At 31.2% G+C, this 144179-nt stretch overlaps 5 protein-coding genes across 8 annotated transcripts; all 5 read right to left on the bottom strand.

Annotated features, from left to right (window-relative positions):
- Positions 1 to 73734: 73734 nt before the first annotated feature.
- LOC101251319 (aarF domain-containing protein kinase) lies at positions 73735 to 84635 on the bottom strand. Its single transcript, NM_001329579.1, has 8 exons — positions 84096 to 84635; positions 82402 to 82627; positions 80093 to 80245; positions 79356 to 79514; positions 78779 to 78938; positions 78494 to 78603; positions 75004 to 75120; positions 73735 to 74523 (listed from the first exon to the last, which is right to left on the bottom strand). The coding sequence occupies exons 1-8, from the start codon at positions 84590 to 84592 to the stop codon at positions 74131 to 74133; spliced, it is 1815 nt and encodes a 604-aa protein (NP_001316508.1). The 5' UTR covers positions 84593 to 84635; the 3' UTR covers positions 73735 to 74130.
- A 4073-nt stretch (positions 84636 to 88708) lies between these two features.
- LOC101251614 (haloacid dehalogenase-like hydrolase superfamily protein) lies at positions 88709 to 92570 on the bottom strand. Of its 4 annotated transcripts, none has more exons than XM_069296258.1 (9): positions 92437 to 92570; positions 92066 to 92120; positions 90856 to 90929; positions 90668 to 90733; positions 90432 to 90529; positions 90069 to 90194; positions 89761 to 89955; positions 89198 to 89263; positions 88709 to 89044 (listed from the first exon to the last, which is right to left on the bottom strand). In XM_069296258.1, the coding sequence occupies exons 1-9, from the start codon at positions 92456 to 92458 to the stop codon at positions 88889 to 88891; spliced, it is 858 nt and encodes a 285-aa protein (XP_069152359.1). In that variant the 5' UTR covers positions 92459 to 92570; the 3' UTR covers positions 88709 to 88888. The 4 variants fall into 4 exon arrangements, with proteins under 4 accessions (XP_069152359.1, XP_069152333.1, XP_069152310.1 ...); XM_069296232.1 differs by having other exon boundaries at positions 92221 to 92523; XM_069296209.1 differs by lacking the exon at positions 92437 to 92570 and adding an exon at positions 92242 to 92424.
- A 1779-nt stretch (positions 92571 to 94349) lies between these two features.
- Positions 94350 to 97767, bottom strand: LOC101252111 (uncharacterized). Its single transcript, XM_004229104.5, has 3 exons — positions 97136 to 97767; positions 95272 to 95439; positions 94350 to 94766 (listed from the first exon to the last, which is right to left on the bottom strand). The coding sequence occupies exons 1-3, from the start codon at positions 97631 to 97633 to the stop codon at positions 94560 to 94562; spliced, it is 873 nt and encodes a 290-aa protein (XP_004229152.1). The 5' UTR covers positions 97634 to 97767; the 3' UTR covers positions 94350 to 94559.
- Positions 97768 to 98495: 728 nt separating this feature from the next.
- On the bottom strand, positions 98496 to 127776 carry LOC101252426 (uncharacterized). The gene is made up of 19 exons (XM_004229105.5): positions 127262 to 127776; positions 125367 to 125498; positions 124257 to 124328; positions 122461 to 122531; positions 121800 to 121899; positions 121608 to 121706; positions 115020 to 115146; positions 112990 to 113123; positions 112843 to 112902; positions 112361 to 112596; positions 110988 to 111417; positions 109514 to 109837; positions 108772 to 109371; positions 108516 to 108689; positions 106380 to 106610; positions 106020 to 106303; positions 104833 to 105117; positions 99518 to 99640; positions 98496 to 99038 (listed from the first exon to the last, which is right to left on the bottom strand). The coding sequence occupies exons 1-19, from the start codon at positions 127418 to 127420 to the stop codon at positions 98912 to 98914; spliced, it is 3768 nt and encodes a 1255-aa protein (XP_004229153.1). The 5' UTR covers positions 127421 to 127776; the 3' UTR covers positions 98496 to 98911.
- Positions 127777 to 130860: 3084 nt separating this feature from the next.
- On the bottom strand, positions 130861 to 140120 carry LOC101252715 (COP1 SUPPRESSOR 2-like protein). The gene is made up of 6 exons (NM_001329578.1): positions 140003 to 140120; positions 139671 to 139913; positions 135014 to 135137; positions 133351 to 133424; positions 132694 to 132851; positions 130861 to 131433 (listed from the first exon to the last, which is right to left on the bottom strand). Exons 1-6 carry the CDS (start codon positions 140104 to 140106, stop codon positions 131270 to 131272), a joined length of 867 nt encoding a protein of 288 aa, NP_001316507.1. The 5' UTR covers positions 140107 to 140120; the 3' UTR covers positions 130861 to 131269.
- Between the last annotated feature and the right edge of the window lie 4059 nt (positions 140121 to 144179).

Raw genomic sequence — 144179 nt, 5'->3', positions numbered from 1 at the left:
GTTCAGCCCATGTTGCATCGTCAGAATTTCACCAGAAGGATATGACTAAGTTATGGCACATAAGACTTGGTCATATGGGTGAAAGAGGGATGCAAATTCTGTCAAAGGAGGATTTACTTGCTGGTCATAAGGTTAAGAGCCTAGAGTTTTGTGAACATTGTGTTTTTGGAAAACTACATCGCAACAAGTTTCCAAAGGCCATTCATAGAACAAAAGGCACACTTGATTATATCCATTCTGATTGCTGGGGTCCATGCCGTGTTGAGTCTTTGGGAGGCTGCAGATTTTTTGTGTCCATTATTGATGACTACTCAAGGATGACTTGGGTGTACATGATGAAGCATAAAAGTGAAGCCTTCCAGAAGTTCAAGGAGTGGAAAATTTTGATGGAAAATCAAACAGGGAAGAAGATCAAGAGGTTGCGAACTGATAATGGGCTGGAATTCTGTTGGTCTGAATTTGATCAATTCTGTAAGGATGAAGGGATTGCTCGACATCGCACAGTCAGAAATACACCACAGCAGAACGGTGTAGCTGAGCGGATGAATCAAACACTTCTGGAGAGAGCAAGGTGCATGCTCTCTAATGCTGGGCTAGATAGAAGATTCTGGGCAGAAGCGGTTAGTACAGCTTGCTACTTGATTAACCGCGGACCACATACAGGTATACAGTGCAAGACACCTATGGAGATGTGGTCTGGAAAAGCTGCTGATTATTCAAATCTGAAAGCTTTTGGTTGTACGGCTTACTATCACGTCAGTGAAGGTAAGTTAGAACCAAGAGCTAAAAAGGGAGTATTTGTGGGCTACGGAGATGGAGTGAAAGGTTTCAGAATCTGGTCTCCAGCAGAAAAGAGGGTTATTATGAGCAGGAACGTTGTCTTTGATGAAAGTCCTCTGCTTAGAACCATTGTGAAGCCTACAACTACGTCAGAAACTGGGAGTCTTGACAAACAGGTGGAGTTTCAAGTCATTCAGAACGAGAGCGATTTAAAGGAACCTGAAGAGGAGGATCAAGAGCCACAGACTGAAACTGATATTCCAGAATCTATGCCATCAGATATCCATCAGAGTATAGCTCAAGATCGGCCAAGGAGGGTTGGAGTTCGGCCACCTACGAGGTATGGTTTTGAGGACATGGTGGGTTATGCACTGCAGGTTGCTGAAGAGGTAGATACATCTGAGCCGTCTACTTACAAAGAAGCCATTTTAAGTTCTGATTCTGAAAAATGGTTTGCCGCTATGGGAGATGAGATGGAGTCCCTACACAAGAATCAGACATGGGATCTGGTCATACAGCCTTCGGGGAGAAAGATTATTACTTGCAAATGGGTTTTCAAGAAGAAGGAAGGGATATCACCAGCAGAAGGAGTCAAGTATAAAGCCAGGGTTGTTGCCAGAGGTTTCAACCAAAGAGAGGGAGTGGACTATAATGAGATCTTCTCACCAGTGGTCAGACATACTTCCATCCGAGTGTTACTAGCGATAGTTGCACATCAGAATCTGGAGCTTGAACAACTTGATGTGAAGACAGCGTTTCTACATGGAGAGTTGGAGGAAGAGATATACATGACTCAGCCGGATGGTTTCCAAGTTCCAGGGAAGGAAAATCACGTCTGCAAGTTGAAGAAGTCCTTATATGGACTTAAGCAGTCTCCAAGGCAGTGGTATAAAAGGTTTGACAGCTATATGGTGAAGTTGGGCTATACTCGGAGCTCATATGATTGTTGTGTCTACTACAATAGGCTCAATGATGATTCATTCATCTATCTGGTGCTTTATGTAGATGATATGTTGATAGCTGCAAAGAAGAAGTATGACATTCAGAAGCTGAAGGGTTTACTTAGTGCTGAGTTTGAGATGAAGGATCTGGGAGCCGCTCGGAAGATTTTAGGGATGGAGATCATTAAAGACAGAGAGAGAAGGAAACTTTTCTTGTCACAGAGAAGCTACATTCAGAAGGTCTTGGCGAGGTTTGGCATGTCTTCATCTAAGCCCATTGATACCCCCAGTGCTGCCAATATCCATCTCACTGCCATGTTCGCTCCACAGTCAGAAGAAGAGAAGGAGTATATGTCACGAGTCCCTTATGCCAGTGCCGTAGGAAGTTTGATGTATGCTATGGTCTGTACAAGGCCAGATTTAGCACATGCAGTCAGTGTAGTGAGCAGATTCATGGGACAACCAGGGAGAGAACATTGGCAGGCTGTGAAGAGAATTTTCCGGTACCTTAGAGGTACATCTGACGTTGGTCTCATTTATGGAGGTGATACTCAGTGCTTGGTTACTGGCTATTCTGATTCAGACTATGCTGGAGATGTTGACACAAGAAGATCGATGACTGGCTATGTGTTTACCCTTGGAGGATCTGTCGTCAGTTGGAAGGCAACTTTGCAACCTACAGTGACTTTGTCTACTACGGAAGCGGAGTACATGGCCTTGACAGAGGCTGCAAAAGAAGGGATTTGGTTGAAAGGGCTGGTTAGTGATCTTGGTCTGCATCATGATCAGGCTACGGTGTATTGTGACAGTTTGAGCGCAATTTGTCTAGCCAAGGATCAAGTCCATCATGAGAGAACCAAGCATATTGACGTAAGGTATCATTTTCTAAGAAGTGAGAAGAGAATCAAGGTGAAGAAAGTAGGAACTGCTGATAATCCTGCTGATATGTTCACAAAGCCGGTTCCACAGAGCAAGTTTCAACACTGTTTGGACTTGCTCAACATCAGAAGCTGTTAATTGCCCTACGGGGCAACTCTGAGGAAGAGGGGAGGCCTGGCACTATATAGTGCGTCTGAAGAATCTGTTCGGAGAATTCAAGTCAAGGTGGAGATTTGTTGAATGCCTTGAATCGGACCCGCTACAAACAGAAAGGACGGGGGTCTCGCTGCCCGGTCAGCGAGTCGGGGGGTCCAGGGGGGCGACACGCCCTCTGGCCTGGGGGTCCGGGGGTATACAATGTTGTTGTATTGGGCCCTTAATTTTCTGTTGATTCTGTATGTTGGGCCCAAGCCTGTTAGGGCGTAGCTTAGCACTATATATAGACGCTATGGGAAACCCTATTCTGTAATTCTGTTTTTGCCTCTCCATAATAAAACTGCTCCCTCTCTTCCCGTGGACGTAGCCAATTTGTTGGTGAACCACGTAAATCTGTTGTCTTATTTTTCGCGTTTATATTTTCTCGTATTATCTCAAATTCCGCACAACATTTATAGTTATTGATTGCTCTCATTCTTTGGAATCTATAAGGTCTTCTAAGGATGACTACATTGATTTCTCGTATCATAGGTCCTTTTCCTAGTGCTCGTGTTGATTCATTTTTTAATAGAATTGTCCAATAATAATTTAAAGTACCAAAATAATTACAAACAATAAAAATAGTAATTCAAAGTATAATAATAAATTAAACGTAATTATCTTTAGACATATAAGACACAATTACCTTGACGTTGATGCAAGTTTGTGCGATTCTACATGTTGTAGAGTCTTAATTGAATGACTTGTGATTTCTTAATCTTCTTAACTAAATTCAACGGATCCAAAAATCAATGTCTATCAAAGTAAATATAACATATATTTAGCTCTTAGTAAACTATAGTTAGGGTTGCTTTACCTAAAGACTCAAAACTCAAAAGTAGATCATTTCCATTCACTTAATTAACACATAATAATTATGTAATTACTATGTACACATATTTTTAAAGATAAGGCTATGTGAATATTAAGATCTCAAGTTACAGTAAATAACTAAATGCTCCAATAGATAAACCTCGTTGTCAGCAACACTGGTTAAACCATGAAATTTTGATAAATCATTTTTGTTGGAATCGTCAATTATAATTATAAAATCTAGATATAATTACAACAGGGATTTTGAAAACTTTGCCAACGCACAAAATTATTAATTTTATTTGCTATACAAAAAATTTTCCCTAATAATATTGGCTAATGGTTATATTTATCCTTTATTTTACTTTTAAAAAAATATACTATATTTGTCCAACTATATCAATAACATATATTTATATGAGTTTGTTTGGATTAACTTAAAAAAATAATTTTTAACTTAAAAATAAAAAGTTAAAATTAAATGTTTTTAAATTAAAAAATAATAATAGGGGAGATATATTTTTGTTTCTTTTTTGATTAATTTTAAATCATTTTTGATTTATTATAAGTCATTTTTACCTTTATCAAATTCTTCGTAACTTATTTTTAAGTCATTTTTGACTTATTTTAAGTTATTTTATATTTGTCAAACTCTTTCAAAAATAAAAAAAAATTCACTTAAAAGTAAATTTTTGATCTAACTTTTTTTCCCATCAGGGTCGAAATGATTATCTACCTCAAAATTGGACATTACAAGGTTGATTTAATTACAATAAGTACTTTATTCCATATACTGATCGTGGTCATATATATAGGGATAAATATTATGAAACAAATTTAGAAGTTATTGAAGCTTTATATATTATTATTCCATGAAAGATCGACCAATCATTATGTATTATGGAAAATATGATTTGCATGTGAATATATCTCGACAAAAGCCCAATAACATGTATTTTTGTTTCTTATATATTTGACATAGTAGTGTTATTCTTCTAGTGTAAAAGTTGGTAAAGGAGGGGTATTGAAAAATAGATGATAGCTTTGTCATGATTTTTAAAGTTACATAAAATATATATGGATGAAAGTTGAGATATAGAAATAATTATTCGTCAAAACAAAGAAAATTGGCAACAATTTCTTTAAAAATTAAATTAAGAGTATATGATATAACTATAGTTCTCTGATATAAGGAATTAATCAAGATACTCATGGAGCAGATTTCTTCTTTTTAGGCACCGCAGACTTCTTTGTTGTTCTCTTCCTCTTTTCTTTCATAACCTCATAGTCATTGATTGCTCTCATTCTTTGGGATCTATAAGGTCTTCTAGGGACGACTGCATTGCTTCCTCGTATCATAGGTCCTCTTGCTAGTGCTCGTGTAGATTCATGTTTTAATCGAATTGTCCTATAATAATTCAAAGCATCAAAATTTAATCACCACAACAAAAATAATAAATCAAATTGTAATAGTAAATTAAACTTAATTATTTTTAAACATGTAAGACACAATTACCTGGACATTGATGCAAGTTGATGTGATTCGACAAGTTGTAGAGTCTTGGTTGAATGACTTGTGATTTCTTGATTAACTTCTTGACTTAGCTCGACGGATTCACGAATCAATGTCTATAAGAAAAAATATCACATTATATAGCTCTTAGCAACCTATAGTTAAGGCTCCTAATATAAACACTCAAAACACAAATGTAGATCCTTTCCATTCACTTGATCAATTATGTAATTACTTTGTACGCATATTTTTTAAGATGAGACTATTCTAATATTAATATCTCAAGTGATAATAAATAACTAAACACGCCAATAGACAAACCTCATTATCAGCAACACTTGTTAAACCATGAGATTTTGATGAATTATTTCCATCCGAATCGTCAAATATGATTATCAAATCTAGAAATCATTACAATAAAAGTTGAAAAAATAATGAGTTAACATAAAATTGCAGAAAATCACAGTATTTCATATTAAAAATACATTAAACTATTTAATTATATGATGTTTTAGAATATTAAATGATAATCCCGTTTTCTATGCTCTTTAACACTATCTTTTTTAAATGGGGATAAATGGTGTGAAACCTAATGCATTAGCAATGGGAAATTTTTCAAAATGTCAATATTTTAGCATTTAAGAGGGCTCATTAGCAACACTTTTAATATTTAGTAAAAATGTCAAATTTTAGTTTGTTATGTATCTTATTTATGTTTTTATTATTTGTTTTTATTTAAAGAGTATAATTATTTAATAACAAAAGGGAGAAAATCAAGGGAGAGAATATTTCAAAAAAAGTAAGGATCCTTAATTTTCTCATCAGTTACATTTTCAAATAAAATTCAAATTATTCTTTTTTTTCTCCAGAATTTTTACCTTTTTAAAATTATATTCATTTCACAATATATTCTATTTATATTTATTATAGTTTTTTATTAGTTTGTATTCATTCCAATAGGTATGCCGAATTTATCTATATAGTCATTTAAGAAATATATTTGTATTTTCATATATTTTTTTCCCTATATAGTTAATTTTTCATCAAAAATCTTGTATGTATTCATTTCAATATGTATTTTATTTGTATTTCTATTTATTCTAGTTTTTATTTAGAATTTGGTATAATAATATATAAAATAGAAAAAATTAGTATGATGAAAAAGTGAATGAAATATAAAATTGAAAAGAAATAATTGAATATTTGGTGTACTCATTCTTAAATAAAATACATAACTAGTTGACATACCTTTAAAATAAATACAAATTAGAAAAAAATGTCAAATTCAGAAACAATGCAACATAATTTTTGAATGAATACAACTGTTAATTGTAAAAATACATACTAACTAAAATAGTATCAAAATTCAATATATACTTTCAAATTTATGAATACAAAAAACAATAAAACTATGAAATACAAAAATAAATATTAATTGTGGTACATTGACATAACTATAAAAAAACATAATACAAAATGAATTAAATATATGAAATACGATTCCAAATCTATGGATATAAAATACAATAAAATAATGAAATACAAAAATACATACGTCATGTAAAACAACAACAAAATTCAATATACACTTCCAAATCTATGAATACAAAAAACATCAAAACTATTAAATATACACAATCAAACTCATATAATGTGTTATATTGACATAACTAACACACACACAAAAAAAAATAGAACACAAAATACAATAAATATATGAAATATAAAAATAAATACTAACTATAACACGATAAAAATTCTATATACACTTCCAAACGCATTGTAACATGAATTTTTTTTAATCTTAAAAATTACTAAACAAATTAAACTAACATGCATGACACATAACATGTAAAAAAAAAAACCTCTTCTCCAACAAATTGGTCTTCTTCAACTTCATGGTTATGAATTTGTGGGATTTTGCACATCGACGGATTCAGGCATTTTTCTCCGTCGTATATCCTCCTTAGAAGCGGAACCTACATTGTTGTTTAATTCTTGAGTGAAAAAAAAATGATGGAAAATCGGAAGAATTTTGATTATTTTGTCTAATAACTCTAGTAACTCTCTTGAAAACGTCAATTGAAAAGAAAATTATGTAGTCTCAAACCCTAAAAAATATTTTAAGGACAACAACAAAATTAAAAAAAAAACACTAAAATCAGTAAGTAAATAAATAAGGAATCTGAAAAACATTATACCCAAATCAATGTTAATCTTCAAATCAAATCTTGCAACGAAATTAAATGAGAATAGTAGAAAATATTAATATTTTGAATCGAAAATCTGTGGAATTGATTTGGAAGAATGTTAGAGAGAAAAATTAAAAGGAGAATAAGAAAAGAGAGAAAAATCTGGAAATTTGGTTCGGAAGAAAGTAAGAAAGAGAAATTGATAAACTTAAGAAAAGAAAGAAAAAAATTCAAATGACATTAATATTTATCCAATTACATAAATATAGGAAAATGTGTAATCTATGAGAGAGAAAGAAAAACTGTAAATAATGAGAGAGAAAATATTAATAATATCATAATAATTATTTATTTTTAAAATAATGACATTTTTGACATGTTTACTAATATTATTAAAGTATTGATATTATCACTAAATAAGTTGATTTTTTTGACTAGTTAGCTAAATTTTCCATTAGCGCAAGGGAGCAATTACACAAATTAAATGATTGTTTTATTGTTAGGCTTATATTTTTCACATTTTAAGATTGTTTGTTAAGATTTTGTAAAAAATTAAAAAATATGTGGTTCCAAAATAGAAAATCACCTAAGAAGTCTTGACCTTAGTAATTTCCTAAATACTACAAATTTGAACATATTTTAATCAATTTTAGATTATCAAACTCATCATATCATTGTTCATGCATCTAATTATGTAGTACAAAAGGGGAGGGGAGGTGGATATTGATCAAATATTTCGATGGTGCTCGTTTTTCTAATTATGAAGTGTGACTAAGTGATCCAACTCACATTGGGCCTAGTGCCCAAGTGGTTTGGCCAATAGTAGGCCAAGAAATATTAAATGGTGGCGTAGGCGGGAGTTTCGAAGAATACAAATAACCTCTCATTTTTTTCAGCTTTGGCGAGCATCGGGAATAACTAGTGAATTTCAACTCTATTGTACAACAAGTGGAACATTGGTCTTTGCAGCGTTAATGCTTTTTGCTGGTTGGTTTCGTTATCATAAAGCAACATCAAAATTGGCTTGGTTTCAAGATGTAGAATCTATATTGAATCACCATTTTCTCAAAAAATAAAAAGTCGATACAATGACAATTATATATAGTCTTATAGGGACTATCAGGATATGTAAGATGAACAAAAATTCGCAATAATAAGACTGCATAAAAGAAAATGAAAGAAAAATATATATGGAGCTCCTTCTATTTTATATTTTTGTGATTTTAGTTTTTGATCAATATATACGACCATTCTAAGGATTTTTATGCTAAAAAATTTACTGTGACAAAAAAATAAAATTTTATGTTACTTTTTTGTATAAAGTATACTGATTTTATTTAATCTCCTTAGTTTTGTGGGTTTAAAATCAGTACTCATTTTAATATTTTTATGTTATTCTTTATATAAAGAATATTAATTTCATTTAATCCCCTTATTTTTGTGAATTTGAAAATTAATACTCCTTTTAATTCACCGTAAATATCAAATGTGAATAATTTTTTTTACTTGTAATAAACCTTTTGTTCATAAAAATTCAATGAAAAACAATGAGTGGAATAAGTATATTTTATGAGAACGTCTTAGTATACTTGATTACTATTAATTTGAATTGTACATTAAACTTTTTTGAATGACTTAAAACGTGTTGCTAGTGTTAAATTCTCTTTAACTAGTCAATTTTGTAAAATACATTTATTTCATTTTCACATTATTCTTAGGAAAAATATTTATTTTTTGTTTTCGGATTATTCTTAACAACTAGGTTAAGTTATTTTTAAAATTATTCTATTGATGATTATTCTAAAAATAAAAAGCAATAACTTTGAATGTTAATATGGTATTTGTTATGAAACTATATGAAATTAGAAGAAGAAGAAAGTAGGGAGAAGAGAAAAGACTTCTTATTTCTCTTGAAGTATATTCACGATTCATAGATCTTTTTCCAATCTACTTTACAATGAAGGAAAACCCTTTATTTATAGGGAAAACCTTACTTGGTCCCCAAGTAGGACTCCTAACCATATCCTACAAGGACTCCACATAATTAGACATTCACTATAACACAAATTGTTTATAACACTCCCCCTTGAATGTCGATAGATTATGTGCCTCGTTAAAACCTTACTAGATAAAACCCAGTGGGAAAAAAATCTAGTGAAGGAAAAAGAGTACACATATCTAATAATACGTTATGGATGCCTCATTAAAAACCTTACAAGGAAAACCCAGTGGGACAAAACCTTGTGAGGGAAAAAGAGGGCATCGTGTATTAACTCCCCCTTATGAGAACATCAATTCAGAGACTAGAATCTTCATTTTCCAAGCTTGTGCATCATCTTCTTGAAAGTTGTAGTTGATAGAGACTTGGTGAATAAATCAACAATAATGTTATTTGAACATACCTCTTGCATGTCGATATCACCATTCTTGGGAGCTCATGAGTGTAGAAAAACCTTGACGAAATATGCTTTCTTCTATCTGCTTTTATGAATCTTTCCTTCAGGGTCAAAGATTTCTGCAAGTTCCTTACTTCAACTTCTTTAAGCAAATAATCTATTGCCAAGAGTTTCAATTCTAGTCATCAACTTGCATGATAATACTTGTTTATGCTCTATGCATTTTGAATTTATTTAATCCTTATGAGGATGAAAAACAAGTTTTCCAAAAACTTGTATATGCTTTATATTTTGAACCCATCGGATATTTTCATATCAATTTTGTCAAGTAACAACATTTAATATTAGATGTATGACATCTTCTAGTGCCTAGATTGCAAGTCAAATAAGCTTTACGCTTACCAAGATGCATCATTCCACTTTTCACTTGATAATTATTTCTACACAAGCATGCTTTAATAGATGTAGAATTCATATCCTCATAATCTTTTACAATATCGCGCGCTATTGTATTAAAGATATCGTCAACGATAAACCATTTTGTATCGATTCACAACACGACAAAACTTATTGAGATCTCATCACTTCATTATTTTTAGGTAGCTACCCTCTCATGAGGTTTCATAAAGTGTTATGTCGTAGGCTCTCCAAGAGCATATTGTCTCCTTATTATGATCATTTTGATTCTTTGATCCTCCCCCTTTTTCAAGGATTATTTTATTTAGAATTGATTAGTCTATCATGCTTCATGCATGTCATAGAATCTATTGGACATTCAATAGGAGTATTTACAACTTTTGTGTTGCTTCTAATCTCCCCCTTATGTTAGACAACCTAACATATATCTCAATCTTTTGGAGAATCTATCTTCGTGCATCATAGTATATTCATTAATCATATATTGCACATCAAAATTATCAGATGAAAACTATTTGGTCCCAGACCATAAACCAATTAACAGAAAAATTGATCATAACTTATTGGTTTGATTCATACAATTATGTTTGTATGTAATATCATATTTCAGATCAACATATGAAACTTTATTTTCATAAGCAATGATTCACTAAGTGAGATATTTAATATCACATCATCTTATATATTTATCAATATTATCAAGATTAATTTTCTTGATTTCATATTCTGAAAGTTGTGCTTTTAGCTCAATTATCTTGCACAAACAATTTTGCGAATGCCAAACTACAAGTTGACAACAAATGCACATGTGATTATCTTATTGATGCATCCTTTTATCATATCACATGATAGGTGAATGGGCCCATATTCACCTTTTATACCTTTCAGAATTTAGAGATTTAATCTCAACATTAATTGATCCAATCAACTTGTCATGAGAACAAACAACAAAAGAATTCTTGAAGAATCTTCTAGTTTTTCAATGTATGTCCATTACTCAGTAGGCACATCTTTGGAATGACCAAATTATTCATGCCAACTAATAAAATTATTAGTACTTGTAAACTTGAAGTTTACTATGCCATGTGCCTTTTGCTTTAATAAATTTCTGATTTACTATTATATGACTAAATTTCAATTTTATTACTCCAAGAGTAATTTTGAAATTTATTTCTTATCAATTACTTTACCCTTTAGGTAAGTCTGTAAACATATTATTTGTGTCAATACTTTTGCAAACATCAAGTTGCGAGATAGTAATAGGCACACATGAGACCATATAGAAGAAACATTTATTAGGACCATTAAATGTATAAACAATCCACTAGGTGGATGACTAGGTCCACTAATATTTGTATACGTTCCTAGAACGCAGAGAATTCAATCTCAACTTTCGTTTATGATGGTCTCACAATTAGCTTGCTTTGTCAACAATCATTACAAGAAAATTCACGTCTAGCGTGGTGGCTTATCACCTCATTCACTCTAAAGAATGAATCTGTATTTTTACCATTTATCAAAGGCTCTCATTCTTCATGAATGGAACACAATCATCTAAGTACATCAAATTCTTATAACTTAGTACCTCATTCAATATTCATGTGCATCATTCAATCGATTGTCTTCTTTTAGACATTTATGCACTGCTACATTCACTTTAGGGAATGGATTTGCTTAACAAGATATATTTCATGACTAATTTTATCAAAAACTCATTATTTCCCTTAGTCATCATAATATCATCAATATGGTGCATTGAGACTCAAACTCAACGTCTTATGCCATAAATCAGTAAGGGACTTGAATCCAACATCTTTCATCACAAAGTATCAAGACTTCTGATGTCTTATCCTCTTGGTGCGATTGGACGTAAATCCATTGTTTTATCTATATAAAGACATCTTAGGTCACAAATCGATGTGACTTGAACCTAACATCTTTATCTTGATGCCTTATCCCTTTTGATGTGATTAAACATAAATCCATGATCTTATAAAAATATTATATCATTGCAATAAATCAAAAAGGCTACAATTTAATTATAACTACTGTTACCCATATAAAAATATTATACCAATAGCATGATAGAGATTCGAAACATATAAATTTTGCACTTTGAGACCATATCTATATATTGTTTTCTTTGTATAATTTTCCTTTTAACAAATACTTGGATGGTTGTGTCTTCTAACCACACTACTCAAGACCATATTTAATATTTGAAAGTAATCAAAACTTTTTTCTTATTTCTAAAGATTTAAAGGTGAGCCAGTAAACAGAACATAGCATCAATGCAAAAGACAATACTTGGAACATGTTACCTGGACTAAAGGAACGTAGCATCGTGTGAATTTCATCTCAAATAAAAAAAATTGATGGTAGAGTCTCGTGCTGATAACGTGTTATGAAACTATATGAAATTAGAAGAAGAAGAAAGCAAGGAGAAGAGAAAAGACTTCTTATTCTCGTGAAGTATATTCACGATTCATAGATCTTTTTCAAATCTACTTTACAATGAAGGAAAACCCTTTATTTATAGGGAAAACCTTACTTGGTCCCCAAGTAGGACTCCTAACCATATCCTACAAGGACTCCACATAATTAGACATTCACTATAACACAAATTGTTTATAACAGTATTTAATTTTTTGTAAAAACATCTTATTTTCTAATTTTGAAATGTATATTTTTTATATGAAATAATTAGGATAATTAAACAAAATTTTCTTATTTCTATACAATGATTTTTTGGATTTAGGATCAATGGTTCCTTATCATTTAAAAGGTGAAAATGTGTTATTTTTCAAATCAAAGGAGTTGAATACTTATTTTTATACAATAACTTTTGGTTGATAAGTAAGATTTAAAGATTCATTCTCATTTAAAGAAAAAGACTCATTAATATCCATCAAGAAATTGTAAACCCTTGGAACAACAATCTCACTTGGTTAACCAAATTTTATTAGACATCTATTTTTTTTTAAAAAAAATAACTTTGATAATTTCAAAAATGAAATAAATAAACTTGAATACAACAACACATAATGAAATCATAACATTAGTTTCATAACTTATAATAGTTTTATAATAAAAAAATTGAAGCATATAATAATTTGAAAAGCTAATGTTGATGAATTTACCTTGAATATTGTTGCTTTCACCCATGGATAAATTTATTTTCTGAATGAATTTTGTTAGCTTGATAAAAGATTAAAAAGAAAAATATTAATTAATCTTGATAAGTTTAAGAAAAAAATCTGTATACACAGATGTGTGTGTATATATATCCATGAAAACACCCATACCTTTCACAAGAAAATCTCAAATAGAAAAATGTGAAAAGAGGTTCTTCCTTCACAAATTTTATAAAGAATAGTAAGACAATAATTTCCATCATATTATACTTACATTTTTAATTAATTGTTAATAAAATACAATAAAAAAAGTGACAATATTAATAAATGTCCTAAAATAAAAATATAAAATGATCTCATCTAAACATTAATTGTAACAAACCAAAATGGTTGTATGATAAATATGACAAATTAATTATAATATTTCTAGTTATGATGTTATGGTGTGAACCTACAATAGAACATTTGGATATCTATGATATAAAAATATATCAAATTCTTATAATTAAAATTTGATCAAAAAATAAAAGTTGAACAATTTTAAAAAAATATATATACTTAATTTATGATGCCACAATTTATTTTTTTTAAAAAATTAAATATTATACTTTTACCAAGCGCTGACAAATCCCCTCACCCCCACCCACTTTTGGTTTAGGGATCATGGGTGGGTGCTCCCACCCCACCGACCCACCCCAATAGCACCACAAAAAAGATTTGAACATGTTTGGACTCTTAGCAATTTTGAATTATAGTGTTTGATATACACTATAATTTTCTTTTTTCTTATATATATTTTTAAAATTTTATGTATAATTTTGAGATTCGCCGATTAATGTAATATATTGTGGTATTGCAACTGAATACAAGCCTAAAGAAATTTTCTATGATCTTAATTGAGTTACTTGTATCAATATGATATAAAAACATATATTTGCCTCTTTTTATCTCTTGCTACAACCCTCCCTACTATCATAAACATGTACACATAACCTTCACCATCATCAACTTCTCTTCAACACTTTTTTTCCCTTAAGATTTCTACCACAAATTATATATTATCGAAGATACAATTGTTATTATTTCTAAAAACCTTCACGGCTTTATGAAGAAACTTTAACTTTTGTAATTGGCCTAAATACCTCTAGTGATATTTGGAAATCGCTTAATGTGTCCTCATCTTCAAACAAGAGAGTCCTTAACCTTCGTATACAACTTCAAAATCTTAAGCAAAGCGATCTCAGTTTAAGACCAGAATATTTAAAAGTTTTTTCAACCTTATTAAACAGTATTTCAGGTTAAAAATTGAACAAGCAAATTAAAACGGAAAGAATATTAGTATTAGAATAGCAACCATTTAATGCTATGAGTTTCTTATTAGAGCATCGTCAATAAACAATATAACTAGACTATATATAAAAAACTATTTTCTATTTTCATTTAATACACCTTATTATATATAATGACTTTTTTGATTTCCAATTAATATACGTAGAGTACAATATCTCATGAAAAATAATTTCAAATAAAAATAATAATAATATCAATTGAAAACTAGAAGAAATGAATTATATAAAAGTTATTAACAATTCAAGTTTAAGATCTCATTTAATTTATGTTTTAGCCCACTAATATGTTTGAGCAGCAACTGATAGCGATATACCTTCTAGTGTAAAAGTTTGTAAAGGAGGGGAGGGGTATTGAGAAATAGATGATAACTCTGTCATGATTTTTAAAGTTATATAAAAAATCTACAGTCAAAAGATTGAGAAATAAAAATAATCATTTGTCAAAATAAATAAAACAATCAATAATTTCTTCAAAAAATTAAATTAAGAGTATATATATAAATATAGCTCTCTAATTTGGGGAATTAATCAAGACTCGTGAAGTAGATTTCTTCCTTTGGACATTGCGGACTTCTTTGATGTTCTCTCCCTCTTTTCTTTCATAACTTTATAGTTATTGATTGCTCTCATTCTTTGGAATCTATAAGGTCTTCTAGGGAGGGATGACTACATTGATTTCTCGTATCATAGGTCCTTTTCCTAGTGCTCGTGTTGATTCATTTTTTAATATATTTGTCCAACTATATCAATAACATATATTTATATGAGTTTGTTTGGATTAACTTAAAAAAATATTTTTTAACTTAAAAATAAAAAGTTAAAATTAAATGACTTTTAAATTAAAAAATAATAATAGGGGAGATATATTTTTGTTTCTTTTTTGATTAATTTTAAATCATTTTTGATTTATTATAAGTCATTTTTACCTTTCAAATTCTTCGTAACTTATTTTTAAGTCATTTTTGACTTATTTTAAGTTATTTTATATTTGTCAAACTCTTCCAAAAATAAAAAAAATTCACTTAAAAGTAAATTTTTGATCTAACTTTTTTTCCCATCAGGGTCGAAATGATTATCTACCTCAAAATTGGACATTACAAGGTTGATTTAATTACAATAAGTACTTTATTCCATATACTGGTCGTGGTCATATATATAGGGATAAATATTATGAAACAAATTTAGAAGTTATTGAAGCTTTATATATTATTATTCCATGAAAGATCGACCAATCATTATGTATTATGGAAAATATGATTTGCATGTGAATATATCTCGACAAAAGCCCAATAACATGTATTTTTGTTTCTTATATATTTGCCATAGTAGTGTTATTCTTCTAGTGTAAAAGTTGGTAAAGGAGGGGTATTGAGAAATAGATGATAGCTTTGTCATGATTTTTAAAGTTACATAAAATATATATGGATGAAAGTTGAGATATAGAATTAATTATTCGTCAAAACAAAGAAAATTGGCAACAATTTCTTTAAAAATTAAATTAAGAGTATATGATATAACTATAGTTCTCTGATATAAGGAATTAATCAAGATACTCATGGAGCAGATTTCTTCTTTTTAGGCACCGCAGACTTCTTTGTTGTTCTCTTCCTCTTTTCTTCCGCACTTATATTGGGATGATTGAGTTTTAGGCTGACTCATCTTGGTGGGAAAAGATGAGTGCCATCACATCGATTCTTGGGTCGTGATATCTTCACTTCTTCTACTACTACTAAATTTAGTATTCTAATTATACTTTATTGCGGTTGAGTAATTCGCTGACACCGTGGTATTAATTAGGTATCGATACACCGGTGAGTAATATCATTCTATGTTGGGATGATATATTCTCTTAACCTCGGGTACTTGAGAGGAATAGTTTCCTTAAGGGGACATTGTGCATTCAGGTGGACTCGATTTTCCTTCTTTGAAAAAAATATTTTGTATATTTTTTCTAATCTGTTTTTTATTTTATTTTCTCTACTACGCTTTAAAAATACTCGTTAAATCTTATTGTTTCTTACCAAGTTCTTCAAAATTTTGTCTTAAGTATCTTAAGAATACAAGATGAACAACACTATATACTCTTAGTTCTCACCAATATATGATTGTGATAGAGTATTCTTTGGGTTTAAATAAATTTTCATTTGTGGAGTGACACATCTAAATATGTTTTCATTATTTTTACGTAGAGTAAATTAATTTTATGTAATCAAGTTTGTAACCTTCATGAACCACCAAACTCGAGGGGTGAGATTCACTGCAACCAATTATTCCACCTTTACTACTTGAGTTCAACAAGACTAACTAATTTTGAGTCTTCTAGTTTTCTCCCTTTATGAAAAAACTTTAGTTCTTGTAGTCGGTCTAAATATCTCTAAAGATGTTTTGATAACTTTGGAAATTGCTTAATGTATCCTCACCTTCAAACAATCGAGTCCTTAACCTTCACATTCAGCTTCAGAATTTAAAGAAGATAATATTACTTTAAAATCACAAGATCAAAATGTTTTATTTTTAAAATATTTTAAAATTTTGTGTCAAGTCAAAAATTAGACAAATTGATTAAAATAGAGAAAACATGGATCAGTATTGGAATAGCATGAATGAAATGTTAGGAGATTTGAAGTATAGGTTGAGTTTTCATATACTTCATAAATGTGCATGCAAAATGTTAGAACTATTAAGTTTTTTTTTCCATCAGGGTCGAAATGATTATTTACCTCAAAATTGGACATTACAAGGTTGATTTAATTACAATAAGTACTTTATTCCATATACTGGTCGTGGTCATATATATAGGGATAAATATTAAGAAACAAATTTAGAAGTTATTGAAGCTTTATATATTATTATTCCATGAAAGATCGACCAATCATTATGTATTATGGAAAAAATGATTTGCATGTGAACATATCTCGACAAAAGCCTAATAACCTGTATTTTTGTTGATTATATATTTGACATAGTAGTGTTACTCTTCTAGTGTAAAAGTAGGTAATGGAGGGGTATTGAGAAATAGATGATAGCTTTGTCATGATTTTTAAAGTTACATAAAATATATATAGATGAAAGTTGAGATATAGAAATATTTATTTGTCAAAAAATAAAATAAAATTGGCAACAAGTTCTTTAAAAATTAAATTAAGAGTATATGATATAACTCTAGCTCTTTGATCTAGGGAATTAATCAAGATACTCATGGAGCAGATTTCTTCTTTTTAGGCACCGCAGACTTCTTTGTTGTTCTCTTCCTCTTTTCTTTCATAACCTCATAGTCATTGATTGCTCTCATTCTTTGGGATCTATAAGGTCTTCTAGGGACGACTGCATTGCTTCCTCGTATCATAGGTCCTCTTGCTAGTGCTCGTGTAGATTCATCTTTTAATCGAATTGTCCTATAATAATTCAAAGCACCAAAATTTAATCACCACAACAAAAATAATAAATCAAATTGTAATAGTAAATTGAACTAATTATTTTTAAACATGTAAGCCACAATTACCTGGACGTTGATGCAAGTTGATGTGATTCTACAAGTTGTGGAGTCTTGATTGAATGACTTGTGATTTCTTGATCAACTTCTTGACTAAACTTGACGGATCCACGGATCAATGTCTATCCGAAAAAATATCACATTATATAGCTCTTAGCAAACTATAGTTAAGGCTCCTAATATAAACACTCAAAACACAAATGTTGATCCTTTCCATTCACTTAATTAATTATGTAATTACTTTGTAAGCATATTTTTTAAGATGACACTATTCTAATATTAATATCTCAAGTTATAATAAATCACTAAACACGCCAATAGACAAACCTCATTGTCAGCAACACTTGTTAAACCACGAGATTTTGATGAATTACTTCCATCCGAATCGTCAGATATGATTATCAAATCTAGAAATCATTACAATAAAAGTTAAAAAAATAATGAGTTAGCATAAATTTGCAAAAAATCAAAATATTTCTTATTAAAAATACATTAAACTATTTAATTATATGGTGTTTTAGAATATTAAATGATAATCCCGTTATCTATTCTCTTTAACATTATCTTTTTAAAATGGGGATGTATCGAGTGAAACCTAATGAATTAGCAATTACACAAATTAAATGATTGTTTTATTGTTAGGCTTATATTTTTCACATTCTAAGATTGTTTGTTAAGATTTTGTAAAAAATTAAAAAATATGTGGTTCCAAAATAGAAAATCACCTAAGAAGTCTTGACCATAGTAATTTCCTAAATACTACAAATTTAACTATATTTAAATCAATTTTAGATTATCAAACTCTTCATGTCATTGTTCATGCATCTAATTATGTAGTAAAAAAGGGGTTGTTCATGCATCTAATTTATGTAGTATAAAAGGGGAGGGGAGGTGGATATTGATCAAATATTTTGATGGTGCTCGTTTTTCTATTTATGAAGTGTGACTAAATGATCCAACTCATATTGGGCCTAGTGCTCAGGTGGTTTGGCTAATAGTAGGCCAAGAAATATTAAATGGTAACGTATGCCTGAGTTTCGAAGAATAAAAATAACATCTAATTTTTTTCAGCTTTGACGAGCATCTAGAATAACTAGTGGATTTCAACTCTATTGTACAACAAGTGGGACATTGGTCTTTGCAGCGTTAATGCTTTTTGCTGGTTGGTTTCGTTATCATAAAGCAACGTCAAAATTGGCTTGGTCTCAAGATGTAGAATCTATATTGAATCACCATTTTTTCAAAAAATAAAAAGTCGATACAATGACAATTATATATAGTCTACTAGGGACTATCAGGATATATAAGATGAACAAAAATTCACAATAATAAGACTGCATATACGAAAATGAAAGAAAAATATATATGGAGCTCTTTCTGTTTTATATTTTTGTGATTTTAGTTTTTGATCAATATATACGACCATTCTAAGGATTTTTATGCTTAAAAAAAGATACTGTGACAAAAAAAAATTTATGTTACTTTTTTGTATAAAGTATACTGATTTTATTTAATCTCCTTAATTTTGTGGGTTGATTTTTAATAAGACTGCATGTACGAAAATGAAAGAAAAATATATATGGAGCTCCTTCTATTTTATATTTTTGTGATTTTAGTTTTTGATCAATATATACGACCATTCTAAGGATTTTTATGCTTAAACAATATACTGTGACAAAAAAAAATAATTAATGTTACTTTTTTGTATAAAGTATACTAATTTAATTAATCTCCTTAATTTTGTGGGTTTAAAAAATCAGCACTCATTTTAATATTTTATGTTATTCTTTATATAAAGAATATTAATTTCATTTAATCCCCTTAAATCTTGTGAATTTGAAAATTAATACTCCTTTAAATTCATAGTAAATATCAAATGTGAATAACTTTTTTTACTTGTAATAAACCTTTTGATCATAAAAATTCAATGAAAAGCAATGAGTGGAATAAGTATATTTTATGAGAACGTCTAAGTATACTTGATTACTATTAGTTTGAATTGTACATTAAACTTTTCTGAATGACTTAAAACTTGTTGCTAGTGTTAAATTTTCTTTAACTAGTCAATTTTGTGCAATACATTTACTTCATTTTCACATTATTCTTAGGAAAAAAATATTTATTTTATTTTTGGATTATTCTTAACAACTAGGTTAAGTTATTTTTTAAATTATTTTATTGATGATTATTCTAAATATAAAAAGCAATAACTTTGAATGTTAATATGGTATTTAATTTTTTGTAAAATCATCTTATTTTCTAATTTTAAAATGTATTTTTTCATATGAAAATATTAGGATAGTTAAACAAAATTTTCTTATTTCTATACAATGATTTTTTGGATTTAGGATCAATGGTTCCTTATCATTTAAAAGGTGAAAATTTGTTATTTTCAAATCGAAGGAGTTGAATACTTATTTTTATACAATAACATTTGGTTGACTCATTAATATCCATCAAGAAATTGTAAACCCTTGGAACAAGAATCTCACTTGGTTAACCAAATTTTATTAGATACCTATTTTTTTTTTTTTAAAATAACTTTGATAATTTCAAAAATGAAATAAATAAACTTGAATACAACAACACATAATGAAATCATAACATTAGTTTCATAACTTATAATAGTTTTATAATAAAAAAATTGAAGCATATAATAATTTGAAAAGCTAATGTTGATGAATTTACCTTGAATATTGTTGCTTTCACCCATGGATAAATTTATTTTCTGAATGAATTTTGTTAGCCTGATAAAAGATTAAAAAGAAAAATATTAATTAATCTTGATAAGTTTAAGAAAAAAATCTGTATACACAGATGTGTGTGTATATATATCCATGAAAACACCCATACCTTTCACAAGAAAATCTCAAATAGAAAAATGTGAAAAGAGGTTCTTCCTTCACAAATTTTATAAAGAATAGTAAGACAATAATTTACATCATATTATACTTACAGTTTCAATTATTTGTTAATAAAATACAATAAATAAAGTGACAATATTAATAAATGTCCTAAAATAAAAATATAAAATGATCTCATCTAAACATTAATTGTAACAAACCGAAATGGTTGTATGGTAAATATGATAAATTAATTATAATATTTCTAGTTATGACGTTATGGTGTGAACCTACAATAGAACATTTGGATATCTATGATATAAAAATATATCAAATTCTTATAATTAAAATTTGATCAAAAAATAAAAGTTGAACAATTTTAAAAAAATATATATACTTAATTTATGATGCCACAATTTATTTTTTTTAAAAAACTAAATATTATACTTTTATCAAGCGCTGACAAATCCCCTCACCCCCACCCCACCCACCCACCCCAATAGCACCACAAAAAAGATTTGAACATGTTTTGACTCTTAGCAATTTTGAATTATAGTGTTTGATATACACTATAATTTTCTTTTTTCTTATATATATTTTTAAAATTTTGTGTATAATTTTGAGATTCACCGATTAATGTAATATATTGTGGTATTGCAACTGAATACAAGCCTAAAGAAATTTTCGATGATCTTAATTGAGTTACTTGTGTCAATATGATATAAAAACATATATTTGCCTCTTTTTATCTCTTGCTACAACCCTCCCTACTATCATAAACATGTACACATAACCTTCACCATCATCCACTTCTCTTCAACACTTTTTTTCCCTTAAGATTTCTACCACAAATTATATATTATCGAAGATACAATTGTTATTATTTCTAAAAACCTTCACGGCTTTATGAAGAAACTTTAACTTTTGTAATTGGCCTAAATACCTCCAGTGATATTTGGAAATCGCTTAATGTGTCCTCATCTTCAAACAAGAGAGTCCTTAACCTTCGTATACAACTTCAAAATCTTAAGCAAAGCGATCTCAGTTTAAGACCAAAATATTTAAAAGTTTTTTCAACCTTATTAAACAGTATTTCAGGTTAAAAATTGAACAAGCAAATTAAAACGGAAAGAGTATTAGTATTAGAATAGCAACCATTTAATGCTAGGAGTTTCTTATTAGAGCATCGTCAATAAACAATATAACTAGACTATATATAAAAAACTATTTTCTATTTTCATTTAATACACCTTATTATATATAATGACTTTTTTGATTTCCAATTAATATATGTAGAGTACTATATCTCATGAAAAATAATTTAAAATAAAAATAATAATAGTATCAATTGAAAACTAGAAGAAATGAATTATATAAAAGTTATTAACAATTCAAGTTTAAGATCTCATTTAATTTATGTTTTAGCCCACTAATATGTTTGAGCCGCAACTGATAGCGATATACCTTCTAGTGTAAAAGTTTGTAAAGGAGGGGTATTGAGAAATAGATGATAACTCTGTCATGATTTTTAAAGTTATATAAAAAAATCTACAGTCAAAAGATTGAGAAATAGAAATAATCATTTGTCAAAATAAATAAAACAATCAATAATTTCTTCAAAAAATTAAATTAAGAGTATATATATTAATATAGCTCTCTAATTTGGGGAATTAATCAAGACACTCGTGAAGTAGATTTCTTCCTTTGGACATTGCGGACTTCTTTGATGTTCTCTCCCTCTTTTCTTTCATAACTTTATAGTTATTGATTGCTCTCATTCTTTGGAATCTATCAGGTCTTCTAGGGATGACTACATTGATTTCTCGTATCATAGGTCCTTTTCCTAGTGCTCGTGTTGATTCATTTTTTAATAGAATTGTCCAATAATAATTTAAAGTACCAAAATAATTACAAACAATAAAAATAGTAATTCAAAGTATAATAATAAATTAAACGTAATTATCTTTAGACATATAAGACACAATTACCTTGACGTTGATGCAAGTTTGTGCGATTCTACATGTTGTAGAGTCTTAATTGAATGACTTGTGATTTCTTAATCTTCTTAACTAAATTCAACGGATCCAAAAATCAATGTCTATCAAAGTAAATATAACATATATTTAGCTCTTAGTAAACTATAGTTAGGGTTGCTTTACCTAAAGACTCAAAACTCAAAAGTAGATCATTTCCATTCACTTAATTAACACATAATAATTATGTAATTACTATGTACACATATTTTTAAAGATAAGGCTATGTGAATATTAAGATCTCAAGTTACAGTAAATAACTAAATGCTCCAATAGATAAACCTCGTTGTCAGCAACACTGGTTAAACCATGAAATTTTGATAAATCATTTTTGTTGGAATCGTCAATTATAATTATAAAATCTAGATATAATTACAATAGGGATTTCGAAAACTTTGCCAACGCACAAAATTATTAATTTTATTTGCTATACAAAAAATTTTCCCTAATAATATTGGCTAATGGTTATATTTATCCTTTATTTTACTTTTAAAAAAATATACTATATTTGTCCAACTATATCAATAACATATATTTATATGAGTTTGTTTGGATTAACTTAAAAAAATAATTTTTAACTTAAAAATAAAAAGTTAAAATTAAATGTTTTTAAATTAAAAAATAATAATAGGGGAGATATATTTTTGTTTCTTTTTTGATTAATTTTAAATCATTTTTGATTTATTATAAGTCATTTTTACCTTTATCAAATTCTTCGTAACTTATTTTTAAGTCATTTTTGACTTATTTTAAGTTATTTTATATTTGTCAAACTCTTTCAAAAATAAAAAAAAATTCACTTAAAAGTAAATTTTTGATCTAACTTTTTTTCCCATCAGGGTCGAAATGATTATCTACCTCAAAATTGGACATTACAAGGTTGATTTAATTACAATAAGTACTTTATTCCATATACTGGTCGTGGTCATATATATAGGGATAAATATTATGAAACAAATTTAGAAGTTATTGAAGCTTTATATATTATTATTCCATGAAAGATCGACCAATCATTATGTATTATGGAAAATATGATTTGCATGTGAATATATCTCGACAAAAGCCCAATAACATGTATTTTTGTTTCTTATATATTTGACATAGTAGTGTTATTCTTCTAGTGTAAAAGTTGGTAAAGGAGGGGTATTGAAAAATAGATGATAGCTTTGTCATGATTTTTAAAGTTACATAAAATATATATGGATGAAAGTTGAGATATAGAAATAATTATTCGTCAAAACAAAGAAAATTGGCAACAATTTCTTTAAAAATTAAATTAAGAGTATATGATATAACTATAGTTCTCTGATATAAGGAATTAATCAAGATACTCATGGAGCAGATTTCTTCTTTTTAGGCACCGCAGACTTCTTTGTTGTTCTCTTCCTCTTTTCTTTCATAACCTCATAGTCATTGATTGCTCTCATTCTTTGGGATCTATAAGGTCTTCTAGGGACGACTGCATTGCTTCCTCGTATCATAGGTCCTCTTGCTAGTGCTCGTGTAGATTCATGTTTTAATCGAATTGTCCTATAATAATTCAAAGCATCAAAATTTAATCACCACAACAAAAATAATAAATCAAATTGTAATAGTAAATTAAACTTAATTATTTTTAAACATGTAAGACACAATTACCTGGACATTGATGCAAGTTGATGTGATTCTACAAGTTGTAGAGTCTTGGTTGAATGACTTGTGATTTCTTGATTAACTTCTTGACTTAGCTCGACGGATTCACGAATCAATGTCTATAAGAAAAAATATCACATTATATAGCTCTTAGCAACCTATAGTTAAGGCTCCTAATATAAACACTCAAAACACAAATGTAGATCCTTTCCATTCACTTGATCAATTATGTAATTACTTTGTACGCATATTTTTTAAGATGAGACTATTCTAATATTAATATCTCAAGTGATAATAAATAACTAAACACGCCAATAGACAAACCTCATTATCAGCAACACTTGTTAAACCATGAGATTTTGATGAATTATTTCCATCCGAATCGTCAAATATGATTATCAAATCTAGAAATCATTACAATAAAAGTTGAAAAAATAATGAGTTAACATAAAATTGCAGAAAATCACAGTATTTCATATTAAAAATACATTAAACTATTTAATTATATGATGTTTTAGAATATTAAATGATAATCCCGTTTTCTATGCTCTTTAACACTATCTTTTTTAAATGGGGATAAATGGTGTGAAACCTAATGCATTAGCAATGGGAAATTTTTCAAAATGTCAATATTTTAGCATTTAAGAGGGCTCATTAGCAACACTTTTAATATTTAGTAAAAATGTCAAATTTTAGTTTGTTATGTATCTTATTTATGTTTTTATTATTTGTTTTTATTTAAAGAGTATAATTATTTAATAACAAAAGGGAGAAAATCAAGGGAGAGAATATTTCAAAAAAAGTAAGGATCCTTAATTTTCTCATCAGTTACATTTTCAAATAAAATTCAAATTATTCTTTTTTTTCTCCAGAATTTTTACCTTTTTAAAATTATATTCATTTCACAATATATTCTATTTATATTTATTATAGTTTTTTATTAGTTTGTATTCATTCCAATAGGTATGCCGAATTTATCTATATAGTCATTTAAGAAATATATTTGTATTTTCATATATTTTTTTCCCTATATAGTTAATTTTTCATCAAAAATCTTGTATGTATTCATTTCAATATGTATTTTATTTGTATTTCTATTTATTCTAGTTTTTATTTAGAATTTGGTATAATAATATATAAAATAGAAAAAATTAGTATGATGAAAAAGTGAATGAAATATAAAATTGAAAAGAAATAATTGAATATTTGGTGTACTCATTCTTAAATAAAATACATAACTAGTTGACATACCTTTAAAATAAATACAAATTAGAAAAAAATGTCAAATTCAGAAACAATGCAACATAATTTTTGAATGAATACAACTGTTAATTGTAAAAATACATACTAACTAAAATAGTATCAAAATTCAATATATACTTTCAAATTTATGAATACAAAAAACAATAAAACTATGAAATACAAAAATAAATATTAATTGTGGTACATTGACATAACTATAAAAAAACATAATACAAAATGAATTAAATATATGAAATACGATTCCAAATCTATGGATATAAAATACAATAAAATAATGAAATACAAAAATACATACGTCATGTAAAACAACAACAAAATTCAATATACACTTCCAAATCTATGAATACAAAAAACATCAAAACTATTAAATATACACAATCAAACTCATATAATGTGTTATATTGACATAACTAACACACACACAAAAAAAAAATAGAACACAAAATACAATAAATATATGAAATATAAAAATAAATACTAACTATAACACGATAAAAATTCTATATACACTTCCAAACGCATTGTAACATGAATTTTTTTTAATCTTAAAAATTACTAAACAAATTAAACTAACATGCATGACACATAACATGTAAAAAAAAAAACCTCTTCTCCAACAAATTGGTCTTCTTCAACTTCATGGTTATGAATTTGTGGGATTTTGCACATCGACGGATTCAGGCATTTTTCTCCGTCGTATATCCTCCTTAGAAGCGGAACCTACATTGTTGTTTAATTCTTGAGTGAAAAAAAAATGATGGAAAATCGGAAGAATTTTGATTATTTTGTCTAATAACTCTAGTAACTCTCTTGAAAACGTCAATTGAAAAGAAAATTATGTAGTCTCAAACCCTAAAAAATATTTTAAGGACAACAACAAAATTAAAAAAAAAACACTAAAATCAGTAAGTAAATAAATAAGGAATCTGAAAAACATTATACCCAAATCAATGTTAATCTTCAAATCAAATCTTGCAACGAAATTAAATGAGAATAGTAGAAAATATTAATATTTTGAATCGAAAATCTGTGGAATTGATTTGGAAGAATGTTAGAGAGAAAAATTAAAAGGAGAATAAGAAAAGAGAGAAAAATCTGGAAATTTGGTTCGGAAGAAAGTAAGAAAGAGAAATTGATAAACTTAAGAAAAGAAAGAAAAAAATTCAAATGACATTAATATTTATCCAATTACATAAATATAGGAAAATGTGTAATCTATGAGAGAGAAAGAAAAACTGTAAATAATGAGAGAGAAAATATTAATAATATCATAATAATTATTTATTTTTAAAATAATGACATTTTTGACATGTTTACTAATATTATTAAAGTATTGATATTATCACTAAATAAGTTGATTTTTTTGACTAGTTAGCTAAATTTTCCATTAGCGCAAGGGAGCAATTACACAAATTAAATGATTGTTTTATTGTTAGGCTTATATTTTTCACATTTTAAGATTGTTTGTTAAGATTTTGTAAAAAATTAAAAAATATGTGGTTCCAAAATAGAAAATCACCTAAGAAGTCTTGACCTTAGTAATTTCCTAAATACTACAAATTTGAACATATTTTAATCAATTTTAGATTATCAAACTCATCATATCATTGTTCATGCATCTAATTATGTAGTACAAAAGGGGAGGGGAGGTGGATATTGATCAAATATTTCGATGGTGCTCGTTTTTCTAATTATGAAGTGTGACTAAGTGATCCAACTCACATTGGGCCTAGTGCCCAAGTGGTTTGGCCAATAGTAGGCCAAGAAATATTAAATGGTGGCGTAGGCGGGAGTTTCGAAGAATACAAATAACCTCTCATTTTTTTCAGCTTTGGCGAGCATCGGGAATAACTAGTGAATTTCAACTCTATTGTACAACAAGTGGAACATTGGTCTTTGCAGCGTTAATGCTTTTTGCTGGTTGGTTTCGTTATCATAAAGCAACATCAAAATTGGCTTGGTTTCAAGATGTAGAATCTATATTGAATCACCATTTTCTCAAAAAATAAAAAGTCGATACAATGACAATTATATATAGTCTTATAGGGACTATCAGGATATGTAAGATGAACAAAAATTCGCAATAATAAGACTGCATAAAAGAAAATGAAAGAAAAATATATATGGAGCTCCTTCTATTTTATATTTTTGTGATTTTAGTTTTTGATCAATATATACGACCATTCTAAGGATTTTTATGCTAAAAAATTTACTGTGACAAAAAAATAAAATTTTATGTTACTTTTTTGTATAAAGTATACTGATTTTATTTAATCTCCTTAGTTTTGTGGGTTTAAAATCAGTACTCATTTTAATATTTTTATGTTATTCTTTATATAAAGAATATTAATTTCATTTAATCCCCTTATTTTTGTGAATTTGAAAATTAATACTCCTTTTAATTCACCGTAAATATCAAATGTGAATAATTTTTTTTACTTGTAATAAACCTTTTGTTCATAAAAATTCAATGAAAAACAATGAGTGGAATAAGTATATTTTATGAGAACGTCTTAGTATACTTGATTACTATTAATTTGAATTGTACATTAAACTTTTTTGAATGACTTAAAACGTGTTGCTAGTGTTAAATTCTCTTTAACTAGTCAATTTTGTAAAATACATTTATTTCATTTTCACATTATTCTTAGGAAAAATATTTATTTTTTGTTTTCGGATTATTCTTAACAACTAGGTTAAGTTATTTTTAAAATTATTCTATTGATGATTATTCTAAAAATAAAAAGCAATAACTTTGAATGTTAATATGGTATTTGTTATGAAACTATATGAAATTAGAAGAAGAAGAAAGTAGGGAGAAGAGAAAAGACTTCTTATTTCTCTTGAAGTATATTCACGATTCATAGATCTTTTTCCAATCTACTTTACAATGAAGGAAAACCCTTTATTTATAGGGAAAACCTTACTTGGTCCCCAAGTAGGACTCCTAACCATATCCTACAAGGACTCCACATAATTAGACATTCACTATAACACAAATTGTTTATAACACTCCCCCTTGAATGTCGATAGATTATGTGCCTCGTTAAAACCTTACTAGATAAAACCCAGTGGGAAAAAAATCTAGTGAAGGAAAAAGAGTACACATATCTAATAATACGTTATGGATGCCTCATTAAAAACCTTACAAGGAAAACCCAGTGGGACAAAACCTTGTGAGGGAAAAAGAGGGCATCGTGTATTAACTCCCCCTTATGAGAACATCAATTCAGAGACTAGAATCTTCATTTTCCAAGCTTGTGCATCATCTTCTTGAAAGTTGTAGTTGATAGAGACTTGGTGAATAAATCAACAATAATGTTATTTGAACATACCTCTTGCATGTCGATATCACCATTCTTGGGAGCTCATGAGTGTAGAAAAACCTTGACGAAATATGCTTTCTTCTATCTGCTTTTATGAATCTTTCCTTCAGGGTCAAAGATTTCTGCAAGTTCCTTACTTCAACTTCTTTAAGCAAATAATCTATTGCCAAGAGTTTCAATTCTAGTCATCAACTTGCATGATAATACTTGTTTATGCTCTATGCATTTTGAATTTATTTAATCCTTATGAGGATGAAAAACAAGTTTTCCAAAAACTTGTATATGCTTTATATTTTGAACCCATCGGATATTTTCATATCAATTTTGTCAAGTAACAACATTTAATATTAGATGTATGACATCTTCTAGTGCCTAGATTGCAAGTCAAATAAGCTTTACGCTTACCAAGATGCATCATTCCACTTTTCACTTGATAATTATTTCTACACAAGCATGCTTTAATAGATGTAGAATTCATATCCTCATAATCTTTTACAATATCGCGCGCTATTGTATTAAAGATATCGTCAACGATAAACCATTTTGTATCGATTCACAACACGACAAAACTTATTGAGATCTCATCACTTCATTATTTTTAGGTAGCTACCCTCTCATGAGGTTTCATAAAGTGTTATGTCGTAGGCTCTCCAAGAGCATATTGTCTCCTTATTATGATCATTTTGATTCTTTGATCCTCCCCCTTTTTCAAGGATTATTTTATTTAGAATTGATTAGTCTATCATGCTTCATGCATGTCATAGAATCTATTGGACATTCAATAGGAGTATTTACAACTTTTGTGTTGCTTCTAATCTCCCCCTTATGTTAGACAACCTAACATATATCTCAATCTTTTGGAGAATCTATCTTCGTGCATCATAGTATATTCATTAATCATATATTGCACATCAAAATTATCAGATGAAAACTATTTGGTCCCAGACCATAAACCAATTAACAGAAAAATTGATCATAACTTATTGGTTTGATTCATACAATTATGTTTGTATGTAATATCATATTTCAGATCAACATATGAAACTTTATTTTCATAAGCAATGATTCACTAAGTGAGATATTTAATATCACATCATCTTATATATTTATCAATATTATCAAGATTAATTTTCTTGATTTCATATTCTGAAAGTTGTGCTTTTAGCTCAATTATCTTGCACAAACAATTTTGCGAATGCCAAACTACAAGTTGACAACAAATGCACATGTGATTATCTTATTGATGCATCTTTTTATCATATCACATGATAGGTGAATGGGCCCATATTCACCTTTTATACCTTTCAGAATTTAGAGATTTAATCTCAACATTAATTGATCCAATCAACTTGTCATGAGAACAAACAACAAAAGAATTCTTGAAGAATCTTCTAGTTTTTCAATGTATGTCCATTACTCAGTATGCACATCTTTGGAATGACCAAATTATTCATGCCAACTAATAAAATTATTAGTACTTGTAAACTCGAAGTTTACTATGCCATGTGCCTTTTGCTTTAATAAATTTCTGATTTACTATTATATGACTAAATTTCAATTTTATTACTCCAAGAGTACTCTTCTCAATTACTTTACCCTTTAGGTAAGTCTGTAAACATATTATTTGTGTCAATACTTTTGCAAACATCAAGTTGCGAGATAGTAATAGGCACACATGAGACCATATAGAAGAAACATTTATTAGGACCATTAAATGTATAAACAATCCACTAGGTGGATGACTAAGTCCACAAATATTTGTATACGTTCCTAGAACGCAGAGAATTCAATCTCAACTTTCGTTTATGATGGTCTCACAATTAGCTTGCTTTGTCAACAATCATTACAAGAAAATTCACGTCTAGCATGGTGGCTTATCACCTCATTTACTCTAAAGAATGAATCTGTATTTTTACCATTTATCAAAGGCTCTCATTCTTCATGAATGGAATACAATCATCTAAGTACATCAAATTCTTATAACTTAGTACCTCATTCAATATTCATGTGCATCATTCAATCGATTGTCTTCTTTTAGACATTTATGCACTGCTACATTCACTTTAGGGAATTGATTTGCTTAACAAGATATATTTCATGACTAATTTTATCAAAAACTCATTATTTCCCTTAGTCATCATAATATCATCAATATGGTGCATTGAGATTCAAACTCAACGTCTTATGCCACAAATCAATAAGGGACTTGAATCCAACATCTTTCATCACAAAGTATCAAGACTTCTGATGTCTTATCCTCTTGGTGCGATTGGACGTAAATCCATTGTTTTATCTATATAAAGACATCTTAGGTCACAAATCGATGTGACTTGAACCTAACATCTTTATCTTGATGCCTTATCCCTTTTGATGTGATTAAACATAAATCCATGATCTTATAAAAATATTATATCATTGCAATAAATCAAAAAGGCTACAATTTAATTATAACTACTGTTACCCATATAAAAATATTATACCAATAGCATGATAGAGATTCGAAACATATAAATTTTGCACTTTGAGACCATATCTATATATTGTTTTCTTTGTATAATTTTCCTTTTAACAAATACTTGGATGGTTGTGTCTTCTAACCACACTACTCAAGACCATATTTAATATTTGAAAGTAATCAAAACTTTTTTCTTATTTCTAAAGATTTAAAGGTGAGCCAGTAAACAGAACATAGCATCAATGCAAAAGACAATACTTGGAACATGTTACCTGGACTAAAGGAACGTAGCATCGTGTGAATTTCATCTCAAATAAAAAAAATTGATGGTAGAGTCTCGTGCTGATAACGTGTTATGAAACTATATGAAATTAGAAGAAGAAGAAAGCAAGGAGAAGAGAAAAGACTTCTTATTCTCGTGAAGTATATTCACGATTCATAGATCTTTTTCAAATCTACTTTACAATGAAGGAAAACCCTTTATTTATAGGGAAAACCTTACTTGGTCCCCAAGTAGGACTCCTAACCATATCCTACAAGGACTCCACATAATTAGACATTCACTATAACACAAATTGTTTATAACAGTATTTAATTTTTTGTAAAAACATCTTATTTTCTAATTTTGAAATGTATATTTTTTATATGAAATAATTAGGATAATTAAACAAAATTTTCTTATTTCTATACAATGATTTTTTGGATTTAGGATCAATGGTTCCTTATCATTTAAAAGGTGAAATTGTGTTATTTTTCAAATCAAAGGAGTTGAATACTTATTTTTATACAATAACTTTTGGTTGATAAGTAAGATTTAAAGATTCATTCTCATTTAAAGAAAAAGACTCATTAATATCCATCAAGAAATTGTAAACCCTTGGAACAACAATCTCACTTGGTTAACCAAATTTTATTAGACATCTATTTTTTTTTAAAAAAAAATAACTTTGGTAATTTCAAAAATGAAATAAATAAACTTGAATACAACAACACATAATGAAATCATAACATTAGTTTCATAACTTATAATAGTTTTATAATAAAAAAATTGAAGCATATAATAATTTGAAAAGCTAATGTTGATGAATTTACCTTGAATATTATTGCTTTCACCCATGGATAAATTTATTTTCTGAATGAATTTTGTTAGCCTGATAAAAGATTAAAAAGAAAAATATTAATTAATCTTGATAAGTTTAAGAAAAAAATCTGTATACACAGATGTGTGTGTATATATATCCATGAAAACACCCATACCTTTCACAAGAAAATCTCAAATAGAAAAATGTGAAAAGAGGTTCTTCCTTCACAAATTTTATAAAGAATAGTAAGACAATAATTTCCATCATATTATACTTACATTTTTAATTAATTGTTAATAAAATACAATAAAAAAAGTGACAATATTAATAAATGTCCTAAAATAAAAATATAAAATGATCTCATCTAAACATTAATTGTAACAAACCAAAATGGTTGTATGATAAATATGATAAATTAATTATAATATTTCTAGTTATGACGTTATGGTGTGAACCTACAATAGAACATTTGGATATCTATGATATAAAAATATATCAAATTCTTATAATTAAAATTTGATCAAAAAATAAAAGTTGAACAATTTTAAAAAAATATATATACTTAATTTATGATGCCACAATTTATTTTTTTAAAAAAACTAAATATTATACTTTTACCAAGCGCTGACAAATCCCCTCACCCCCACCCACTTTTGGTTTAGGGATCATGGGTGGGTGCTCCCACCCCACCGACCCACCCCAATAGCACCACGAAAAAGATTTGAACATGTTTGGACTCTTAGCAATTTTTAATTATAGTGTTTGATATACACTATAATTTTCTTATATATATTTTTAAAATTTTGTGTATAATTTTGAGATTCGCCGATTAATGTAATATATTGTGGTATTGCAACTGAATACAAGCCTAAAGAAATTTTCTATGATCTTAATTGAGTTACTTGTGTCAATATGATATAAAAACATATATTTGCCTCTTTTTATCTCTTGCTACAACCCTCCCTACTATCATAAACATGTACACATAACCTTCACCATCATCAACTTCTCTTCAACACTTTTTTTCCCTTAAGATTTCTACCACAAATTATATATTATCGAAGATACAATTGTTATTATTTCTAAAAACCTTCACGGCTTTATGAAGAAACTTTAACTTTTGTAATTGGCCTAAATACCTCTAGTGATATTTGGAAATCGCTTAATGTGTCCTCATCTTCAAACAAGAGAGTCCTTAACCTTCGTATACAACTTCAAAATCTTAAGCAAAGCGATCTCAGTTTAAGACCAGAATATTTAAAAGTTTTTTCAACCTTATTAAACAGTATTTCAGGTTAAAAATTGAACAAGCAAATTAAAACGGAAAGAATATTAGTATTAGAATAGCAACCATTTAATGCTATGAGTTTCTTATTAGAGCATCGTCAATAAACAATATAACTAGACTATATATAAAAAACTATTTTCTATTTTCATTTAATACACCTTATTATATATAATGACTTTTTTGATTTCCAATTAATATACGTAGAGTACAATATCTCATGAAAAATAATTTCAAATAAAAATAATAATAATATCAATTGAAAACTAGAAGAAATGAATTATATAAAAGTTATTAACAATTCAAGTTTAAGATCTCATTTAATTTATGTTTTAGCCCACTAATATGTTTGAGCAGCAACTGATAGCGATATACCTTCTAGTGTAAAAGTTTGTAAAGGAGGGGAGGGGTATTGAGAAATAGATGATAACTCTGTCATGATTTTTAAAGTTATATAAAAAATCTACAGTCAAAAGATTGAGAAATAGAAATAATCATTTGTCAAAATAAATAAAACAATCAATAATTTCTTCAAAAAATTAAATTAAGAGTATATATATAAATATAGCTCTCTAATTTGGGGAATTAATCAAGACTCGTGAAGTAGATTTCTTCCTTTGGACATTGCGGACTTCTTTGATGTTCTCTCCCTCTTTTCTTTCATAACTTTATAGTTATTGATTGCTCTCATTCTTTGGAATCTATAAGGTCTTCTAGGGAGGGATGACTACATTGATTTCTCGTATCATAGGTCCTTTTCCTAGTGCTCGTGTTGATTCATTTTTTAATATATTTGTCCAACTATATCAATAACATATATTTATATGAGTTTGTTTGGATTAACTTAAAAAAATATTTTTTAACTTAAAAATAAAAAGTTAAAATTAAATGACTTTTAAATTAAAAAATAATAATAGGGGAGATATATTTTTGTTTCTTTTTTGATTAATTTTAAATCATTTTTGATTTATTATAAGTCATTTTTACCTTTCAAATTCTTCGTAACTTATTTTTAAGTCATTTTTGACTTATTTTAAGTTATTTTATATTTGTCAAACTCTTCCAAAAATAAAAAAAATTCACTTAAAAGTAAATTTTTGATCTAACTTTTTTTCTCATCAGGGTCGAAATGATTATCTACCTCAAAATTGGACATTACAAGGTTGATTTAATTACAATAAGTACTTTATTCCATATACTGGTCGTGGTCATATATATAGGGATAAATATTATGAAACAAATTTAGAAGTTATTGAAGCTTTATATATTATTATTCCATGAAAGATCGACCAATCATTATGTATTATGGAAAATATGATTTGCATGTGAATATATCTCGACAAAAGCCCAATAACATGTATTTTTGTTTCTTATATATTTGCCATAGTAGTGTTATTCTTCTAGTGTAAAAGTTGGTAAAGGAGGGGTATTGAGAAATAGATGATAGCTTTGTCATGATTTTTAAAGTTACATAAAATATATATGGATGAAAGTTGAGATATAGAAATAATTATTCGTCAAAACAAAGAAAATTGGCAACAATTTCTTTAAAAATTAAATTAAGAGTATATGATATAACTATAGTTCTCTGATATAAGGAATTAATCAAGATACTCATGGAGCAGATTTCTTCTTTTTAGGCACCGCAGACTTCTTTGTTGTTCTCTTCCTCTTTTCTTCCGCACTTATATTGGGATGATTGAGTTTTAGGCCGACTCATCTTGGTGGGAAAAGATGAGTGTCATCACATCGATTCTTGGGTCGTGATATCTTCACTTCTTCTACTACTACTAAATTTAGTATTCTAATTATACTTTATTGCGGTTGAGTAATTCGCTGACACCGTGGTATTAATTAGGTATCGATACACCGGTCAGTAATATCATTCTATGTTGGGATGATATATTCTCTTAACCTCGGGTACTTGAGAGGAATAGTTTCCTTAAGGGGACATTGTGCATTCAGGTGGACTCGATTTTCCTTCTTTGAAAAAAATATTTTGTATATTTTTTCTAATCTGTTTTTTATTTTATTTCTCTACTACGCTTTAAAAATACTCGTTAAATCTTATTGTTTCTTACCAAGTTCTTCAAAATTTTGTCTTAAGTATCTTAAGAATACAAGATGAACAACACTATATACTCTTAGTTCTCACCAATATATGATTGTCATAGAGTATTCTTTGGGTTTAAATAAATTTTCATTTGTGGAGTGACACATCTAAATATGTTTTCATTATTTTTACGTAGAGTAAATTAATTTTATATAATCAAGTTTGTAACCTTCATGAACCACCAAACTCGAGGGGTGAGATTCACTGCAACCAATTATTCCACCTTTACTACTTGAGTTCAACAAGACTAACTAATTTTGAGTCTTCTAGTTTTCTCCCTTTATGAAAAAACTTTAGTTCTTGTAGTCGGTCTAAATATCTCTAAAGATGTTTTGATAACTTTGGAAATTGCTTAATGTATCCTCACCTTCAAACAATCGAGTCCTTAACCTTCACATTCAGCTTCAGAATTTAAAGAAGATGATATTACTTTAAAATCACAAGATCAAAATGTTTTATTTTAAAAATATTTTAAAATTTTGTGTCAAGTCAAAAATTAGACAAATTGATTAAAATAGAGAAAACATGGATCAGTATTGGAATAGCATGAATGAAATGTTAGGAGATTTGAAGTATAGGTTGAGTTTTCATATACTTCATAAATGTGCATGCAAAATGTTAGAACTATTAAGTTTTTTTTTCCATCAGGGTCGAAATGATTATTTACCTCAAAATTGGACATTTCAAGGTTGATTTAATTACAATAAGTACTTTATTCCATATACTGGTCGTGGTCATATATATAGGGATAAATATTAAGAAACAAATTTAGAAGTTATTGAAGCTTTATATATTATTATTCCATGAAAGATCGACCAATCATTATGTATTATGGAAAAAATGATTTGCATGTGAACATATCTCCACAAAAGCCTAATAACTTGTATTTTTGTTGATTATATATTTGACATAGTAGTGTTACTCTTCTAGTGTAAAAGTAGGTAATGGAGGGGTATTGAGAAATAGATGATAGCTTTGTTATGATTTTTAAAGTTACATAAAATATATATAGATGAAAGTTGAGATATAGAAATAATTATTTGTCAAAAAATAAAATAAAATTGGCAACAAGTTCTTTAAAAATTAAATTAAGAGTATATGATATAACTCTAGCTCTTTGATCCAGGGAATTAATCAAGATACTCATGGAGCAGATTTCTTCTTTTTAGGCACCGCAGACTTCTTTGTTGTTCTCTTCCTCTTTTCTTTCATAACCTCATAGTCATTGATTGCTCTCATTCTTTGGGATCTATAAGGTCTTCTAGGGACGACTGCATTGCTTCCTCGTATCATAGGTCCTCTTGCTAGTGCTCGTGTAGATTCATCTTTTAATCGAATTGTCCTATAATAATTCAAAGCACCAAAATTTAATCACCACAACAAAAATAATAAATCAAATTGTAATAGTAAATTGAACTAATTATTTTTAAAAATGTAAGCCACAATTACCTGGACGTTGATGCAAGTTGATGTGATTCTACAAGTTGTGGAGTCTTGATTGAATGACTTGTGATTTCTTGATCAACTTCTTGACTAAACTTGACGGATCCACGGATCAATGTCTATCCGAAAAAATATCACATTATATAGCTCTTAGCAAACTATAGTTAAGGCTCCTAATATAAACACTCAAAACACAAATGTTGATCCTTTCCATTCACTTAATTAATTATGTAATTACTTTGTAAGCATATTTTTTAAGATGACACTATTCTAATATTAATATCTCAAGTGATAATAAATCACTAAACACGCCAATAGACAAACCTCATTGTCAGCAACACTTGTTAAACCACGAGATTTTGATGAATTACTTCCATCCGAATCGTCAGATATGATTATCAAATCTAGAAATCATTACAATAAAAGTTAAAAAAATAATGAGTTAGCATAAATTTGCAAAAAATCAAAATATTTCTTATTAAAAATACATTAAACTATTTAATTATATGGTGTTTTAGAATATTAAATGATAATCCCGTTATCTATTCTCTTTAACATTATCTTTTTAAAATGGGGATGTATCGAGTGAAACCTAATGAATTAGCAATTACACAAATTAAATGATTGTTTTATTGTTAGGCTTATATTTTTCACATTCTAAGATTGTTTGTTAAGATTTTGTAAAAAATTAAAAAATATGTGGTTCCAAAATAGAAAATCACCTAAGAAGTCTTGACCATAGTAATTTCCTAAATACTACAAATTTAACTATATTTAAATCAATTTTAGATTATCAAACTCTTCATGTCATTGTTCATGCATCTAATTATGTAGTAAAAAAGGGGTTGTTCATGCATCTAATTTATGTAGTATAAAAGGGGAGGGGAGGTGGATATTGATCAAATATTTTGATGGTGCTCGTTTTTCTATTTATGAAGTGTGACTAAATGATCCAACTCATATTGGGCCTAGTGCTCAGGTGGTTTGGCTAATAGTAGGCCAAGAAATATTAAATGGTAACGTATGCCTGAGTTTCGAAGAATAAAAATAACATCTAATTTTTTTCAGCTTTGACGAGCATCTAGAATAACTAGTGGATTTCAACTCTATTGTACAACAAGTGGGACATTGGTCTTTGCAGCGTTAATGCTTTTTGCTGGTTGGTTTCGTTATCATAAAGCAACGTCAAAATTGGCTTGGTCTCAAGATGTAGAATCTATATTGAATCACCATTTTTTCAAAAAATAAAAAGTCGATACAATGACAATTATATATAGTCTACTAGGGACTATCAGGATATATAAGATGAACAAAAATTCACAATAATAAGACTGCATATACGAAAATGAAAGAAAAATATATATGGAGCTCTTTCTGTTTTATATTTTTGTGATTTTAGTTTTTGATCAATATATACGACCATTCTAAGGATTTTTATGCTTAAAAAAATATACTGTGACAAAAAAAAATTTATGTTACTTTTTTGTATAAAGTATACTGATTTTATTTAATCTCCTTAATTTTGTGGGTTGATTTTTAATAAGACTGCATGTACGAAAATGAAAGAAAAATATATATGGAGCTCCTTCTATTTTATATTTTTGTGATTTTAGTTTTTGATCAATATATACGACCATTCTAAGGATTTTTATGCTTAAACAATATACTGTGACAAAAAAAAATAATTAATGTTACTTTTTTGTATAAAGTATACTAATTTAATTAATCTCCTTAATTTTGTGGGTTTAAAAAATCAGCACTCATTTTAATATTTTATGTTATTCTTTATATAAAGAATATTAATTTCATTTAATCCCCTTAAATCTTGTGAATTTGAAAATTAATACTCCTTTAAATTCATAGTAAATATCAAATGTGAATAACTTTTTTTACTTGTAATAAACCTTTTGATCATAAAAATTCAATGAAAAGCAATGAGTGGAATAAGTATATTTTATGAGAACGTCTAAGTATACTTGATTACTATTAGTTTGAATTGTACATTAAACTTTTCTGAATGACTTAAAACTTGTTGCTAGTGTTAAATTTTCTTTAACTAGTCAATTTTGTGCAATACATTTACTTCATTTTCACATTATTCTTAGGAAAAAAATATTTATTTTATTTTTGGATTATTCTTAACAATTAGGTTAAGTTATTTTTTAAATTATTTTATTGATGATTATTCTAAATATAAAAAGCAATAATTTTGAATGTTAATATGGTATTTAATTTTTTGTAAAATCATCTTATTTTCTAATTTTAAAATGTATTTTTTCATATGAAAATATTAGGATAGTTAAACAAAATTTTCTTATTTCTATACAATGATTTTTTGGATTTAGGATCAATGGTTCCTTATCATTTAAAAGGTGAAAATTAGTTATTTTCAAATCGAAGGAGTTGAATACTTATTTTTATACAATAACATTTGGTTGACTCATTAATATCCATCAAGAAATTGTAAACCCTTGGAACAAGAATCTCACTTGGTTAACCAAATTTTATTAGACATCTATTTTTTAAAAAAAAAAATAACTTTGATAATTTCAAAAATGAAATAAATAAACTTGAATACAACAACACATAATGAAATCATAACATTAGTTTCATAACTTATAATAGTTTTATAATAAAAAAATTGAAGCATATAATAATTTGAAAAGCTAATGTTGATAAATTTACCTTGAATATTGTTGCTTTCACCCATGGATAAATTTATTTTCTGAATGAATTTTGTTAGCCTGATAAAAGATTAAAAAGAAAAATATTAATTAATCTTGATAAGTTTAAGAAAAAAATCTGTATACACAGATGTGTGTGTATATATATCCATGAAAACACCCATACCTTTCACAAGAAAATCTCAAATAGAAAAATGTGAAAAGAGGTTCTTCCTTCACAAATTTTATAAAGAATAGTAAGACAATAATTTACATCATATTATACTTACAATTTTAATTAATTGTTAATAAAATACAATAAAAAAAGTGACAATATTAATAAATGTCCTAAAATAAAAATATAAAATGATCTCATCTAAACATTAATTGTAACAAACCAAAATGGTTGTATGGTAAATATGATAAATTAATTATAATATTTCTAGTTATGACGTTATGGTGTGAACCTACAATAGAACATTTGGATATCTATGATATAAAAATATATCAAATTCTTATAATTAAAATCTGATCAAAAAATAAAAGTTGAACAATTTTTAAAAAATATATATACTTAATTTATGATGCCACAATTTATTTTTTAAAAAAAATTAAATATTATACTTTTATCAAGCGCTGACAAATCCCCTCACCCCCACCCCACCCCACCCCACCCACCCACCCCAATAGCACCACAAAAAAGATTTGAACATGTTTGGACTCTTAGCAATTTTGAATTATAGTGTTTGATATACACTATAATTTTCTTTTTTCTTATATATATTTTTAAAATTTTGTGTATAATTTTGAGATTCGCCGATTAATGTAATATATTGTGGTATTGCAACTGAATACAAGCCTAAAGAAATTTTCGATGATCTTAATTGAGTTACTTGTGTCAATATGATATAAAAACATATATTTGCCTCTTTTTATCTCTTGCTACAACCCTCCCTACTATCATAAACATGTACACATAACCTTCACCATCATCCACTTCTCTTCAACACTTTTTTTCCCTTAAGATTTCTACCACAAATTATATATTATCGAAGATACAATTGTTATTATTTCTAAAAACCTTCACGGCTTTATGAAGAAACTTTAACTTTTGTAATTGGCCTAAATACCTCCAGTGATATTTGGAAATCGCTTAATGTGTCCTCATCTTCAAACAAGAGAGTCCTTAACCTTCGTATACAACTTCAAAATCTTAAGCAAAGCGATCTCAGTTTAAGACCAAAATATTTAAAAGTTTTTTCAACCTTATTAAACAGTATTTCAGGTTAAAAATTGAACAAGCAAATTAAAACGGAAAGAGTATTAGTATTAGAATAGCAACCATTTAATGCTAGGAGTTTCTTATTAGAGCATCGTCAATAAACAATATAACTAGACTATATATAAAAAACTATTTTCTATTTTCATTTAATACACCTTATTATATATAATGACTTTTTTGATTTCCAATTAATATACGTAGAGTACTATATCTCATGAAAAATAATTTAAAATAAAAATAATAATAGTATCAATTGAAAACTAGAAGAAATGAATTATATAAAAGTTATTAACAATTCAAGTTTAAGATCTCATTTAATTTATGTTTTAGCCCACTAATATGTTTGAGCCGCAACTGATAGCGATATACCTTCTAGTGTAAAAGTTTGTAAAGGAGGGGTATTGAGAAATAGATGATAACTCTGTCATGATTTTTAAAGTTATATAAAAAAATCTACAGTCAAAAGATTGAGAAATAGAAATAATCATTTGTCAAAATAAATAAAACAATCAATAATTTCTTCAAAAAATTAAATTAAGAGTATATATATTAATATAGCTCTCTAATTTGGGGAATTAATCAAGACACTCGTGAAGTAGATTTCTTCCTTTGGACATTGCGGACTTCTTTGATGTTCTCTCCCTCGTTTCTTTCATAACTTTATAGTTATTGATTGCTCTCATTCTTTGGAATCTATAAGGTCTTCTAGGGATGACAACATTGATTTCTCGTATCATAGGTCCTTTTCCTAGTGCTCGTGTTGATTCATTTTTTAATAGAATTGTCCAATAATAATTTAAAGTACCAAAATAATTACAAACAATAAAAATAGTAATTCAAAGTATAATAATAAATTAAACGTAATTATCTTTAGACATATAAGACACAATTACCTTGACGTTGATGCAAGTTTGTGCGATTCTACATATTGTAGAGTCTTAATTGAATGACTTGTGATTTCTTAATCTTCTTAACTAAATTCAACGGATCCAAAAATCAATGTCTATCAAAGTAAATATAACATATATTTAGCTCTTAGTAAACTATAGTTAGGGTTGCTTTACCTAAAGACTCAAAACTCAAAAGTAGATCATTTCCATTCACTTAATTAACACATAATAATTATGTAATTACTATGTACACATATTTTTAAAGATAAGGCTATGTGAATATTAAGATCTCAAGTTACAGTAAATAACTAAATGCTCCAATAGATAAACCTCGTTGTCAGCAACATTGGTTAAACCATGAAATTTTGATAAATCATTTTTGTTGGAATCGTCAATTATAATTATAAAATCTAGATATAATTACAATAGGGATTTTGAAAACTTTGCCAACGCACAAAATTATTAATTTTATTTGCTATACAAAAAATTTTCCCTAATAATATTGGCTAATGGTTATATTTATCCTTTATTTTACTTTTAAAAAAATATACTATATTTGTCCAACTATATCAATAACATATATTTATATGAGTTTGTTTGGATTAACTTAAAAAAATAATTTTTAACTTAAAAATAAAAAGTTAAAATTAAATGATTTTAAATTAAAAAATAATAATAGGGGAGATATATTTTTGTTTCTTTTTTGATTAATTTTAAATCTTTTTTGATTTATTATAAGTCATTTTTACCTTTATCAAATTCTTCGTAACTTATTTTTAAGTCATTTTTGACTTATTTTAAGTTATTTTATATTTGTCAAACTCTTTCAAAAATAAAAAAAATTCACTTAAAAGTAAATTTTTGATCTAACTTTTTTTCCCATCAGGGTCGAAATGATTATCTACCTCAAAATTGGACATTACAAGGTTGATTTAATTACAATAAGTACTTTATTCCATATACTGGTCGTGGTCATATATATAGGGATAAATATTATGAAACAAATTTAGAAGTTATTGAAGCTTTATATATTATTATTCCATGAAAGATCGACCAATCATTATGTATTATGGAAAATATGATTTGCATGTGAATATATCTCGACAAAAGCCCAATAACATGTATTTTTGTTTCTTATATATTTGACATAGTAGTGTTATTCTTCTAGTGTAAAAGTTGGTAAAGGAGGGGTATTGAGAAATAGATGATAGCTTTGTCATAATTTTTAAAGTTACATAAAATATATATGGATGAAAGTTGAGATATAGAAATAATTATTCGTCAAAACAAAGAAAATTGGCAACAATTTCTTTAAAAATTAAATTAAGAGTATATGATATAACTATAGTTCTCTGATATAAGGAATTAATCAAGATACTCATGGAGCAGATTTCTTCTTTTTAGGCACCGCAGACTTCTTTGTTGTTCTCTTCCTCTTTTCTTTCATAACCTCATAGTCATTGATTGCTCTCATTCTTTGGGATCTATAAGGTCTTCTAGGGACGACTGCATTGCTTCCTCGTATCATAGGTCCTCTTGCTAGTGCTCGTGTAGATTCATCTTTTAATCGAATTGTCCTATAATAATTCAAAACATCAAAATTTAATCACCACAACAAAAATAATAAATCAAATTGTAATAGTAAATTAAACTTAATAATTTTTAAACATGTAAGACACAATTACCTGGACGTTGATGCAAGTTGATGTGATTCTACAAGTTGTAGAGTCTTGGTTGAATGACTTGTGATTTCTTGATTAACTTCTTGACTTAGCTTGACGGATTCACGAATCAATGTCTATAAGAAAAAATATCACATTATATAGCTCTTAGCAACCTATAGTTAAGGCTCCTAATATAAACACTCAAAACACAAATGTAGATCCTTTCCATTCACTTGATCAATTATGTAATTACTTTGTACGCATATTTTTTAAGATGAGACTATTCTAATATTAATATCTCAAGTGATAATAAATAACTAAACACGCCAATAGACAAACCTCATTATCAGCAACACTTGTTAAACCATGAGATTTTGATGAATTATTTCCATCCGAATCGTCAAATATGATTATCAAATCTAGAAATCATTACAATAAAAGTTGAAAAAATAATGTGTTAACATAAAATTGCAGAAAATCACAGTATTTCATATTAAAAATACATTAAACTATTTAATTATATGATGTTTTAGAATATTAAATGATAATCCCGTTTTCTATGCTCTTTAACACTATCTTTTTTAAATGGGGATAAATGGTGTGAAACCTAATGCATTAGCAATGAGAAATTTTTCAAAATGTCAATATTTTAGCATTTAAGAGGGCTCATTAGCAACACTTTTAATATTTAGTAAAAATGTAAAATTTTAGTTTGTTATGTATCTTATTTATGTTTTTATTATTTGTTTTTATTTAAAGAGTATAATTATTTAATAACAAAAGGGAGAAAATCAAGGGAGAGAATATTTCAAAAAAAGTAAGGATCCTTAATTTTCTCATCAGTTACATTTTCAAATAAAATTCAAATTATTCTTTTTTTTTCCTCCAGAATTTTTACCTTTTTAAAATTATATTCATTTCACAATATATTCTATTTATATTTATTATAGTTTTTTATTAGTTTGTATTCATTCCAATAGGTATGCCGAATTTATCTACATAGTCATTTAAGAAATATATTTGTATTTTCATATATTTTTTTCCCTATATAGTTAATTTTTCATCAAAAATCTTGTATGTATTCATTTCAATATGTATTTTATTTGTATTTCTATTTATTCTAGTTTTTATTTAGAATTTGGTATAATAATATATAAAATAGAAAAAATTAGTATGATGAAAAAGTGAATAAAATATAAAATTGAAAAGAAATAATTGAATATTTGGTGTACTCATTCTTAAATAAAATACATAACTAGTTGACATACCTTTAAAATAAATACAAATTAGAAAAAAATGTCAAATTCAGAAACAATGCAACATAATTTTTGAATGAATACAACTATTAATTGTAAAAATACATACTAACTAAAATAGTATCAAAATTCAATATATACTTTCAAATTTATGAATACAAAAAACAATAAAACTATGAAATACAAAAATAAATATTAATTGTGGTACATTGACATAACTATAAAAAAAACATAATACAAAATGAATTAAATATATGAAATACGATTCCAAATCTATGGATATAAAATACAATAAAATAATGAAATACAAAAATACATACGTCATGTAAAACAACAACAAAATTCAATATACACTTCCAAATCTATGAATACAAAAAACATCAAAACTATTAAATATACACAATCAAACTCATATAATGTGTTATATTGACATAACTAACACACACACAAAAAAATAGAACACAAAATACAATAAATATATGAAATATAAAAATAAATACTAACTATAACACGATAAAAATTCTATATACACTTCCAAACGCATTGTAACATGAATTTTTTTTAATCTTAAAAATTACTAAACAAATTAAACTAACATGCATGACACAGAACATATATATAAAAAAAAAAACCTCTTCTCCAACAAATTGGTCTTCTTCAACTTCATGGTTATGAATTTGTGGGATTTTGCACATCGACGGATTCAGGCATTTTTCTCCGTCGTATATCCTCCTTAGAAGCGGAACCTACATTGTTGTTTAATTCTTGAGTGAAAAAAAAATGATGGAAAATCGGAAGAATTTTGATTATTTTGTCTAATAACTCTAGTAAATCTCTTGAAAACGTCAATTGAAAAGAAAATTATGTAGTCTCAAACCCTAAAAAATATTTTAAGGACAACAACAAAATTAAAAAAAAAACACTAAAATCAGTAAGTAAATAAATAAGGAATCTGAAAAACATTATACCCAAATCAATGTTAATCTTCAAATCAAATCTTGCAACGAAATTAAATGAGAATAGTAGAAAATATTAATATTTTGAATCGAAAATCTGTGGAATTGATTTGGAAGAATGTTAGAGAGAAAAATTAAAAGGAGAATAAGAAAAGAGAGAAAAATCTGGAAATTTGGTTCGGAAGAAAGTAAGAAAGAGAAATTGATAAACTTAAGAAAAAAAAGAAAAAAATTCAAATGACATTAATATTTATCCAATTACATAAATATAGGAAAATGTGTAATCTATGAGAGAGAAAGAAAAACTGTAAATAATGAGAGAGAAAATATTAATAATATCATAATAATTATTTATTTTTAAAATAATGACATTTTTGACATGTTTACTAATATTATTAAAGTATTGATATTATCACTAAATAAGTTGATTTTTTTGACTAGTTAGCTAAATTTTCCATTAGCGCAAGGGAGCAATTACACAAATTAAATGATTGTTTTATTGTTAGGCTTATATTTTTCACATTTTAAGATTGTTTGTTAAGATTTTGTAAAAAATTAAAAAATATGTGGTTCCAAAATAGAAAATCACCTAAGAAGTCTTGACCTTAGTAATTTCCTAAATACTACAAATTTGAACATATTTTAATCAATTTTAGATTATCAAACTCATCATATCATTGTTCATGCATCTAATTATGTAGTACAAAAGGGGAGGGGAGGTGGATATTGATCAAATATTTCGATGGTGCTCGTTTTTCTAATTATGAAGTGTGACTAAGTGATCCAACTCACATTGGGCCTAGTGCCCAAGTGGTTTGGCCAATAGTAGGCCAAGAAATATTAAATGGTGGCGTAGGCGGGAGTTTCGAAGAATACAAATAACCTCTCATTTTTTTCAGCTTTGGCGAGCATCGGGAATAACTAGTGAATTTCAACTCTATTGTACAACAAGTGGAACATTGGTCTTTGCAGCGTTAATGCTTTTTGCTGGTTGGTTTCGTTATCATAAAGCAACATCAAAATTGGCTTGGTTTCAAGATGTAGAATCTATATTGAATCACCATTTTCTCAAAAAATAAAAAGTCGATACAATGACAATTATATATAGTCTTATAGGGACTATCAGGATATGTAAGATGAACAAAAATTCGCAATAATAAGACTGCATAAAAGAAAATGAAAGAAAAATATATATGGAGCTCCTTCTATTTTATATTTTTGTGATTTTAGTTTTTGATCAATATATACGACCATTCTAAGGATTTTTATGCTAAAAAATTTACTGTGACAAAAAAATAAAATTTTATGTTACTTTTTTGTATAAAGTATACTGATTTTATTTAATCTCCTTAGTTTTGTGGGTTTAAAATCAGTACTCATTTTAATATTTTTATGTTATTCTTTATATAAAGAATATTAATTTCATTTAATCCCCTTATTTTTGTGAATTTGAAAATTAATACTCCTTTTAATTCACCGTAAATATCAAATGTGAATAATTTTTTTTACTTGTAATAAACCTTTTGTTCATAAAAATTCAATGAAAAACAATGAGTGGAATAAGTATATTTTATGAGAACGTCTTAGTATACTTGATTACTATTAATTTGAATTGTACATTAAACTTTTTTGAATGACTTAAAACGTGTTGCTAGTGTTAAATTCTCTTTAACTAGTCAATTTTGTAAAATACATTTATTTCATTTTCACATTATTCTTAGGAAAAATATTTATTTTTTGTTTTCGGATTATTCTTAACAACTAGGTTAAGTTATTTTTAAAATTATTCTATTGATGATTATTCTAAAAATAAAAAGCAATAACTTTGAATGTTAATATGGTATTTGTTATGAAACTATATGAAATTAGAAGAAGAAGAAAGTAGGGAGAAGAGAAAAGACTTCTTATTTCTCTTGAAGTATATTCACGATTCATAGATCTTTTTCCAATCTACTTTACAATGAAGGAAAACCCTTTATTTATAGGGAAAACCTTACTTGGTCCCCAAGTAGGACTCCTAACCATATCCTACAAGGACTCCACATAATTAGACATTCACTATAACACAAATTGTTTATAACACTCCCCCTTGAATGTCGATAGATTATGTGCCTCGTTAAAACCTTACTAGATAAAACCCAGTGGGAAAAAAATCTAGTGAAGGAAAAAGAGTACACATATCTAATAATACGTTATGGATGCCTCATTAAAAACCTTACAAGGAAAACCCAGTGGGACAAAACCTTGTGAGGGAAAAAGAGTGCATCGTGTATTAACTCCCCCTTATGAGAACATCAATTCAGAGACTAGAATCTTCATTTTCCAAGCTTGTGCATCATCTTCTTGAAAGTTGTAGTTGATAGAGACTTGGTGAATAAATCAACAATAATGTTATTTGAACATACCTCTTGCATGTCGATATCACCATTCTTGGGAGCTCATGAGTGTAGAAAAACCTTGACGAAATATGCTTTCTTCTATCTGCTTTTATGAATCTTTCCTTCAGGGTCAAAGATTTCTGCAAGTTCCTTACTTCAACTTCTTTAAGCAAATAATCTATTGCCAAGAGTTTCAATTCTAGTCATCAACTTGCATGATAATACTTGTATATGCTCTATGCATTTTGAATTTATTTAATCCTTATGAGGATGAAAAACAAGTTTTCCAAAAACTTGTATATGCTTTATATTTTGAACCCATCGGATATTTTCATATCAATTTTGTCAAGTAACAACATTTAATATTAGATGTATGACATCTTCTAGTGCCTAGATTGCAAGTCAAATAAGCTTTACGCTTACCAAGATGCATCATTCCACTTTTCACTTGATAATTATTTCTACACAAGCATGCTTTAATAGATGTAGAATTCATATCCTCATAATCTTTTACAATATCGCGCGCTATTGTATTAAAGATATCGTCAACGATAAACCATTTTGTATCGATTCACAACACGACAAAACTTATTGAGATCTCATCACTTCATTATTTTTAGGTAGCTACCCTCTCATGAGGTTTCATAAAGTGTTATGTCGTAGGCTCTCCAAGAGCATATTGTCTCCTTATTATGATCATTTTGATTCTTTGATCCTCCCCCTTTTTCAAGGATTATTTTATTTAGAATTGATTAGTCTATCATGCTTCATGCATGTCATAGAATCTATTGGACATTCAATAGGAGTATTTACAACTTTTGTGTTGCTTCTAATCTCCCCCTTATGTTAGACAACCTAACATATATCTCAATCTTTTGGAGAATCTATCTTCGTGCATCATAGTATATTCATTAATCATATATTGCACATCAAAATTATCAGATGAAAACTATTTGGTCCCAGACCATAAACCAATTAACAGAAAAATTGATCATAACTTATTGGTTTGATTCATACAATTATGTTTGTATGTAATATCATATTTCAGATCAACATATGAAACTTTATTTTCATAAGCAATGATTCACTAAGTGAGATATTTAATGTCACATCATCTTATATATTTATCAATATTATCAAGATTAATTTTCTTGATTTCATATTCTGAAAGTTGTGCTTTTAGCTCAATTATCTTGCACAAACAATTTTGCGAATGCCAAACTACAAGTTGACAACAAATGCACATATGATTATCTTATTGATGCATCCTTTTATCATATCACATGATAGGTGAATGGGCCCATATTCACCTTTTATACCTTTCAGAATTTAGAGATTTAATCTCAACATTAATTGATCCAATCAACTTGTCATGAGAACAAACAACAAAAGAATTCTTGAAGAATCTTCTAGTTTTTCAATGTATGTCCATTACTCAGTAGGCACATCTTTGGAATGACCAAATTATTCATGCCAACTAATAAAATTATTAGTACTTGTAAACTTGAAGTTTACTATGCCATGTGCCTTTTGCTTTAATAAATTTCTGATTTACTATTATATGACTAAATTTCAATTTTATTACTCCAAGAGTAATTTTGAAATTTATTTCTTATCAATTACTTTACCCTTTAGGTAAGTTTGTAAACATATTATTTGTGTCAATACTTTTGCAAACATCAAGTTGCGAGATAGTAATAGGCACACATGAGACCATATAGAAGAAACATTTATTAGGACCATTAAATGTATAAACAATCCACTAGGTGGATGACTAGGTCCACAAATATTTGTATACGTTCCTAGAACGCAGAGAATTCAATCTCAACTTTCGTTTATGATGGTCTCACAATTAGCTTGCTTTGTCAACAATCATTACAAGAAAATTCACGTCTAGCATGGTGGCTTATCACCTCATTCACTCTAAAGAATGAATCTGTATTTTTACCATTTATCAAAGGATCTCATTCTTCATGAATGGAACACAATCATCTAAGTACATCAAATTCTTATAACTTAGTACCTCATTCAATATTCATGTGCATCATTCAATCGATTGTCTTCTTTTAGACATTTATGCACTGCTACATTCACTTTAGGGAATGGATTTGCTTAACAAGATATATTTCATGACTAATTTTATCAAAAACTCATTATTTCCCTTAGTCATCATAATATCATCAATATGGTGCATTGAGACTCAAACTCAACGTCTTATGCCATAAATCAGTAAGGGACTTGAATCCAACATCTTTCATCACAAAGTATCAAGACTTCTGATGTCTTATCCTCTTGGTGCGATTGGACGTAAATCCATTGTTTTATCTATATAAAGACATCTTAGGTCACAAATCGATGTGACTTGAACCTAACATCTTTATCTTGATGCCTTATCCCTTTTGATGTGATTAAACATAAATCCATGATCTTATAAAAATATTATATCATTGCAATAAATCAAAAAGGCTACAATTTAATTATAACTACTGTTACCCATATAAAAATATTATACCAATAGCATGATAGAGATTCGAAACATATAAATTTTGCACTTTGAGACCATATCTATATATTGTTTTCTTTGTATAATTTTCCTTTTAACAAATACTTGGATGGTTGTGTCTTCTAACCACACTACTCAAGACCATATTTAATATTTGAAAGTAATCAAAACTTTTTTCTTATTTCTAAAGATTTAAAGGTGAGCCAGTAAACAGAACATAGCATCAATGCAAAAGACAATACTTGGAACATGTTACCTGGACTAAAGGAACGTAGCATCGTGTGAATTTCATCTCAAATAAAAAAAATTGATGGTAGAGTCTCGTGCTGATAACGTGTTATGAAACTATATGAAATTAGAAGAAGAAGAAAGTAAGGAGAAGAGAAAAGACTTCTTATTCTCGTGAAGTATATTCACGATTCATAGATCTTTTTCAAATCTACTTTACAATGAAGGAAAATCCTTTATTTATAGGGAAAACCTTACTTGGTCCCCAAGTAGGACTCCTAACCATATCCTACAAGGACTCCACATAATTAGACATTCACTATAACACAAATTGTTTATAACAGTATTTAATTTTTTGTAAAAACATCTTATTTTCTAATTTTGAAATGTATATTTTTTATATGAAATAATTAGGATAAATAAACAAAATTTTCTTATTTCTATACAATGATTTTTTGGATTTAGGATCAATGGTTCCTTATCATTTAAAAGGTGAAAATGTGTTATTTTTCAAATCAAAGGAGTTGAATACTTATTTTTATACAATAACTTTTGGTTGATAAGTAAGATTTAAAGATTCATTCTCATTTTAAGAAAAAGACTCATTAATATCCATCAAGAAATTGTAAACCCTTGGAACAACAATCTCACTTGGTTAACCAAATTTTATTAGACATCTATTTTTTTTAAAAAAAAAATAACTTTGGTAATTTCAAAAATGAAATAAATAAACTTGAATACAACAACACATAATGAAATCATAACATTAGTTTCATAACTTATAATAGTTTTATAATAAAAAATTGAAGCATATAATAATTTGAAAAGCTAATGTTGAAGAATTTACCTTGAATATTGTTGCTTTGACCCATGAATAAATTTATTTTCTGAATGAATTTTGTTAGCCTGATAAAAGATTAAAAAGACAAATATTAATTAATCTTGATAAGTTTAAGAAAAAAATCTGTATACACAGATGTGTGTGTATATATATCCATGAAAACACCCATACCTTTCACAAGAAAATCTCAAATAGAAAAATGTGAAAAGAGGTTCTTCCTTCACAAATTTTATAAAGAATAGTAAGACAATAATTTCCATCATATTATACTTACAGTTTTAATTAATTGTTAATAAAATACAATAAAAAAAGTGACAATATTAATAAATGTCCTAAAATAAAAATATAAAATGATCTCATCTAAACATTAATTGTAACAAACCAAAATGGTTGTATGATAAATATGATAAATTAATTATAACATTTCTAGTTATGACGTTATGGTGTGAACCTACAATAGAACATTTGGATATCTATGATATAAAAATATATCAAATTCTTATAATTAAAATTTGATCAAAAAATAAAAGTTGAACAATTTTAAAAAAATATATATACTTAATTTATGATGCCACAATTTATTTTTTTTAAAAAACTAAATATTATACTTTTACCAAGCGCTGACAAATCCCCTCACCCCCACCCCACCCCACCCCACCGACCCACCCCAATAGCACCACAAAAAAGATTTGAACATGTTTGGACTTTTAGCAATTTTGAATTATAGTGTTTGATATACACTATAATTTTCTTTTTTCTTATATATATTTTTAAAATTTTGTGTATAATTTTGAGATTCGCCGATTAATGTAATATATTGTGGTATTGCAACTGAATACAAGCCTAAAGAAATTTTCTATGATCTTAATTGAGTTACTTGTGTCAATATGATATAAAAACATATATTTGCCTCTTTTTATCTCTTGCTACAACCCTCCCTACTATCATAAACATGTACACATAACCTTCACCATCATCAACTTCTCTTCAACACTTTTTTTCCCTTAAGATTTCTACCACAAATTATATATTATCGAAGATACAATTGTTATTATTTCTAAAAACCTTCACGGCTTTATGAAGAAACTTTAACTTTTGTAATTGGCCTAAATACCTCTAGTGATATTTGGAAATCGCTTAATGTGTCCTCATCTTCAAACAAGAGAGTCCTTAACCTTCGTATACAACTTCAAAATCTTAAGCAAAGCGATCTCAGTTTAAGACCAGAATATTTAAAAGTTTTTTCAACCTTATTAAACAGTATTTCAGGTTAAAAATTGAACAAGCAAATTAAAACGGAAAGAATATTAGTATTAGAATAGCAACCATTTAATGCTATGAGTTTCTTATTAGAGCATCGTCAATAAACAATATAACTAGACTATATATAAAAAACTATTTTCTATTTTCATTTAATACACCTTATTATATATAATGACTATTTTGATTTCCAATTAATATACGTAGAGTACAATATCTCATGAAAAATAATTTCAAATAAAAATAATAATAATATCAATTGAAAACTAGAAGAAATGAATTATATAAAAGTTATTAACAATTCAAGTTTAAGATCTCATTTAATTTATGTTTTAGCCCACTAATATGTTTGAGCAGCAACTGATAGCGATATACCTTCTAGTGTAAAAGTTTGTAAAGGAGGGGAGGGGTATTGAGAAATAGATGATAACTCTGTCATGATTTTTAAAGTTATATAAAAAATCTACAGTCAAAAGATTGAGAAATAGAATAATCATTTGTCAAAATAAATAAAACAATCAATAATTTCTTCAAAAAATTAAATTAAGAGTATATATATAAATATAGCTCTCTAATTTGGGGAATTAATCAAGACTCGTGAAGTAGATTTCTTCCTTTGGACATTGCGGACTTCTTTGATGTTCTCTCCCTCTTTTCTTTCATAACTTTATAGTTATTGATTGCTCTCATTCTTTGGAATCTATAAGGTCTTCTAGGGAGGGATGACTACATTGATTTCTCGTATCATAGGTCCTTTTCCTAGTGCTCGTGTTGATTCATTTTTTAATATATTTGTCCAACTATATCAATAACATATATTTATATGAGTTTGTTTGGATTAACTTAAAAAAATATTTTTTAACTTAAAAATAAAAAGTTAAAATTAAATGACTTTTAAATTAAAAAATAATAATAGGGGAGATATATTTTTGTTTCTTTTTTGATTAATTTTAAATCATTTTTGATTTATTATAAGTCATTTTTACCTTTCAAATTCTTCGTAACTTATTTTTAAGTCATTTTTGACTTATTTTAAGTTATTTTATATTTGTCAAACTCTTCCAAAAATAAAAAAAATTCACTTAAAAGTAAATTTTTGATCTAACTTTTTTTCCATCAGGGTCGAAATGATTATCTACCTCAAAATTGGACATTACAAGGTTGATTTAATTACAATAAGTACTTTATTCCATATACTGGTCGTGGTCATATATATAGGGATAAATATTATGAAACAAATTTAGAAGTTATTGAAGCTTTATATATTATTATTCCATGAAAGATCGACCAATCATTATGTATTATGGAAAATATGATTTGCATGTGAATATATCTCGACAAAAGCCCAATAACATGTATTTTTGTTTCTTATATATTTGCCATAGTAGTGTTATTCTTCTAGTGTAAAAGTTGGTAAAGGAGGGGTATTGAGAAATAGATGATAGCTTTGTCATGATTTTTAAAGTTACATAAAATATATATGGATGAAAGTTGAGATATAGAAATAATTATTCGTCAAATCAAAGAAAATTGGCAACAATTTCTTTAAAATTAAATTAAGAGTATATGATATAACTATAGTTCTCTGATATAAGGAATTAATCAAGATACTCATGGAGCAGATTTCTTCTTTTTAGGCACCGCAGACTTCTTTGTTGTTCTCTTCCTCTTTTCTTCCGCACTTATATTGGGATGATTGAGTTTTAGGCTGACTCATCTTGGTGGGAAAAGATGAGTGCCATCACATCGATTCTTGGGTCGTGATATCTTCACTTCTTCTACTACTACTAAATTTAGTATTCTAATTATACTTTATTGCGGTTGAGTAATTCGCTGACACCGTGGTATTAATTAGGTATCGATACACCGGTGAGTAATATCATTCTATGTTGGGATGATATATTCTCTTAACCTCGGGTACTTGAGAGGAATAGTTTCCTTAAGGGGACATTGTGCATTCAGGTGGACTCGATTTTCCTTCTTTGAAAAAAATATTTTGTATATTTTTTCTAATCTGTTTTTTATTTTATTTTCTCTACTACGCTTTAAAAATACTCGTTAAATCTTATTGTTTCTTACCAAGTTCTTCAAAATTTTGTCTTAAGTATCTTAAGAATACAAGATGAACAACACTATATACTCTTAGTTCTCACCAATATATGATTGTTATAGAGTATTCTTTGGGTTTAAATAAATTTTCATTTGTGGAGTGACACATCTAAATATGTTTTCATTATTTTTACGTAGAGTAAATTAATTTTATGTAATCAAGTTTGTAACCTTCATGAACCACCAAACTCGAGGGGTGAGATTCACTGCAACCAATTATTCCACCTTTACTACTTGAGTTCAACAAGACTAACTAATTTTGAGTCTTCTAGTTTTCTCCCTTTATGAAAAAACTTTAGTTCTTGTAGTCGGTCTAAATATCTCTAAAGATGTTTTGATAACTTTGGAAATTGCTTAATGTATCCTCACCTTCAAACAATCGAGTCCTTAACCTTCACATTCAGCTTCAGAATTTAAAGAAGATGATATTACTTTAAAATCACAAGATCAAAATGTTTTATTTTTAAAATATTTTAAAATTTTGTGTCAAGTCAAAAATTAGACAAATTGATTAAAATAGAGAAAACATGGATCAGTATTGGAATAGCATGAATGAAATGTTAGGAGATTTGAAGTATAGGTTGAGTTTTCATATACTTCATAAATGTGCATGCAAAATGTTAGAACTATTAAGTTTTTTTTCCATCAGGGTCGAAATGATTATTTACCTCAAAATTGGACATTACAAGGTTGATTTAATTACAATAAGTACTTTATTCCATATACTGGTCGTGGTCATATATATAGGGATAAATATTAAGAAACAAATTTAGAAGTTATTGAAGCTTTATATATTATTATTCCATGAAAGATCGACCAATCATTATGTATTATGGAAAAAATGATTTGCATGTGAACATATCTCGACAAAAGCCTAATAACTTGTATTTTTGTTGATCATATATTTGACATAGTAGTGTTACTCTTCTAGTGTAAAAGTAGGTAATGGAGGGGTATTGAGAAATAGATGATAGCTTTGTCATGATTTTTAAAGTTACATAAAATATATATAGATGAAAGTTGAGATATAGAAATAATTATTTATCAAAAATAAAATAAAATTGGCAACAAGTTCTTTAAAAATTAAATTAAGAGTATATGATATAACTCTAGCTCTTTGATCTAGGGAATTAATCAAGATACTCATGGAGCAGATTTCTTCTTTTTAGGCACCGCAGACTTCTTTGTTGTTCTCTTCCTCTTTTCTTTCATAACCTCATAGTCATTGATTGCTCTCATTCTTTGGGATCTATAAGGTCTTCTAGGGACGACTGCATTGCTTCCTCGTATCATAGGTCCTCCTGCTAGTGCTCGTGTAGATTCATCTTTTAATCGAATTGTCCTATAATAATTCAAAGCACCAAAATTTAATCACCACAACAAAAATAATAAATCAAATTGTAATAGTAAATTGAACTAATTAATTTTAAACATGTAAGCCACAATTACCTGGACGTTGATGCAAGTTGATGTGATTCTACAAGTTGTGGAGTCTTGATTGAATGACTTGTGATTTCTTGATCAACTTCTTGAATAAACTTGACGGATCCACGGATCAATGTCTATCCGAAAAAATATCACATTATATAGCTCTTAGCAAACTATAGTTAAGGCTCCTAATATAAACACTCAAAACACAAATGTTGATCCTTTCCATTCACTTAATTAATTATGTAATTACTTTGTAAGCATATTTTTTAAGATGACACTATTCTAATATTAATATCTCAAGTGATAATAAATCACTAGACACGCCAATAGACAAACCTCATTGTCAGCAACACTTGTTAAACCACGAGATTTTGATGAATTACTTCCATCCGAATCGTCAGATATGATTATCAAATCTAGAAATCATTACAATAAAAGTTAAAAAAATAATGAGTTAGCATAAATTTGCAAAAAATCAAAATATTTCTTATTAAAAATACATTAAACTATTTAATTATATGGTGTTTTAGAATATTAAATGATAATCCCGTTATCTATTCTCTTTAACATTATCTTTTTAAAATGGGGATGTATCGAGTGAAACCTAATGAATTAGCAATTACACAAATTAAATGATTGTTTTATTGTTAGGCTTATATTTTTCACATTCTAAGATTGTTTGTTAAGATTTTGTAAAAAATTAAAAAATATGTGGTTCCAAAATAGAAAATCACCTAAGAAGTCTTGACCATAGTAATTTTCTAAATACTACAAATTTAACTATATTTTAATCAATTTTAGATTATCAAACTCTTCATGTCATTGTTCATGCATCTAATTATGTAGTAAAAAAGGGGTTGTTCATGCATCTAATTTATGTAGTATAAAAGGGGAGGGGAGGTGGATATTGATCAAATATTTTGATGGTGCTCGTTTTTCTAAATATGAAGTGTGACTAAATGATCCAACTCATATTGGGCCTAGTGCTCAGGTGGTTTGGCTAATAGTAGGCCAAGAAATATTAAATGGTAATGTATGCCTGAGTTTCGAAGAATAAAAATAACATCTAATTTTTTTCAGCTTTGACGAGCATCTAGAATAACTAGTGGATTTCAACTCTATTGTACAACAAGTGGGACATTGGTCTTTGCAGCGTTAATGCTTTTTGCTGGTTGGTTTCGTTATCATAAAGCAACGTCAAAATTGGCTTAGTCTCAAGATGTAGAATCTATATTGAATCACCATTTTTTCAAAAAATAAAAAGTCGATACAATGACAATTATATATAGTCTACTAGGGACTATCAGGATATATAAGATGAACAAAAATTCACAATAATAAGACTGCATATACGAAAATGAAAGAAAAATATATATGGAGCTCTTTCTGTTTTATATTTTTGTGATTTTAGTTTTTGATCAATATATACGACCATTCTAAGGATTTTTATGCTTAAACAATATACTGTGACAAAAAAAATAATTAATGTTACTTTTTTGTATAAAGTATACTAATTTATTTAATCTCCTTAATTTTGTGGGTTTAAAAAATCAGCACTCATTTTAATATTTTATGTTATTCTTTATATAAAGAATATTAATTTCAGTTAATCCCCTTAAATCTTGTGAATTTGAAAATTAATACTCCTTTAAATTCATCGTAAATATCAAATGTGAATAACTTTTTTTACTTGTAATAAACCTTTTGATCATAAAAATTCAATGAAAAGCAATGAGTGGAATAAGTATATTTTATGAGAACGTCTAAGTATACTTGATTACTATTAGTTTGAATTGTACATTAAACTTTTCTGAATGACTTAAAACTTGTTGCTAGTGTTAAATTTTCTTTAACTAGTCAATTTTGTGCAATACATTTACTTCATTTTCACATTATTCTTAGGAAAAAAATATTTATTTTATTTTTGGATTATTCTTAACAACTAGGTTAAGTTGTTTTTTAAATTATTTTATTGATGATTATTCTAAATATAAAAAGCAATAACTTTGAATGTTAATATGGTATTTAATTTTTTGTAAAATCATCTTATTTTCTAATTTTAAAATGTATTTTTTCATATGAAAATATTAGGATAGTTAAACAAAATTTTCTTATTTCTATACAATGATTTTTTGGATTTAGGATCAATGGTTCCTTATCATTTAAAAGGTGAAAATTTGTTATTTTCAAATCGAAGGAGTTGAATACTTATTTTTATACAATAACATTTGGTTGACTCATTAATATCCATCAAGAAATTGTAAACCCTTGGAACAAGAATCTCACTTGGTTAACCAAATTTTATTAGACATCTATTTTTTTTTAAAAAAAATAACTTTGATAATTTCAAAAATGAAATAAATAAACTTGAATACAACAACACATAATGAAATCATAACATTAGTTTCATAACTTATAATAGTTTTATAATAAAAAAATTGAAGCATATAATAATTTGAAAAGCTAATGTTGATGAATTTACCTTGAATATTGTTGCTTTCACCCATGGATAAATTTATTTTCTGAATGAATTTTGTTAGCCTGATAAAAGATTAAAAAGAAAAATATTAATTAATCTTGATAAGTTTAAGAAAAAAATCTGTATACACAGATGTGTGTGTATATATATCCATGAAAACACCCATACCTTTCACAAGAAAATCTCAAATAGAAAAATGTGAAAAGAGGTTCTTCCTTCACAAATTTTATAAAGAATAGTAAGACAATAATTTCCATCATATTATACTTACAGTTTTAATTAATTGTTAATAAAATACAATAAAAAAAGTGACAATATTAATAAATGTCCTAAAATAAAAATATAAAATGATCTCATCTAAACATTAATTGTAACAAACCAAAATGGTTGTATGATAAATATGATAAATTAATTATAATATTTCTAGTTATGACGTTATGGTGTGAACCTACAATAGAACATTTGGATATCTATGATATAAAAATTATATCAAATTCTTATAATTAAAATTTGACCAAAAAATAAAAGTTGAACAATTTTTAAAAATATATATACTTAATTTATGATGCCACAATTTATTTTAAAAAAACTAAATATTATACTTTTACCAAGCGCTGACAATTCCCCTCACCCCCACCCCACCCCACCCACCCCAATAGCACCACAGAAAAGATTTGAACATGTTTGGACTCTTAGCAATTTTGAATTATTACTTAAAGAACCATCCACACAAGCATTCATCGATCTCTTGTGTTTGATATACACTATAATTTCCGAATTTTTTCTTATATATATTTTTAAAATTTTGTGTATAATTTCGAGATTCGCCGATTAATGTAATATATTGTGGTGTTGCAATTGAATACAAGCCTAAAGAAATTTTCTACGATCTTAATTGAGTTACTTGTGTCAATGTGATATAAAAACATATATTTGCCTCTTTTTATCTCTTGCTACAACCCTCCCTACTATCATAAACATGTACACATAACCTTCACCATCATCCACTTCTCTTCAACACTTTTTTTCCCTAAAGATTTCTTCCATAAATTATATAGAAGATACAATTGTTATTATTTCTACATGGAAAACCTTCACGGCTTTATGAAGATATTTGGAAATCGCTTAATGTGTCCTCATCTTCAAACAAGAGAGTCCTTAACCTTCGTACACAACTTCAAAATCTTGAACAAAGCGATCTCAGTTTAAGATTAAAATATTTTTAAAAAAATTCAACCTTATAAAACAGTATGTAAGGTTAAAAATTGAACAAACAAATTAAAACGGAAAGATTATTAGTATTAGAATAGCAACCATTTAATGTTACGAGTTTCTTATTAGAGCATCTTCAATAAACAATATAATTAGACTATAGAAAACTATTTTCGATTTTCATTTAATACATCTTATTATATATAATGACTTTTTTGATTTCCAATTAATACACTACAATCTTCTTTCTCCGAGAATTAAAAGCTCTTTTGGAGAGTAAAGCACACTGAAAGCAATTTGAGAAGTGAAAGCATTTTTGAGATTGATCGATAAAAAAGAATAAAGTAAGACAAAAATATTGAGTATTATATATGTGAAAGTACTTTTAGATAATGACGCATATTAATTTTTTTATTAGAAACTCATTAAACTATTTATTTGGTTTTAAAATGTAAGGTAATAATATTTTTTATTTATGCTCTCTAGAACTACATATTTATGATCAAATGGGAAGTTGAAAACACAATTACATAAATTAATTGGTTGTTTTATTTTGTGGCCTATTATGTCCGATATCTAAAATTGCTTAGCAAGAATTTATATAAAATGTTAAAACTTGAACAATTTTGAGAAAGAGAAACAAAAATAAATGAAGAAGAAACATGACAATCTTTGGCTAAAAGGGAAGTTCATAAATTCTACAAAATAGAACTAGTTTAAGATATTGTATACCATATGAAAATGAAAGTAAAATACTTAAAGCTCTTTCTATTTTATGTTATATATACTCTTAGTTCTCACCAATATATGATTGTTATGGGGTACTCTTTAGTTAGGTTAAGGTTTGTGGAGTGACACATACAAAATATGTTTTTATTAATTTTACGTAAAGTAAATTAATATTATGTAATCAAGTTTGTGACCTCATCAACCACCAAACTTGAGGGACGACATTCATCACAATCAATTATTCCACCTTTATTACTTGGGTTCAACAAGACTAATTAATTTTGAGTCTTCTATAGTTTTCTCCCTTTATGAAAAAACTTTAATTCTTGTAGTTAATCTAAATATCTCTAAAGATGTTTGGATAACTTTGGAAATTGCTTAATGTATCTTCACCTAGTATATATATTAAAATATTCATACCTTTCACGAGAAAGTCTGAAATGGAAAAAAGTGAAATGTATTATTTCTTTCATAAATATTTAAAGAATAATATGAGTCAACTAGAGATTACAAAAATTTTACATCATATTTTACTTATAGTTTTAATTAATTGTTAATAAAATACAATAAAAAGGTAGCAATATTAATAAATGTCCTAAATTAAAAATATAAAATGATCTCCTCCAAACATTAATTGTAACAAGCCAAAAAGGTTGCATGATAAATTAATTATAATATTTCTAGTTATGACTTTATGGTGTGAACCTACAATAGAACATTTAGATATCTATGATATAAAAACTATATCAAATTCTTATAATTAAAATTTAACGGTAAAATAAAAGTTGACTAATTTTTTTATTTTTTTTAAATAATATATATATATATATATATATATATATATATATATATATACTGAATTTGTGATGCCATAATTTATAGAAAAAAAATTAAACACCACCACCCCACTCCAATAGCACCACAAAAAATATGAAAACATGTTTGGGCTCTTAGCCCTTTTGAATTATTTTTATTTAACAACATCCTCACAAGCGTTCATCGATCTCTTATGGTGATAGAGTGTTTGATATAAATTAATACTTCTGAACTACTTTTTATATACATTTTTTAAATATCGTGTAAAACTTCAACACTCACCAGTCAATGTAATATATTATGGTGTAACAGCTGAATACAAACCTAAAAAATTTATATTTCACCTAGTCTTATTCGATATAATTGTGTCAATATGGTATAAAAACATATATCTACCTCTTCTATCTCTTCTACTACCACAAGCATGTACATATAACCTTCACCTTCATCAATTTCTCTTAAGATTTCTTCTACAAATTATATATTATCGAAGATACAATAGCTATTATTTTTACGAGTAAAAACCTTCAAGGTTATATTGATGCATTAAGTTTGTGATCTTGATCAACTATCAAACTTGAGGGACGAGATTCACCTTAACCAATTATCCCACCTTTATTACTACTTAGGTTCAACAATACTAACTAATTTCAAGTCTTCTAATTTTCTCCCTTAACTTTAACACTTGCAATCGGCTTAAATACGTCTAAAGATATTTGGGAAATCTTGGAAATCGCTTATTATGTCCTCGACTTTAAACAAGCGAGTCCTTAACCTTCATATGCAACTCCAAATAAGCAAAACAAGTTTAGTTTAACACCACAAAATTTCAAAGTTTTTTCAACCTTCTTAAAAACTATGTCAAGTCGAAAATTGGACAAGCAAATTAGACCGGAAAGAGTATTAGTATTGGAATAGCAACAACTCAATGTTAGGAGTTTCTTATTAGAGCATCTTTAATAAACAATATAATTAGACTATAAAAAGCGATTTCCAATTAATACACCTTATTTATATATATATTGACTTTTTCGATTTTCAAAATAAGTATTTTATTTTATACTAGTCATATCATATATGGGTGATAGATCCATATTAATTAGAAAGGAACATAGAAGTTATTGAAACATTTAGATATTATTCCATGAAAGACCGGCCTCATTACGTGTTAGGAAAAAGATGATTGGCATGTTAACAAATTTCGACAATAACATGTATATATACTTATTATAAAGTTAGAGAGTAAAGTACACCGAAAGCAATTTCAGCATTTTTGAGATTGATCACTAAAAAGAATAAAGTAAGACAAATATATTGAGTATTATATATGCGAAAAAACTAGTTTTAGATAATGATATATATAGATAGTAAAGTTTGACAGAAACGTAGTGAAAACGACATGATCCTATGTAGAGGTGGATCTGCACTTAAAGATATAACGTTGAGCTTGTCAGTAATTTTGACTCATTATACCTCTCCAAAGAATTAATTTATAAGACATTCATGTAGCAAGGATGATCTTTTTGTACTCTTCCTCCTTTTCTTCATGATTACATCTTTCACAGCTCTTATCATTAGAGGCCTTATATGTGTGTTTTTTGGGCTAACTACACATTGTCTGAATATTTCTGCACCTTTAACTGAAGTTGGTGAAGATATTTTCTTTTCTTCATCATTTCTATAATTAACGAAGAAAAAAAAATGTTACTTATGATTTTATATATATATATATATATAAAGCACAATTTGTACCTTGTTGGTGAACCAAATGGCTGCAGAGTCTTGATTGAATGACTTGTAAAATCTTTCAAGTCATCAAATTTTTGGCTTAGTTCAACGAATGGGAGAGATAACTGTTGCCAATCTGTGTTAAGAAAATCAGAAATTACTGGTTGTAATAAATCATTCAGAAACACGAAGTAACTGAGATTTTTAGAACCACTAAATAAGATGAACAGAAATTTATTTGTAAAAATAATTTAATCTGTAAAACTTACCAGAATCTTGAATATTTTTTTTTTGATAATTTAGGAAGAAAATCAAGTCCACTGAATTCACAGTGTCTCCCCTTAAGGAAATTATTCCCCTCTAGTATCTGAGGTTTGATTTGGAATATAACCTCCCAGGGTAAAATAATCTTAATCAGTAGAGTATAGATACCAAAAACTCTACTGTCAGCGAATCAATCCACAGCAGGAAAGTACAAGAAGAAAAGTGTGTTTTTAAAGAAGAAGGAAGATCAGAAAATTCGTTAGTCAATATTCTGAAGACTGAATGGTATTTATAGGCAAGAGTAATATATTCTGAAAGGTTGCAACCCTTTCAGAATTGACACAACCATTGATGAAAGGTTGCAAACTTTCAAATGGTATTGAATGTTCCTGAAAGTTGCAACCTTTCAGAACAGTGGCGGAAATTTTTAAATATAACGGAATTTAAAACGGGTCACACGCGCGGATCCGAGTCGGGTCGGGTTAACTAAAAAGTTGAAAACATTTCGATTAATTTCTGTTATCAACTGATTAATTGAAAATAATTTTTGGCCATTTAATTAATTAAATAAGTAATTAAAATAAATTTATCCAAAAAATTATCTCTCGATCGATTTGCCAAAGCCAAAGCCAAAGCGAGCGACGACGACGGCGGCACGAGGGGGGTCCCTCTTTCCAACCCTTTTAATAATTAATAGGAGTATTTATTTATTTAAACTCTCCTATTTTCATTTCCATTACCGATGAGGGACTATTGCCTTTTTTATTAAAGCATTAGAGGACTTTTTTAAGTTCCCAACCTTTCAAGTTCTAAACTTTTCAAATTCCTCTCCTTCCCTCTATTTCCCATTAATTCTTGCTACATACCCAACAATCCCCCACATTGATGGGCAATAGTAATAACATAGGAATGCACGGACAATTGTGTACTTTACAAGCAAGGATTAATTGCATCTGGATAAGTAGGTTTCCCCTTGGACTTTCCGTAGTGAACATATGTCGGATATACTCGGTCAATCGGTAGATGTGATATCTTTGAACCGTCGAACTTTGTTGTATACCTAGACAACCATATGTCACACTATTAACCCTTTACTCTTTATGATTCTTACGGTTGTGTTCGTTTCAGCCATGAACACCTCTTGGTTTCATGAGTGTATAGAGAATAGGCTTTTGACATAAAATTCTCTTTGAAGCGGCTTTCACTTCACACTCACATAGGTGATTTCTAACCGTGTCATCTCATAGATACACTATTTGGTCAAATCTACCAAACTTAGCAAATCATTAAAAACTTTAAGCTTTATTACCTCATTAACAAGCCTTAAAGTCTTAACGTTTTCCTGAACATTGTCTTCATCATGAGAATGGATTGAGTTAATTGACAATGTCGAACCGTCAGCCACAACTTTATTTTTCTCCTTGAATCTAGCTCTTGGGATCTCCAGTCCGCTAGATAGAGCTACCGTCATGCTGACTTGTCCTAAGACGTAAACCCATTCCCTTAGATGATCTTTCAACTTCCTCTCTCACTAGGCCTTTCGTTAGTGGATCTGACACATTATCGCTTGACTTTACATAGTCAATTGTGATAATTCCACTAGAGAGCAGTTGTCTTATGGTGTTATGTCTACGTCGTATATGACGAGACTTCCCGTTGTACATAACGCTCCCTGCCTTACCTATTGCTGCTTGGCTATCGCAATGTATGAAAATTGGTCCAACAAGTTTGGGCCAGAATGGAATATCCTCTAGGAAATTTCGGAGTCATTCCGCTTCTTCACCAGCCTTATCCAAAGCAATGAATTCAGATTCCATTGTGGAGCGAGCAATACATGTCTGTTTGGAATATTTCCAAGAGACAGCTCCTCCACCAAGTATGAATACATAACCACTCGTGGATTATACATCATTTGACCCGGTGATCCAATTTGCATCACTATATCCTTCAATCACAGCAGGATATTTATTATAATGCAAAGCATAATGTTGTGTCCATTTTAAATAACCCAACACACGTTTCATAGCCATCCAGTGAGTTTGATTCGGATTACTAGTGTACCAACTCAGTTTACTAATAGAACATGCTATATCTGGTCGCGTGCAATTCATAATATACATCAAACTTCCCAACACTCTGGCATATTCCAATTGAGAGTCACTTTGACCTTCATTCTTTTTAAATGTACAACTTAAATCAATTGGAGTTTTGACTACATTGAAATACAAGTAATTGAACTTGTCCAATACTTTTTCAATGTAATGAGATTGAGATAATGCTAGTCCCTGGGGAGTTTTGATAATCCTGACCCCTAAGATCAAATCAACAACTACTAAGTCTTTCATATCAAACTTGCTGGACAACATGCGCTTAGTAGCATTTATATCGTCAATTTCTTTACTCATTATTAACATGTCATCAACATACAAACAAACAATGACTTCATGATTCATAACGTTTTTAATGTAAACACATTTATCACATACGTTAATCTTGAATCCATTTGTCAACATTACTTGATCAAATTTAGCATGTCATTGTTTGGGTGCTTGCTTGAGTCCATAAAGTGACTTCACAAGTCTGCACACTTTCTTTTCTTTACCAGGAACTATAAACCCTTCAGGTTGTTTCATGTAAATTTTTTCATCTAACTCTCCATTTAACAAGGCTGTCTTTACATCCATTTGGTGGATTTTAAGATCATGCACTGCTGCTAGTGCTATTAACATCCTAATTGATGTTATCCTTGTTACTGGAGAGTATGTGTCAAAGTAGTTCAGACCTTCCTTTTGTCTATACCCTTTGACTACCAGTCTAGCCTTATATTTGTCAATAGTCCCATCAAGTTTCATTTTCCTTTTAAAGATCCATTTTGATCCTAAAGGTTTATTTCCTGGAGGAAGATCAGTCAATTCCCAAGTGTGATTGCTTAAAATTGATTCAATCTCACTATTGACTGCTTCTTTCCAATAAGTTGTATCCGACGAAGACATAGTTGCTTTAAATGTTTGAGACTCATTTTCAAGCAATAGTGCTACAAAATCTGGTCCGAAAGAAACAAATTTTCGTTGTCGAGTACTTCGCCTAGGTTCCTCACTAGTTAGAATATTTTCCATTGATTCTTCTCGTGGTCGTTTAGGTCTTTCACTTGTTGACTCACTTTCAGTTTTATACGGATAAATGTTTTCAAAAAACTCTGCATTATCTGATTCAATTATCGTATTAACATGAATCTCAGGATTATCAGATTTGTGAACCAAAAATCGACAGGCTTTACTATTCACAACATACCCAATAAAGACACAATCTATTTTTTTGGGTCCAATTTTAACCCTCTTAGGTAAAGGAACCTCTACCTTGGCTAAACACCCCACACTTTGAAATATTTCAAGTTGGGTTTTCTTCCTTTCCACAACTCATATGGAATTGATTGTGTTTTTCGATGGGGTACTCTATTGAGTATTTTATTAGCTGTAAGGATGGCTTCCCCCCAAAGATTTCGCGGTGAACCAGAATTGATCATTAAGACATTCAGCATTTCCTTTAATGTTCTGTTCTTCCATTCTGCCAAACCATTTGACTGTGGTGTATAAGGTGCACTAGTTTGATGAATAATACCATATTCCAAACATATCTCTGCAAAAGGAGATTCATATTCTCCACCCCTATCACTCCGAATCATTTTTATCTTTAGATTCAATTGGTTTTCCACTTCATTTTTGTATTGCTTAAATGCATCAATTACTTCATCCTTACTATTAAGCAAATATACATAACAAAATGGAGTGCAGTCATCAATAAAAGTTATAAAATACTTTTTCCCACCACGAAATGGTATTGACTTCATATCGCATATATCTGTGTGAATTAAGTCTAAAGTTTTAGAATTTTTTTCAACAGACTTGTAAGGATGTTTAACAAACTTACTTTCCACACAAATTTCACATTTCGACTTATCGCATTTAAGATCAGGCAATACTTCTAGATTAACCAATTTTCGCAAGGCTTTGTAATTTACATGTCCCAAACGGGCATGCCATAAATCACTTAACTCCAATAAGTAAACAGAAGCAGAATTTTCATTAATACTGTCAATAACCATTACATTTAGTTTGAAAAGACCCTCATTGAGGTAGCCCTTTCCTATAAACATTTCATTCTTACTTATTACAGCTTTATCACTAACTAAGACACACTTAAACCCGTTCTTAACGAGTAATGCAGCAGAAACTAAATTCTTACTAATAGTAGGGACATGCAGAACATTGTTTAAAGTCAACACTTTGCCGGATGTCATTTTCAGCATTACTTTCCCAGTTCCTGCAATCCTGCTGTTGCTGTGTTTCCCATGAATAAATCTTCATCGTACTCAACAGGAGTGTACGTTGCAAAGGCTTCTTTTGCAGAGCAAATATGTCTAGTAGCACCTGAGTCGAGAAACCACTCCTTGGGATTTCCAACTAAGTTACACTCTGATATCATTGCACACAAGTCATCTGTATCTTCCATCTTTTCCACGATGTTTGCTTGACTTTTGCCTTTGCCTTTGTTTTTGTCCTTTCTTGGAGCATGACAATCAGAAGATCTATGACCAGCCTTGCCACAATTATAACAGTTGCCTTTGAATTTCTTCTTGGCCTGTTCTGACTTCTGCCCGTTGGACTTCTTTCTCCTTTTGTCTTTGTTAGGAGCTTCTTCAACAATATTAACTCCAATGATTGTTGAACTCTTACGAGACTTCTTTTCGGCATTTCTGTTATCTTCCTCAATCTTGAGACGAATCACAAGATCTTCAAGCTTCATTTCTTTACGCTTGTGGTTTAGATAATTCTTGAAATCATTCCACGAAGGAGGTAACTTTTCGATCATTGCAGCCACTTGAAAAGCTTCATTTACTACCATATCTTCAGCAATCAGATCATGGAGAATAAGTTAAAGTTCCTGCACTTGTGATCCAATAGTTTTACTATCTACCATTTTATAGTCTAAAAACTTTGCGACCACAAATTTTTTCAAGCATGCATCTTCTGTCTTATATTTCTTCTCAAGTGCATTCCACAACTCTTTTGAAGTTGTTATTGCACTATAGACATATAAGTCATCCTCTAAAGCACTCAAAATGTAACCTTTACATAGGAAGTCTGACTGTTTTCATGCTTCAACAATCATAAATTTTTCCCTGTCTGGCATATCATCAGCAGGTACTGGAGTATCTTCACTTGTAAATTTTTGCAGACCAAGAGTGGTAAGCCAGAAAAATACTCGTTGCTGCCATCCTTTGAAATTCACACCTGTGAATTTACCCGGTTTCTCTGCTTGTGATACAAGAGTTCGGGTTGGTGCAGCAACAGCCACTGTAACACCAGTGTTTTCCATTTCTGATAAACAAAATTGATACAATATAACTAAGCAATAAATTATAATTGCAGACTTAAAGGAGTATAAAATCACAAAGATTTTTGTCTCCACCAGAAACACAGATTTAAATTAATTTGCTTAAGATTGTTGCCAATCTGTGTTAAGAAAATCAGAAATTACTGGTTGTAATAAATCATTCAGAAACACGAAGTAACTGAGATTTTTAGAACCAGTAAATAAGATGAACAAAAATTTATTCGTAAAAATAATTTAATCTGTAAAACTTACCAGAATCTTGAATTCTTTTTTTTTTTGATAATTTAGGAAGAAAATCAAGTCCACTGAATTCACAGTTTCCCCTTAAGGAAATTATTCCCCTCTAGTATCTGAGGTTTGATTTGGAATATAACCTCCCAGGGTAAAATGATCTTAATCAGTAGAGAATAGATACCAAAAACTCTACTGTCAGCGAATCAATCCACAGCAGGAAAGTACACAAAGAAAAATGTGTTTTTAAGAAGAAGGAAGATCAGAAAATTCGTTAGTCAATATTCTGAAGACTGAATGGTATTTATAGGCAAAAATAATATGTTCCTGAAAGTTGCAACCTTTCAGAACAGTGGTCTCGATCGACCAAAGCCGAAGCGAGCGACGACGACGACGGCGCGAGGGGGGTCCCTCTTTCCAACCCTTTTAATAATTAATAGGAGTGTTTATTTATTTAAACTCTCCTATTTTCATTTCCATTACCGATGAGGGACTATTGCCTTTTTTATTAAAGCATTAGAGGACTTTTCAAGTTCTAAACTTTTCAAATTCCTCTCCTTCCCTCTATTTCCCATCAATTCTTGCTACATACCCAACAATAACTATCAAAATAAATATAATATATTCTTAGCTATTTATAAACTAAAAGACTCCTTAATTAATATCGTCAAACTCATATAAAATTCTTTCATTCACTTAACTAGCACATAATAATTATATTATCAAATATATTTAAATAAGTCTACATTAATTATCAAAAGCTCAAGTCATAATATCTGGTTAAATACTCCAATATACTTACAATATTGTCTGCAACCTTTGTCAACCCATGAGTTTTCGATGAATCATCTCCTTGGGGATTTTGAGTGGAATCTAATAATCAATATAATTAAAAAAAAGTAAAATCTTGTAAGAGATTATCACAACATTTCTTATTAGGAATACATTAAACTATTTATTTATTTTTTAAATGTAAAGTTATAAAAAAAATTATTTATGCTCTTTAGAACTACATGTTTATGATCAAATGTGAAGTGGAAAACATAATTACATAAATTAATTGGTTGTTTTATTTTGTGGCCTATTATGTCTGATATCTAAAATTTGCTTAGCAAAAATTTGTATAAAATGTTAAAACTTGAACAATTTCAAGAAAGTGAAACGTAACAATCTTCGGCTAAAAGAGAAGTTCATAAATTCTACAAATTAGTTAGAGCTATTTAAAGATATTATATAGAGATTTCTCTATTATATATCATATGAAAATGAAAGTAAAATACCTATCGAGCTCTTTTTATTTTATGTTATATATATACTCTTAGTTCTCACCAATATGTGATTATTATGGAGGATTCTTTAAGTTAAATAAATCGTGGTTTGTGGAGTAACGCGCAATAAATATGTTTTTATTACTTTTACGTACCTAGAATAAATTAATTTTGCGTAATCTACCTAGTTTTCGAGATTTGAATTTGAAAAACAATACTTGCTTTCTCCTTTTGAATATGGAAATATATAAACCACTAAAAAGGGGTATTATTTTCCCAAATCCAAAGGGTTAGACAAAGCAATCCAGTGGAATTTGTTCATTTCTCTCTGATAATTCTTTTTCATCGATATTAGATTTAGAATTTATATTATGTATTATTTTTTCGGACCTAAAGTTTGAATTTTGTATATTTTAATATTTTCATTCACCTAGAAACCACCAAACAACAAATAATTCCATCAAAAAATCGTAAATCCTTAGAATCATAAAATATCAGATATCTGATTTATTAAAAAGAAAAACATAGCTAGTTCACGAGGTTATAATAAATAAACAAAATTTAATTCAACACAATGAAGAGAATCATGACTTTTATTCCACAAACTCAAAATAATTTTATATTAAATAAATAAAGTTTATATTGATTTAAAGACAAGTGTTGATTAGTTTACCTTGAACAGTATCACTATCACCCACAAATGAACTCATTTTCAAATGAAATTTTTTGTCCTGATAAACACCACAAAGATTTAATTAAACTTTATTATATTGAAAAAAAGGAACATTATAAAAGCACACACAAATTAGGAATAGAAATTGAAATGATGCACACCTTCACAAAATAACTTAAGTGAATGGAGAAAAATGACATGAACTACCTCCTGATTTTATGGTGAAACTATTATATGTGTAGCTATGAATATAATAATTTTAACTAGACATGTTTATGGTATTAATTGTCATGAAATACAATAAAATTAAAAGCATATTCATAATAAATGTCTTGAGCTTAAAATAAAAGAGGAAATTCATCTAAGTTATGGCTAAATATTTAAACTTTCTGGTGTGAACATTCTATGACAATTCTTGGTTAATACTCCAAATTTGGGTATCTATGATGTATGGAATATAAGCAATTATTGTAATTAAAACTCGACATAAAATGTAAAAGTTGACTCAATTTCTTTAAAAGTGTTTATTTTTTAATATATTTATACTTAATTTGTTATGCTACAATTTATGGGAATTCTCTAAAAATAATTTTGGAAGCAATTATTCAAACAAACAGTCAAGGTATATAAGAGACCTGATCAATTACATGTTGGAAACAGACAAGGTTTGTCAATTCTGACTGCTGCGATCCGCGGTTCGAATTTAATCAAATTTTAATTTAGGCTTTAAATATCGACTGAAAATTTTAAAAAAAAAAAACAAATTTTTTTTATATAAATGGGCCATAAAACTTAAAAAGTTACATGTTCATATTCTAATCCAAAATAATTCAAGATATATTCATTCTTAAAAAAAAATATTATAGTCTATACACCAATTCATTTAGGCTGATAATTTTTGATTAACTGATACTAAATCAGTATCACATACTGATAATTTCGTTGAACTGATACTATTATAGTATCATTGACTAATGAATAATTTCTAAACAAGAAATCTTAATGATGCCAATACAGTAAGTATATGATACTGATTAGTCTAAGTTAAACAAAATTAATTGAAGGGTTGTATAGTGTAATTATTTAGAGGGTATAATATACTGATTAGTCTAAGTTAAACAAAATTAATTGAAGGGTTGTATAGTGTAATTATTTAGAGGGTATAAATATAAAAGAATATATATTTGTAATTATTGTTTTTATAAGGTATTTGCTTAATATCCCAAAAATAAATTTATCACAGTAGTAAGAACTAAGAACACATTAGCCTAGCAAAATTAATTAGGTCATAATTAAGACTATTTTAGTCCACAATTTTTCATTAAAGGGGGAATAAGGGTAAAAATTTAAAACCACTCATTTAGAAGACAAATTTAAGACCATCTAAAAAGGGATAGTCAATGCAAAAACTTGTAATTTTCCCCATAATTTAATACCTACAATTAGATCCAAACTTGTCATTGTAGTAGTCCATTAATTTTGCTAGATTTTGCAAATCATATGCTTTTCATCATCTAAAATAAGCGACTATATATGCATGCACTATTTTTTAACATTAATAAATACTTCATATTAAGGAATTTGTGGAGCTTTATTTATTGTTCAAAATAATTAAATTGTTTAAAAATTCAAATTAAATATTTAAATATTTTTCTATATTTGCCTTTTCCATTCATGAAGTTTTATATTTTCTAAAAATAAATTATACTACTTACAAAGTTATGTTTATAATTTCATAAAAGGACAATAATAAAAAATATAGTTAAAATTATATCCTTAAAAGTTTTTCTTAATAGGTGTTCATTAGGGAACATATTTTTGATATACATATAATTAAAGCCAATTTTAGGCTGCATTTTGACTTTGGGATATGACAAAGTTAAACCATTCCATTTGAGGTAATTCAACTAATACCGCTTTTATTGAAGACAAAAAATGCGTAAAAGTGCACAGTACATTTTTCAGATTTATTTCTCTTAAATTTTCCTATAACAATTACATAAACCTCAAATTTGTATACCTTCATTCCCCATTCCAAATTGTATCAAAAAATGATTTTCTCAGTTACTGAAAAGCACTGGAACTTCAGCAAATTGTGCTAAAAGGACCATAAATTAATATGTCATTCATGACTTGATTTGAACATAGGCTGCACTAAATGGAGGCATAGCCAATGGGACAGCAAATAGAGCAGCAGACACCGCTGTGTTTTAGTCGACTCTCTCATTCTTAAGGACTTTCTGCCTCATCCTTGAACCCGATGGACAGTTTAACAATGCGGAAGATGGATCTCCATCATTACTCTGATCCGCTTGCCAATCTTTCATTATCATGTTCGCCAAACTCATATTTTTCGTATACTTCAAGTAAGATCTCCCTGCATGGAACCACAGCCCCCAGCTTTATGCAAGCAAGGAAAGCTCCAGAAAGCTTACGGTGAAGACTGTAAGCCTCCTCAGGTGGCGGTGTCAGCCTGTGCCTCAACATCGTAGCCCCAAGATTTGAAATGCTTTGAGTAATATTGTTAGCTCGAAAATCATAACCTCCAGGCTTTGAGAATGGCAACCCCACAATGAAACCTGCCTGAACATGTGTCTCCATCATTATTTCAGATTCTTCTCCTGTGAGGAAACCAAGCCTCTGAGACAACTTTATTATTGCTTCCCGGTCATTGTTTGCGCATGCAAAAACCTGGTTTTGGTGATAGATCAGTATCTAAGAGTAAGGAATAATGGAATACAAGAGTGTGCTCATCTAGGTCTAAAGACTCTGTGTCAACCAAGTATTACAAACTAAAGCTAAAGTCAAAGTGGATCTTAAATTTGTAGTTTGTGAGAGATGGAAATGCTTTTACCAGAGAAAGGTACTGTAGCTTATGACAGTAAAAGAATGCTTCATATATTATCTTTTAAAAACTTAGCAAAAAAAATGCAAGCTTTGGACGCTAATAAACAATAGTTGAGATCAGAGATAAGACCACTACGACTTGAGCACCAATTTTTATGTAGATCCGATAGTTCCAAAGTGGGGTAAAGATATATCACTAGTCATTTGGCTGAACCATATAATTATTTTAAGCTTTCCCTTGAGCTGTCCAGTGAACTAAACTGTAACTTGTAAAATAGATGAAAATAAATTCCAAAACAATTTAAGTAAGCAAAGACATCTTACCATTCTAAGATAATCATCCACAAAACTTTTGGGGTAGTCACGAGCTGCTCCAAAGTCAATGAGATTGATTACTTTTTCAGACTCATCATAGAGGAAATTGCTCCAGTTAGGATCAGTCTGCGTCAAACAAGTCAACGTTAGGGGGAGAGACGAGGGAAGCTTTATTCATGATTCTTATACTTGTAGTTTTTTCCTTTTCCTTTGTTTCTTCTTTTATGATGTGATAGAGATTATACATTTAATAGATATATGCAAATTTGTTTAATCAACAACTAAAACATATGCAAATTTGCTCCTGGGTGTAGTTTCCATATTCCCATACCACCACGTAGATTATCAACAAAGACTCTTTCAAAAACCCATCCTGAAGACAAAAAGAAGATACTAGTATCATAGAATCATATAGTAAAACTTACCGTTCCAAATTCTGAACCTACAATGTTACATTAATGATGAAAAACATGATTCTTAATAAGTAAACTTACACTTACGAAGTCTTCCAAATGCAAAAAAGTATGAGTTGCTCCTCCAAAGAAAATACTTATAGTGGAATTGTATTTCTAGAAGGTAAGTAAAAACTCGGTAAATTAATAATCTCTCTAAGATAATATTTTCCTCCGGTCCCGACGTGGGTCAGTGGAAAAAATCACTCATTTCGATAAGATAATATATTTTCAGAAGACACCTATATAAATATATGGTCTCATTAATATCATAAGTTAATAATGCTTTAAAAGTACAAATATCTTAGACAATTTAGTGAAATATGATTCTATTATGTTTTATTTTTTGTTGAAATTTAAACGTAGTTGAAGCTCATCTCTAACTTTTCTTATTGCATTTAAATGTTCCGGTGGTCTTTTCGAAATGCACCATAAAATTGTAAAGAGTTCTAAATGCAATAAGTGCATCCTTACGCATAACTGGTCCAAATGTCTTGTCTCATTTTCAACTTCATCAACATTGATGTATTCATTGTACTTTATGTGTAAATTTTTTTCCCTTCTTTTACGTGAATTCGATAAATGACACAATAAATAAGTAAGATACAATGATTTTGATGTAATCAAAATCAACCTTCATTAAATCTCAAAGCAGACTTAGATTTATTAATGTAAAGATTAAATAATACCCCTACAAAAATAATAATATTTCATGGTCCCATCTATATTAATTTAGTGAGGTTATACTATATATGTCTCTTACCAACTTATAGGCTCATCATCTTTTAGCTCCTTGGCATATTTTCTCTTTGGTACAAGAGTAATATGAAGCTTTTTCCAACTCTCTCATGTTGACAATTAAAAGTATTCAGAATATACTCCTTTGCGATTACCAGTACTCCAGGTAAAAGGCCATTGTATTATGAGGCCAGGAGTGTTGTCACTATCATAGCTTCTCAATGCTTCCTTTACTTCTTCCAAGATAAATGGTCTTTGAAGTCATTCCTTCAATTGCTGCCTAACTTAGATTCAATGTGTCACGTTCTATAGATTAGGTGCTTATTGGAATCATTATTATAGGAGGTAATTGTATATATCTTCAATTATTGCCTATTTTAGATTCAATTTGTATCGTTACTTGCTTTCCTCTTTCAATTCTTGTTACTTCCGCGAATCGCAGTTATTAAAACATGCAAAATTTGCCCATTTAATGTCCCAGATTCCCCTGTAGATTATAATGTCTCAATTCTCTATTTGCTTCTCTCGCAAGTTGTACGCAGCAAAGGTCAGCTCTCCATTTGTCACTGTTTAACCCATGCAGGATCCAACAGACCAAACTGACTTTCATGTGTCGTCTATCATGTGGTGCCTGCCCTAGTTCGTTTCTTCGATATTATCAATCAACATCAAAAAACAGCTTCTTAAGTTCCCCAGAACCCTTTTGTTAGCACTATCTGTGGTTGTGTCTGCTATGCATCTCCTCCTTTCTGCCCTTTCCTTATCAATCTTCACAAAGATTGCAAAGGCTTTCCTTGCTACCCCTTCAAGATCAGCTCCTATTTGCTTGCCTGGCCTCAAGACATTAATTCTTTACCTTTCTTTACCTTGGTGTGGGGAGGGGATCACATGCAAGGTCCACAGAGAATACAGATACTTATATTAATTTTAAAAAAATAAAAAATAACTATCTGTATCCTCTGTGGTGTCATCCCCTCCCCACACCAAGGTAACAGAGAAAGTTCAATCTCCTTCTTGCATACCTGGATAGGTTTTTCTGATGCAATGTCATCATTTTGTCCAGCTCCTCTTCCAACTGGCAATTATGGACAACCAGCAATGTTGGTGCTTGCTTTTCATGAAAAAATTCTCTGAAAGCTCCATTTTCTCCTTGACTGGCAGCTTAGATTTCAGGCAGGGATACACCGTATTAAGACTTCCTCACCTATTCTGGTTATTCTCTTCCATATGTTCCCAACCAATACTTGAATCATGTTAAGCTAAAACCTAGTATTCGAAAGAACTAAGTAAAATGTTGCAACAGTGAGCATAAGATGACCACAATCTCAGAGATCATTGAGATAACAACAACAAACCCAGTGTAATCCCATAAAGTGGGATCTGGGGAGGGTAGAGTGTACGTAGACCTTAACACTACCTCTCCGTGTTCCCGAAAGACCCTCGGCTCAAGCAACTCAAAGCAGTAATTAAAAGAAAAACATGACAGCTACTAGTGAAGTAATGTGAAGCATATGTGTAAGGAACCGTTACAATAACAACAGGGTGCAGTCAACTAAACACAGTAAACCACAAATGATAACGAGAAACTCTAAACCAAAGACTACATGAATATGCAAATACTACGAGCGACACAGAGCTCTAAACTCCCAGCCAGCCAAAGACATGAATAGGCTAGTAATAAGAACAGCTCTCAACTACCTACTAACCTTCTAAGCTTATTCGCCACCTCCATATCCTCCTATCTAAGGTAATGTCCTCGGTAAGTTGAAAATGTGTCATATCCTACCTAATCACCTCTCCTAATACTTCTTCCGGCTACACCTGCCTCTCCTCGATCCTACTATGTTCAGTCTCTCACACCTCCTTACTGGAGCATCCGCACATCTCCTCTTCACATGCCAAACCATTACCAGTGTGTTTTTAAAGCTTGCAGTTGAAATAAGAGTCATGTGGGTTGAGATAGGGGCTAATGTGAACCTATGCATGATGTTCTTGCCCCTTGCTCAGCAGGATACTCTCTCAGCTCCCTTGTTTCGCATAACATGGTATGGTCATATTTGTCAAGTAATGTACAGCTCAGGAAGAAATCATAAACCAGGGAGTAATATGTAAAACGTCGAGCCCGTAGATGGCCTACAGGAACTTCCCTGGACTACTCCCTGAGCAACCTTTTTTATGGAGAATGGGATGATTATATCACTTAATGGTACACAAGTTGGAACAAAATGGAAATTGTATCCATGGATCTTATATAGTAATAATAGGCTAGAAATTGTACCCACTGGGTTTGTATTGTAATGAAAATGTACCTGCATGAAGCGAAAAACAAACAACTCCATCAGAGTAAGCTCGAGCAATTTCCTTCCAACATAGTTCCGAGTCTCTTGATCCAGTAACGTCACCTTGTCAATTGGAATTCCTAGAAAAGATAATCAGAGCACTATAAATAACGAATGAACTCCAAATTATCTTGATGGACCTGATGCCAAATACATGAGGTGATGAAAGGAAATCAACTGTAGTGTTTAATTTTAGGTAATTTCTAAACATTGAAAATGGCTAGAGTAATGTAACCTAAAGTTTAGAGCAGTTACCAGGAACAAGTTCTGAAGTCAGTACTCGTTTACTTGACAAATCATCTATGACCACCGGCACATAAAATCCCTTTGTGCCAGATAATAGCATGCCAAATCTTTTTTGATTTTTTGCTTCCAGCTCATAGTCGCATTCACGAGAAAGTTCTTCTTTGGCAACCTGAGGTTGACAAATAAAACACATGTTTCATAGAAGTTGCCGTATAAAGAGCATGAAACCATGTTGTCATCAAATTAGTGTCTTTGCAGAGTACTGCATCCAAATGTGAACAGGAAACAAAATTGCACTTCAACTGCAACTTCATAAAAAAAAAGTAGCATTGTACAAGAAGTACCTCCCCTTTGAGCTAATTATCAGTATAATGTCAGGAAACAGGGAAGAGAATTTTCACTTCACTTAAGTGAGCATTCATCAGCTACCTTACAGTAGAGGGAAATGAAAGTCATTCACTACCTTCTCTGTCATTTTCAGACTAGTCTTGGGTTGATATCAAATGGTAATATCTCCCTTTAATTTTGATTCCCATATCTATTTACTTCGTAACCAAACAAGTCATATAGATCTCACATAAGTTACCTTCATAGCATTGTCAAGGAACAGCTTCTCTGGTAATAAGTTTGTGTAACTTAATAGAAGTTTCACATTTTCAATGTCACTCTCAATGCTATCAGCAACACCTGGGTACTGTATTTTCATAGCAACCTCTATGCCGTCCTTTGTGAAAGCCCGGTGGACCTGGACATTGATAGAAGTAGTAAGCATGTGGCTAAAGCTGCAAATACCTAGGCCTCCTAGGTAACTAAACAGTTTAAATAATGAATAACGCTTTCAAGCAAATGTATAAACTTTTAACTTACATCAAGTAAGATAGAAGTAGAAATAGTACTTTAAGATGTTTCGTTTTATTTAAAAAATAGTACTTTAAGCCGTTCTAATACTAAGATAAGGATATTGCTTAAAATGGATTTTATGATTTTTATGATTTTAAAAGCAAAGTTAAAACTGATTATATGATTTAGTATATTATAAAACTTATTTGCCATTTATCTAGACAAATCAATATAAGAATGCCTAAAATTGAAGGAAAAATTGCTCAATTGTTGATAATCCTAGACTATAGAAACACAAGTTTACCGGTAATTCCCTAAATTAATGGTATGGAGAACATTTTGAGGGAAAAAAGACGTTATGACCAAAATGGTGACAGCTCATACAAGAAAGATGATAATAAGCAGCATCTGCTGTATAAAGCAGGCTAGAAGCGAGCAGCTAAGAAACAAGAGAACAACATGGTGATTTAGTTGAAAGATCACCTGTCCAATACTTGCTGCTGCCATCGGCTCATAATCGAAACTCTTTAACTTCGACGACCAATCATGACCTAATTCGCTGCTTAATACTTGATTAAGCTGACTTCTAGGCATAACATCTGCACCTTGACGGACAATGTCCAAAGCAGCTAAGATCTACAAGCACATCAGAGAGTTCATACCAAAAGCAAACAAAAATGATAAAAATTAATCGGTGGAAATCCACAACGTTGTCAGAACTAGAAAACCACTTCCATAGGGTAGATAAAACAGAAAGAAAAAGACGAAGGGTCTTTGTCACACACTACATTAAACTTGATAAGACAGGATATGACCCAGCTTCAAGTTACCGAGGACATGACCCTATAGGAGGGTGTGGAGGACACATATTAGGGTAGAAGGTAGTGTAGTGTTGTTTAGCCTAGAGGGGTTGGTATTTGTCATTGTCGTTATAATAGTTTATTGTAGTGTTTGTGTTGATATTTCGATTATTGCACTATTATGTTATTACTTGCTGTGTTTTCGGCATTGTCTCGGTCTTCTTTCTATGTACCTGGATTTGTTGCACTTGAGCCGAGGGTCTTCCAGAAAAAGCCTCTCTACCTCCACGATGTAGTGGTAAGATCTACGTACATTCTACCTTCCCAAACCTCACTTGTGGGATACATATTCTCCTTCACTCTTTTTTTTTTAACTTGATATATTCTCCTTTACTCTTTAGAGATTAATGTCAAAATCCTCACTCTCAACCATGTTCACTGCCTCAACCCCTCCCCTCCCCCCCAAAAAAAAAAAAAAAAGAAGAAGAAGAGAGAAAAAGGACATTTTGAAAGAAAACTGAAGTGACAGCAAACTGTCTCTCATATTCTACCACTCCGATTACCAGTTGTGTCTAATTTTTCTCAACAATTAAAAAAACAATGATTACGAGTTAACAAAGTGAGAGAGGTTAATGCAATTCTAATAAACTACAGAGGAAGGCTCTCAGATTATTAATCAAAACAAAGTATCGATACTGTCTCCAAATGTTTTTTTTCATAAGATAACTTTGATATACTGTCTCCTATTGTGTCTTGCAGATCTGGAAGAAACCAGAAATCTTTTCAACCCAAATAGATAGACGTGCAAGACATTTATCGTAATGCATGCCATTTTTATGAAATATCACCTAATAGGCCACACTCTCCTTTAGCCAATAACTGTAATTCTTTAACACCCAGTTGTGTATTAACATGAAACTAGAACAACTATAAACACATTGGCCCATTTAAAATAGCTACAGACAAGTTACAAAGCAAGCGAACAAATGGTATGTTCAAATCTAAAACCTTCTACCAGGTCATACTGAAAAGGAGGTTGAGTTTTAACATAAAATAATTTGGATTATGAACGTGTGGGTGGAAATGCATTCTTTGTTGGGACAGTGACACTGAACTCTAATTCACTATCTGAAAGCTTGAGGAAAAGACGATGATTCCATATAAGTTGATGCTACATGTGCAAATAGAGGACACCTCATGGATTGCAAGTTCTAGGTATTAGCTGCTGCTGTATAGAAAATGTTAAATATTTTCAGAAAGCAGGATTTTTCATATTTTACAGCGTAATTAGGTGTTTCAGGGTCTCTCTAATGAAAGTATAGACTGAAAAGGAAGGAAGAAAGTGGAGTTCTATACACTGACAAGTAAAACAACAGAGTGCTAATTAGAGAAAAGCAACAGATCAGTCCATGACCATGGAACAAATACGGAAATCTAAAGCTCCATGTAAAAGTGATACATGGTTAGTTGCTAAAGAGGCAGCCATTTTTTATTTTTTTTTATTTTGATCGAGCAAATGTATTTTCATTCATTAATATGGCCATAAGCAGCTGCATCATGGAGTAAACCGAAAGGCAAAGAATCTACAAAATATGTTTTTCTACAAACTCCACCAATTATCTATACAACAAGGAACTTTATGTGTGCACCAAAAGAAAAAGAAAAAGGAGTGAAAATGTAACACCCCAAAAATTCCGAAGTTAAGACCCTAACCAGTCTCCGCGTGTGTATAGGCGCAAACCCAATGATCTCTAATTGTTTATATGAGTTAAGATCAATTCCTAAGCATGGGAAGTGTAATAGATGTAAATTAGGGTCATAAGAAACCTCTAGCACTAAGTCGAGTTCAACGAGTTCAAAGCTTCCCTACCGCTCAAGTTTTTTCATGAGATAATGCATCAGCATTTAAACAATAAACAAACCAAAATGCATGGAGGGAGTACAAGCAAGAGAAAATAACTACAAGACATATTTGGGACTTGAAATATTTACCGGAGCTGGAACCACAGATTCATCTTGGATGCTTAACATCTGCCCCAATTTTAGAGCTGCTCCACGCATTCTACATAATGCAAGAGCCAGACGTTCTGCATTTTTCTCAGACAGATAGGGGGATACAGCAGATTGATTGCCTTGAACATTTGGTTCACCAAAAACAATCCTCTTGGCAGATTCTTGAAGTGTACCCCAAGCAAGACCAGCTCCAAGGCCCGCAAACCTTCAAAATTAAGGTTTTCTTCAAGCTAAGAGTCCAAGTCATGTGAACAGAGAAAGTGATGTTCTTGATACTAGCAACTTCTGGTGCATCTTGGTTCTTTACATGCAAATTATTAATTAAAGTAAAAAATTGATAGGGACAACAAGAAAGGCTGAAATGTCAAGCTTGTAGAAAATTTTGATATACAAGAAAGTGATCATTCAGCCTAGCTCTGCGGATGCTTATTTTTCCATTCCATTAAGAGCCAGGAATTGAGGCACAGTTCTTGTTTCTTCTTTTAAGGGAAAGCCTTTCAATTACATAATATGATAAAGATGCATGACACTCACTGATTTGCTTGCATATAATGCACCAACAAGAGTACAACCTCTAAGGCCCTTCCTTCAAAGCTATATCAAGTCAAGCATAAGTACCCAATGAACCAAAGATCTCTAAAAGCCTTAACCTAAGAATGAGACCTCATGTTTCCAGCTCAAATAGGAAAGAGGAAACCAAAGTGAGTAGTAGAATGAACAACTAAGAGAGTGCAGAGATCTTTTTAAGTGTATGCTATATATTTTTCCAAACATCTAGCCTCAGAATACTGTGGCAGCCTAAAATATTAATGGAATAGTAGTAACCAAAATCTTCAGCCTCTCTGTAATTTAGTTCCAAGCAAAGAAAATGGCTTGCATGGACTCTGACAATTTACACACGCAGTTGAGAATTATGAGTGTTTCAGGTTCAGATCCCAGCAAATGCAAAAATACTCGATTATCTCTTCCTGTCTGTGCAAGCCTTGATAGATAGGAATTCCTAGTAATGGTTGGAGGTACCAGGTACCTGGTGTAATTAGTTAAGTCGTGTGCAAGCTGATCTAGACACCACAGTTGTAACAAAAAGTTATACATGCAATTGTGTAAAAAATCTGCCCTATATAGAATACCTCAATTCTAGCTTATACAATTGTATAAAATCGACAACGAGCAACAAAAATAAACCTCCAAGTACACCAACACAAGGAAAACTACTAACAAGCATGCATACATGACTTATGAAATTGTTCACTTGACCTATAAGAAGTATTGAATAGAGGAAACTACTTTCAAATGTCCTTGACTTCCCTGATGGAGATGAGCATAGTTGACATAGGGAACTAACCAGGGGTATCAGGAAGTAACTAAGCGAACTTTAAAATTCCACCTAAAAGAACACAACAAGCGGCAAAGATTGCAGAGTAAAACGGAATCAATCCTAACTCAGAAAAGAAGAGAACTTTTTGCAATGACGATGGAAATCAATGGTATAGCTAAACAATCCTTTGCTCGGACATGAAAGATAAAGCAACCTAATATCTTACAACAGTTAAATTCAAGAAATCAGTCTCTTTTTTTTTTTTAATTAGACTGTTGAAAATAAAATTAGCTCAGTGATGCAGTCCTTGCAATCAACCAGTGAAAATTACAGCTAGTAGTAATGGATGACTTACCCAAGCGCTCTAGAGAAAGAAGTCGTCGGCACTTTCCTCTCCCGTAGCTTCCTCTGTCTTTTCAGCTGCGGAGTAACAGGAGCAACAACTTCAGAAGCAGCAGCTTTGCTTTCAGAAGAGATCGAATCTATCTGAACATCACCTTCATAAGTCGTCCCAGCAGACTGAACCGGAACTGGAGACTCACGAATTTCAGCTTCAGAAACTTCCTTCACCTCTAAATGAGGTTCAATTTGAGGCTCAGACGTGCTAGGTTTTTCATCAGTAAAGTAAACAACACTTTCTTTATTCGAATCAGTACGTACAGCAGAATCTGCATTGATCTGTCGAACTTTACCTTTAGTAAGTCCAGTTAAATCGGTAGCGGAGAGAAGAGTATTCTTAATCAACGATTGCAAGTTATTGCCGCCTTCGCTCCGCCGTTGCCGGTAGATAGTCTCTTTGGCAACCAACGACAGCCCATCGGCAATTCTTGCTATATCTTTGAGAAACGGCATCGAACATAAATGCGCGGCGATGTGAATGCAGCAAATTCAATAGAAAATCAAAATTGTATGTTGAGTAAATTAAAGCAAAATGAAAATAGAATTCAGTTTGTGCGGCAATATAACGGTAAACGATTATGTAGGGGATGCCACAAATCAAGCCATGCCTAACCCGCCGCCAGCGCAAAATCAATAATTTCAAATTAAGGTCGTTGGGTATTAAACACAAAAGTGTAGTGAGTTTACCACAACTTGGGAACTATTAAACAAACTCTTGGGTTGGCTTTTATGGGTTATTTTTCGCTTTGTTTAAAAAAAGAATGCTCTAGCTTGATTTGATAATAAGGAATGATTTAAGATGTCATTTTTTTTTAAACAGAATGAGTAATTTCCTATAATCAAATTATATAAAGTTGGTCAAATGATCTGGTAAACCCTTATATTTGTATCAGTTTGTATTTTGAACCCTCCTACTTAATCATTTGAACCGTTAAATTTAATAAAACAAATTTAACAAATTCCTCTAATCATTGACCAAGTTTATGTGGCATCAGAATATCTAAGTTGACAAAAGTGTGTAATTTCACGCTCTTAAGGCGACTGAATGACATTTTTGTGTTAAAAAAAGTTAAGAATTATAAACGAAATAAATTTTCAAAAGACAATTACTAGAACTCCTCTTTTTCACCCATTATCCCATCTTGTTAAGCCATTTTCATTCCAAACACAACCTTTTTTTTTCTTTTTCAAAATTTCTTTCAGCAATTTAATTCCAAACACAATCCTTTTTTTCCTTCTTCAGAATCTATTTACATCAATTTATCAGATCTTGGATATAACTTGAGTTCATTGATTCAACGTAGAGGGAGAATGTGGTGTTGTGGGTGCACATCAAATACCACTATTTCATAGTGGAGTAAGAGAGAGAGACGACACTGGTTAATGTAGAGGAGAACGAGGCGGGTAAGGTTCGAGGTCATGGCAGTGATAAGGTTTTTCGGTTAGATCTGATGGTGCGATGATTTAAGTTATTGGTTTTGTGGAGATTGGAGGAGAAAAGAAAAATAGGTGATGGCGTGCGATGAAGACGTAGACAGGTAAGGGAGAGAGTCAATTTCGCGATAAAAATGGTGGCGACGGCGATGATGACTTTCTCAATAGATTTTGATCGTGAAATGGAGAGAATTGGATGAATGTGTCATCATCTAAAATTTATTTAAATATAAATTTATTAAAATGATTTAGATTATATTAAATCCATTAATATATTAGTCCAAATAAATATTATGAATTAATATAATTGATTTAATATTTAAATTCAATAAATCTTAATTTAATTAAAGTTTGCTCCATAAAGTCGATATGCCATGTCACTTAAATTTGATTGGTCAAAAAGAGTCCTATTCCGATGGCAACTCCTTTATTCTAAAACTATAAATAGAGTCTCATATTTCAGAAAAGAGGACCAAGAATTTTAACAAGAAGCTAGAGAAAGCTCGTGGATCAAAAGTTGCAAATTTCTTTACAAGTTCAATAATTCAAGTATTCAAGTTTCAAGAATGATCAAGATCAAGAACGATAAAGTTCAAGTTCAAGATCAAGTCCAAGTCCAAGATCAAGTTCAAGTCCAAGTCCAAGTTCATGATCAAGATAAATCCCAAGTTCAAGATCAAGTTTTAAAGCTCTTGAAATATATTTCAAAAGACGAATTCAGAGGAATCATAGAGTTTGTAGCACTCGCACTTAAAATAATAAATCAATTGTTGCTATAATTTACCGATCTTGATTATTATTTTCTCGAGCAAATTTTATTGTTTACAGTATGGAATTCTCATTTTTTCCATTATAGCTCACCAAGAGCTTCACCACTGTTTCCTCTCATCAAACAAACATATCAGTGAAAACGCAAAACATGAAATCAGAGTAATGAAGTTAACGAAAAAGTTGAACAGGAAATGGTGAAATAATACTCTAAAGAATGAATTAAAATTTATTATTACCATTTATTAAATAATTTTGATTAACAATTTTTCAAATAGTTATCAAAAAATGATGACATGGCATTAACATATATGACGTAAATATGATATGTCATTTATGTAAAGGAGAGTGAGCTACACACATGGTTGGAGGGGCTTAAAAGTCTCGTCTTAATTGAGTCTAACGGTTCAATTGACAAATTAAGTAGAATGATCCAAAATACAAATTGATACAGATTAAGGGTTCATCCGACCATTTCGCCTATAAAATTTGATCAATCGTAAGATGCATATTAGAGTTTTTAGCTAAAATCATTCATGAAGTATGAAATAAACTTTAAGTATATCCTTGTGTTATATAAGTGAACAAAAAAACATCCTTAAACTATCCAAAAATTGCAAGATTCAACCTTTTGTCTATTTCTTTTTAAAAAAGAAAGTCACACCACAAAAAAAAAAGTGTCAAGTCAAATGGATATATGTTAAGTGATTTTTTTTTAATGAAGGATTTAAATCATATTAAGGCAAAAATATATTCAAATTCTAAATACTCTGGTAAAAGCATGGCCAAATGCTACTCCAACTTCAAATTGTTCGAATACAGTAATTATTTGTTTTTATTTTCATAACTATACACCATGGTAATTTCACTAAATTTTCAACTTTTTTGTACATTATATAAAATGTGAATTGCATTGTATGTCTAATATCTACACCCTAAATATTTTATATAAAAAAACTCTAAATAGTTGCACATAATACTTTTTAAATGATTTTTTTTACATAATCTTTCTAACCATCGAAATCTTTAGTATAAATATTTCAAAACTTATGTATTGTTGCAAGTTGATTTACTTGATAATGCAGAAAACATATAAACTGATAAAACACAAAATTTAAATTTCAAGAATGAATGATTCATTTCCTATCCATATCCTTATTCTTTTTAGGTGATTTTGATCTTCTCGTCGTGGCAAGACATGACCAAATTAATTTTTTTGTTAGTTCAATCAGTTTCTTAACAAAAATATATTGAAGGATGATTCTTGTTATTGTTTTTATATATTAATAAGGATATTTTTTGCTCATTTAGATAATATAAGAATGTACATTAGATTTGTGTCATAGTTAAAGGATGATTTTAGTCAATAACTCATGCATAGGGTATAATATGAGAAATAGTTCAGTCTATGATACTCCCCACCTTTTAAAAAGAATAACCTATTTTCTTTTTTAAAATATGATCTCTTTCCATTTTTGTCAATTTTAATTCCCATGACATGCATAATGAAGGCCAAAAATTAAAAATTATTTTGATACGTTTGATATACCTTTAATTTAGAATCACAAAATTAATTTTATTTTCTTAAACTTCATTTTGAGTTATTTTTTAAAATATTAAATTAATTTGACTTAATTAAATTACGAAGAATAATCAAATTGATCCTCCTTGAGAAAAGTGAAATGAGAACAGAAAATGGAAGAGTATTACGACTTAAAAGAGTATAGTTTTTTCTTTTTTGGACGTGGTTTATCTTGTTTTGTTTTTAATCAAGAATAAATGTTTTGTTCTTAATCAAGAATAAAACACAAAAGTATCAGGATAAATAAATTTGTATTTATATTATTTCATCAATACATTTTATGTTTCTTCAAAAATAAAAAAATAAAAAAAGAAATATATTTAAATATTAAAATTGAATAGTAAGTTCATGACTTACTAATAGATTAATTTTAAAAATCTCATCGATTTTGTTTCAATACACTTAATTTTCTTGTGAGATATCATGTACATTACTCTTACTTTTTTTTTTTTTTTTAAAGAAATTACTTTTAAAAAAAATATAATATGCCCTTAGTAATATTCTACTTTGTTTAATTAATTCAATAAACATCATTTTAAAAATACCTTTAAAATAATGTGGAATCATTGAATTCATGAAATTGAAAATTTAGTGAAGGTGTATAGTGTTGGTATCAAATATCGAATAAAAAACCAATAATATTTTTTTTTGTCAATTTTCCAATCTCCTCTATTCTTCTTTCCAAGAAGAAAGAACCTAAATAAATTATCATTTGCCTATAGATAGTGGTCTTTACAAATTGTATTGAAATACCTACTCCAAATAAAGAGCATAAATAACTAAAGTTTTGCAAGAAAATTACTCTTTATAGATTAAAGTAATTCTTTTTTTTTTATATTGTTTAATAAATGTAACACATATACATTATTGGATATATTATCTAATGACTTATTCATTTCAAGTAGAATTCTTTTTATTGAAATTCATTAAATTGAAGTCTTGATGCACATTGAGTATAGGTGTTATTATGCTTGTACTATAGTTAATTCAGCAGCATTTGATTGAATAATTTGTTGTTTTAAATCTCCTTCTTCTTCCCATATGTGAGGAAGGGCTTCTCTTATGTTGTGTATGCTCCTCAAGGCATGATCTGCCCCTCCCACCAAAGTTGAACTCCCTACCTGCACCATCATTTAGCAGTTTAATTGAACTCAATATTTCTTACGTACAAAATATGAATAATGTTATGCGTGAGAAAAATTATAATTGAGTTTAGCTAATTCAATGTTAAAAGTTAGCTTATGAAGTGCCGTTAGAAAGGAAGTGGATCTTACAACCACTGTGTGGAGTCCAGCTTGTTTACCACTTGCTATGTTTCGAGCGCTATCGTCGAAAAAAATCTGAAACACGAGGAGGAACAAATTATATAATATTACTCTTCGTTTATTTTTACTTGTTCAGTATCAGTGGTATAGCCACATTGGGTCAGGATGTCCATAAATGATACACAAAATGATTAAATAAAATATTTGGAACACCCTTAACACAACAAACTATTGTAGCCTAGTGGTTTCATTTCCTTGAAATGAGGGTAATGATCATTTATTTGAATCTCACTAGTTCTACTTTCTTAAGAAAGCTATTATATTGCTAAATCTGGACAACTCTTGTAAAATTCCTGACTACGACACTGTTCAGTATTGTCTTGCCATTTCCTTACATCAATAACTTATTTAATGAAATTTCACAAAGCTAGGTCTGGAGAAGATAAAGTGTACATAGAACCTTATATACCTCTATTTTCAAAAGGTAGAAGTTCTATTTTCAAAACTCGTAAAACAAATCAAAGTATAGTGGACAAGTAAAAAGAGATCGAAAAAAATATATGAGTACTTACTGTTTTGTTTGGATCAAGATTTGCAATCTGAATAGCAGCCTCCATTGCTTTGAGAGAAGGCTTGCATAAAATAGTAGCATTATCCTCTAAAGAAGGATTCAAAGTTTCAAAGCATATAATACCTTCAAAACAATCACCCAATCCCAACTTGCTCAGAACTCTAATTGCATGTGCTTTATCACCATTTGTAAATATCTGATTCATTCACCAAATTACCAATATAAAAAAATTAATATTTTTCCTAAATTGTAACCGCACCTTTATAATTATAGGCTATAAGTTAGAAATTTCGTTAAAAATATACTTACAATTTTGCGTTGTGGCATGGAAAGTAGGAGGTTCCTTAGTAGTGGATCAGGTTTTAGCACCTCATATGGTAATCTTCCATGCACATATTCATGAAACTTGTCGTTGTCAAATTCGTACCCTAGTTCCTACATTAAGCGCACAGATTAAAAAAGAAATAAAGTTATATAAAATGTACTATTAATGTTAATTAAATATGTCATGGCACATTTATATGCATGACTGTATGAGTTGACCATAAACATTAAAATCTTATGATTAAAATGGAAAGTTAATTAATTTCACATACGATAAAAGTATTTTCAAATATAAAAATATTTCGTTTTTTTTACAAAACTAAAAAAGGAAAGATCTTTTTTTTTTACCTTCAAGCCTGCCATAGTTGTGCCATATTCTCTGTATAAATCCAAGCACATTTTTGGCACTTCACTTTCTTCAATATTTAGGTGATGCAACATATATTCTAAGAAATTAAACAAGAACATGAGTAAATTAATTAGCCAACAATATTTTATATATTATAATTCCTTATAATTTTATTGGTTATTTATAATTGGTATATGACAAGATATATAATATATATAATTAAAGTATAGTATACCTTCTATATTTTTGCGACAAGCTAGGTTGACACCTGAGCTAAGAGGATACAATGTGTCATCCATATCTAAGGAAAATAAAATGCATTTTTTTAATAAGAAATTATTAGATTTTTGGATAGCTCGATATAATAAAATTTTCTCTATACACAGTTTGAAAAATATTCACATAGTAGTTGAAAAAACATACCAAACAATAGGCACTCGTACTTGAGATTATTGGACCTTGCAACTGTTTCCATTTTCAAGAGTAGCTTCCGCTTGCTATTACATGCACAAATATTTTGAAATGTCAATTCGATTAGCCAAATTTTTAAAATCTATTTATTTGAAAAAATATTTTTTTATTAAAAATACTTTTAGAGATTACCGCTACTAAACTAATGATTTGTGTTTGATCAATATTCGAAAAGAACTAATTTGTGGGGGGGGGGGGGGGGATTACTTTAAATCTGTAAAATAAATATTTTTTTTAAAAAATTAACTATATTTTATTTCGAAAAAGTTTGACCAAACATACTATAAAAATCTACAAATTGAGAAACTGATGCTTTGTTTGAAACTTTTTCCTAGTTGGGGGAGGAGAATGAGGATAATCAAATGGATATTCCATATAATCCAAGTATTATATCAAATGTGAGTATTAAATAATTAATATTATTTATTTTTTCAATATCTGAATTCGTAAGAAAAATTAAAACAAAATTTAATAAATAATAAATTTATATAAATACTAATTTAATAAAATTATAAGGGGAAAGTGGCTAGCGATGATGATTATGAGTAACGAACGATTAGTGATTTTTCAATTTAAAGGGATAAATGTTATATCAATTTGAAAGGGTAAAGAGATTTTTAATATTTTAAAATGAATCTAAATATAAAACTCGTAAAATTTAAAGTACTCTTTATACAATGAAACGTAAACATAATTTTATATACTAACAAATCGAGAAAAATTGAACTTCCATTACGGAAGTCGTGAAATACCGTATAAAACTAAAGCAAACATGTAAAATATATTCGTCATATTAATATATTCGTTTACACAATCAGAAAAATATGATAAAATGATTAAGCTAAGATTCTAATTTTAAATCAAAGGCCTCGAGCAGACAATTTCTTGATAGAGTGTTTTATAGTAATTTATCGTTAGATTATTATTTTTTCCGGCCTTAATAATATGTATAATATACACAAAAACAAAGTTTTGACATTGTTTAATATTACATGATCCACAAAAGTTTCTATTCTTTTATACGCGAAAAGAAAAGACCATGACATGTTTGATATCAGGAATTTCATACATCTTTTGTTTTATTTCTTAAATTTTATTTTTTTTAATTGAAAAGTATCACGAAAAATGAGAATAAATACAAACTGTATTTTAATTTAATTACCTGGTTGATGAAAATCTTGAAGAAATGAAGCTAGCTCGATAGCAGCTTCCTGCACCTACAAGATACAAATTACGTATGATATATAATAATTGCCTTGATTGAATGATGACTACTTCATGTAGAATTGTAGCTAATTTATAGTAGATGTTATTTACTTTTTAAAATATTGGTGGTACCTAACTCCCTATGTAGGAATAATTTTATATTTTTTGTTATTTTCCACTCGATACTAGATATCTGTATTGTGGTCTGATTAAGTTTGAATTCATTCATTACAGAATTCATTTTTAAAGGTGACACTTTCAATAAAAAAAATTTCATTCTCTGAGATCTGAACTCCAATCTTGATGATGAAATTTCAATCGTCCTACCAAACTTAAAGTTGGAATACATTAGAATGTGGAATATTAGGTCAAAGGCCACTAGTGTGCCACTTGAACTTCTTTATGGCCTTTTCCCCCCACTTCACTAGTTGGGTATGTGTCATATAGAAGAGAGCATGCAAAGATTGTTTACACTATTAATAGTATAACTAAATTTATACCTAATTGAAAATGATGGATTTAATTTGGTGAGCATTATGCTCTCTGTGCCACAATCCTATTGGATGAGTATTTCTTGGATCCCTACATTATTGTAACTTTTTTTTTGCGTGTGTGTTTGGTTGTATTTATAAATAAATTCATTAATTTCGAGTAATCTAAAATAAAGATTTTTTAGTATGTTTTTATTTTATAGTGTTTGAACCTGTAATCTTTATTTAAGAAGAGTTAAAATTTTGAGTCAGTAATTTTAATTTCTAAAAATAATAGCTTATTGAGTTTGTGATAAATTATTTATACGTATAATATTTGAATCAAAACTATTGAATTTTGGAGAACGAATGAATAAACGTATAGCTCTGTCCCTAATAATAATAACTTGCATCACACACCTCGAAGGTTTTGACTCTTCTTTTAATTGTGAATGGTATTATGCTTGAAAAAATAACATCGGCATTTTTGGCAGCTAAGCTTCTCTTTTGGCAGTTGGAAGGTATATCCCCATTGGTGCTAACGCTATACTTTCTTATATTTTAGGGATATTGATGTCCCTGTCGTAAAAGAACTAGAGCATATATACTCTTTAAACTAAAGAATATGTACGTGTCATAATCTTATCCACCGATTCGACATTTATTAAACATCGGATTGATGGATAAAATTATGCTACATGTCCTTATTTAGTCTTGCGTTAAAGTGAAGGCATATATGTTCTAGTTTTTGAACGGCAAGAATACCAATGTCCCAAAAGTATGACGAAAGATATCTACATACCATTGATGATAGTCCGAAAATATATTTATCCTTTTATACCTATATTAAATCTTGCAGTATTAATATTATGTTTTGCAGCATTCTTTTGCAATATATGTATAAAATGCAAAATACTACACTTAATATAGTATTCGGAAGAAACTTTTATGTATTGTTTTAGGCAGAAATTAGAATAAAAGATATTAATATAACTAATGCTTGAATAATTAATGACGTAATATATAAATGCGTCTTTTAACTTGATCTCATTTTACATTTACGTCCTTAAACTTTGGGTGTACACAAGTAAAGTACACTTTAACTTATATATAACATTTAACAAGTAAACACACTAAGTCTTATGTGACACAATACACATAGCACACCACATAGGACACGAAATGTCATGTAGGATGTCATATAGGACATGTGTGTTTATATATTTAACTTTATACAAGTTTACCTGTCTGTCTAATTGTGCAGATCCAAAGTTAGAGAATATATATGTAATATAAAACCAAGTTAAATAATATATTTATGTATTATGTCATAATTAATATGTACATAAAATAATACATAAATTTTCTCATAATCCGGAGTTATTAAAACATCGGATAAAGCATATACTTGGGGAAATGCGTGCAAAAGAATAATAAATGGATAATATCAATTTGCAGATCACAAAGTACATATTCGTTATTCTAGTCGAGGCTGAATAATACTATTGGCACTCCTAGGTAGGAATAAATTAGAAGGGAAATAAGTCAAAAACTTATCATGTCCTACACAAAGATTGCTTCATTCTTAAATAGTACCCTACTATTAAGAAAGAACTTAGCCCTAATACACATGTATAATCCACTCATTATCTGAGATATGGAGCAAAAACAAAATGATACGCCATATGGGACTCGTACTTGAGAGAATATTATCTGGAAAAAATTTATGACAATAACTAGAAGACAATGCAAAATGACAAGAGGCAGAGAGAGGGAGAAATATAAATACATTAAAAACAAAGTCTTCATTTTTAGATCTTGTACTCATACTGCACAAAAGAATATGAACCTATAATAGTTGATCCCACATAATCAAAATGACTGCAACTAAAGAAGAAGTTGCTTTGGCGAAACTGTATTACGTGAATCGTAATATATACATTTCTCCAGAAATAAATGGTAGTAGTAATTAGTTAGTGGTTAATAAGATGAAAATGAAGAGAGATATACTTTTTGTGCTTCGTCCCGAACAGACTGAAGGTTGATATTTATCTCCTTACAGAGTCTGCCTTCAATAAGCCGCACAGGCAACCAAAGCTTAGGTTCAACATCAACAATGTAGGAGAGAGTTGTATGAAATGGTTCGTCCAAAGAAGAATCAAGCTCTTGGTCACCACCTGTCTTGCACTGCATGTTTTCACAACATTAAATAACGTAAGGGCTTCGACAAAACTGTAAACTTATTTGTTGGTAACATGCAATGAAGAACTCACACCTACGCTTCAAAAAGAGAGTCAGAGAGATGATTTTCAAAATTTACTTTTTCTAAGCTATGTAGACGCCAACAAAATTATCAACATGGATTTTACCACTAATTAACCATACAGACACTTTGTAATTTTAGAAAGAACAGAGGAAAGTCCCAATTGCTGCTTCCATTCCATTAATAACCTTACAGTGCAGAGTTTCTACTGAGTTTCTAAGTGCAAATGAATAGCAAGAGGAGAATATATGTTACAAACTTGGTAGGGAATAAATAAGAAAAAGCAGAAGGAGAAGTTATCCAAGGAAAAAAATGCACATGAATAATTCTTGGGCAACATCATCGACATTACACACATATTTTCCAGATACGAAACAAAAAATCTGATAGAAGAAGAGTAATAGGTAAAGAGAAGAAAGAATACTATACCTGTTCGATAGACCATTTTCCTTCAAAATTTTTGAAGTCACCTTCTACCATCTTGAACTCAATATCACGCCTCTGACCAGTAGGGAGATCTTCTAGATCTTTCTCATAACAGTCAATGACACCTTTAGCATTAAATTTGAGCCCGAACGCTAAGTTTTGCTCGCCAATCTGTTCAATATTATAATTTAATATCAGATCACTCCAAGATACTAATATCTTGGAAATTCAAGAAGTATGTAGTGCATGCCATCTATTGACTGTAAATTATAGATTTAAATATCAGATAAGAGTGATATACCAACACAAAACTCATGCTTAAATTAAGCAAGTAGTGAACTCAAGAATTTTCCACAAGTAGAAGTATGTTAACAGCTGTCAAGGAAATATTTAATTCATATTGAATTGAATGTAAACAACTTTCTTTCTCTTTGTTGAAGTAATGAGTTTCAGATACACACACACACACATATTTTTTAAAGAAGTAAATTGATTCGTCAATAGCATCAAGAAGATACAACAGGTAAAAGAGTCAACTACTAGCCGGGAATAGGAACAAGTCTAATTTCACCTATAACTTTTTTAGGACTATTTAGACCTTATCTTCTTTTTTTATGACGTAGTGTCCAAGCAAGCTTTCGCGCATCTCGACTAATTCCACTGCCACCTCTCATCAGCAACAAGCAACATGTACCAGGTAACTTTGTCCACCAAGGCAGCTAGGACAGATGAGAAGAATCACCTAGCGTTTTTTTGTCTCCATTAAGTTTTGAACTTGAGACCTCAGGGTTCTCAACCATGACCACTAGGCCACACCCTTGGGTATAGGAGTATTTAGCCATAGATATATATGTGCAAGTAAAAATATAGAAAACTTTTATTATTATTATTATTATTATTATTATTGTTATTATTTATATACATGTATATACACTTTTCTCAAAGAAAGAGGAAAGGTTGGCTAACTTTTCTATCATTTTTTTTGTATGATAAAGACATGAGTAGACTTAAATGGAGAAACTTTGTTAGTGAGGATTCATATAGCTAACTCCAACTTGTTTCGGATTGAGGCTAAGTAGTTGTGCGTGTATGTGTCTTCCTGTGTGAATGCCTGTAAGTTGAATGCATAATGTCTCTCTGTGTATGGCCAATCAGTTGTAAATTAACCCGGTGATCACAACAACATAGCAAGTGTAATTCCACAAGTGGAGAATAGGGAAAGGTAGGATGTACGCAGACCTAACCCCTACCTTTGTAAGGTAGAGAGAGAGTTTGTCTTCAGTAGACCTCGGCACCGAGTCGCAGTACCAAACAGCTTAGAAAATTAACACAATGACGTTGGTTTATATGATTGGCGCTTCAGTTTCTCTTTGATCTCGTTCTATATTATTTGTTGATAAGCATATCATATAATGTAGTGTAAGCATGTGTGGGGACTTCTTTCTTTTTGGGGTTTGTGATGAGATGCAAGTTGTTAGGGAGTTTTACATTTTGAACTTGACAAGCTAACATCACCATTGCACAATTTGACATTTTATGTATTGGTGTTAAGAAGTAAAGTTGATTAGATTTTCATCGGGGAGCATCAGACAGCGAAGCAACATATGCAATTGTCTAAAACAGGCCTAATGCATGGTCATTTGCAAGCTCAATAGTAGTAGCACCAGCAGTTGCTACTCTTACAAAAACTCTTTCAATAGTTTGAATAATTCTTAGAAATTTTACAACTACTTAGGGAAAATATTGTGTTGTCAGCGTTCTCGAGTTTAGTGTCTTCAAGAAAACAATCAACAATGGCGCACCACCACATCAACGATCAAACTAGTACATCTCTAATAAGATGAATAAACAATTAAACAGAAAACACCTGAAGAAGTCGGGCAAAATTGGGTTCCTTCTCAAGCAACTGGCAGACAGCAAGACCAGGGATGAAATCAGCTAATCTTTCATAATCAGTAAGGACTTCCCAAACACTCTGCAAGCTGGCCTTCACAACTATCTTAGATCGAATCCTCCGACGATTCTTCCCCATTTTTTCAATCTCAGTCTCAACGCCGCCGTCCTCCTCTTCCTCATCACTACCGTCTTCTCCCGTATCATTCCGAGTATCACCGTCGTCATACTCGTCAATGGTAGCGTTTCCCCCAATGTCTAGAGAACATGTGACAGTATCAAGACGAAATCTTCCAGAAGTTAGGTTTGGGTTTCTGTTGAGCCTTAAGCTGAATGCGCCGGTAGATAAGGCAGTGTCGTGGCGGTACCGAGCGGCAGCAACTGCTGTGGCTTCGTGACGGTAGAAAATTGAAGATAGGGGGAGTGAAGAGGTGGTAATCGTATGCCACCACAACTGGTACTGGACTTGCATTTTGGTTTTTGCCTCGGGGATTGGGCCTTTGCTGTTGTTATATTTTTCATTACTCTATTTGCTTGGCAAAATGTACTATCAATTCTAGGCTCACATGGCAAGATGGTGCTTAACTGCTTATGCCTTTTAATTATAAAGTTTAAAGTTGACCAAATAAACGTATTTTATATGGTGTTTTACTTCATTATAGGTGACATTTTAATGCATGAATTATAAACGCATATATTTATTTGTTCAATTTTATATAAATCTAACGGTTTATGTGTTCATTAAAATTGAAGAACATAAATAACAACTTAAGTCTAATTAAGTACACGTTTATGCATTACATCTTTATGAGAATTCTAAAATCTTTGTTGATGTCCATCATCTTTTTGAGGTATTAATGGTTTACTTTTTTAAGAAGAAAATAGAAACTAGAAGTTAGGGGAAGAAGAAAATGAGAGAGGGGATTACGAGGTAGAGAATTAAACTCTCATCAATAAAGCTAAAGTTTAGATAACCAACCAACTAAGCTGTTAAATTCTCATATTAATGGTACTCGTAGTGCGCTTTCAGAAATATCATTAGCATGCTCAGGAGATAAATGGGGGTGACCAAAGATTCGAGGATAATATTTTCCTAAAAAGTATTTTCAATTTTTCTATGTTCGATTGTCTTAATATGCATCATTTTATTCATCCCTTTCACATTAGCAAGGGATAATTTGCCCTCTATTAGCACATGATCATAGAGTCGAAAGCAGACTACAAAAGATTCCAACTAATTTGAGATTGACATAGTTGATTAGCAAGTCCTGTGCAATCTAAAAAATCTGCTTCATGTCTGTAAAGTTATGTTTATGATCCTCAAGGCAAGTCTATGAAGAAGCAGCTTCTATACATGTCAACAGTTGTTAACACAATAAGATGTCAATACATCTACAAACTTGAAGACTGCTTTATATTTCTACAAGTTTAACAGGGAAAGTTAATATACACATGCATTGTTCAGAAGCAGCTTTACAGTTTGTTGACAACTTTAGTACTGAAATATACCTTTAACTAGCAACTTACATCTACGAAGTTTTGTTTCCTCAATTTACAAATGACAATAGTTCTTTCAATTGCCACAGTCTTGCTTCCTCTTTGCTTGGCTGCAGCACGGCATCTATGTTCTGAACGAATTTAAATGCTATAGCTATCAGCTCCTAACTTTTTTGATTCTAGTATCAGCAATTTCTCAATCTGGTCAACTTGCATACAGAGAGCCATGTGTTGACCCTATCCACACTATATGTCAGATTCTAAGGTTATTACATAGGTGGCCAAGTTCAGGTCTTGCATCCATCCATTCTTTGAAGCTTAACTCAGCTGGAGAACTGCTGTAGAGATAGGATCTAAATGTGATCAGGAAAAAATATCGCCTGCAAAAAGAAGAGAAATAAACCCGTTAATTTATACAGTTCTAAACTTTGCCTGTTTGGCAGCAAAGCACCTTAGATGTAATGTTAACTGGGCATTGCTCTAGGAAAAAAGATGACACCTTTCCATTTTAAGGATGAGGCTAACTGTATGAAGAGCAAGCTTCTCAAGGACTAAATCTTATTCAGTTATTTTGTATTACTACTAGTCAAATATGTGCTCTGTAATCTATTTTAGTTTGTCCTGGCTCCAACCACTTTCTAGAAAGAAAAAATTGCCAATTCTAACATCTTTTTCAATATTTTATATGCATTTCTGCTGCACAATAGAAATTTCAGCTTTCTCTTAAACAAGCATCCAAAGAAGGACCTCGAAGATGATGTAGGGGCAGTATGTTTGTTCCTTGTATTATGTTCTCTGCTTCTACCTTCCAGTTTTTATCAACAAACTTTTCACTAAAAAGAGATGGAAGAGAATCAACCTTAAAGCTCTAATGCCCATATCCATCAGATATGCTCGACGTTCTTCATCTTCATCTAATTTCCTTTCCAGCTCCTGTGAATATTGAACTATATCTTCTCCTAAATGACCTGCACCTGCACACCTTTGAAAAATTGAAAAGAAAGAGTCAGAGAAAATATTCAGAAGAACAGTGGCTTGCAATTCAGTTGATTTAGACCTTCAAGATCAAAATAGTTAGATCAATTCCTACGCCTACACCTACACCATTTCAAAGTAGAAGCATGACTTGAGTCTACCCATAAGTAGCAAATTCAGTTTTTCTATTAGCTTAAACTTAAAAGGCTGGTCAGCAATGATAGTCCCACTTCCTGCTGTAGAAAAAATCATCTTCTCTCTAAAGATTTTATTAATAATAATGAGAATCTCTCGTGCACAAGTAGATACTAAAAAGTAAAAAATTTACAAAACATTCCCTCTGTTTCAATTAGTTCGTCTTACTTCCCATTTGAGTCCGTTAAGAAAAATGACTTTTCCTGGCAACTCTTTAATTTCAACATTCCACACGACATGTTTATGACCACAAGATTGAAGGGTATTTTGATACATTATACATATCTTTAGTTAACAACCATAAGATTTCAAAAGTCTTTACTTTCTAAGACTGTCCACTCAACTAGGACAGACAAATGAAACGGAGAGAGTAATATGATTCTCCTCAAACCACACCCAATTTTCTCTACAAAACTGAATTCTGGAGCCTCATAAGAAATAAGAAATGAGAGTCTATTCCTCAAATTCAATCTATACCACTGAAAACTCCCCTATTTCTTTACTTCCACAGCATCCATACGAGTCCTAGTCGAGCAACATTCACATCTCTCTGACTGCTTTCTAAATTTTCAGTTGGAGAGTACCTCCTTCACTATGTCCAACACCGACCTTTACAGCCCGAGACATCTCCAATCTCACACCACAATTGAGTTGCCAACAGACAATATAGGAGGAGGTGGTCCACAACTTCACCTTAACAATATATGAAGCACCAACAGCCATATGTATCCACCTCTTTTTCAAATTCTTAACTGTCAATATGCTCCAGTCGCTGCCGAAAAGGGTAAAAAGGAGCCAATATTTGGTATTGAGGAATCCATACCAACAAAGTATAGAAAATTAATTCCTCCCTCAACAAAAGCTTACGATAATTGGATTTTCGCTCTCCTACTTTCTTGGACTCTAAGATAACTATTCTCCGGCCACTCTTGCTGGCCAACATTTGGCTTGGTAGCTCAGTTTTTCACCCACAGTGATCTCTAACAACTTCTTCCTTCACTCTCTTCTAATTTTTCTGCTCAGATTTTCTCTCACCGCCAGCAACAGGACTTGGTACAGATGGAAAAGAAGTTGCAACATGATGAATAATTCAATTTTGAACTCAAATACCATGAGGTGGCTCTGTATCATCCTTGAGGAACCATTGAAAGACGGGAAAAAAATGATTAGGAAGTGGAATACCAAGGACAAACTTACAGACCTCTACTGCACCAGGAAATTTAATGTGAAGGGAAGATACATGAGCATCCTGTCGCTTCAGGGAATGAAAGATAGGTCCTAATAATTCCTGTGTTTGCCCTGAATGCTGGTTAAATGATATCACATTTAAGATAAAGAGGTTTATTAAATGCTCCAACCTACTGATCAATGCAGAGCCTTTCAGAGCTTACAAGGAGGATTATCCTTACGCCAGAGTGGTACGTAAAAGCAAATGGCAGTATAATACCCTTAAAGAGTCCACAGTTGCAGCGGGTGGATGAGATATTTGCATTGAAGAGCCATCAGGGCTAAAGGGTAATGGCTTGCTCAATAGATGCATAGTTGGGCATTTTGGACAGGAGATCACAGAGAAAGTTACACTAGCAGATATTAGAAGATGGTGCTCTCAAACATGGAAGGCAGTTTTTGAAGTCAATATCTATGAAATGAGCAGCGAATATGTTTCTTTTTTAATTCCTGTACAGAAATATGGCGGAGCAGACACTAAAAAAGGAGTGGAGATGAGAAAGGAGAAAGATGCAACTTGAGTGGTGGAATCCAACAGTTGGTTATTCTCCAATCTCTCAAAACAATGATACCACATGGATTAGGGCTTTGGGCATTCCACTTCATCTCTGGTCGCAGAAGATTTTCTCAGAAGTGTGGAATCTTTGTGGAAGGTGGGTGTTTCCACTGAAGAGGAAACAAAATTCAAAAACACCTTAAGTGGCGAGAATCCAAATCATAGGAGATGGCCGGAGCTGCCCCAGTGAGGTAACGATAGAAATAGATGACTTTAAATTCCATATCCCTATTTGAGTCGACAGAGATGACCGATTCTGGGAATGCTGGAGCTGATAGGTTTTGACGAAGAAACTGCCGGTTCAAAGCTATCTACATACCTTAGGGCAAAGATGTGCTTTATGACATAAAAAAGAAGGTACTGAAAACATGGGTATACAATGTGCAGCTAATAAAGAGCATGTGGAGAGTTCAAGCAAGGGGATTTTGGGACTGACAGAGCAGTCTAAGTCATTTTCAGTGACTTGAATCCAAACATCTGGTTGAAAGTTTCGACCAAATTTTAGTCGAACTAATAACGCTAACAACACTCACAGTATTTTCTGCATCAGCTAACATAAACAGAGGGGTCAATGAAGCAGAACTCCCGAACCTGGGGGAGAAAATAACAGAGGCACACATGCAAGGCTCGAAACATGCAAATACCATGACTTTACTATGATGGGTGATAGTGAGTGTTATCAAAGGCGCGCTTAAGCGCTTAAGCCCTAAAACAAGGCTCAAAACAGGTTGAGCGCTTTGCCTCACTTTATGTGCGCTTCAGTGTCGTCATCAAGGTTCTAAGGCAAATGTTTCCTTGCCAATGAGCCTCGTATGAAGAAGTGACACTAAATAATTGATATTTTACTTTATCATAAACATTTTTTCAATTTCTTTGGTCATATTTTTGTCATTCATGTTTATAAATTATTAGTTTTTGAACTAAACATATATATTTGTATTCTTTTCTCCCTTTGCGCCTTTTTTCATTAAAGTCCATACTTAATTTGCGCTTTGCGCTTAAAGCCCTAACGGATTTGCGCTTTTCGCCTTTGACAACACCCGTGATACTCTAAAGGAGGAGAATAAAATAGTGAAATACCAACATAACTCAATGGCTATCCAAGAAGGAAAAGAGATTGACGAATGGGTATTGGAAGATGCAGAACTTATTCAACAACATCAAAAATTTCAACCAGACAACGAGATGGATGCAACAATTTGCATGCACCAAAATTTGATTAAAATGGCAAACCTTTTGGGTAGATTTTCAAGGACATGAGGATGAAGATTTGGAACTGCTCAAGCAAATTGACAGTAGCAGGCAGCCCATGAGAAATGGACGCCGAGGATTCTATCAAGATGCCTATATACAAAGGAGTTCACGAATCTAAGGATACTGTTTTTGATGTCAAGTTCAAGAATGATGAGAAGAGGAACAGGGGAAAGGGTGGAAATTGTTTTTAATGAAGATCAATTTGATGTCATGGAATGTCAGGGGGCTTAATAATAAGGGTAAAAGAAAAGTAGTAAAGAGCCTGACACACAACTGGAATGCTGACATCATTTGTCTTCAGGAAACAAATTAGAAGGGATGTAAGGGAGATCATTTAGAGAGAATTGGAGGAGTAGACGGGTGAGATTTTTCTATTTAGAAGCTAGTGGTACAAGGTATACTCATGTTATAGGATAGTAGATTTGGACAGGGACCTCTTTCCGAATTGGTTCATATACCTTAACTTGCAAGTTTGAGGCACTCTTACAAGACGTTGAGTCACATAACAAGGGTATATGCACCATTTGCAGATCTGAAAGGGAAAATGTTTGGGAAGAGATGGGAGCAGCTACGTGCTTGATGGGTGGTCCCTGGTTGTTTGTGACGATTTCAACATCACAAGATTTCCTTCTGAAATGAATTGTAGGGGGAGATCTCCATCTATGTTATACAGTATATGAAATTGATCGATCCACAACTGAAAGGGGGCTCTTTAACCTGATCAAAAAAGACAATAACGTGATTGTTTCCAGGTTGACAGAATACTTATATCAGAAGAGGGGGATGATAGGTTCAGCAATATCAAACTTCTACAGAGAAGAGTGGAACATAGTTTCAGCAATATCAAACTTCTACAGAGAATTGACTATGATAGTCTGGGAACAGAACAAATCTTATTTCAAATTTGAGAATTGGTGGTTGAGCACGGAGGGTTTTGTGGACAGAAAAAAAAAAGTTGTGGTCGTTTTTTTGGTTGCAAGGCAAGTCTAATTTTATTCTAGCTTGCAAAGCTCAAAGCACTTAAAGGCTAGCTAAAGGAATGGAGAAGTATACCAAAAAATTAAAAACCTTCAAAAAATAAATGGTTCTCTACAGAAGAAGAGACCCATCCTTGAATACAAATAAGAACCTCGTGGTACACCGAAAAGATATTAAAGATAAGAAACTTCTTCAAATGTACAAAATGAAGGTCACTTCCTTTAAAAGCTCTTCTAGTTCTCTCTCCCTATACCCACATTAAAGCCAATGAAGCAATATACCATGCCCTATGCCTTCTCCTCTGTCGTCTAAAAGACCAACTGAATATAACATCCTTCACCATACCCGGCATAGTCCAAAACCATACCATCTCAGAATCTTCAACCAAAGTTGTGAAGCTATCTGACAATGCAATAGAAGACAGTCCACATCCTTTCCTGTATTTTTGCACATGAAACAACAACATAATTGCTCCACTTCCTCAAGTTTTCGGCAGTCAGAATCGCTCATTAACCATGCAAAAAAAAAATACATCTTTCTGGGCGCTGTTGGGGATCCAAACGTACAGGTTTGTAGAATTTGTACATCTTTACAAAGCGACTTACCGTAGTAAGACGACTTTACCGGTAAAAGAGCACCCTTCCCTAAGCCTTATTACATAGACAACTCACCACTACTCCCTCTCTATATCACCCTATTATCTTGGAGTAATTAGTTTACCCAATTCCCTGATATGCACATATCATAATAAGCATTAAACGGATTTTTTTACTCACTAATTGTCTTCACCCAATAGGGTCAGAAATGTTCAGTCACTAGTTACTTTTACTGTTGAAGAGAGATCCCTAATTGAATCTAAATAATACTTGAAAATTTGATGGTATGAGAAGTTTATCGTATTTATGCCCTCAACCAATCTCCTGTGTAGTATTCAGAAAGCTGGACTGCTCAAGGAAGCTGGCATCATGGATTAAGTAGAGGATGTGTACCTTTCTATCACAGCATCAACGTCTGTCTTGCTCTCAGGGCCGTGCACAAGAACCCTAGTGAGGCTTAATATGTCCCGATAGTCACCCATTCTCCGTGCTTCTTCATCAGAAATTTGAACATTGAAATTCTCTAGAGGTGAACAAGGAAGACCGGTACTTTCAAAAGATCGATGAATATCCAATGACAATTTAGCCTCAGCTTCAAGCCTTAAACAAATAATAGCCATTGCATAAGCAATCCCTCCAAATCCTGTGTGTGATACAAAAAGGTAAGATCCTGCAGCGCTGTTTAGAGAAAAAAAAAGAACAATTAGTTTAATTTTACTTCTAATGAGAACATAGAAAAGGAAGTCACTGATTAACAACTCTCAGATAAATTCTTCATCGACACAGGTAAAAAATTATCACTAGAAAGACATCTTATACCCTTTGGCAATCAAAATCACACTGCACCTGACACAGAATAGACTTCTCCTCTGGATTTGAGGAGAGAAATTATCACTAGAAAGACAACCTATACCCTTTGGCAATCAAAATCACACTGCACCTGACACTGAATAGACTTTTTTGCTGGATTCGGGGTGAGAAAAGTAAAAGAAGAAGTATGTTATAACATTTATCTTATCAAAGAACGAACGATTAAATCTTCTCAAACACCAATAAAGCCAGACAACTTTAGGAATGTAGTTTTTGCGCCATTAACAAGTATAAATTGGCAATAACAAGTTAATGATAGTTCAATCAAGATTCCTAAACTCAGAATAAATGAACAATAACGTAAAACAGTGTAGGGGGAGATAGGATGTGCACAGACCTTACCTCTACCTTTGCGGTGTAGAGAGGCTGTTTCCTATCAAGATTCCTGAACTCTCGATTGAAAAAAAATTAGTATACCAAGGCATATCCTATTATATCCAATTGGACATTCTCTGAGATATTTAGAGTTTCTGAGACAAGCAATTCCACAAACATGATTTTACTTTTAGTTCTAGTGCAATCTGTCTATGTCATGGTGATGGCTGCGGAAGGACAAGAAGCTATCCAACTTTCACATACAATCAATGAATTATGCTTCAGTTCCAATATGTCAACTTTTCCCTCACAAAAACGGCTAGTGAAAATTTGAATGACCTCACTCAGAAGTTGAAGGCATTTAAATAGTCAGCAAATTATGTGCTGCCACTTACTCGTCTTTACAGTATTGGATAGCATCAATATCGGAAGACAGGGCTTCTTTCTCTCTAGTCAACGGTATCCTCCTATAGGTTATGTCATAACCTTCATTCTTCAGGCTTGCATATACCTCAGCAGGAGTCTTAACATCATCCACAAATATGTTCTCCCAATATCCAATGATACTAACTTGATTTGAAGTCGGGTTATACTCTTCACGATGCAGAAGCATCCTACCACCAGATTGTCTAATCTCACATTGAATGTCATCTTTTAACCGAGCCTCCAAGTGTTCCACCTGTGGGGAAAATGAAGTTAAATAGATAATAAAATGATCATAACCATTGTTTGAAGGGGTAATTTGATTGACTGACCAATGAACCGGTGATTCCAACATGCTTCAAGGATTCAACAGGCTTATTCAATTCTCTCAGAACAAAGGGTGTTCCATTAATATAAACAACAGCCTCTTCTCTCAGATCAGTTAAAACTACTCTTTTAGCAGATCTTTCTTTTGAGGTCTGGTTTGCACCAAGGTAAGTCAACATCTCCTTAGCTCCAGCAATAGTAGGTGTTGCCATGCTATAAATGGGGTACCCATCAACCTATAAAGGATGAGAAATTCAGTAAGAATTTCAAGTTTTACCTATGAAATAAAACTCAAAATTCACATAGTAGATAGCACGTATGGAGTAACAGTATGGAGATCAATCAGAAATTTATGGTCTAGTCTGAAGAAGAATTTGGTGTTCAAAGTGGGCGAGGGTAACAAAATATTTTTTTGGAAGGACAAGTGGATTGGACAAGAGTTTCTAAACTCGGTTTTCCCAGATCTCTTTTCATTTTGTACCAATCATGATGCTAAAATTGCTGAGATTTGGTTTCCTCAGGGATGGAACCTCACCTTCAGGAGAAATCTAAATGATTGGGAAGTGGATAGAATTGCTGAACTGCTACTCAAATTGGGTGAATTCACAGGCCTGACTACAGAAGCAGATAGTATCAGATGGAAACACGACTCTGATGGCAAGTTATCGATGAGTAGACTGTATCAGAGAGATTATGACTCACTCCGGGAATTCTTGGTCCATGGGAACGAATATGGAAGGGCAACACTCCAACCAAGGCAAAATGCTTCACCTGAAGGACATGTCTCACTCAGGAAAAACTCAAGAAAAGAGGCTTCCAGATTGTCTCCAGATGTTTTTTTTTGCCATGAGAAGGAAGAAACTAACAACCACTCATTCCTATACTGTAGTATTACTGTTCAGGTGTGGCACATGGTTCTCAGCATTTCTCAAGAGCCCTGGGGTGATGCCAGAACATATTGTTGATCTTCTGAGCTGTTGGATGGGGGGGGGGGGGGGGGACCCAAAAAAAGATGGTGGTCTATAGTACCTGTCTGGTGGGCTATTTGGAGAGAAAGAAATCTCAGGTGTCATAAGAATACAAGTAACAATATTCAGGAAGTTAAAGAAAATTGCATTAACATGTTTTTTTGGTGTGAAGAAGAAGTAGAACAGTTGGTAGATTTCCTAGGATCTATGTAATTATGGATATATCTTGTAACTTTTTGGAGGTAGGCAGCATACCCTTAATGCTGAAAAATACAACTTTACCTTTATCAAAAAAAATAAAAATAAATCACATGTTCGTAGATCTATGCATATTCACTACAAAATTTATGTCCTTAGCCTCTATCTCTCTCCAATCAGTGTATTATACTCTTCCTACAAGGTCATATAAGTGCATTGCACATGCAACATTTGCAAATGTGAACAAATCTACACTTTACAATTAGGTAAAAGTTGAATACTTTGTCTACTTATTTTGCGACCTGAATCCTGCCTGATTAGACGGATAGAGTTCATGCCGAGATAATTTGGATTATGGAGATTTTTATTGAGATCTATAATGGTAGAGGAGGGTTAAACCAATCCCCTACTGAATCGTCGAGTGAATGGGGGTAGAATACTTCGTACTTTTGGTCCATTCTTTATACACTGTTTTGGTAAGGTTGGACTAGCAATTTTTTTGTACTTCCCATTGTTGTTGACCGTCTCTTCTGTAAACTTAAGCATAGTAACTTTCTGCTTACCTGATCTTGCTGTGCTGTTCTTTTCGTTTATGGCTTTACATCAGATCTCTAATAGCAGAAGAGTGACAAACCAGTCCATATTGCATCGCTAAGTGGGGTACTATACTTTGGACTTCTTTGTTTGACCCGATTTTAAAATAGCATTTACCATACACATAAATATACTGTATGATAAATTTATCTCAAAGCATTATTATTCTCTAACTAAAAATAGTTCTTTGTCATATGAAAATTGGCTTCAAAATCTATGTGAAGAAAATCTTGTGTAGATGATATAAAGGCCTGTGCTGTAAATGGTACACTACATCTCTCTTGGAAACCCTAACACAAGTATAACTATCTCCGTACTAGGCATGTAAAATCAAAATTCAGCTTATCTTATCGTCCTGACAAAAGTGGAAATTTAACATACCCTGTAAACATGAGGAGCACCATGAATTTGTATGTGACTGGAAGTTCTTTGGCCAGGAAAGAAGTACATCTTGAGAATAGACCCTTTACCAAGAACAGAGCCATTCCGATCTTTCACAATAGCTTCCATAACAGCATCTCCATGTTGTGACTCATGTGGAGCTCTTAGTTCCTCCTGCACAAACAATCATCACAGAATCAAATCGAGCTTCAAAAGAATCCATAATCATGAGACAGACAGATGACAGAGGCATTACAGGGATGGTAAAGAATCTCCCAGGCCGTAATCTGATTGACCACTTCATTGCTTGAACCTCTGGCCTCTGGTGCAGCCAGTCTTTGAATGTCATCCTCGATTTTCCTTGTCCACAAAATCCATCAAATGCTTCGCTACCAAGATATGCAGCAAAAGCAATCAAACGAAAATATCGTTCCAAGTATTCAGCACCACGATTTAGTGCTACTCTTCTTTCTCTAGGCTCATTATGCTGCTGATTAAACAACTTCCTGTATTGCAAGACTGCTTGGCGTATGTTCTGCAGAGCTGAACATCGATCAATAATAGCATCTAAGGCCTCTCGGCATTCCACCCCATTATCAAACAATCTTGTTATTTTCCATAGCAACAGGATGTCATTTATCCCAAATGCATCATTCGTGTGTGTTTGAGGTCTACTTTTCAATACTAAAGATGCAGGTGGATGGGATTGTCCTTCACTTTCATCATCGCTTGACAAATCACCACCTAAATCAGGATTTGATGCATCATGCAATACTCTAATTGGTCTCCCACGATCAATACGTAATTTCAAAAGGCATGCAGTTACAGTTCCAGTGGTAGTCCTCCCTATACCCATCTGTATTCACAGAAAAAGTAAAATAAGCATCATCTGTTTGGAGCTAAATGTCTCGAAAAAACAAGTAAATCGAAGAAGAAGAAGAAGAAGAAGAAGAAGAAGAAGAAGAAGAAGAAAAAAAGAAGACTAGATACTAAGCTACCTGGCAATTAAAGACAAAAGCAGTATCCTTGGAAGCAGATGCTATGTTAAAAGACAATACATCGAAGTCAGAACTTTTGGGAGCTTTGCCATCAGTGATAGGAACACGAGCATACTTTATAGGAAAACCATCAGCCTCCAAGCACTTAAAGACCTCCACAGGAGTTTGAACTGCATCAGAGCTCACATGTTCCCAAGCATCAAATATTTGACCGTCATCAGTTTCATGAATAACCATTATTGCTCCTTGATAACGCTCAGCTTCTCGCATAATGTCATCCTTTAATCTAGCTTCCATTTTTTCCACTCGTTCACGATCAATCCCCTATATTCATTTAGTTCGTAACTAACCAGTTTAATAATCACAACTCAAAATCATAAGTAATAAACAAGTCAAGACCCTAAAGCAAATCCACTTAAAAGAAAAAAATATCTTGTATTTTCAGCAAATTTTGTAATACAAGAAGCCCTTGCATTAGAAATGAAAATATTGTATACCGAAGAAAAATAATTAAGGCTTTTAAGACAGAGAACAGGAACTTCAAAAACTTCCAATATAGAACTACATGTACCATTTGAAATCTATCAAAATCAGCTGGGAACAAATTCAGTTTATGCAATCTGATTATTCGGTACAAAGGAAGTACTAATCAGATTGTCTATTTTTGATAAAATAATATCAGCCAAAGGTTCAAAAAAGGGACTTAAAGCAAAGATATTTGCACTATATTCAACTCCCTCCATGTCAATTAAGTATCTTAATTTGACTAGGCATGGAGTTAAAGAAAATAAGGGACACTTTTGAGTCTTATGGTTCTAAACTAAACATGTGTACAATGTACAAAAATACCGTTTGAATCTTGTGGTCTTAAACATGTCAAATAGGATTTTGGAATAAAAGAGTTACTAAATATAGAAAATATCATTGTTTTCTCAATAGACCAATAAAGGAAGTAAGACGCATAACTTGAAACAGAGGGAGTGTATTGAGATCTCATCAGAATTAATATCAATAAGAATATCTTCTAAAATTAATAACATGTAACACAAGAAATTACAAGAACTATTAAAAAGGTAGTAAGACAAAATTTTAAAATCATACAGGATCTACTTTTCTTGATTTTCATGTGAAAAGAAAAAGGAAAAGAAAAAGAAAGAAGAAGCTGCATTCCTCCAGACAGAGAAAACCAAAAAGTAGAGGGCTTCTGACAGCATAATAGAAGTCTAAAAATATGGATTCAAGTAAGAGTTTTGGAAATGAGTATCCGAGACAAATATGGATCTGATACAGGTCAATTCAATTTTTTATCGTTTTTAACATGCCTGTTTTAAAGGAACCATATAATGATACAATACAATGTCACACACATTTGCAATGATACGTCAATGCAAAATGAAGGCTTTATGCATCATCAGCAGTAACAAGATCTGAAAGAAGTTACTTATCTAAAATTTGCATGAAATTGAATTCATACCGTGTATTCAAGCATATTTTTATAGGGCCTTTCAACTTCGCGGAGTACAAATGGTTTTCCATTGATGTAGATAACAGGTTCTTCTCTCATATTGTGCCAGAAAACTGGACGTCCACCTTTGGAGCTACCAATCCTTTGAATTACAGATCGTATCCCACTGACGGTTGGATTTGCAACACCATATACAGGAAATCCTGGAATTTCTCTAAAGTTAGGAGCACCTTCTAATATTTCTGGCAAGCCAGGATGTTGACAGCCAGGACAGTGGTCACTCTTAAGAACGGTTTGAGGTCCTAGAACCTCTCCGTTTCTCAAAGCAGCTACTTGCCCCATTTCAGAAGGGCGATCATCACTAGAGTCAACTAATTTAGCAAGAGAAGGTTCCAGGCTCACATAGCCGAGTGCTCCCATTGGGTCTCTCCTTAGCAACCTGCAGCCAACCCTAGCATATAAGTCTTCCAATAATGCACGGTTCTTTCGGGATTTTACAGTTTTAAAAAAAATCATCTCTTAAAAGCACATATTAGTGTTCAAAAAGTTCAATAAACACTAATCCAATGTCAAGAATCATAAACTAGTGAATGTAGTAATATCTTTTTCAATACAAACCATCATCCACAGAGATGAGATGTTATAAGGAAGCCTTCATTACATTAGAAAAATTTAAGCAAATCAGAACACCAGCCACATATGGGAAGTAACTAGATCAATGCATCGCATAGTAGAGACAACTTACCAAACTTGAGAAGCTTCACAAAGTTCAGATCCACAAGTTCACAGAGATGTTTCTACCTGTTTTCTCCAAATACCAATCCCCAAGCCCCAAACCAAATAACTTACAAGGGAACTAAGATGGGACGAATTGAACAAACTTAGTGATTGCATAGATTTTCTTGAGAAATATTAAAGATAATTCTCTCCAGATAATGTTGATGGTTTAGAATACTTAAATATTTCATGAACAAGTAGATTGCATGGCTACTAGGGTGATCAGATGCCATTCAACAACTGAACTAAACATCAGTTTAGTATCTGGAGATTAGACGTCAATTTTGGCCAAATTATGTTCAGATACAAGAGGCATCTCTTTAATTTCTCACATAAATATAAGACAGTTCAAATTCTGTAAGCTTTGAAAGTTTGCAAGGCCTAAAAACAAGCGTATACACATGAATCAGTGCAAAATACTGACATGAAAAAATGATGCAATATAACCACTTGAAAGAGTCGGTTGCAGCAGTAATATTTATATGTCGTAAAAAGATCAGAGGAAAAACAATAATAAGTATAACTATGGGTCTACGAAAAAATTACAACATAAAATCATGTAAGGAAAGCACTTTGAACGTAATAGCAGAATATTTTATCCTTACCTGCGGATTATACTATATAACTCTGGTCTTGCTTTCATCCAATCACTAAAGCTGCAATGAGCAGAGGACCCAGCAAAAAGTGCATCTCGTTGTGTATGGAGATATACAGCAAAACATATGAGGAAGTAATATCTTTCTAGGTACTCCACAAAAAATGAAAGTGCTGCCTCTCTCTTCATCTCATCAGGTTGGCGCAAAATGCTATTGCGATATATGGCAATAGCTTCACGTAGGTTCTGCATGTAGATCCATGTATTAAATTAAAAAATTGCATCATAATTCGAAAAGAAACTGCAAAATTTGAAGCATTCTAAAATGAGATGAAATAAAAGGGACGATAAAAAGATTCTTAATGAGTTTTTCTCATCAGAAGAAGCAGATCATGCCAACAAGAAGACTGAATAGCAGATTGCGCGGACAAAATAACCAAATGCAAAACGTAGTACAAGCAACACATCTTCTCACACATAATAAACCCCTACCTGCATAGAGGAACATTTGTCTATGACCTTATCCACTTGTCTTTTGCCTTCGACACCACCCTATAAAGCATAACTCCAGTCAATATTAGATTAACGAAATGCCAAATCTGCTAAAATTATTGAAACAGAAAGTTATTGTTTTGCTACCTCTAATACCCGAATCAAGCTTCTAATTACAGTATATTCCCCTCTACGGATTGCCTCCTCTGAGTTTGCTAATGTGTCATTCAGATTGGAGATGCAGTCAGAAACTCTACCGATGGAATTGCTCCTTGGAATTCCTGTTAGATGAAAACATCTCAAGTAACGATTCCAGCAAAGATTTAAACATAGAAATGATGAGAACTAAAACAGTGAATCATGCAGACCGTGCTGGGCATACAGGTTTAGTGATTTAGCTTTTAGATCAAGTGCTGGCAATCTACCTTCACAGTTTTTTTTTTTTTTGAGGAAATAAAGTAACAAAACTTCACTAATGAAGGGCAAAAAATTGTCATTATACGAGTATACACAAAAAGTAGAAAGATTTACAAGAAGATAAGACTTTGTACAAACGATAGTACATCACCTAATCACCTATACAAATAAGAAACCGCGTAGGCTCACAGAAAAAAAAAACAAGGACAAGAGGCTATTCTTCATGTGTACAAAATCACTCCGTCTTCTAAGGGTCCAACTAAATCTCACTTGTTTCCGCTGCCTGGCGTCATCCACTGAATCGCAAACCATCCCAGTATTTTCCACCTCAAGCGAGACACTACCCGACAATGTAAAATAAGATGATTCAATTCTTCATTCGAACTTTAAAACATAAAATACCAACTGACATATGTAATCTTCTTCTTCCTCTTCCTCAAATTCTCAATTGTCAAGATCATCCCTCTCCCCCAGCTAGCCAAACGAAAAACACACCTTAATCAAAACCTGGGATCCATACTGATAGATATGTAAAAAGAATTTCCTCTATTACCAAAGTTTTTCATACTAGGAGTTAGCAGAAAATGTGCCACTATTCCCTTGCTTTTAAAACTGCCAGTCATACACAGAAACATTGAACTTCATTATTCTGAAAGAACTCTTTTTTCTTCATGTATCAGAATTTGGATATTGAGTCCCTCAGCTATGTAATTTCCAACACCTATTCCTTAAAAGATTCTTTTTCATCTCCTTCTTCATGATATTACAGTTTGGTTATTCAGTTCCTCCTTTTAACATTGATTCCAATGACTATTCTAAAAAAGTTATTTTCTCCCATTCACACTGTAAAGTCTAGATATAACATTTCAGTTGGCATAAATTCTTCTTTTATACTGGTTAAAGCAAGGGATTCCTTCATTTATGTCCCTTCGATCAAACTTAATTACCAGCGCCAGACGAAATATATAAAATTTATACTCTGATTATGTGTATTAATTGCATATACATTTAACCTAAATATATAAAACCTAGACATTTGCTGGTAATTTTGTAAACTAGATCACCCAAATGCATTGGCTTGTAAATATCCCTAAAGTATTTTATTTTTTTTGGTTTCTCACCCGGTCTCCGGTACCCCCATTGGGGTCTAACTAAATTCAGAGTTGCACCGGGAAGTCCCACATTGGGAAAAGCATTGTATTAAAAAGCAAAGGAAAGTCTCGTTAAAGGTTGTGTAATGAGCGAAAAAAGTCTATAATTACCTTTACATCATTAGCATTTTCCATCTTACACCAATAAAACAATAAAGAACTGCATCTGTTCTAAATGCTGATAAAAGATTCCTCTTTGCTCTCAAAAATCCTAGTGTTCCTTCTTTCCAAATGATCCGACAGAGGAGAACAGGCATTGTATTCCATATCTTTTCCTTGTCCTTCCCCAGCACTTTCAAGTACCAACATTTTAGGAGCTCAGTAGTTGTCCTAGGCATTGTCCAGCTAACCTCCCCCCCCCCCTTTCCAAAACACACCCACACAACACCCCATAATATTCAGAATGAAATGCCAGACATGTGTGGTGAAAGTGCAGTGAATGAAAAGATGGCATAATCTCTTCCCTGTAAAGTGCCAAGATAGTATCCACTGAATGCTATCAATGAAATTACTTACTTCATAAAAAAAAATTCTAAGGGCAGGAAATATTTGTAAAAATTTAACATGAAGGGAAATGTCAGGTCTGACATGAGAGAAAATAAGAATTACCAGAAGCTCCAATACGATTAAGGTACACTAATGTAGCAATCACCATTCCTGTTGTTGTTCTCCCACGTCCCATTTGGCAATTAAAAATAATCTGGGTGTTCACATCAGCTTGGGAAACTCTATGAACCTAAAGATCAAAAGGAGACAGAAAAACAAAAGGAATAAGACAAAACCAAATGTTCAAATCAATCAGGGAAATGATTTAGTAGAGAACCTCTACACTTTTTAACAGAAATATTTAGATAAACAAAAGAACAATTTTAAGAGCATAAATGTGGTCATAAACACATGGCTGCCATCCATTATAGACTAGTCACTTGAAAAGGAAAAAAGTTAACAAACACATCCCGTCAATATATGCAAAGAGGTTCGCTTCACGAGTCAAGACAGTTGCTATATCATAAGAGAAACGTACAGGTTTCGCAAAGAAGTCCACTTGACGAGTCAAGTAAGTTGCTATATTATAACAGAAATGTGAAGGTTTAATTTTAAGGGATAACGAAAACGCTAGCTCCCTCCCTCCAGTTACACAAAATTAAAGGCATTCTAGCTTTAAACAACATTACATTCCTTTCTTTTTTTTTATTGTTGAAAACGGAAAACAAGAATTCATTAAATCCCTTCTTGTTTTAATTTGCAATCTAGAAACCTTCCCTCACTAGTTTTACTGAAAATTAAACCCAAAAGTGGTCCTGTCATTTGGAATTTGTAATAAACTGCTCAATTGCCATCACCATATGCTAATTAGTTTTAGTAATTATCTCTTGGGCAGATTACCATAATCACCCTCCCAAGGATATACTGAAGATATACATTGTGACATAGCCGCAAGGTTACGGTGGGATTTATGTGGTTTGGCATCCCAAGGGTGATGCCAAGAACTGTAAAAGATTTGATATCCCTCTGGAAGAGTGAGAGAAGGAGAGATGAAAAGTGTGGAATGTCTCTCCACTCGTATTGATGTGGGTTGTTTGGAGAGAGTAACAGAAGAGTTTTTTTGAAACTGAGTAACAGAAGAGTTTTTGAAGGGGTAAAGATGAGTTTTACATAATTACGGAGTAGCCTCTGATCCCTTATTTTGTTTTGGTGCACCCAGGTAGTCACTCGTTGTATAGAAGATAGAGTGACAGTTGTAGTGAATCATATTTTTTTGTAGTTTCTCTACTTTTTGGTATACCCCTTGTACGTGGCCGGGCCATATGTTTCTGGCCTTGTTATTAATGAAAATACTTTTACTTGATAGAAGAAAAAAAATATACAAAAGGAGAAATACTTGACTATTGCTTAATCAGCAGTGAGGTAGATGTGGAGTCAACAACGAGAGTTAGAACTTTAACTTCAGCTAGAATCTTTGATGATTAGAAGGTGGAGGAAGAACATGACTTCTAAATAGTACTTCATCCGTCCCAATTTAAGTGAGTTAGTTTGACTTGGCACAGAGTTTAAGAAAGAAATAAAGACTTTTAAAACTTGAGGTCTAAGATAAGTCAAAAATATTTGTGTAGCTGTAAATTATTTACTAAGGTAAAATGGACATTTATAAGTTAAATTATCTCAAAATATAGAAATATATCATTCTTTGTGGGACTAACTAAAGAGGAAATTAAGTGATATAAATAGAGACCGGGGAGTAATATTTATGCTATGACGATCCTGCAAGCGGGTTACATTCCTCGAATTGTGAGGGAATTCCACCAGGTTAGATCTTTGTCATGTTTTATCAATTTTGAAACTCAAAGACTTTACCTTATGCAGTTGTATGGGCAAAAAAGGCACCTAGAAAATTTGCATTGTAAGGACAACTTCTGGCGAGGAATATTAAGGAGATTCATAAAATTTGAATATATGACCCTAAGGCAATTTTTTACTATCTTTGCCACTACAAAGGGATCCAAAAGTTAATATATCTACATAGGGTAAAAAAATTGACGTATTTGCACGGTACTACTTTCCAATAAAGGGGATTCAATCGAACCCCTTTCCTTGGTTGTGGCTCCCCACTACTTTTGAGAAGTCGATCTCACTGGCAAAAATCTCAAAAAAAGAAGCAAATTATATGGTTAATTGGTGCTTTGTATTGAGGGGCTGAAAGGAGGGTGATCACCTACATTCACACTATAAGTTCCTTCTAATGTGTAGTGACGTTCAAAATGATGGAAATCAACTCAGTAATGCCAAATATAGTATAACATTTGAAATGCTAGAGAATGTGAAGGGGCGGGGAAATAAGTTACTCAGACTCTGGTGTAGGGGAGCGATATGGGTGTAAATCTAGAGGTCCGATCCTTCCTGATCTAAATTTTAAGATCCGCGGGTATGGATCAAGGTACGAATATGGATGCGGAAATTTGGCCAAAAATAATTTAAATATCTAAAACCAGATTTATATAAATAAATTATGAGACATCATGTGGAACAAGGTATTCTAGGGAGAAAATAATGATCAAGAGGAGAACCACAAAGGAAGATATAAGGAAAAGGATTTGCATAGAAATTTCTATATACAAGGTATTTCATTTTCCTCAATTTCACCTTAGCTTTTGATTTGGTTACAACAATCATTGTATCAATCCCAAATTTCTCCGTTTATTTTGGTCAATGTACCCAAAATTGGTTGACCAAATCCAATCGATCACACTCACACCTACAACCACGTCGAGGGTGTGGGTGGCATCAAAAATGAAGAGTCCGAGCAACTTGTCAGGGAGAACGGAGAATATACTAACAGAGTTTTTGAAGGACAAGAAAATTCATTGATGCAAATGAAGGAACATTTTGCTATTCTAAGTATACTTTTAAAGAATTCATCATATTCTCTATTGTGTAGATGATTGTGTGAGTTTCTTGATTCAATTCTTTAGAACAGCCTTAGTTTGTATAGAGCATGTATATAGGGTTCTCCCCTTTGTTAAGACAAACTAACTACTTGCAAAATTAAATTGAATTTAGCGCAGAAAGAGATGTATCGTACCCCTAATTTTATCTTCATAGTAAAGTACAAATAGCTGATTTTCTACTTATAGCTATTTTTCTAAGCCAAAACTAGAAGATATGAATAAGTTGGAGGAATGTGAACCATGTATGCTTTTAAAAGCAACAATAAAGGAAGAAGAATATCTCTATACTATATCTGTCCTTTTATTAATAAATGTAAGATTTGGTATTAAATGATGGAAAACTCGACCTACAAGGTGTATACAATAAGATAATTAGGACTTACACAACCACGTGTTTTTCTACAAATAGAAACTAGTCATCATTACAAATTGGAATAGGATGCTCCAAAAAACGTACAAAGGTCAACAAATCTTCCACTAATATCTAAATTAGAGTTTATTTTTTCAAGACCTCGTCTGTTCCTCTCATTCAATATTGTCCACATGAGTGCTTTAGGAGTTGCATCACGTTCTTTTTTCTATCCCTTTGTACTTCCATCCGCGAAGCAGCACTCTAATGATTGTTGGCCTAATCCAACAAATTACAAACATATGTATGCCATGGGACAATGAGCAATAAAGATACATATCTTCCCTAGCAATCTTGCACATAAAACAGTTACGTGTCCTAAAAATCAACTTTGGATGAAGAACCTCTCTCTTCAGTTACGAAACCAAACTAAGTTTCCATTGACTTGGTGAAACATTTTTTTTTAACTGGTACGGTTGTCTTCTTTAGCATTAAGGACATGTTGCCCACCTCCGGAAAGCAAATAGCAGCAATTACAAGTTCCTGTTAACTCCACTATCTGATCTATAATATATCTACTATGCACAATTGTTTACACCAAAAAAGTAAAGATATGATGTAATTCCATTTTTTACTTTATGAATGGAAATGGACCTGTCATCAAAGCATCAACCATTTCTTTCCAACCAGACTGACCATCATATACATGATGGAACTAATCTCCACCATCTCTTCTACTCCGCCTTCTTTTATGAAGTAAATAATTTCATTGATGGCATGCCGCATATGAATGCATAATAGTTATAGAAGTAGAGTAGCAAAAAAAGAACCTATCAGCTCCCGTATATATCTAGTCGAGAGCCGGTGAGATGATAAAATTCAAGAAGTTAACATGGAAATTTATTGGGGACATATACTCAACTGTTCATTAACATAAGACAACTAGCTCTAAGATATTGACAAGTAGTTGACATTCCAACCCTCAGGATCAACCGCAACTTTCGAAACTCGACTATAATGGGTCCATCTCTTTACCTTTTTGCATTTAAATATCAGGGTTTGTTCAAATGATACGGGGCTTAAACTTGTGTTTAGGTCACAAGTCCCTCAACCTTTGAATTAAACCTCAGAGACTATTCATATTGACCGATTTCTGTCGTAATATTTGGAATACAGAAAGACGATAGCTAGATAGTAAAATACAATAACTCACAAAATTTGATTGATTGCAGAAGATAAAAGTTTTTTGAAAACTCTTCTGGTCTAATTTTCACGATTCGACCATCCAAATCAACTTAAGACAACTATGTTCCGTTGGAGAGAAATGGTTGGGGATGGATTAGGTTTTGCATAAGTACAGTTATATTCTCTATTATTGTGAATGGTGAACAAGTTGGACTCTTCCCATCATGAAGGAGATTGAGACAGGGAGACCCCTTATCTCCCTTTTTTTATTTTGGCAATGGAAGGATTTGACAGTATGATAAAAGTAGCATTACAAAACAATTGGATCAGAGGCTCCCAAATAGGAGGTGATAGAGAGAAAACTAAGGAGATTTGTCATATGCTTTATGCTGGTGATACAACTCTTTTTTGCAAACCTATCGAAGAATCAATAAAATACATCAGATTGATACTTCTGTTATTTGAGGCCACTTCAGGTTTCAAAATAAATTGGGGGAAAAGCAATTTGTTTCCAATGAAGGAAGTGCTCAATTTACATAGTTAGACAGAGACCTTCATAAAAAAAGACATAGTTAGACAGAGATACCGGGTTGCAGTGTGTAACACTTGCCTACAAGTTTATTTGGGCATGTCACCAGGCAACAAACATAAAGAGGCAATGAAATGGGATGGCATAGTAGAGAAGGCAGAAAACAAATTGACGAGGTGGAAGACTCAATACTAATCTCTGGAAGGAAGACTGAACCTCATACAGCCTTGGTGTTGCGTCCTTGTTTCCTTTACCTTCTAAGGTTCTGAAGAAGTCCGACAAACTTAGAAGGGATCTTTTATTGCATGGTTGCAAAGACAATAAGGGATATAATCTGGTGAAATGGTATACAACTTTGAATAGTAGACATTTGGGAGGGGAATGGGCATCAGAAACCTCAAGAGACAGAACAATAGTCTCTTGATGAAATGGCTATGGATGTATAATGATGGAGGCCAAGCTTTATGGAATGATGTTAATCAAATGCACATATGGTGAGCTTAACCCTTGGATGAGTAATGCCAGCAATAACCCCTATGGTGTTGGGGCGTGAAGAACAATCAGAGATCTTTGGCCTACACTACCAGGAATATGATTATTAAAGTGGGGGATGGTAGAGAAACAGAGTTTTGGAAAGATGCATGGAACAACCAGACCTTTGAAGGAGGAATATCATGATTTATTCAGAAGATGCAACAATCCTGAGGCAACTGTCTATGAGTGTTGGACTGCTCAGGGGTTAAATTTATCTTTTAAAAGGCATTTGAATGATTGGGAAGTAAATGGGTTGACCAGTATGCTATATGAACTAGAGGGATTCACAGGTCCTTCCTCGGTTGCAGACTCTCTAAGATGGAAACATAGCAAGGATAGAAATTTTTCACTTAAAAGGGCTTACGAAATAGGCAATGCACAACAAAACAGAAACCAACAATTGTTGTGAAACAGTGTTTGGAAGAACATAGCACCAAGTAATATACTTAGATAGTTGGTAGTCAGAAGCGCTTGCTTGACATAGATAATTCTGCAGAAAAAGGGGCTAATTACTGTTTCCAGATGTCAACTATGTGGGGAAACAGAGGACACCAACAACCGTCTTTTTTCTGCATTGTAAATGCACAGCACAGCTATGGGTTTTATTTTTTACACTCACAAACACAAAATGGACCTTGAGCACACTGCAGATTTATTGAGTTGCTAGATTAGAAGAGGAGACATCAAGAGCCAAAAGAGATGATGGAGAATCATCCCAAACTGTATGTGGTGGCCTGTATGGAGGGAGAGAAATAGCAGAATCTTTGAAGATACATCTAATTCCATTCACAAAGTTAAATGGAATTGTGTTATATTTATTTATTTATTTGGTGTAAAGAGAGAAATAGGGTTCAGAACTTGTAGATCAGTTAGGCTCTCTGTGAGTAATCTCTTTTTTTATTTATCTTCCTTGCTCCCTTTATGAAGGTTGACAACATATCCTTAATGTTGAGGAATACAATCTTTACCAGTTTCCAAAAAAAAATATATATATGTATATATATCGATGCATGAAGTATTCAGCATAACCTCTGACCAAGAATAATAAAAACTTCAGAAAAGGAACCTCCAATACCTTCATAATGACAAGCAAGGTATCTTTGACATAAAAGTGGGAATCAAAAGCAAAGACAAATAAAGATATATATACTCACAAGAATATCAAAATCCAGCTCTTTAGGTGATTTTTCGTCGGTAATAGGAACACGTTCGTATTCAACCAGGTACTCTTTTGTTTGCAGCTCCTCGTACACCTAACTTAGGAGAGATGTTCAAAATGAAAATGAGCATTCAATACAAACTTCTCTGACTCCAACTTCAACAAAGCTTTTGTAAACTCATGAAACCTGTAAGGGTGTTTTCACAGAATCATATGTTACTGGTTCCCATTGATCCACCATCTGACCATCAGGAAGCTCGTCAGTTACAAGGATCTTATTTCCGTATCTGTTGTTTATCAAATAGAAAATTTCAGATAAAATGTTGATCGCGTGAGCATCATAACATTTAGGGGTCTTTTGGTAGAGTGTATTAGGAAAAATAATGCATGTAATAGCTTTGTGTGTTAGTACCTTGTTTGGTACTATTTATCAACCTATGTATAACTAGCGCTTGCATTAGTTATTCACTCTATTGTGTATTAAGGTGTGCATTGCTAATACCATAGATTTCTAGGTATTAGCAAGCAGTGGTTTTAATGCATGCATTAAAATGATAAAAGACCCAATTGTCCCTCAAAACCTTTTTACATCTTTTCCACCATAAAGTGAAGGTATCTTTGTAAATAATTCTTTTATCGCAATACATATTATTTTTAATGTATCAAACCAAACAATGCATTAAAACAATCTATGTATAATTAATGCAAGAATAACTAATACATGTATTACTGATGCAAGCATTACTAATACACTCTATTTAGCATTATTTTATACACTCTACCAAACAACCCCTTAGTGAAAACCCTAAGATATTCGTTCACGAACAATAAATAGAGCAAACAACTACCTTGCAGCTTCTTGCAGAACATCATCTTTCAAACGATCCTCCATTTCCTCCACTCTTGTCCTGTTAATTCCCTGTTTAATATAAAATCTAAGTTCATATCAAGAAGAACATCAACAGATATATTAGGAAAATATCTGAAAGTAAAAAACTTGCATTAGAACCTTACAAATGCCAGATAAAGAAAAGTTGCAAGTTTACACAAGATGAGGGTGGAAACCAATATGCATTGCCAGAAGAATGATTTTACCAATAATAAGAAGCACTAGGATCATTCATTCTTTTTGAAACTTGAATTCTTTTAGGCACTTGAGGAAAATGAGATCTCACATGCTTGAAGTATAACAGTGAAGCAAAAACAAGGAATCTCTCTCGTGATGATTTGGTCCAGAGAGTAGGTCTTCAAATGAACGAGGATGAAATATCCAAACAGGAAGAGATCTTTAGGTGGAAAAGATCAACGAAGCATTTGGCTATGATCGGGAGATAGAAGCTAGAGGTTTCAAGTCCCCTAATAAAATTTTGATGTGCAAACCTTTATGAAGGTTCAACACGGAGGACAATTCTCTTAGGAGGAATGTTAAAAGAATCTAATATGGCTTGCTTAAGCCCCTGCACTACTAAAGCCAATCCTCCACCTCTTGGTCTTAGTGTGAGCAAACATATCAAAGAATAGAGAACATTGGTGCTTTTTTCTGGGAACATTCTTCCAGGCACGTGGGGAAGTAGAAAGGTTAATCTTTGCCAAGATTCTTCGCTTGGTAACCCAAGTATTAAGGGCCATTACTATCCTAATAAGGTAAAATAGCTTGTCTGTAAATCCTGTATATTTTTAAAATATGTTCATGTTTATATTACTAACTTTTTATAAATCTCTGAAAGGAAGAATTCCCAGCAAGTGCTAGACAGAAGTCCTACAACCAATGCTGCATTGAGAACAAAAAGTACAAGAAAATGCCAATAAATATATCTTATAATATCTCATTGATGCCATGATCAGAAGTGTTTAACTTGTTAGTGTGGATACGTGGTGACATTATTTTGATAAATCCTGACAGGTGTATGGGTCCAAGCGTGCCAAGGAAGGTGTGTTTTTTCACTTGGCTATCTACTAGAGGGGTGATTTTAATAGCGGAAAATCTTAAAAAGCAGAAGGTTGTCTGCTTAAGTTAATTTTACCTGTGCAAGAACGCGGACAAGGACCTTCTTCTACATTGCCAGCTTACCATGAGATTATGGTGGGATATGTTCAAGTGGATTTGCTTTGTACTCCTAGGGCAATGTCAAGTACTATGAAAGATTTGTTGTTCAGTTGGAAAAGTGTGAGGATTAGAAAATGAAGGACTTGGAATGTGGTTCCACTTGCGTTAATGTGGGTGGTATGAAGAGAGAAATAGGAGCACCTTTGAAGGAGTAGAGTTGAGTTTCTCCAATCAACTCCCTTATAGATCAAATTATTTCGTGGATTGGATTTCACTTGACTGTCTACGGTTCCATTGCGTGTGCTCGGGGTAGAAGTTTTGTATAAATGTATCGCCATTTAAAAGAAAGCTCCTTGTTGCACAGATGATTAGGTGGAGTTTGTAGAAAATCATATTTTGTAGATTCTTTACCTTTTGGTATATCCATTGTATACAGCCAGTTTGGTCATGAATAAGAATGAAAACACTTTTACTTGATCAAAAAAAAAATTCCTGAGAAGTGTGCAATATCCTAATGCCACAGAATCAACATGAGCATTTGATAAAATAAAATATTCAATATGTCAAAATGAAAAATCAATTGTAACCATGACGCACCGTATATTCGAGATTTGAGAAGGGCCTTTCTACTTCACGCAAGACAAACGGGCGTCCATTAATATATAGCACCTGTTCCATGATTAGAAAAGAAGCAATCATGATAAAGTTTTCAGGAATCGAAATATTGCAGCATCTTTGATCAAAAAGTTTATGTCCAGAAAGAAACACTAACACCACTATACATGTTTTATCTAGTTACGCCATTCGAGAGATAGAGCATACTGCATCCAAATGCATATACCAAAGCTCAACTTCAATCAGTTTCAAATTTTTCCTTCTCTATATGCTCGCTCATTCAAATACTTACAGATGTTTGCACCTTCAAATACTTCATGAAGATGGATATCAATAGTAGAATCTTAGGTAATTGATCATAGAACTTGACTTCACACAATTTCATGGCAAATAAGTTTGCATTCCCTTTTTTTGTTGAGAATGGTAAAAAGTAGTTTGCTATTATCTAAGCAAGTTCATTTAAAACAAAAAATACAAGAGCTATCTAAAGATAGGCAATAGCACTTATTTTAATAATGATGCAACCCAATGTATGAAAGAGAAACAACTGCAGATTAGAGAAGTGTATACTATTTTGAATGAAAGCCTGTATACAAGGAAAGTCTTCCATCAAACTTGCCCCAAAAAAATAGAAAAACAGAAACAAAAAGAAGGAAAGGGTGAGAGAGAGACAGAGACAGACAGACAGAAAGATGCTGGTCTTTTGTTTGATAAAAGACAATGCAATAAAATATGTGCACTCGAAGGTTCAATGAGCAACAAAAAGAAATTTTTTTCTTTGACACTGCAACAATTTTTATTTTTTTTGCAACAAAAAGAAAATTTGGATCATGAAACTATGTTGTATGATGTATGAATGGCAAATAATGAGATTTAAAGGTGCAACACAACATGCAAACATTGTCTATAAGATTATTCTATATGTTTAATTCATAAAAAGAATTTATTAGAAGTCCTAGAAATTTCTTTACCAAACTATACTGCAGTTATTAATGAAATAATGACCACTTATAAGAAAGTAATAAAATAAAACAGAAGTTCAGAAGCAATTCAATGAAATGCAGATGCAAAAATGTAATGAAGTACTATTACCGGTTCCTCGCGAAGATTAATCCAGAGAATGTGAGTCTTCTTCCCACTCAATTGAGTTCCAATATGGTCGAGAACATTTTGGATACCTTCAACTGTTGGAATAGCAACACCATGAACATGCAAAGAGGCAGCCTAATGCAAATTCTTTAGTTAGGGAGTGCAAAATATTTAAACGGCAAAACATAATCATGAACCTGCAACCCTCGTCACTAATATATATTTCAAGGATTTAAATTTGTATAAATGAATTGTCCATTGATATGGATGATCAGCTAAACAACATATGCAATCATCACAAAATCATTGTAAAACAAGAGACCATCTATGCATGTACTTTTAGTACAATTATAAGGACCAAATTTAAGTAAACCTGACATCTTTACTCCATGAAAAAAATTGCACATCTCATATCAGGCATGTAAAAATGAAATCACCTAGATTGAAGGTCACCGAGAAGTATGCCCCTTTAAATAGCCAAGTATATCTCTCCAACATAGCCCTTCCAAGAGCTATATGATATAAACCATAGCAAATGCTAGAAATCAATGCCCATGAGCATACCAGTTGATTTGACCGCCCAACAACAACAACGCTGCATAATGTGGATTAACTATAGCTTAAACAAGTCGAGATCAGTATGAAGTTCCATGGACCTAATATATCGTTATATTTCAGACCATACATTACATATTGTTCCTCAGTACTGCAACTATCAGTCATTTCATTGTCGCAATACAGAAATTTTCTTCCAAATATGAGTCCTGCATGATACATTTTCTACGTGTTCCTAAAGTTAAATAGAATATAATAACATAAATTCCATTTGAGACGGTATATTCTGAATTCTCCAGAAGCTCCTCTATTCCTCCCAGCCATAAGGGTCTATATCACCTTTAATCCTCTTCCATTAGCTTATCCCCTCCAACTACAGAATGTTTCTTCAAGAAATTATGCACAATGCAGCTAATAGATCACAGACCACAATCTTGAGTCCACTAAGCATAGTAAATTCACTTAAAAGAAGTAGTACATTTCATTTGTAATGAATGTTCCTGTAATGAGCTTGCTGGCTTCCACAACATTAACCTAAAAATAGTGGAATTCTAGACATTCAACTTCAGCATGAGAGACAGGACTTTCAAGACACTTAACACTTGCTTTCAGGGAGCAGGAGATGATTCTGATATACAATCTTTATCCTATCAAAAGAGAGAGAACTAAAAAGGCATCTAAAGAAGGGAAGTAAATATCTAGCATTATTTAACTCCTAAATTTCGACTTTCTAATATCCTTTACTATTTATTTGATGAACAGGAGAATGACGTACACTTCTTTCAACCAACACAGCTAACCAAGAAAAAACGAACAAGATAAAAAGTAGTAAATAAACAAGCTGAATGATTAGCTTTATTGTTAACTTTTACATGTGAAATTAAGTACTGGTAAGTAGTCACTGTATTAAATCAGAAATCTGGCACTAAGTTAATACCAAAGAACTGAAACTTGGAACAATTCTATAAAAAGCAAAAGAGAGAAGATTACACCAATACAAAATCCTATAAAGTCAAGCAGACATAATTCATCTTTAACACCATTTAGGTTACACTAAAATACAAAAACCATAAAGCAAGAATATTTAATCTTCTGTATACACGTATAATTACGCAAAATTGCACCTTCACCCAATCTTACAATGATTCATCAACCACCCAAAATGCCCCAGGTGAAACCACTGTAGAAGTTAGGGGTTCAGTTAATCAAAAGAGATGTGTTTTAGATAGCTATGATCGACAAAATGTACCCAAAAACAATTTGGCTGGATACAGAGTTTGACTTGGGCGTTACATAAAGAAAATGTTATTGAAGTAAAAACGAATGTAGCAATTCAAGCTTACCTTTCGATAATTGGGAGCACCATCGATATGAGGAGACAATCGTTTATTCTGACATCCAGGAAAATGATCACTCTTTAAAATAGTCTTCTTCCCCAAAACCGATCCATCTCTCTGTTTCATCACTTGCTCTGGTTCCTTCGGTATCGACATGGATCGCATAATCACGGAAACCCTTTTCACCCTTTACCCAAATACACCGATTACAATCAAAATTGAAAACGAAATTGCGTCAGTCTCAGTACCTAGTACTAGTAGTAACAAACTCAAATCCCGATAGACTGACTGACACAAGTAGAAACTTGAAGATTGATTGGGTCAGTGGTTTTAGTGAAGATGAAAACACAAACCGCAGACGGATCTTGTGGAAGAGGAAGGATTGGTGGAAAATGTAAGTAGAAGTTGAAGTAGCAGTAGTGATTTTATCCATCTGTATATTGAAGGACCTTAACCAATAAGGGTGAGTTTAGTGCCATCTCTGCTTTTACGTTACGCGCAAAATATGACTCAAAAGTTTCAGTTTTGGTTCTTTATTTTGAGGGAATAATGCAATTTAGTCCCCACCGTCCACCGTTTCATTGGCCTAAAAAAAACAAAAAGGAAATTACTACACACCTAAACAAGGGGTTGTTAGGTATCCGGTTGGCTCGTTTGGTACGAGAGATAAAATACAAATTTAATTAATGATGTTATTATTTTTATATATTTTTAATTGTTTATTTTTATCTTTTTTAAAGTTAAATTATAAAAAAAATTAACTGATATTATATTGATATGTAAAAAGTTATAATTTGTAGTATTTTTCGTATAGTTTTTTAAATATTTATATTTTTTTGTTTAAAATATCAAATTAATATAATTTAATTTAACTTTGAAATTTAGTGAAATTGATTCTCAAAACACGCAATATGACAAATAAAAGTGGACGAAAGGATTTGAGATAAAATTATAGGATAACTTATTCTGCTATTAATTATTTCGAGTTGTTAGTGTTATTTTTATTTCATTAAAGGTGGAATAACAATTTTAGGATAACTAATCCTAAAATAATTTGTTCACTAAACAAACGAGTTCTTGTTTAGTATATGGGATAAGAGATAACTAATATCGACATAAATTTTAGAATGAGTTTATCTTATAATTGGTTGGGATAAAACCGTAGGATAACTTATCTGATAATTAGTTATTCGATGATCGTAATGTTATTTTTATGTTACATTAAGGGTTGGATTACAATTTTGGGGTAATTACTTTTTTAGATAACTTGTTTTATAACCAAAGAACCAATATATATTAGAGTGTTTGGCATTGCTGCTAAAAACGATTTATTTCTATAAGCATTTTTTAGAAATGGTTTTTCAGACTTTACGTTTTACACTTTCAACTATTACTCCTTCTACCTAACAATACGTGTTACCATTTTACACATTTATTAAGAAACTATAAATAGAATGAAGATTTTACTATATCACCCTTTAAAAATAATAAATATATGTCTTGAGAAATGTAATTAGAAATGTTCACAGCTATGATTAAAAAACCAAATCAGTCTGCGATTCGAACCAAACTTCTTTAAAAAATGATATTTAGTTTGGTTAGGTTTGGTTTTAAAGTTTTAAAACTAATACTATTTGATTTAGGTTTAGTTTTGATTTTACTAAAAGAACAACCACAAAGATAACCAAATCAAACTGGTAATTAAATATATAAAGTTTATAATTATTTATATATTATTCAACATAAAATGTAAATCACCTTACATAATATAGTTATACTTTCTCTTACCTGAATCACTTTGTTTGTGTGATGATAATTCTAGTATTATTTAATTGAACTAACAATAACTTTTGAGTGGGTCATTCATTTACTAAATGGTTGCGTCTCTCTAGATATGTATGTCCTCAAAAAATTTATTACTTTCAAACTGAAGAAAAAAACAAGAAATTAAAACTAAACCAAATCGACAATAACCCAACTAACGGTTATTTTTTCATTTGGTTTGATTCTGATTTTGATTTTAACTAATAACTTATCCAAATCAAACCACGAACATCACTAAATGTAACAAAGAAATGTCTATAATTAATGATAAGGATAAAATAAAAACTAAATGTAAAATTATTCGTTAATTTCATAAAATAAAAATATTATTAAATATCCTAAATTAGTATACGTTGACAACCGTTCTTGAACGAATGAAGTATTAATTATAAAAGGAACTCGATATCACAATCATAAGACACCACTATAAACGTGTATCACGAACGATATTAAATATAACTTCATTTGTTTTTTAGTTCATGTCTTTTAGTGTACAAGTTGAAATGATTCCTCTTCATGCATCATATCTATGTGTTACGATGTCCCCATAAATAGGTATCATTATTACTATATTATCTTTCTGATAATTGAGTGTAAAATAACATCAATATGACAATGAAAATATTACAAAAAAACAACATTCTCAATAGGCTCAATTACATCATTTGGCCACAAAAGCAGCTCCACATCACAAACAAATATCATTACAGTGAAATTCTAATGTATGAAATCCACAAATAACCATTTTTTATAACATAATACATGATCATTAATTTGACGTTGATAATTAATTTTAAATGTGTATAAGTAAGTACCTAAACTAGCATAAAGTTAAATATATTGACCATATTCGTCCTACATGACACCCTACGTACATGACAATTTTGTGTCCTACATGGCATCCTATATAGGACACGTGTATCTACTTGTTCAATTTTATATAAGTTTTAGAGTCTACTTGTGCACACTCAATGTTGGGAACACAATTATTCATTAAACCAAGTTAAGAGTCATGTTTATGCATTATGTTTTTAAAAAAAATATAAATTGATAAAATAATCTCATGTTGTAAAGTTTCAAACTTCACAAGTAAAACTTCAAGATATTGTCACGAAACTTCACTTGTAGAATTTTTTTAAAAAAGATTGAAAGAGAACGAATACTCGCTATTTTTGCAAAACAAATTGTACTCAACAAAAATTAGGCATAATATATAAAAATATCTTTTAACTTAGCCTAACTTCACATTTATGTGTTTATAACTTCATATGTATACAAGTAGACGATATTTAAGCTTTTATAAAATTAAACAACTAGATACATGAGTTGTGTGCTTGTGGCATAATATACGTAGAAACCAAATAGAACAAAACTTACCATATAAAATATCACATAAGACACGTAAATCTATTTGTTTTATTCTATATAAATTTAAATTCTTTTTTGTGCAGGACCCAAAATTTGAAGACGTAAATGCGAAATAAAGTCAAGTTAAAGAGCATATTTATGTATTATGCAAAAAAAAAAAAATGGTTCTTTTCTTTATTATATATTTTGATATCAGCAAAAAAAATAAAACTACCTATTTAAGAATCAAAGATAAAAGTGGTCAAGAACCCTCCAATAGATGTACTCACACGATGACATGTGAAAACAGTCAGAGAGTTCTTACTCAATAATCATTATAATCTCTTTTTACCATAAAATTATTAGTTGTAGAGATCATCAAATTGAATTAAATCAAATCTGTGATCTCTTGGTAATGGTATTAAAACTGTCACTACATGAACACGTGAATGAGATAAAATTGCACGTTAAATCACAGCCTAGCAATCCCCATGAGATAATACACATTTTTATGAATAAAACAAATTAACCAAGTGGTCATTTTTCCTTTTGGGGGCATAAAGGCAACACTGTGAATGACAAGGAAAAGTAAAATAGATAAAAGGCCAGAAAAATATAAAACAACAGTGAACTGCCACCATATTTTAGTCCTCATGGAAAGTAGAGAAATCAACCTGCATATAAAATAGGGCTGGTAAAAGTTCTTCACCAAAATGTAAGATGGGGGCTGGTGAAGTTGAAATGACAGATACTTCCAAGTCAACACAGCTTATGCTTTCACAGCACAGTTGTACTTTTCACTGAGGAGCAGCTTGAGTATGTGGGAGAACCATATTCAATGAACTATCTACGCATCACCCTATGACGATCTCTTTTACGGAAGCGCTCAAGCATGAACTGATCAGTCGCAGCTTGCCTTTTAACAGCTCCATCTGAAGTTGAATCTTGGGGTTTGGATTCTGAATTTTTAGTATCCTTACTCTTATCCTTGTACAAATCAGGATGTTCTGTTAAAGATAGACTTTGCATCATTAGTGATAAAGGAAACAGTGAGGAATAAAAAACTACCATTAATAAAGTTGCATGCAACTCCAAGGCTAACCTTGGTCCAAAGGAGAAATTTAAACCCAAAATACGAGCTTATAGTGTGAAGATCAGATACTCAAAGGATTTATTGGTCAATTGATATCAAAGATTTGAGAGGCTGACATAAATTATGAGGAAGACGAAATATATTAAACATGTCCTCTTCTCCCAGAAGCATGAGATATGTGGGCTCTAAGAGCGGCATTCGGGTCAAATGTGTAATCAAATCAAGTACTATGAAGGTCAATTTCAACAGAAATGGGTATCGCAGTGACAACACGTCTTGAATCAGAAAGCATTGATGGTATTTGCGGTATCCTGTAACAGGGGCTAACCTATGTTAGAACATGTGATGATTCTCATAGACTGGAAGTCGTGGAACTAGGAAAAGGACCAACAGTAAGCTTTTCACAGTGAAGTCATCTTATTCCTTACTCTCAGGAAACAGACAGGTGGGCAACAACTGGCCTGGGAAGCAGATCTAGAAAATCAAGGCTCCTTTCAAAGTAGCTTGTTTAGTGTGGTTGGTGGCTAGGCGCTTGCTTAACCCAGGAAAACTTTAAGAAATGAGGAAATGAGTTCCAGGTGCTACTTATGTTATGCAGAGTCAGACAATAATAGCCATCTTTTTTTGCACTGTGGAGTCACTACTAACCTGACAACTATTTTCCAGCATGGATGGACTCGGGTGGACAGTGCCAAAGTTCAGAGGGCAATGTAAGACACAAGAACCTGTGGAACTTGGTCCTACTTGCATCTGGTGGATATTCTGGAAGGAAAGGAATGCTAGGTGCTTTGAAAGTAGAAGTTCCGTTCAGAGGATAAAGACAAATTGCATACTGCTTTTTCTGTTCAGGTGTAAATAAAATTATGTAAATGATGATGAATTCATACTAGACATCATAGAGTCCTTGTAAGAAGAATAAGCACATGTTTTTAGCAGTCCTTTTGGAATCTATAATTGGCTAACAGCACAGGCTTTGTTGATTTACACAATTGTTACCTTTCTCAACAACAAAAGAAAAAGAGTCATGGAATTATAAAGTGAAGATAACTGTGTACACAATTATTCTCCCAAATTATTCAAAGGTGTCTAGTCTAAGGTTTGTACTTCACACAAAAGGAACTTTTATTATCAAAGAACTCAGCAAGCTTAATCACAAGAAGCAATTGCAACCTACCTTTCCGGAGTTTTTCAGCATAATCCTTGCCACGTTGGAAATAATCTGCTGAGTAACTTGAAGGTATGCTAGATTCAGTTCTGGCTCTTCCCATGAGCCTCTTCTCCTGTAGGAGCTTTTTAGCAGCCTCTGTCTCCTCGATATTTTTCAATTTGTACCTTCAACCAGTAAAATGATGAAAAGTAACATCAAAAAATTCAATATATCTGAAATTAATTTTGTATTAACTGAAAATTGTACAAATCTACAAGCAAGAATGGATCTATTTCATGCTCTAATGTTAACAAATAAATAGAGTAAAAAATGTGAGGTTTTCCTATTTTCAAAACAATACGCGGGAAGATCTTCAGATTCATCTTGGGAATAGAGTGCAAATTCCAGCTTAAAAGGAAAAAAAATTCTCCTAGCAAACCTTTATTTATTTATTTTATTTTTGTTGAGAAGGTAACAACTTGTATTTTATTCCAAAACAAAAACCTGCCACAACAAATTACAGGTTCCTAATTACAATTGTGGACAGAAGTAGGAAGATCTTCAATCCTATATGAAAATACAAACCTTTATTTATTTAGATAAAGGTTAATAGACATTTAATCAGCATCCAAAAACTGTATTAATAAAACCCATGTTTTACACCATAAGAATAAACTGGCATACTCTATAGGGAGCTGTATTTCAGCTATTCCAGTAGTCCACTGAGTAGAGCTCTCTTCTGAGTTCCTCCTTTTCACCTGCGGAAAAAAGAAGGCCAGTTCATGAATACAAAATAAAATAATACAAGGAAAGATGTCAGAAAGAGCAGAAAGAGTACAGAGGATTCACATAGCTGACAGCAACAAATTTTGGTTTGCAGAGTATTTTATTGATTGATGATTTATTGAAGTGTAGCAGGGGAAAACAGGTACTATGGGGATAAACATGAAATTTAGCCTAATTCTAAACAATTTAAACTCTTAATCCTTCATAATAAGAATCCTTAAAGGGAAATAAAATATCAAAAAGTGCTAGAACAACTGGAAAACTAATAATGTAAAACTAATTCTAAATAACAATAATTCTAAACCACAAATCCAAAGGAACTGCTGTAGGAGGCACTATATTCAGAGCTGAACTATGCTAACAAGCAGTAAAATTCCTACATCAAAGTAATTCATTTATAATTCATCCGCCCTTTAGCTCCAGAATTGTTAGAAAAATTCACATACTTGTTATCAGCAGTAGCTGCTTTTCGCCGTTTAATTTATATTCTAAAAAAATTATGGGGGGTTACGCTCCATAGCAGCCCTCTATGTAGATCTTCCATATAAAAGATGAAAAACAGTAAAAAGAACTTCTTGCTAATCGGATAACTCAATAATTGAGGTTTCAATGTCCAGAGAAAAGGAAGAGAAAGGAGAAAAAAGTAAATGAAAAAAAAAATCAAGTTCAAAGAAAAGAGCCACCCATAAAGAATAAGTAAGCTTAATTAAATAATCTCCTATTAGAAATGCCATTTTTTTTTGGGTGACGACTCCTATTAGAAATGCCATTTGTACTATTTAACTCATTTTGTGCTTCTCACACGCATACAGGAGAGTAAAAGATTTTCTTTTACACATCACCTCTTAGGAATATTAGTTACATCGAACAAGAATAGGGGGGTATAAAAGGGAAGCTCACAAAGTTAAGAGTGCATATGAAACTTGTTAGGACAAGTTGAGGGTGCAATTATTTTCCCTTCATTGAAATGATACTTAGTACCCAATTTACTTGGAACAGTTAGAATCACATAATTACATATTTTAGATTTGTTGTCTCTAGTACCCAATCTACTTGGAACAGTTAGAATCACATAATTACATATTTTAGATTTGTTGTCTCTACATAAAAAAAACCAGAGTATCGACTGCAAACAGAAGGTGTTATACTCTGACAATCAGGACTCTCTCAGTTATCAATAAAACCATTACTATTATCAAAAAATAGAAAAATTAGGTTATAGTCTACCAAATATCAGCTTATTAGGATCCCAGACGATAACATGAATATAGCAGAGAAGATACAAAGCCTAAATGAGCAAATTAAAACTGCAATATTATATATCCAGATGAATACATGGGACATAATATAGATAAAGTGAACCTAATAAAAATTAAAAGTGAGGTGCTAGATCCTAGAAAATATAGCCTCTTTTTTCAAAGATATAAATCAAATATAGTTATGTTAGACACTAACATAACTACATTAGGCTAAACCAAAAAGGCAAGAGAACATATGCTCTTTTCCCTATTTCCTTTGCAATTTTGATGGGGAGAAGAACTAATATGAATCTACTACTCACTTTAAGATGCTCTGGAATTTTGTAAAGTTCATCTTCTGCACGCTTCACCTCATTTTCAACTTGATCAGCCACATCAACGTTCTTGCCTCTTTTTTTGGCCAACTCTTGCTCAACATATCTCAACCTGCCAAAATTTTGATGCAGAAAAGGAAGAAAGCAGTAAGCATATATAGCTAAACATGTGCATGATCAATATTTGAGAAACAATAAAAGAATAAATATTCCTCTTAAAAAAAAAACTAGTCCAGAATGATTATTTTTTCTAAACGGTGATGCCCGAGCCAACTTCAATGCACCTCAATTATTCCCGTGGATACCTGCTGCCACCAACCAGCATAAGTACTGATTAACGCTGCCCATAGAGGCTTAGGCGGATGGGAAAAAATCACCTAGTGTTTTTTGCCTTCGGTGGAATTTGAACATGAGACTTCATGGTTCTCATCTCACTTTATTGATCACTAGGCCACACCCTTGGTTGCTAGAATAAATAACATATAATAGAAGTTACAACATTCAAAAGCTCTTCTTGAACCTATTTCTCTTTTGAATATCCTCCCACCCCCACCCCCATTACATGTGATGCACATTACATTAAAGAAACAGAAAACATAAAAACTGGACAAGTTTAGAAGAGATTTTCTTTGGCATGCAAGGAGATTAAAGGCTACAACCTAGTCAAAATAACTCTGAGGAGCAGAGATAGAGGAGGCCTGGGCATTAGAGGAGGAAGCAGAAGAATAGTCTGCTGATGAAGTGGCTGTGGAGGTATAATGAGGAGGGGCAAGCACCTGCGGAAGGACATGATCAAATCCAAATATGGAGAAGATGGTATGGCAATGCCAGCACTAACACTTGTGGAGTTAGGGGGGGGGGGGGGTAATGAAGTACAAAAAATTTGTGGCCAAAACTAGAGGTCAATCTGCACATAAAGGTGGGAGATGGTAAGAGAACTAGATTCTGGAGGGACATTTGGACTAATCAGTTGCATTTGAAGGACTCTTATCCAGATCTGTTCTTATTATAGAACAACCCTTAGTTATGGATTAATGAATTTTGGACAGCACAAGGTTGGAACCTAACCTTTAGAATATTTTGAATGATTGAGAAGTGGAGAGAGAGTTGACAACCTGTTGGACGAAATTGGGGTTTTCCAGGTACCAACAGTGAGCCTGATTCTGTGAGATGGTCACATAGTGAGGATGGAGTCTTCACGGTTGGCTGGGCATATAAGATGGAAAGTCTCCAGCAGAGCAACAATCAGTAAAGCCTGTGGAGAAAAGTATGGGGAAATCCAGCACCAACCAGAGTTAAATGTTTTACTTCGCTGGTTATTAGAAGGGCATGTTTGACACATGAAGTTCTAAAGAAGAAAGGAACGATCATAGTATCTAGATGTTCACTATGTGGAAGACAGAGGAGACCACCATCCATCTATTCTTGCAATGCAGCTTCACATCACAAATATGGGCCATACTCCTCAACAGTTCAGGTTTTAGGTGCACCATGCCTGAACAAACTGCAGATATATTGAGCTGCTGGATTAGGAGAGGGGATAGTAAGTGACAAAAGACATGGTGGAGTTTAATTCCACAAAGAAGATGGTGGACAGTATGGACAGAAAGAAACAGTAGAAATTTTGAAGATCCAGTTCCATTCATAAAGTTAAATGCAACTGTATTGTAGCTTTATTTATTTTTTGGTGTAAAGAATCAGGCCTAGAGGATTCAGAAGTCAGAACAGTTTATAGAATTCTTCGGATCTGCTTAAGTATTTAATTTTTCAGTTTGTAAGGTCCCTGGAATCTCCTTGATGCTGAAGAATAATACATCACCATTTTCAAAAAAAAAAAAAAGAGGGATTGATATAGTCAAGGGCAGTGGATCTAGGACGTATGCCACTTAGTAATGTTTTGGTACAACTTTCTGGTTTTGCAAGCCATCTCCAAGAAACCGAGCATTAACACAACTTTCTGTTGAAACACTAACTTCCTAATGATTCTGAACACAGTAGCAAGAAAGGGAAACCTTCTCAATTCCACAGGCCACACTTGGAACGATTCTTCTTCGTTCTGATATTAGACTGTTGCAAAATCAACCAAGTGGAACAGTCAGAAAAACTTGTATCTGAGGGGACATATATGTGTGATAACTAACTATTTCCAGAAAGCTTCAATGGGTCCAGTGCGTGAGATCCTAATGCATTAAGATTTCTTGTCTTTCTCACTTCGACTCTGACGGGTTATGGAAGTCTGAGTAATAGATTTGCTTAATTATTTATTTTCAATCCTTCATAGAAAAGCTGGAAGCTTATTAGGCCTATCTGTAGATTCAATGTAAGGGTGAGGGTTGATGGTTTGACATCTAATTCTCTGCTCAAACCAAGGTCTATACACTCTGACACTACAATGATACATAGTTATTCAAACGTCATTCTAGGTAGTATTCCTACAGCATCCTTTTTAAAAATGTTTCTGCCATTCTAAAATATGATTCGCCGCTTTCTATCACCCACATCTATTTCCTACCCAAGTCCTAACCACTTAACACTCCATAATCAATTCGATAGCTCCCGCAACCCCAGCAAGAATTTATAGTGAACAAATCCAACACGGTCCAAAATTAGAACCTCAACTAGTCAATCATGCTCCTTCATTTCACAAATTTGTAAGTGTTTTATCCAGCATATGAAACCCCTCAAAACCAAATTCAGAACTTAATCCTGCTAAACCCAATTGCTTCCCCATGTTTCAGCTTGAAAAGAAGCACCACACCACAATAGCAACAACGACATACCCTGTGAAATCCCACTACATGGGGTCTGACCTTACCACTACGTCGTGGAGGTAGAAAAGAAGCACCATAATGCCCCAAAATCATCTAACTCTCAGCTAAAAAATACGATGAGTGTGAACTTTGGTTTGCCTTACAGGACACATTATGATTACGTATTTTTGGACAAGTCAACGAAAGCATCAAGTAGTAGTAAGAAAGGCAATTGATAACGTTCTTATGTACATTTTTGGAGAACCTGGAGGCTGGAGCATTTCAAATAGAACCATGTTTCCGTACGAGACACTGCCATTTTTATTTTATTCATTTTTTGTAAAGAGACTCTGTACCTTTTGCATACATGTTACACATGGATATTTACCTTATTAAATCAATAAAATAGTTAATTTACAAAACAAATTATGATGAATATCACCAGTGAGATGGCAGAGAAACCTCCCATTTCGGCTCCTCGTAAAACTTTCCTAGCATCAAGAAAATAAGTTTGTTTTCTGTTCTAAGATGAGCAGAGTTATCACAGGCGAGTGGTGAAGAAAAAAAAAGGTTTGTATGTCTTTTGAGGCTTTAGGCGCAAAGTGTGAATAGTGCATAGACTTTAATGGAAAAGAGGCAAGTGAAATAAATAAAAATTTGTACGTTCTTTCTATAATGATTTATATACAACAGAACTACTAAATCAAGTTAAAATAACTTTTAGTGTTTCCCACTTCAAGTCAAAGCCCATAGGTTGAGCCAAACGCCTTAATACCGACTTATCTAGAGAGACTGTTTCCAGTCTGAATCAGCATTCCATGCATTTAATCTCTTTTTATTGTTGTATCAAAAGAAAAGTTGTGATGAATGAGAGGACTTAATTCTGAATTACATCTAATTGTTGGACTCAGGTAGGCACATGACCAATATGTATATGCTTTGTACTATTGCTCCTTTTGCCACAAATCACCGAGTGAATTACCAGAGACCACACCCTCCAAGATTTAACGAGCGTAGTGGAGAAGCTACAATGCCTTGCCTTTCCCAAAATGTTATGTTATAAAAAGGTTTTGTCCACTGCCAACCTTTTTTTTAATAACAAATCCACTGCCAACCTTATTAAACAGGTAAACGAGGCTCTCTCTTAAAAAAAAAAAAAAAAAGGTAAACCAGGGTCAACTTGACAATCAGGTAAATTGAGGAGCCAAGATTCTTCCCCTAGCCCGAATAAAGATATGCCTTTGCAATGCAAAACTTCAATGTCAACAAGCAGATATTCACTAATGATTTTAAAGAAAAAAAAAAAGTGGAACCTCCTTGACCTTCAATTACACCTCTAAAAATATAGAAATCACCCAGTAGTATGCCAAGAAGGAATTTGAATGGAAAAGTGTTAAGATATTGCCTAATATCTAGCCTAGTAGTGTCATTTTTGGCTCCATATGCAAATGAAATGAAAAATTCCAATTGATGAGAAACACTAACCAATTGATAGTTACGGTTATTAAGTCTGTAGCTTGATACAGAGATAGTTACAGCACTTAAGTCTGTATCTAGATGAAGGCAACACTTGATTGAAAAAGAACTTCAAAGAGGAATGAGTAACCTAGTGTAATTCTATCAATCAATCAACCTAGTGTAATTCTATCTATCAATCAACATAATGCCATATCGATCTACAATTTTAACTTAATGAGTTTAACCATTAAATTATTAGCTTCATATTTGTTGAAATTTTGTTTTTTTTACACAAAAAATCTTCTATCCGTGTCAAACATAATCAGGTTCAGTTGGATCCGCAGCACTAAGGCTACATCCTCCAGTGACCAGAGGCATTAAGCAACACTAAGGCAATGAATAACACAAGAAGGTTGAAAAAGCTCAATCGACATTACATGTTAGGGTCTTCTTCCATGACAGCAGTTTCCTGAGCAAAAGTATCTTGCAACACCAACTCATCCTTCTCTCCATCCCCTTCACCCTTATCATTCACCTTGCGAACCATACCACCTGCACTGCTATTACTACCGCCGCCGCCTCCTCCTGCTGCAACCTGTGATGTAGTTGAGGATACAGCTGGTACACCTAGCTTCCTCTCTCTTTGTTTTTGAAGAAACTTCACCTCCTCTAAAGCCAATCTGCCTTAGTCATCTCGAATCCTCGTTAACGAAATCCAAACAAAATCGAAAACCCTAAGCTATATTGAAGAGTGAACTGACTGACTGACCTCCTTTCTTGCTCGTCGTCGGAGCCGTTGTTATCCTTAGTTGACGAGTCGTCTTCCCCGTCGTCTACTCTACTTCTCTTTCGGAAATTCCTCTGCTTCATCATGCTTGCATCTTCCAATGAAAAAAAAAAGGAAAATTTAAAAAATTTAGTATTTAATAAAGAAAAATTGTGTATAATAGCAAACTAATAACTTAAATTAAATGAAATAGTTAGGGTTTGATTTAATTGTGTTTCATAGCAAACATTAGCTAAAATTTGTCAGCGTCTCTCTCCGAAAAATCTCACTCGCCACGCTTCATTCTCGCTCGACTCTCTCGCTTTATACACAGATGTGTATAATTCTGTTTCTGTTTTGTATAAAGCGAGAGAAAATTGTATACTCATGCAAAAATGTATATCTTCATGTTATACACTTAATTATACAATTTACAAACATTTTACTTCAAATATTACAGAGAAAAAGGCCAACGAATTATTCAATTGCGAATTACACAATTGCAGTGAAATACAATTTTCTCTAGCTTTATACAACAGAAATGTATATATTGTGTTTCTGTTTTTGTATAAAGCGAGAAAAACATATATCTTCTTGCTATACACTTATAATTATGCAATACATTTTAATTCGATTCAACTGTATGCAAAACAAATTATACAATTGCAGCGAAATAGGCCAGCGAATTATACAATTTAGGCCTACGAATTATACAATTTAGGCCAGCGAATTATACAATTGTATATGTATAGCAAATTATACAGTTTTATGTTTGCTATGGAGCACAATTATGCAAAGTTTGCTATAGCATACAAATATGAATTTTTTGTTTGCTATATGTGAAAGATATCCATAAATAAACCCCTTAGCCATATTTCTTAACATTTATTAAAAATATCAATATTTTAATTTGTGACGTATCTCATATATATATTTTTATTATTTTTTTTAATTGAAAAAATATAAATATTTATTAATAGAAAAGAGAAATTTAGAGAACAGAATATCTTTTAAAAAAAAGGAACAGAACAACGTCCCCTTGTTGATGAAGTTTGTCAATATTGATTTTCTAAGTTTATAATACTCAATCTTTGATGAAGAAAATTCGTTTAAAAGAATAATTTCTGTTTGGAAAGAAGATTTAAAAACAAACAGGTTCAAATTTAGAGAAGAGAATATTTTTTTAAAAAGGAACAGAGCAGCGTCCCCTTATTGATGAAATATGGATTTTTAAGTTTATAATACTCAATTTTTTATGAAGAGAAACTTTAAAAGAATAATTTCTGTTTGGGAAGAAGATTTAAAAACAAACAGGTCCAAAGTTAGTAGACAACCAAATTTATAAAAGGAATTTGCCAGGACTTTGATATAGGGAAGCTTACATAAATATACTATAATTAAAAAATCTTTACCATTTATAATAATAACTTCTTTTTTTTCACTTGATCACTTTTAATTCATTTATATTATAAGTTTAATACATATTACAAAGAACAATTTTATTATTCACATATATACAAGTTTTATTGATGGATAATACATTTATCACACATTTTAATACACTTATAATACAATTAGTCAAATTCTTACCAAACAAACATAATATAGTTCAATATATATATATATATATATATATATATATATATATATATATATATATATGTACATATTGTATAAATAATTCACTTTAATACATATTGCAGATTAACAGAGTATTATTATGTAATGCTATAAATGGTAATAAATAAAAAGTATTGCTAAAATTAGTAATTATTTATTAAAAGGTATTCATTCAAATAATTTTTTCTTGATATAATCGTGACACACAAATTTAGCTAGATATAATTAGTTAAATGTTGGATCCTTAATCTGTTCTCAAAGTGATTATAAAGAGTATGATAATTTTTTATATATATTTTTAAAACGTATATAATTTCCTTGTAAATTGTATGTATTATGAATAAGAGGGAAGAACTAATTTTGGTGGAGTGTAAATTTTTTTTGATAAGGATATACAATTGTAATGAGATGGAAATAATTATGATCAAAAGGATACAAGTACGATAGCAAATACATACATTTTGTAACTTGAATGCAAATATTGTTAGTGAAATGTGAAACTCAATGATATGCTAAATATAAAATTCAAGTTATATAATTGTGATGACTAATTAATTTAGAATATATACAAAATTGTATTATTTTAAAATTAAATTTCAAAACAATTAAATACATAGAATACAAACCTTGTGTGTATATCGTTTGGATGAATACAAAATAAAAAAGAACTAGAACCCTTCTCAACAAAAAAGTGAAAACTTAAATATAAACAAAAGAAAACACAAAACTAGTTGATATACAATTATGATGAACCAAAACGTTTTAGGCGTACACTAACGACCCCCAACTTGTTTTAGTTTATTTTCAAATCATAACCAATTGTAATCAGTACTCTAATGGATCCGACATCTTTCTTTTGCTGGCCATAATTTCAAAAAAAAAAGTGCAGTGTATCTTGATCGTATAAATATTGCATCAAAGTTATCGACTCGGTATATGACCAAAGCATAACAAAACAAGCTCTATTGATACTAAAAAAGATGATCAGTCAAACGACGTTTAAGTTCATTGTTGACATAGCACTCCATGCGGGGTACATTGTTGAGTGAATTTTTGCATGCAAAGTCAATGAATTAAGCAAAAAAAGTATTTTACTTAAAAAGCATATAAATACAAAAAGTATACAATAATGTAACTTAGAAACTACACAACATAAATACAGAAGTATGTCATAATGTAACTTAGAAATCACATCAAATAAAATACAACAAATATAACACAACGAATACAAAAAATATCAATGTAACATCTCACAAATCGAGATAGCTAGGAAGAAGCTTAGAAGCTGAAATAGTAAGTTTTGGGAAGAATTAAAATCTGGAAATTTTCTTAAGTTATGAAAAAAGTGAGTCTTTGGTCAACTTCAAACGGTAATAATCTCTAGCTCAAGATGAGTTAGAGAAAGTTCTTTATATGGTTGGAAAGAACTAGGAGATATCTTTTCAACGCCTTCGAGTTTGGCGATTTTGATTTTATATGAGTGAGATATGTCTTTCGGAAGTTGGGCTGTTGGATTAAAAATTGTCCAATCCAAATTTGAGAAGGGCAAAGTTGTCTTTTCCTTACCCAATTATTTTATTTCGTTTTTAGGTAATAAACTGGGGACTAAACTGATCTTATTCAATTCACTCTTTTAGAAAACAAGTTAGGATTTTGAGAGAAGAGAAAAAAGAAGAAGAAGCAAAAAACATTCAAGATCGTCGAACTTCGGCTTATGAAATTCGTCGGGGATGATCCATTAAAATGTATGTGAGATCTTTCTGTGTTGGGTTAGTTCACCCACACACCAATTTGTTTAATTAAACAAGTTTTAGTACATTGAATGATGAACATTAAAGTTCTTGAAGAACAATGGTTGAATTCTTGTTGGTTGAATAGTTGCAAGCCTAGAGCTGATTTGATTCGTGTTTCCGGGTTGTTTTTCGAGTCGAATTTATTGGGTATTGAAGGTATTAGTGATTCTAAGTGTTTAGAAAAAGATCCATGGATGTTTAGAAGGTTTAGAGATGAAAACCGGAGAAGAAAAGTTGAAGCACGCGCCTGTAGGGCCTTGGGGCGCCGCGCCTCCCATAGCCCCATAAGACAGTCTCTATCCATAGGGCCTTGGGGCGGCGCGCCAGCCAGAGCTCCCCAACTTGGCCTCTGAAGTTTGAAACCTGGCGCCCCACGCCTCTCAAAGCGCCAAAGACGTCAGTTCACCCCATTCATTCTCCACTTTTTTGTACTAGTTACTACGTGATGTACCCACACTTCTTAGTTGATTACAACACTCTAAGGTACGTCTAAAGATCATGAAATCATCCATAAAAATGAGATCATGAACCTAGAATCCATAATACAATTCAAGGAAAGTTAAGATCAAAGTCTAAGAAGCTAAGAGTTAAGTCTAAAGGTTAAGAAGTAAGACAAAGTAAAGTTTTTTAAAGTTTCAATAGTCTTATTTAAACGTTTTAACTTCATTTTAAGGCTCAAGTTTCGAGTTAAAGAAATAGTAAAAGTAGAAGTCTTTCCGTCAAAGAAATATAAGAAAACTAAGTATTTTCTTAATGAGTTGAAGTGC

The sequence above is a fragment of the Solanum lycopersicum genome, chromosome 1 (assembly GCF_036512215.1).
Source record: "Solanum lycopersicum chromosome 1, SLM_r2.1".
Classification (NCBI taxonomy): domain Eukaryota; kingdom Viridiplantae; phylum Streptophyta; class Magnoliopsida; order Solanales; family Solanaceae; genus Solanum; species Solanum lycopersicum.
This window is presented reverse-complemented; position numbering and strand designations above follow the sequence as displayed.

Coding starts and splice junctions, on each gene's coding strand:
- LOC101251319 (NM_001329579.1), bottom strand. CDS start 84,592: ATGCCGTTTCTCAAAGATATAGCAAGAATTGCCGATGGGCTGTCGTTG. Junction 82,628..84,095: donor TCTTTCTCTAGAGCGCTTGG/GTAAGTCATCCA, acceptor TTAATTTTGAAG/GTTTGCGGGCCTTGGAGCTG. Junction 74,524..75,003: donor TGGATGATTATCTTAGAATG/GTAAGATGTCTT, acceptor CACCAAAACCAG/GTTTTTGCATGCGCAAACAA.
- LOC101251614 (XM_069296232.1), bottom strand. CDS start 92,458: ATGTATTCCAACTTTAAGTTTGGTAGGACGATTGAAATTTCATCATCA. Junction 90,734..90,855: donor GTACGAGTGCCTATTGTTTG/GTATGTTTTTTC, acceptor TATTTTCCTTAG/ATATGGATGACACATTGTAT. Junction 89,045..89,197: donor CTGGACTCCACACAGTGGTT/GTAAGATCCACT, acceptor ATGATGGTGCAG/GTAGGGAGTTCAACTTTGGT.
- LOC101252111 (XM_004229104.5), bottom strand. CDS start 97,633: ATGCAAGTCCAGTACCAGTTGTGGTGGCATACGATTACCACCTCTTCA. Junction 95,440..97,135: donor ATTTTGCCCGACTTCTTCAG/GTGTTTTCTGTT, acceptor AATATTGAACAG/ATTGGCGAGCAAAACTTAGC. Junction 94,767..95,271: donor GAAAATGGTCTATCGAACAG/GTATAGTATTCT, acceptor GAAAACATGCAG/TGCAAGACAGGTGGTGACCA.
- LOC101252426 (XM_004229105.5), bottom strand. CDS start 127,420: ATGCGATCCATGTCGATACCGAAGGAACCAGAGCAAGTGATGAAACAG. Junction 124,329..125,366: donor TTAATCTTCGCGAGGAACCG/GTAATAGTACTT, acceptor ATCATGGAACAG/GTGCTATATATTAATGGACG. Junction 121,900..122,460: donor GTTCTGCAAGAAGCTGCAAG/GTAGTTGTTTGC, acceptor GATAAACAACAG/ATACGGAAATAAGATCCTTG.
- LOC101252715 (NM_001329578.1), bottom strand. CDS start 140,106: ATGATGAAGCAGAGGAATTTCCGAAAGAGAAGTAGAGTAGACGACGGG. Junction 133,425..135,013: donor AAATTCCAGAGCATCTTAAA/GTGAGTAGTAGA, acceptor TTTTTTCCGCAG/GTGAAAAGGAGGAACTCAGA. Junction 132,852..133,350: donor GAAATACAGCTCCCTATAGA/GTATGCCAGTTT, acceptor TACTGGTTGAAG/GTACAAATTGAAAAATATCG.